General features: G+C 40.1%; 1 protein-coding gene across 1 annotated transcript; it reads left to right on the forward strand.

The window, feature by feature from the left end:
• The first annotated feature begins 58779 nt into the window (after positions 1-58779).
• VWC2 (von Willebrand factor C domain containing 2) lies at positions 58780-114608 on the forward strand. The gene is made up of 3 exons (XM_030445591.1): positions 58780-59562; positions 66912-67041; positions 114118-114608. The coding sequence occupies exons 1-3, from the start codon at positions 58849-58851 to the stop codon at positions 114267-114269; spliced, it is 996 nt and encodes a 331-aa protein (XP_030301451.1). The 5' UTR covers positions 58780-58848; the 3' UTR covers positions 114270-114608.
• Positions 114609-121170: the final 6562 nt, after the last annotated feature.

Below are 121170 nucleotides of genomic sequence, written 5' to 3' on the forward strand. Positions count from 1 at the left end.
TTCTTTGTGTTCTGCGGAAGTTTTGTTCTACACAAGTATATTTCCATAGGCACCACCTGAACAAGAAAAAGCCATGCCCTCTGCAAACTGAAATCATACAAGTTGTCAATGCTTTTTCAATTACAATCAAAATAAACAAACATAAAAAAACCCTAAAACTGTAAATCCTGTTTATTTTCACTGAATCTGACATTTATGTCTACAAACCTAACAAAGTGTCAGCTAAAGAAAAAATGCTATGAATACTCAAAAAAATCAATATCTATTTTCTTTTAATGTCAACTAAACTATTATGTGAAGTGCATCTTCTGGAAGTGACTAACAGGTGAAAAAGGAATTTTAAATTCAGTGAAAGAATTAGACATGCAATCTGAAACTTGAGGCTGTGAGATGAAGCGAAGTAGAAAGACCGGATGCACAGATCTGACTCTTGATAGGATGTCACATTTTAGGCCCAGACAGTACCAACAGGGTCTCCGCTCACTCACCCCCAATCTCCACTGCAAGACAGGGAGGAGAAAATCCCCCTAAAGTCTCATTAATTGAGAAAAGGACAGGGAGTTTTTCACTCCCCAATTTTGGTAATGGGCAGAAGCAGACAGACTCATCCTGGGGAGAAAATAAATATCAATTTAATCTATCAGAATAGGGGAAAAGCAAAACAAGACCTGATCTTAAATACCTTCCCCCCCACCTCTCTCCTCTTCCCGTTCCCGGAACCCTTCCCTGCTGCCTCCCCCTCAGGTCACAGGGAGGGGCAGGGGGGGTTTAGGGTCAGTTCCCCACACGGTGTTTCTGCCGCTCCTTCCTCCTCAGAGGGAGGACTCCTCACAGCCTTCCCCTGCTCCAACACGGGGTCCCTCTCCCGGGAGAGTCCTTCAGGAACCCCTGGGACACGAGTCCCTCCCACAGGTGTAGCCCCTCAGGCACAGACTGCTCCCGCCTGGGCTGCACACAGAGTCACGGCTGCTGCAGGAGCAGTCACCTCCTCTGACACGGGCTCCTACACGGCTGCACAGCCACATCTGACCTACTATGGTCCTTCAGCAACTGCTCCGCTGTGCTCCTCCATGGGCTGCAAAGAGACAGCTGCCATCTCACCAAGGCTTTGGGGAAATTTCTGCTCAGATGCTTCCTTCCCCTCCTTCCGCACCGGCCTTGCTATCACTTCTCCGGAAGTGCCCTTAACCTCCTCCTCTCCTGTGCTCTGCGGGTCTTTTTTGTTTCAGCTTTTTCCTTCTGGAATATGTTACTCTGGAATATGTTACTCATCCAATTTCCCATGTCTGCTCAGCCTTGGTCAGAGGCAGGGAAGGAGCTGGAGCCAGGTGAGCTTCCAGCAGTTTGTCACAGGAGTCACTCCTGGACCACCACCCCAAGAACCGAACCCTGCCACACAAGCCCAAAACATGGGGGTGAATTAATGAAGCTCCACTACAGCAGATATGAGTTCTTTCCATTAAGGTTTCTCTGTGGTATTTATCATTACATAGGCTTTCGTAATCTTCAAGAGAAATATTTTAAAATACTGTTATGCTACTGTTTTATTGTTATTATTTATGTTGTTATTTTTGTTATATACTACTAGGCATCTCTAGCTGGCTTGGGACGTCACTGGTTTCAGGCGCTTCTGATTTCATAAACCCGGACTGAAGTTTTTCATTTCTAAGATTTGATCAGAAAAGAACTATTGGGTTTTGAGGAAGGCATTTAATATATTAATAGAGTGAAAAATATGGTGTTCTGCAAGTAATACTGCAATGCCATTATACTTGGTCATTTGGGTTCACACTTTCTGCTGAGACTAGAGGAAAAAGCGTGGTAAAGATTAAGTGGTTTTAGCTGAGGACAAATGATCCTGAAGGACAGAATTGGAATGAAATTGTAGACAGAACAAAGAATATCCAGAGTAAAAACTGTGATCTGGCAATAGAAAATTCATACTTCTGTGCTCCTCCAGTCCTTGCTATTACTACAATGTCTCTACACACTTGTTTTTAATATTAGGACTGGTAGCTTCTAGAAATTTTTTGTAGGCATGTGGCAACACTGTTTTTGAGGTCAGCTATCTGGAAAAACAGACCGCACAGCTAGAAAGGGATTTATTGGATTTTATTTTTCATTCACAAAGAAACAACTTTTAATGTCAGAGTTGTGAATATGGATTCCTGATGGTTATTTGTTTATGATTAATGTTTTGTACTTACCTCTCGTCAATGCATCTCCAAGTTTCAAACAGCATTGCAAGTGGTATGCAGGAGTAGCTCCATGTCCTGGTAGCAGGAGCTGGCAGAGCCATTACAGCTGTCTCAGTGCTCCTGTGCTGCTCTCCATCTATCCAGAATACATGTACCTGAGAGCACTGCACATACCTGAGTACAATGGCAAGACCCCATGGCTTTGCTGACTAGGGAGGTCATAAAACTGCTCAGAAAAACTTTTTGAGGGCTTTCAAAAATTAAAAAAAAAAGAGAAGTCTCACACTCATGAAGCCTTTGCTTCTGCATCTCAATTGGATGTTTGTGCAGAAAACTTGAATAAAATGATGAATCCTACTGCTTGAAATTGTGTATGATTTGGGTACTATGTGGGCAAGGAACAAATGTAGTTGCAGACTTTAGGACTTGTGTGTGCATCCTGATGTGATTGTAAGTATTTACAGTAAATACACTGTGATGTTCAAGTTCTCCTGTGCACTCATATTCATTTCTTCTTTTATTTTTGTTTTCATTAAACGTAGGTGACTTCTGTAGGGCTGTCCACAGACCTTGACTGACCACAGGACTTCCTGTGTTTCTGACTTTGGACTTTCTACCTGATAGCTTCACTGGATACCTGTGCTGATGAATGTAGCCCCAATATTTAAATGGCTTGGTGTTGCACACACACTGTCAGCAAATCAGGGAGGAACTGAAGTGCATTCACTCTCATTAATATTCTAAAATTGAGGATTTATTAAAAAAATAAAGACTGATATTACTAAAATCAGAACAATTACATTTTCTCACCTCTAGCTACAATAAAAACAAAACACTTTTTGATCAAGTTTTGCTGGGTCTGTGAACAGATAGAGACTAAATAAAGCAGCTAGACTGTACTAGTTACAAGCTACTGAAAGAAGAGTAATAATGGAAAGTATTGGCTTCCTGTCATATCTGTTGGTACCAGCTTCAGAGATACCCTAAAACGTCTGCAAATAAACAGATAAAGCTGCTCAGATAGCTTTGGTCTCCATCTGGGCTTCTTCCAAATTCTCTGAGCTCTAATTGAGACAAAAAAACCCCTGTGTTAGTTTCCCATGCATCACTTATCCGAAGTCACAGAAGTACTCTCTTTAGTCAGCAAAATGTACTTTGCTTTCGAAAATAAGTTCATTGAACCAGATGACCTGCAGCTGGCAAGACTAGATGTAAATTATTTGATGTGCATTTTACCTAGTTCTTAAAAAAAACCAAAACTTATAAGTTCACTTATTTCTATTGCTCAAACTAATGCAAATATTTCCTGCTCACAATAACATTTGAAATGTGGACTAGAAAACATAAAGCTTCTGCATTAGCTGGTTTTCATGATTTGATGTAAGCCCCAGTATTGCTTTATTTACCAAAATTTGAAAATACTGAAATAATGTGCATTATAGCATCATAAGTTTGTCAACAAGGCATGAAATCTCTCATTGACTTAAACAAAGACAGATTATTTGGTATGGGTATTCTTTAGGCACAGTACTGTTAGCCTAAGATTGCACAGATCCTAAAAAGCAATTCCCTAGAAATGTAAATATTCATTATTTTGAAGCTATCCTTCATAAGATGATCAGTCCTCAAAGTGAGTCACAAACTGGAAAAAGCAAATATACGCATGGTACATTTCTTGATTATTCATTTATTTTTGATTGTATACTGTCTAAAGCAAAATTGTTCTTTAAATTGCATCTGACAGTGAGAGGTCAAAGTTTTTGTAGTTTACTTTATAAACTATTTTTGTGATAAAGGCTTTCCACAGCTGATAAGAAGGAACATTCATAGGACCCTATTACTTACAAATAAATTCATCTCTTGTATGGAGTACCATATTTCATGTGAGAGAAGCAGTAATTTATTTTTAGTACATCCGTAATCCTAAGAAATGTACCTTTCCTCCCACAGTAAGAACTTATTGTACTTTCACACCTCAGTGGATTGTTAGTAAAATATTTCAAGCACAAAATCCAGTAAGATTCAATCAAGTGAATTACAGAATTGAAAGTCACTCACTGAAAACTGCAAATGTTCTATAGGAGTTAGTTAAGTCCAATGCCTCCTTGATTAGTACAAATACATCAGCTCTTCTTTCTCATTCTTTGGTCAAATCCCTCGTATGCAGTATAAATCCCCTTTCAGTTTGGGGTGGTTTTTTTGTGATTTGTCTTATGATATTAAAAAAATCATTCTTTTATATTTTTCCCTTTAGCAAATTTCCACCAATACGATGTAGGTAATATGCAGCCCAAGATAAGCTTTCAAAAATCCTACATGGTGAATTTTATACAGAAGTTTTTCCACTATCATTCTGTACATAGAATGAATTAGACATTTATAATTACCGCTGAAAAAAATATAACATGTCAAACTCTTTTCATCATACAGCTTCTTTCTGAATTTCTTATAATTTACATAGTAACGATTTGAAATGAAAACTTGTCATGATCCCATCAAGTTGTTTTTTGGGCTTTTGGCTTTCAAGGTGATTTTTTTTGGTTGGTTGGTTGGTTTTTCAGGCTTTGCCTCCAGTTTCCTGAAGGTGTTTTAAATGGCAGCCCTGCCATAGTATCCACCTGTGACCAGTTTGTTTCACCCACAAATTTGCTAAGGATTGTTTGTGGCATTGTGAAGGGCATTACACGATGGAGGTGGAACTTCCTCAGTATTAGGACCATGGAAGGTTCATGAGAACTGTGAAGGTTCATGGAATCATAGAATCATAGAATTGGCTGTGTTGGAAGGGACCTCAGAGATCATCAAGTCCAACCCTTGAACCACCGTTGCGGTTACCAGACCATGGCACTGAGTGCCACATCCAGTCTCTTTTTAAATATCTCCACGATTGGTCCTAGAGCTGTCATCCCATGGTGACACCACTAGTAGCCACCTGTCATTTTTGTACTACTAATCACAGCCTTTGGTACCTTGTGATCCAGCCAGCAACCAAGACACTTTTAGTCAGTTTCTCTAGTCCATGTCTCACCCATCTATATTGCTAAAGTCAAACTAAAAAAACATTGTTTTCTTTGTTCTCCTTACGTTTTTTTTCTCCTTTACATTTTTTCTCAATCCAGTCTCACAGGTGACAAGCAGAGGGACAAGAATCTCTTCCCTGTTGACTCCTGTCAAGCCTGTTGTCCATCTTAGTCTGCAGAATTGCTTTCTAGGCAGCCAGCTCCCAGTTTGTATCTGGTTGCTTTTATCTATATCAGGAATCATTATTCCTGTACAGGTTGGTATTGATACACTTTTGAGCTACTTTTGGATCTCTGGCAGAGGGATGATGTCTAATGATCTGTGCCCTGGGGTTTCAATTTAGGGGTCCCTGGACCACAAGCAGAACCAGGCCTCATTTAGCTTAGGACCATGGGCGAAGGTAAGGATGCCCAGGATGTACTGTTGGCCACTCCTGTCCTTTACCACCACTTGATCACCTAACCCCTTGGCAAAAGTGAGGCCAGGGAAAAGGACACTGGTGAGTGTCCTTTTACTGGAAGTGTCAAGGTCAGGCTTGGTCACTGCATGAACAATAGAAAATATTAAGATACAGTATATGACCAGAACAAGTAAGAAGTGATATTTCTTGAAAATACTCTGCAGCCTTCAGAAATTTGTAATTAACGATTTGTCCAGCTAGATACCATAAATATCTGTTTAATAACACTCAATGGAATCTTCTATGGTACTGTTCAATCACTTGAAACTTCTGTAAACTTTTATCATCCCCATCATCCTTACTAGTGGAAGACTGGATGTTTAGTAAGAGCATCATCTCCGTGCTTCTTAGACCAACACTTATGTGAATCTCAACAGACGTGAAAAAAGGTGAAATATTGTTTTTTAAAAGGTCTTCTGAAGACCACTTTACTATGTTAGAAATGGTTTAGAAGAAGAAGTATGGGGGATTTTCTAGCCCAAAAAAAGACTCTAGGATTTATAAAGGAATTCTATCTTGCAGGAGACGTTCCATCTGCTGCTGTAATTACTATTTTGTGCTAGGCAGTGGAGCAGAATCAGTCCATTAGGCAACAAGGATTCTGCAAAATAAATGATATCATAAGATTCCATGATTTCACTATTAGAGCCAGTGTATACACAGAGGTGCTTATACTCTTTTTAACATCAGTTTGCATATATTCCTCATGTCTGGTATGGTTTCAGAGGTGATTAGTCTTCAATACAGGCCCTGAGTAGCAATTTTCACAGAAAAGGCAGAGGCATCTATCACATCCACAAAGCAACCCCTAAAATATTTCAAGGGGAAGAGCTTGTACAGCTCTTCCCTGTACAAGTGGAAGAGCTCAAAACCGAATGTTACACTGTCATAACCTCCTGTATAATTTCACTGCAAAGACATTTTCCACTCTAGGGTCATGCTACCCTCAAGTAGTGTGTGAAACTTCTGTTGGCAGTTTCAGTCATGTCAAGAATGTCACCTTTGAGGTATCAACAAGCATTTTTCAGTTCTGTAATGACAGCTTTCCTTGGCATCAAAGTTCTGTTAACCAGAACCTCTGCTGTCCTTTCCTTGTAAGTAGAAAATCAGATCAGACAGTCCTAAAAATTGTGAAGATTTATGCCTGTTTGAGGGCAAGAACATGAGGATAAGATATGATAAACAAGAAGCAAGAAGTCACACTTTAAAAAAAAACAAAACCAAACAAAACCAAGCATTCACTTTAAAATATAAAATCTTGCTGTGCTCCAGAGATTCTTACCAACATGAGACCAAATCATTTGACTTCTTTTTACTTCTAGTTTGTAACCTAAAAATTGGAAAATCTCCTATTTAAGGTATTTTACTATGTAAATTTCTTTAAGGTAGCTACATGTAAATATTCACAGGAGAAGTAAATAATAATGATCATTGCAGACAGCTCAAACTGAAGAGTACTCTGCTCTTCACAGCAGCAATTAAAGAAAGCAAACTGGATAGGACGGATAATGAACAGGATATAAAGCACACAAGTATCACATTGGAAATCAATGGAACACTGCCTTTAGATTCAATCTTGAAACAGATGAAGAAATAGAGAGTGTTCAGAAATGAAAAATGAGAATTATTAGGCATATGGCATACAGCAAAAGTGTTTTGCGAAGAGACATGATGAGCTCAAGATTGGGTAATTAGGGAAGTTGATTCATACAAGCTACCTATTTCAATATATATCACAGAGAATCATAGAATAGTTTAGGTTGAAGGGACCTTTGGAAATCATCAGTCAAGTCACCTACTCAAGCAGGGTGAGCTGAAACAGGTTTCCCAGCACCAGTTATATTTTAAATATCTCCACAGACTGACACTACACAACCTCTCCAGGTAACCTAATCCAGTGTCTGACAACCCTCATTCTAAGACAGGTGGAGGTCCAAAGGTGCATACATAGAGAGAGAGATCGACACAGGTAGATAGAGATAGATAAAGTAAAAATATATTTACCTTCACCCTGTAGTCCCAGGTGAGCAAGAGTGGTATTTGTGTGCAGGTAAGAGGAAATTTGCTTCAGAATTCTTATCTACTGAATATTTGTTTCTTCAAATGCCATTTTATATTTGATATCAGGCAAGGAGGTTATCAGACTCTGAGAATTTGCTAAGAATTTATTTTCAAGTTCCAGTATTATAAAAAGAAGTGAGTTATTAAGAAGTGAGAGTGTTAAATGAGAAGAGAGGTATTAACTGTGAGAAGTTATGACTCCTTGTTTAACTCATTCTCAAATGATAACTGAGGTCAGAAGCTTAGTAGGATATTAAGCAGTGCTGATGTTATTTAAAGGATATTTAAACTGATAAAAGAATGTAACTTTCAGAATAAGATTTTGAACTTTATTCTTTTAAGTTTGAAGGTATTTTGGAGAAGCACTTCAATACACAGAAATACTTTAACCTTGAAGCAGGTTTCTCATTACTGAAGGATTTCAAAATGTTCCTCTAAAAAACGAGATACACTTTAGTACCAGAGATTTGACACTGGGTTGCAGAACTGCTGTCTCTGCTCTGTTGTAGTCATTCCTGGTTAAGCACAAACATAATTGGTTTTTTGGTTTTTTTCCAGGAAAATGTTTTGTAATATTTCACCATTTCTCTTGATTTCTGTCTGCAAACAGTCCTTTTAAAAATATAATTGAAAATTTTACAAAAGGCAAGAAATATCCCACAGCAACCTATAAGCATGTTTTCTCAATAAATGCCACAGAACAGTTTATCAAATAATTAACTGAAACAATAGGTTTTTATCAAATTGTTTTCAAAAAAAGGAAAATTTAAAAATTTCTTTCACATTTTCCTTAGGTTTCTTATGCATCCAAATTTATCTCTTCCAAAATAATCTCTGCACCCTCTCCTATTATTCACTAATTCTGTTTTTATCCCAGATGCATTAACAGCCCCCCCAAAAAAAAAAATTCCTTTTTTTACAGGGCAGAAGAATAAGAAAGAGAGTGTCCTGGTGCTTTTCTTCTAAATTAATTATAACTCTGGTTGTTTTCCAGGAACAACTGTTTTAGAAAGGTGCCTGTCGATCACTGCATTGATAAAAGAATTTGTACTGAAAATGCTGCTTATTAAAAAAAAATCAGATGGATTACTTCCTGTAAGACAGTTTCTATTCACAAGAGAGAACAGTGGATGCAAGGCTTCAGATGTAATAGTCATGAAGAAAAAAAGAAGAAAATAAGCCAAATATTAGAGACATCTCTAGTCACATAGCAGGAGATAAACAGATACAAAACATATACATAGGCATATATACATATACATGCAAAGACACACACATGCAGGCATGCACACAAACACACACACACATCTGCTTCCACTTGCTTTATTCTCTGGGTATTGCTCATTGTCTTGTCAAACATCATCTTCAATGACAATACAACATATTGTGTACTAACCTATCCTCTGATCCAGAACTATGCCATGTGTCTTGCTTACATATTAAAATTTTTCCAGAGCAGCCTCCAATTTTTCATCCCCCTCAGACTTTCAGTGTTTGCTTTGAGTATGATTTCAAAAAAATTGCATATCATTGTCTGTTGCTGGATAAAACAAAAGCTACAGAATCCCTGAGGTAGATGGGAAGTAGACTTTTATTGGGCATCACACACAGGCTGTGTCAAGAAAATTTTCTTGACTCACTGCATCTATGTACCTAAGCAGGACATGCAAAAAAACAATTTATCAGTTGGTACCTGGGAGTTATGGATGATGAAGCATAGCTAGACATGGGGAAGATTTAATTCCACTGCTCTCAAAAATTGCTAGTGAAACACTGAATCAACTGATTTTTCCTTAATGTAACCATCAGATGAACTAGGAAAGGTCATCCCTTGACAGCGTTGCCTATTACAAATACCACTAAAATATTCATCTGCTTTGATACTACATTTATTAAAACAGCAGTCCCCCTGCTTGCAAGGTGACTCATACAAGTTTCAGTTTCCAGTGTAAAGCTAACATAGGTTCAAACTCTGTCTTGACTATTGTGTGGGCTTGTGCAAAACAAAATTACATGATCTTGCCATGTCAAGGTCTACCTAAGAACATAAACTTGCCCAGAAACCATAGAGTGCAATGTGTCCTGGCAGATAGAACAAATTTCTTTCTTGTAATTTTACTTTCAGGTAACTGTCTTCTAAATGGCTGCATTTGCTGAAATTAACAGCAAGTTTCTCAGTGTCTGATTCTAGGACTGATAAAGCTCCATATTTATATTTACAGCTAAAGAATGCAGAACTAAGGCCACTGCTTGCTTCTGAGAAGCATCTTATGCTCCAGAAAGAGAAAGGGAGTAAAGAGGTCACATTTCTGACCCTCCTTTGGGAAGAATGGAGCAGACAAGTCATCAGAATTGACTAAATGAAGTATTTAATCCCATAAACATCACACTTAGTATAAATTTGAGGAAATGTGAGGGTTAATATCCATTAATGGACAGCATCCTGAGAGGATTCCATCGATTCATCTGCCATGCCTTCCCAAATTCGTGTGTTCCTGCATCTAGCTCCCATCTGCTGCTGACTCCAGGAGCCCAGCCTGGGACATTTTTCCAGGGCTGACCTGCAGCCTCAGTGGTGACATGAGCTTTATTGGTGGGGAGCATGATAAGGCTTTTGAACATACTTGTCTATATTCAATCAATTTTCCTTCTAAGCACTACTGTATCTTTAAAGCTGTATAGTTTAGTTTCCAACCCATGAGTCTCTCTCCCTTGTTCTCTCTCATTCTTCCCTATAGTAGAGGGGGAGGGGATTAACAGAGAGCTTCTGTCATTCATTTAATTGCTGGCCTGGCATTAAACCATATCAGCAATGCAAAACTATTATTGATAGAGTGCCATAGGTTCTTTCTGAAGATCTTAAGCATCTTATGCTCTACTCATGATTGTTCAGTCTTCTCTCTGATATTCAGAGTAACCATTAGCCTCCATTTTAGGAAAAATTCCAAATCTCACAACTGCTAGTTTCGGCAGTGGTGGATTGATTGTAACCATCAGCACTGTAAGACCTTCCCTGAGCAGTCCATGAAACCTCTGATGGCAGAAGTAGAATGGCCACTGGGATGGTGGGTCACCACAGTCAACTCTGCTGCAGTAGTGACTGTATATTGCAGATTAATGTCATTAGCTTGTAGGTGCTTATTTTCTGTAACTCACATGTATTACAATGGAAATACCGATTTCCCAACAGTTCAGTTTACTTTTATCTATATTAAGAACAGCACACTTTTAATCACCTTACATAACTAAAAAGTTATGTCCTTCTTTTGCTGTTTTTAGTTCCATTCTAAGTTCTTGTCTGCTTCTTTGAGGGAGGACCAAAAGACATTTTAGTCATCAGTGTTTGCAAAGTTCTAAGAAGTAGAAGTCCTAAATTTCCATAAACAAGATCAAAATAATATGAAAAAATTCCATGTTCCAGAACTTCTGTAAATGTCCCCAAGTATATACATACAGCCTTTGATCAAATGATCAAGATGGTTCTGACATCTTTACTCAGTATGTTATTGAAAAGAGTACACTATTGAAAATTTTAAATAGTCACAGAATAGTTTGAGTTGAAAGGGATTTTAAAGATTATCTAGTTCCAAGCCCCCTGCCATGGGCAGGGACACCTATCACTAGACTGGGGTTCTCAAATTCCCATCCCACCTGGCCTCGAACGCTTCCAGGGAGTGGACAGCCATGACTTCCCTGGGCAACCTGTTCTAATATCTCACCATCCTCACACTAAAGAATTCCTTCCTGATGTCTACCCTGAATCTACCTTCTTCCTGTTTAAATCCATTACCCTTCATCCTACCTGCCCTTTTGAAAAGTCCCTCCCCAGCTTTCCTGTAGGCCCTTTCAGGCACTGGAAGGCCACTGTAAGGTCTCCTTGGACCTTCTCTTCTCCAGGCTAAGCAATCCCAGCTCGCTCAGTCTGTCTTCCTAGGAGAGGTGCTCCAGCCCTCTGATCGTCTTTGTGGCCCTCCACTGGTCTTGCTCCACAGTCCCATGTCCTTCCTGTTTTTACCCACCAAGTGGTCCATCCATCAAGTCCTTCTGTCTCCAATTTAAAGACAAGGATGTCGTGCAGGAAAGTGTAAAATGCTTTGCATAAGTCCAGATGGATGACATCAGTTGCTCATCCCTTATTCTCTAATGCTATAGCCCCATTATATAAGGCCACCAAATTTTTCAGGCATGATTTGCCCTTAGTGAAGCCATGTTGTCTGTCACCAATCACCTCCTTATTTTCTATGTGCCTCAGCATAGTTTCCAGGAAGATCTTCTCCATGATCTTGCCAGACACAGATCCCATTGAAAGTACTTGTGGTTTGCGATAGTATCCAATGCAAACTAGAGTGACTACTATCAATTGATGCTGAGTAAAGAGGGTCCACTTCAGTTTTAATTAAATCAATAAGAGTGTTTTCATTTGCTTCACTAAATCAGTATTTCTCCCTTTTTACAAGCTTACTAATAGTCCATTTTAAATTATGTTTCTCTCTAGAGACACCAAAATGCATCCTGTACTGATGTAATAGAGCACATTCTCATTTCCATTCTTTGGATCAAAAAGGATTTTCACTGTGACTCCAGTCATTGTGCTATTTCACATGTAGCATTTATGATGCTTGGTGCTTCTTTGGTCATCTGTGTGCCACTGAAATAATGAAGCAGAAACATTCTGCATGACATGCAAATAGTAAATAATGTTTTCCTAAGCTATGGAAGAGATAATAAAATTCTCAGTCTCTCCCAATGAAAAGAATCACTGCTTTTAACATAAAAAAATAGAGGGGAAAAAAACAACCTCGTTTGTTACATTGACTAAGTAACGTAAAGGACAGAGCACCTCTACCCCTAGAGAGTTCTGAAAAACTGACAGGCCTTGTACATTGCCAAAGGTTCAAACTATTCCAGTCCACAGTGCTCTTTACAACAACTGAAAAAAAACTTTGAACAGACTCATTAAAATGCATGTAAATATTCAAACAGAACCTTCACCTAGTAGAGCTTTCTCTTTAAAATGCAAATGGCTTGCCACTTATGAGGTTAGCAGTTTAGAAAAACAACACAACCCCCTTGAAAAATTTAATAAAGATCTACATTATCTGAAAGTGATTGGGATGGATAGTGCTCAAAAGGAAAGAAATTGATGGCTTGTGTATATGCTAATATTTGTTCTATTGAAGCTCATATACATTCCTGCCATCAACTCTTTGCATACTCTTTTCATATAATACTGAGAATCAGACTTGAAGAGGAGCTCTTTTATTGGCTTTTAAGGTTACATTGTGAAATAATGACTTGAATTCTATTAGGCCGCCCATGCAACTTTTCACTGTTAGACAACCACCTGGCTAACATTTTTTAAAACAGCTGTGTTTTTACAGCCAATGGTTTCTCCATTTAAGGTTAATTATTATGACCCAGAATTTTAGCTTACAGTACATGAAATACAAGGTTACTAATAACCTACTGAGGATTGCTCATTTCTGATTTAAATAATGGGCAGATTTACTCTTCCAGAATTGCTGGAATTAGTCACTCAGTGGCCCAATGTCACTGATGCTGTGCACGTGTAAATGAGAAGATAACTTGGCCTGGGCTGTCTGGGCTTTCCAGTCTAGATCTGCCCATGTTCTGTGAGTACAAACCACTGCTGCTTTGCTTTTGTGTAGCAGGCAGCCTTCTAATACAGTTACTCAACTAGCAGCCTCACATTATTGTCTGTAGTAAGCAAGTAGTTTCCAGTGTCTTTAGACTCAGGAGCCAGGAGATAACTTTATCTGGGCTGAAGAAGTTACCACTTAGCAAATTCTAGAAGTGTTTTTGCACTTACAGTTGAATATTTATGATTTAACACTGTTGGTGTGGTACAAAAGTAAGAGTAGGATTAAATGTGTTTGGTGTGATTCTTTCCTTCTTTATCTCCTTTGTATTTTCTCTTTCAGTTTAGTATGGTTTACCAGCTCATCTTGGGTCTATTTGCCAAGTTTTGTCTTGATCTGGAAGGTTCTCATTTTTATCTTAATATAATATTTATGCATAACATTGATAGTGTTTGTTTTCATTACTTTTTGAGTATAAAATATAGTATATATTATTATTTATACATTATATAGTATATATAATATATAACATTATATAACATATAATATGCATATTATATTTATATAAAGTAATATGGTATATAATTTATATATATATATATATTCTTATTGTATACTATATATTATATATATTGCAACACTGACAGTAACAGAATACACATATGCTCTGTATTTTTCCACTGGTAAATGCACAGAAAAAGGCTGCTGCTTTTCAAATTCTGTGATAGGAAACTCTATAACCAGGGGCAGAAAAAGGAGTTAGGAAATAAAATGCTTTTTTTTTGTGTGTGTGTGTGTGTGTGTGAATTAGTATCTATTTTCAAAACATATAAAAAGGAATTTTAGTTGCCAGAGTTCTACTTGCTCTCCTATGGCGTGCCCAGCTATAATCTTTTTTCATTGAGGATTATATATTAAACCATTACAAATAATTGGAAAATGTCTGAAGAATTTAGTTAAATTCCACAGTCAGTTTAATCAAGCATACTCTTGCGTTGCTATGAAAAGGTCATTTCTACTCTTAGAATCATAGAATCATAGAATTGGCTGGGTTGGAAGGGGCCTCAGAGATCATCAAGTCCAACCCTTGATCCACTACCGCTGCAGTTACCAGCCCATGGCACTGAGTGCCACATCCAGTCTCTTTTTAAATATCTCCAGGGACAGAGAATGCACTACTTCCTGGGGCAGCCCATTCCAATGTCTGATCACCCTCTTGGTAAAGAAATTCTTTCTAATATCCAACCTAAACTTCCCCTGGCACAACTTAAGACCATGCCCTCTTGCCTTGTTGAAAAACAAGACTCTTACCGTCATGCTGGAACTAATGCTCATGTGGCCTCAGCATGAGTAAAAAGGTGTAAAGTGAAAACAAAGGAAGGAGGTGAGGAAAGATGGGATAAAGCTTGTTGAGGATGACCAGTGGTTTCCTGAAGATATTCTCTGTGTGGCTGCATGAGTGTCAGCCCTGGCATTAGGGAACACAAAGTAGCAGCAGGACAGGATGTTTGTGACCCCTTCTTTGGGCACTAACCTGAGCCAGATTAAAACCTGAGTCACTGAAAGACAGTATTTAGCCCTCTGTTTCCATAGCCTGTTCTGTATTATGCATCTATTCCTCTGCCTCAGAGATGTGACTCAGCTTCTCTGTCCTGACCCATTTCATCTATTCCTCTGTCTCAGAAATGTGACTCAGCTTCTCTGTCCTGACCCATTTAAAAATGAAAACAAGCAGCACCCAGGCAAGAAAGAATTTCTCTTTCTGGAAAATAAAATGGAAACTTTGCTGTCGCACATTATATTCCCCAAACCCATAGGCTGGCTTTGCTTGTAACCTAGCAGACATTGCTCTATGTAATTTTCATTAATTTAAATGATTTCTGACCATGTCAGTTTCGTTTCATGTTAAACTAAACATATATAATTAACATTCCCAAAAAAGGAAAAGTTTGCAGCTGGCATTACTGTGAATCTTCATCAAACAGTGAAGTCTGTGTGTCCTAAAGTGTTTGGGACTCTAGTATAAGATAGCACTGTCACTACCCACTGTGCTATTATTCTCAAAATGAGCATAAAGGAATTTTAGTACTAAATCCTTTAAAAATTACAGTCATCTCCTTTGACAAATATTTTGGAGGTACTTTTTGGTTGGTTTTTGGTTTTACATTTATTGTGAATGACTTTCTTGTTTTTTCCTAATCCCATTTCTTTCTCCAATTTCTGATTGTTTTGGTCCCCTGACTTTAGAAAACCATCATCTCAAAGACCCTGCAGAAGTCATTTAAAAATGTACTGTTCCATAAATTTAAAAGTAGTCCTTTTATCTTCTGCCTTGGTGATTTATAAAAGCAAAGAAAAAAGTCTGCTTGCTACACATGAAAATCCCTGGTGAGATAAATTTTTCCAATAATAGTTCTGGTTTTGAGTGATTTATGGTCTATGATGCATGGGTGAAAACACACAAACAACATTTAATAGGCTTGTTCCAAAAGCCCAGCAACATAAGATAGACTCAATATGGATTGCAGATGCTAAGTGTGGTGGTCAGTATTTAATCAATGTGTAAAAAGAGCGATTACCTTATGGCAGTAGGTGATACCAACACAATATACTCTGAATCATTGAAGTAAAGTTGTAAATTTATGTGCCCAGCACTCCAACCAGAGGTTTCTTTTAAATCTTGAAGGACGAGCATATTTCTGACTGTGCTTACAGTAGAGGTGTTGTCAGTATGAACTTGCTTAAGTTAAATTTTGTGTATGGTGAAGAAGGGTGAAATGTCCACACTTCTTCTCTGTGCCAATGTGTCTGAGCTCACTCTTACTGCCATTACAATGCTCAGAGATTGCTCTCAACATAAAAAGTGCTGTTCCAGCATTCTGTGTATGGCTCTTGCTAGCTGTGGGACAGCCTTTCATTACTGTTTCTGGACAAGCCAGTAACATTTTAAGTGTATTTGCATAATTTTCCTTCTTTATTGACAGTGCAATGAATGGTTAAACAATTCTGGTTGTCTCTACATGCGTATGTACATACGTGATTCCCTCTCTCATAGCTGCTTGGGACAAAGTCAACAACAAAATTATAGCATGAAACCAATGAAAGTAAATGCTTTTTCCATTTGTCTTGAACTGATCATTAAGGCTATCTGCATTTTTAGTGTCAAAAAATAGTATGCCATATTTTCTCCATTGTACTGCATGCTTTTTTCTTATTTTTTAAGACAGCCACACTGAAAAGGAGGGCAGGTAGCACAGAATATAGATTCATCGGCACTGGGAAGTGTATGACTAGATGAAAATAAAATAAATCTTTATTTATCAATGAGTTTTAATCAATGCTTATTGATGCAAAAGCTTATATAATTGAAAAAAAACCAAACCAAAACAAAAACCAACCACCACAAAAAACAAGAAATGAGATATAACTGCTGGATAGTAGCCTGTTCTCCCAAATTACTGCACAGTAAACATACCCTGCAAGGGTGAAATCAGTGACCACTGATTTTCAGCCCTCAAACAGGAGCTGCCATGCCAAAGCAGCATACGATCTTAGATGTTACTCCTTTGATGTACCTGTTGACACTGCTTTGTGATCCTACCACTGCTATAAGCAGCCTGTGCTTACAGTTAGTTTCTGACTATACCGACAAGCAGAAAACTTGGATCCAGTAGAAGTGATCTGCTGAAATATACTCCTATGAAATATACTCCTTAGAGTGTGAATGAGGCTGGAGAGATGGAGAGTTCCTGTATCAGCTATAGGAAATGAACATTTAGAAGTCCAGTGATTAGAAGGCAGTAACTGGTATTTCATTGATGAGTCTATTGAGGCAAGAGCTCAGAACCGGATGCACTTCCACATGCATCCTTTATTTAAAGCACTACTGATGGAAAAACAAGAGTGAAGTGCCCATAGCTGAGCCTTGATTTGGGCCCATACTGATTACATGTATCATCTGCTTTCCCTTTTTTGAATACAGTTATCAGGTTCCTCTGTACTGATAGGAGTGGTACAAGCATTAGAAAGAGTTATCCACTTAATTCCAGACTGTGAACATAATCTATATTAATTTAACAAAACCACCAGAAAATTACTGCTTATATGTAATTGTTCTCAGGGTTAAGGAATTCAATAGAGTATCTGTATAAACATCCAGGATTCTGAATTGGGTACCTTGCTTCAGGATTATAGTCAGAATATACAATTTTAATTAAAATTTACTTATTTCAATGATAAAAAATCCAATGTCCTTAACATGCTTGTGATAGAGATTTCATTTTCAGAATACCAAGGCTTTTCAGATGCCTTGATAGCAGATGTTGCTGTTAACAAAATATCCCAAGGATACACACATTATGAAACAATTACCTGGAAAGTCTGTAAGCTATGCAGGGGAATTTCACTGCAGAGCCATAAGTTACACAATCATCATAGAAAAACTGCTTCTTACTGCTATTTATACAAAACTATGGCTGTAACATGCAAAGAAAACCAAAAGTAAAACCAATTAACCACAGACACCTTCTCAACTGGGACAATTTCCTGTCTGACCAACCTGATCTCCTTTTATGATCAGGGGACCCGCCTGGTGGATGAGGGGAAGGCTGTGGATGTGGTCTACCTGGACTTCAGCAAGGCCTTTGACACCGTCTCCCACAGCATTCTCCTGAAAAAGCTGGCAGCCCACAGCTTGGACAGGGGCACCCTGTGCTGGGTTAAGAACTGGCTGGAGGCCCCCAGAGAGTGGTGCTGAACGGGGCTGCATCCAGTTGGCAGCCGGTCACTAGTGGTGTCCCCCAGGGATCAATGTTGGGCCTAGTTCTGTTTAATATCTTCATTGATGATTTAGATAAGGGGATTGAGACCATCATCAGCAAATTTGCAGATGACACTAAGCTAGGGGGAAGTGTGGATCACCTGGAAGGCAGGAGGGCTCTGCAGAGGGACCTGGACAGACTGGAGAGTTGGGCTGATTCCAATGGGATGAGGTTCAACACGGCCAAGTGCCGGGTCCTGCACTTTGGCCACAACAACCCCATGGAGAGCTCCAGGCTGGGCACAGAGCGGCTGAGAGCAGCCAGGCAGAAAGGGACCTGGGAGTCTGGACTGACAGGAAGCTGAACATGAGCCAACAGTGTGCCCAGGTGGCCAAGAAGGCCAATGGCATCCTGGCCTGTATCAGGAACAGCGTGGCCAGCAGGTCCAAGGAAGGGATTCTGCCCCTGTACTCAGCGCTGGTGAGGCCACAGCTTGAGTCCTGTGTCCAGTTCTGGGGCCCTCAGTTCAGGAAGGAGATTGAGGTGCTGGAGCAGGTCCAGAGGAGAGCAAGGAGGCTGTGAAGGGATCCAGCACAAGTCCTGTGAGGAAGGACTGAGGGAGCTAGGGGTGTTCAGCCTGGAGAAGAGGAGGCTCAGAGGAGACCTCATCACTCTCTACAACTCCCAGAAAGGAGGGGGTAGCCAGGGATGGGGGGGTTGGTCCCTTTTCCCAGGCAGCTATCAGCAAGACAAGAGGGCATGGTCTCAAGTTGTGCCAGAGGAGGTTTAGGTTGGATATTAGAAAGAATTTCTTTACCGAGAGGGTGATCAAGCTTTGGAATGGGCTGCCCAGGGAAGTAGTAGATTCTCGGTCCCTGGAGATATTTAAAAAGAGACTGGATGTGGCACTCAGTGCCATAGCCTAGTAACTGCAGCAGTAGTGGATCAAGGGTTGAACTTGATGATCTCTGAGGCCCCTTCCAACCCAGCCAATTCTATGATTCTATGATTCTATGAATTGTTGCCAGAGCTAAAGCGAGTAAAGCTTGCATGCAGGTCAAGAAAACTTCTGACAAGCAGATCTGAGGCCTCAGTTCTGAGGCCTTACAGACTCACCCCAAAGTACTGGCAATAATGTGCTACAGGGCCACTTGGTTACGTATGTAAAGTAATCATATTAATAGGTGAAATTTAACACTGAAACAGGAGGACATGTAAGAACCACTGTCTCCTTAATAAATGAAATGAGTGGATGAATGTTTCGATATGCAGTTTTACTTCTCATTAATAGTAAATGTGAGATCTTAAACTGATGCATATAATTCTCATCATATAGTTATTATTGCAGTTGATTAACTCCTTACTGCAAGTTATGATTTTTCTTAAATCTCTCTTTGTGTTTTACATGAGCACTCCTAAAATATTTGAGGTGAAACAGAAGTCATCCTCATCTGTATTTCAAGGAATAATGATTTAAATACATTGTGATTCTCTGCACTTGACCTTGTTCACAGGTTTATATCCTTGTAAAGCAAGACTGGTCTCCCGTGGCCTTTTCAGAACCACAGAACACTGGGAAAGCAATAAAGAGACAAGTTCTAGTCAGCTGAAGGAAATAAAAAAATAACCTGAATGGGAACATTGATTTAATCTCATTAGCCTCTGTAAACTCATGGGTTTGAGCTCATGAGACTATCTCTCATTTTCTGAAAGTGAGTGATGTTTCTGTAAGGAAGATTTACTTCCATACACTGTTTGCTTACAGGAGAATGAAAACTGGGTTAGCATTCTTGTGTACTCATCTCAACAGGAATTTGTAGGTTCATACCCTTCACAAATGTCAACAAGGAACAAAACTACATAAAATCTCTGTGGTGTCTGTGGTTCTTTTCAATCTTACCCTTTACCTTTCCTGTGTGTGCTTCATGGTCCAAGTTCATTAACTTCTAATAGAAAACTCTCAGTGCAGTCAAATAGATGCCAAACCTCCTCCTACATTTTGGGTACATCTTAAGATGCAGAAAAAGTGCTCATGTTCTGTTTTTCTGTGGTCTGTTCATCTCTTCCACATGAATAACTTCAGATCTTACATGAATTTTATTAATGAACATCTAGAGCTTGGCCTCCATCTCTCACAGTCTGCTTTCAGGACTTTTTAAAAATCCTTCACCATCCCTTTCATTTGGATATAAACCCTCTCCAAATACCTACAACTTACTGCCACAACAATGTCTCCAATTTTTGAGCAATCTTTTTTCTAGGACTGAGTTGAGCTAAAAGTCTGAGTTCAATGTTACAGCAGTATTCTTGAACTCCAGAGCAGAATATGGTGTTTCTGATCTTTTAAGCAAGATGCACTCTTCTGCCTTTTGCCTTGTGCTCCCCCACTGTGTGTCTGCCAGTTCAGCATCTCTGCCCCTTCTTTTTCTGGGTCTCTGTAAGCTTAATGGTCACTAGCAGATCCATGTCACACTGACAAAGTGAGGTCGATTCAGAGAACCTGAAGCAAAGCAGAGAAAGCTGAAAGAATTTTTTAAAGGAAGCCAGGCTCCCTAAAAGTAGCTTGACACTGTGAACCCAGGCCTAGACATGATACATAAACTCATTTGATACACAAAACCAGTATACAGTTCTTTTGCAGCAAGAGTTGACAGTGAAGTCTTAGAGAGTACTTGTTCATCCAGTAGTTCAAGAAGCATTGACTTCTCTTCAGTCCTATAAATGGGACTGTAGTACCTTCAGCTCCATGAGAAATGTGTGAGTGCTTCTGCCATGCTTTATGAGACTAATTGAATCTCTTTTGTATAGGGTGAACTGATCCTTTCTCCACAAGAAGCCTTTGCATTTGAAATAAGGAACCCCTTGCTGAAATTTTATGCAAAATGGAAGTACACAGAAGGTGGAAACAGGGGCAGACTGCCCATGAGCAATACAAGAACATTGCCTGAGCATGGAGGGATGGTGGCATGCACCTTTGTGAGGTGAACCATGTACCCCTGTGAGGTGAACAATGTCATCACAAGGCTGATGCCTATCACCTTTCAGAAGTGATGGCAATCAGGGAAGTTCCCAATGAGTAACAGAAAACCACTGCTATGACCATCTCCAAGAAAACAAGAAAGAAAATCTACATCAGCCTCCCCTCAATTCCTGGGAAGGTGATAGAATTTTTGTCTGGGTAAATAGATAACAAAATGTATGGGGAAACTGGGAGAACCATCAGGCTCAAAGGATGTTCATCAGTGTCACAAAATTCTAGTGATGCCCTGTTAAGAGTGGCATCCCTCAGGGATAGATACTGTTTAATGTCTTTATTAATGACAAAAGTAATTTTGTAAGCTTGGAAATGACAGTAAAATTGGGGGGAGAAGCCTGGGGAGGGGACAAAGGGTGATGAGGAGGAGCTGAGTTTGATATACTGGGGCCAAGACTTACATTTAAAGGATCCTCCATAATCTTTGAAAAATGAATTCACAAGAGCCTGTCAAAATTTAATAAAGGCAAGTCTGACGCCCTTCCTCTGGGGAAGAGCCCACACTGTAGGATAGGCCAAGGGCTGAACAGAGAGAAAACATCTTTGCAGAGAATATCCTTTAGGACTTGGTGGACAACAAGGTGAGCCTTGTTCAGCAGTACGTCCTTATAGAGAAGAAAGACAAGTACCACATATGGGCTGTATTACCACAATTGTAGGCAGTCTTGACAAGCAGATCAAAAAGTGTGGTTATTTCCCCTCTATTTGGCACTTCTGAGAGTGTGTCTGGTTGACTGTATCCAGTCTGGGTTTCCCAGTAAGTACCTGAAGAGAGACTAGCGGGGGGCTGGAGTATGTTCAGCAAGGAGAAGAGAAAGTGTGAACAAGACTTCATTGCTGTCTGTAGCTACCTGCTGGGAGATGGTAGGGAAGATGGAGCCAGACTCTTCTCAAAGGTGCACAGGGAAAGGAGGAAATGAGTATGGGCTGCAAAGTGGGAAATTCTGCCTCAAAGAAAGAAGGAAAAATATATTTACCATGAAGGTGGTTAAGGACTGACATAGGTTTTTCAGAGAGAGGCCACAGAATCCTCCATCCTTAGAGGTACTCAAACCAAACTGGACATAGCTTTGAGTAACTTATCTTAGTGGGATGTGCTTTGAGATGGAAGTTGGACTGGATAATCCCCAGCAGCCCCTTCCAGCCTCTGTAAGCCTCTGATTCCAAGACTGAGGCAATAATTCCCTGAACATTTTACAGTGTGCTAACTGGAATATGCTTAGTCAGAAGGTCTTTCGTTTTTAATTTACTAAAGCATTTTGGCTGAGTCATGATTTTCCAGAAGCAGCTCTCCAAGGAAGAGAAACAGGAGGATTTTATGGAAAACAGCAACACAGGAGAACAGCACTGCAGTTTAAGAAGGAGGAAGCTGACTGTGATGCTGCGAGTGCCAAGCTGTGGTTGGGAGCACTTGCTACATCTGCACTCAAAAAGGAACAAATATTCTTTTTCTTTTTTTTTTTTGGAGCACAGTACTGTTGTCCTACAAAACAAACATGAGGAAGAGCAAGGAACCTGGGACAGACCCAGCGTGAGGGAAGTGACAGTAAGAGGAGCACTGAGAAATCAGGTGGGGCAGTATGGGCAGTGGCAAGCAATTGGGAGTTATATTAAAGGGGTGGGGGGAAAGAATAAGAGAAGGATGCCCAAAAGCTAGACAGGCAGATGGAGAGTATAAGTCAGCAGGGAATCTTTCTAGGAAATTCAAGCACCCTTGGAATTGATGAGAATCGTGACAGCAGGGCTGACATCTAAAATATGTTAGTCACCATCCTGTTTCCCCAGATCTCTAGCATTCTATTTTTAAAGGATTTGGCCAAACCTGCGAGGACATTAAGTAAACTGAGAATGGTTCTTGGGATAAACATTGAGCTCAGAGATTAGAAAAATTGACAGTAGCTGTGCTTCTCACACTCTCCAATCTGCCACATTATCTGTTCTCCCTCCCACCCCCCAGGCCTTAAACCTGCTCAAACACTGTCATAATGGGTTGCATTATAACACAACAAGAAATACATGAAGATTTCAGGCTTTTGGCTTTTGTGGCTTTTTTTGTTATCTTTCTTTAATAAGCCTTTCCTCATTGCTTGAAAATGTCATTCTAGCCAAAGATCTTCTATAATTAAAGAGCAAAACTGTCCAACTAATTAGAAGTTTTCTCTTGCCCTGAGGATAGCTCTGGGCATAGAAACAGGGAGTTTAAGGCAAATTGCACAGCAGTAGGAGTAACTGAATTATTTAAAATGAATGTCTACTTTTTAAACCATGTTCAGTGGAAAAAAAATAAACAGGAAGATCAAGAACAATGGAAAAATGATTGGGGGTTTTCCTTAGGAAGTTAATCGAAGCAAAAGTTACAGAAATCCTAAACTGCATTGGAAGAGAGAATTTTGTGAAAGTCAGTGACTGTCAGGCCCCTAGGGCTTCTGGCCCTGATTATACAATTGCTGCACAGGCTGGACAGGCTGCCAGTAGTGGCTTTAATACGAATTTCCTAAAGAAAACACTAAAATAAAGTACATGTTTAGGTGCTTCTTATTCAGAAGATATTTCCTGCAGTCAAAATCCTTGGGTTTGTTCTTGCTTTCTGATGAGGGAGAGGAGAGACTTGTCTAATTAGGTACCTCTCATCCAAGATTCCCTTTTGCAAATCTCCCATCTCTGATAATGAGGTGTTCCTGCTCCCTCTGCAGGGGCTAAGCAGGCTGCAGTCATAAACCAGCCAGCTTTTGCTTCCCTGAGAACCAGGTGAAGCCACAACCCCAACCATGCCTGTGTTTTCAGCACTGAAAAATTTGCCCAGTTGATGCTCTGATGCAAATATTATTTGGGGTCTCTTCTAACTGCCTTTCTCACTGATTTATTGCAGGGTTATAATGGCAAAACCATGTTTGTTTATTTTGTACTTGTGCTAACTGCATTTTGAGTTTGGCTAGTCTGGTTTTCAGGGTATGGCACCAGCAACTTACCTTCTGTGACTGGTGGAACATCAGTGCTATGAATTCTGATTGCTAGAAAGGAGACAGCTAAATGTGATAGAACAAAAGAGAAGTAATATAAAAGCACATCTATACTACTTGCAGCAAAAGCTGTGTATAGCAAACTTTGAACAAAACCATGCTTAGTGCACAGTCAAAGCCCTGGAATGCACCCATGGATCTCAAAAGAATTTCATTCCTTTAATGAAGCTGCACTTTACTTATTTACCTTTAAATACTTATGTGGCTGTCACCCAAGCGCTTAAAATAAAGATAACAACTACTCCCCTTTCTTCTTCCTTGGAGACAGGAGAAATGGCTTGATTAATTTATTATAGGTTTTTGTTTGCTTTATGTTTGTATGGATGACTGGGCACAATGTTCTGGAGACTGGCTGGGAATAAATTATCAAAGGAGAACTGTAGCAGAGCTGAAGAAAGGGAGATCTGTGAATGTTCATTTCACCTGAGGGTGCCTTCTGTAACCTGAAGTTCTTCTCCCCATGAGTTCTGTTGGTAATAGGATGTATTGCTGCATTTACTAACAGTTTTGAATTTGAAGGCTTTCTGGCTTCATTGCTGTAGTTTGTTTGCTACCATCAATTCTGGAGCCCACAGCACATATTTTATTAGTTCATACTCTTATTCATAGTGATCATCACAATTTTCTGTCACTTGAATAACTTGATCAAGCAGTCATATACATACTCTTAGGTTTCCCATGAAAAAAGACTACCAAATAAATTTTTATTTTCTATAATGTAAATATAGTATTCTTAGAATGAAGGATAAAATGTTGTTCCCTCTTGTAACTCTTTACCTGTCAAAACTGGAAAAGAAAATTTATTTCTTACTCCCCGCTCTGGGAAAGGAAGAGGAGAAGATGCCCACCTCCTAAGGGAGCTTTTAGCTGGAAAAGAGAGATCTGAAACTGCTCTTTACATGATGCTCCAAAATTATTTGGGCCCAAAGTGGTGGAATTTTGTCAATAAATCCAGTGAAAACTTCATCCTTGGCTTTGAAGAAAGTCTCATCATCCAAAGCTAATAAATCACTTTCCAGAAGTGAACAGCCTGTAACGATGCCTCTAGGGTGAAGAGAAATGTAAACCTGCTGGAGAGGCCTTGTCTTATCACACCAGAATGCAGTGATGGGGAGGGGGGGCAGAACTATACAAACCACAGAGCTGCAAGGGAGCCTTAACTCTGCATAGAAAATGATGTGAGAACTCTTTCTTGGCATCCCTGACTCCTCTTTGGATCATTCTGTACACAGAGCTATCATCCAACTGCACACAAACCACATGAGAGACAAAAATCCTTATCTGGCACCAGGTAGAGACTGAAAGCAACTATGTTAAAAACACTGATTAAATTTTAATGCTTTTGTCTCTTGGGGTTTTATAGAACTTTCATGTCTCAAACTGCATTCACCTAAATATCTGCACACATGTTTCACCAGTGCAAGACTTTAATTGTTTCCAAATTCCCCTAAAAGTTGAGGCACAGGGAGGAACTGGTAACTGCATTATCAGATAGCAAAGAGGTCTGATTAGTATGAAATGAAACTTTGCAAACATATTAAAGCCTAGAGATTTTGTAGACTGGCTTATCTTTGCACTACCCTTCAAATTAGCTTGTGATTTTCTTTAGTTCTTTTCTGAACTGGTAAGGGTTTGTGTTCCCCCATTCTGGCTATTTTTTCAACCATTCTTGCCCCAGCTCCAATGGCATACATTGTATAAACAAGGGATGTAAAAACTAAGAACTTAGAAGACTAAGAAAATGGGCAACCCACTAGATAATTTGGAAGGATGAGGCAAAAACCAATAAGAATTTAAACCACAAAGAAAAGATAGATTAAAAACAGACTTTATTGCTAAATTTGCATAAGAAATGGGTTTTTATTTTGAGGCAAAACACCCTCAGAATGTGAAAAGCAAAAACAGAAAACAAAACCAAAACTCCTAGGATTTTTTAAGGAACAGCTGGAGATAACAAACAAGATACCAGATAAGGACAGAAATTTTTCTGGGACAAGTGATTATGATCCTCCGAAAGGTTAAAATTTGATATCTAGATATTTAAACAGTAAATAGTTCTGAAAACTTCAGGCTATATTCTTATGATAAAGTATTATATTGTTGTGCTTATTGTTGTTGTTGTTGTTCTCTATGGCCTATGAGTGACTGGTGAAAACCATTCTGGGACACATAAGATTCTCTATTTTCCACAGTCAACCTTTTGGAGCTCCATGTAAATTTTCAGTTAATCTATTTCAAAGAACTGGAGATCAGCATTAACCATGCATTTGAATCACTTTGTGGAGAATATAGGCACTTTATTTCTGATACATTTATTCTTCCCCTCACGGAGTCAAATGAGATCTATAGATCTTCTGGAGAAATGGCTGGCTTTATAAATTATTGAAGCGTAACTGCAATAATTAGCTGGCTTTTGTCAGCATCATACTCCATATATAGCAGAGCTCCTAATCTCTTACTGTTTTTCAGGGCTTTTGTCTCTTTAGTAGATTATATCTGTATGATTGGTTTTGATCATTTTGTAATGAATATTGTATCACACTGTGCTAAGTAGACCAGTATCAACATGTTCCTAACTTCTTTAGGATTAAAATGCTTGTGGGTAGTTTTACAAGATATTTACATCGACTGGAAAAATCCACTGTTTTCTGAACAATTATATGCTGCAAATTAGAACAATCTTTGACTGTATGTGATATTACCCTGGTGTTACTGGACACAGTAAGTCTATGTGAAGCTTTTTCAATTCTAAATTGGCTCACAAAGGCAATTCATCATTGTCTCCATCCTGAGGTGTACCCATCCATCGTATGCTTCAAGGGAAGGTAGCAAGTATTTTAATCCTGCTTCACAGATAAAAAAATCAACAATAAGAGCTGAACAGGTTTATCAGACATCACAGTACAAGCCAATTGAAGCAAGAAATGCAGCTACAGAATACTCTCATATCTTAACCATTAGAAGTATGTGGTCTTCCTAGAAAAGTTGGATAAAAGTGGATCTACATTTTATTTAATTATCCATAATTAATTTTGAGAACTTCTGGCTGAGCAATTAATCCAATTTATTTCAGCATGCTAAGAGCTGCAAGTGTCTCAGATGTAACTCACTACATCCACTCTCGTTGCTTTTCTCCATCACTTTTGTGTATATGCAGTGTTCATTTGGGTTGACTTCTAAAAACTCCTAGGGCATGTACAGTTTCTCTTCTATGGCAGATGGTGCTAGGTTTGTCTGTCACAGGATGATGCTGTGAAGTGTTGATGTTATTGAGCACAGTCTTGTAACATTGTAGTGGTTTCCTGCTCCAGTCACTGTGCTTCAAGAGGCCATAGAAAATAGCTTTGGGAAAATAGCCTGTTGACCAGAGTACACACTCTAAAATATGGTAGAGGGTAGAGAGTCAAATGTCAGATATGTTGCCCTGAAATCTTCTGATGCATCTGACAAATAAAGATGAGGCCCATGAAACATTAGTCCATGTGTACTGAACTGAGCCTGCAAATTCTGTACCTGGTTTGGATGGTCTTCTATAGATGAGCAGATACCAAATCCCAAATGACAGAGCTGTTTGTCACCACCAGCCAAACGTTTCTTTCATTGCAGAAGGCCTGTGAAATGAATCAACATGCTGCACTCACACTCTTAAAAGCATTTCTTGCACAGACTACTGCTCTGCGCAGCAAATTTCAACCTACAGTAGCTGCTAATAGGATAAAAAGCAGTGACATGTCAGAGAATATCACCTCCAAGAAACATGCATGACTTGCCATGGCAAACACGTCCTCACTGAGCAAGGAGATGGACATAGTAAATGTCCATTTTAGGCCTCCTGCTGTAGCATTTTATGCTTTTTATTTTTATCCCATTTATCAAAACAGCAGCCTGTTATGAGTGCTGATTGCTGAGATTTTGACTCCTTGCCTGCTGGGTGCACCCTCTGCACCCTCTGCTCTATAGGGGTTTGCTAATTGAATATTTCCCCTACGATTAGAAAAGCTTTGAATAAGAACAGGAAAAAACTTATTAAGGTCTTGAAATCTCCCCAGAATCTTCCACCTCAGTCCTGCACACAAGCTCCTTTTCTCTCCCTGAAGTGCAGCGTATTCATCTTTCAGTGAGCAGCCTCAGCTCTTTTTCTGAAGCTAATCACATTTATTATACACTGAACATTGTAAATGAACTGCAGTAAGAGCCTAACACAAGGAGGAGGGGAAGGAGAGAGAGATATTAGTCCAGAATAAGTTATAAGAGGTGGCTGCTTTAGTTAGAGTCACTGGTGCCTCATTTCTCATATCTGTGAGTTGAAAGCAAGGAAACATTTACTGCATGCATTGAGATCTGTCATTAATAATTTATTCCTGTGTCTTGGTGGATGGTATCAGGCTTGGAATTCATCGAAGGACAAATTGTAAGCTCTCTTTTCTGGCACAGTTGTTCTTACAGGCTGCAAGCTGGAGGTCACAAGGAAGGAGCAAAAACTTATGTTTCAACTCTTGATGTGTGGGGGAGCTTGTGCTTTGGAGTGAGACAGAACGAAAACTCAGTCTGCCTAGTTCTTATCCTGACCATGACTGCAGAAGTTTGCTTTTCCTCCTTTCTCATCAGAAGCTGCTGCTCAGGTTCTCTTGCTGCATCCCTCAGCAGGAGAGGCATGAAAAGCTGCAGCTTCAAAGCCAGCTGTGCTGGCTCCAGTGTGGAACCTGTCTGGCTCTTCTGTGAACAAAATCCCCCCCAAAAATTGTCAGTGAGCCTGTTGTGCACACCTGGCTTCTTCAGTGCAAGGCATGTTTTCCTACAGAACGGAGGCTCTGCTGTGTTATTGACTGAGATTTCTCAGCTAAGTGTTTCCTGGCTTTCAGAAAGCTCCCTACCTCTTTGCACAGTAAATAAATAAACAAATAGTAAAATGGATGAGAAGGATGCATGAAAAAGCATCAGAAAGGATAGATAAGGATTTGAAAGGGCCGAAGGGAAATTCTTCTATCTACATCCTTGCTTCTTCAGACTCTGTGTCATCATGGATTTATTATTTTCTTTGTTTTTTTAAGGGGTCTTTGTTCTTCAGATGTCTGTGAAAAAGTAGTCTCACAGAGATATTATTTGTAATCTTTCAATTGAATCAGCTCACAACAATGATAAAACCTGGCATTTTCCCACTCTCCAATTAAGGCCACTTATATTCCATCAAGGGAGGGTAATACACATTCTTCTCCTGCTTTCCCACCTCCAGGGTTATACATCCTTTAGCACATTTTTCCCATATTGCTTCCCTGTTTTATGAACCAGCTTGGTGAATGAATCTGCTATCCTGCTGCCTGTGCTACAAGAAGATTGCAGCTGTGAGTTACCTGTCCTAGTGAGAGTGAGCAAAAGGGTTCATACCCTTCCATACCCATCTTCAAAAACCATCTGTTCTCTTATCAAGTGACCTACTGTTGAATTTCGGCTTTGAAGCAAAAGGATCTTAAGATGAATACCTGTTAGGGCATTAAATGTATTCTGGTACTCCCTGTAGATCATTATCAAGAGGTTAATTACATTCTAACTCCTTGAACAAGCCACCTGAAAAAAAATTGGCTTTTAGCAAGTTTCCCTGTGTGCATACATCAGTCTGCAGAACCAGCATCTGTCAGTCACAACAGAGATGAGTCCTAGAGAGACTCAGCTCTGCTGCAGATCAGGCTTAGGTGTTCTCAGGTGGGTAGGCAACACAGAATTCTGGTTGCAGGATAGATTCAGCCATCACCTGAGGCTCTGTGAGATGCCCAGGGTGGAAGAAGGTCCTCAGGCAGGAGGCTGAAACTGCTCTGGACATTCAGGTTCAGGGGGATGCCTGAGCAGCTGAGTCTGCTGCTTCTCCTGTCAGCAAGAGGGTAGGAGATAGGTTGTGATTGCTGCTGCAAATCACTTGAGGGAGGCTGCCCTCTCATATCCCAGCTCTGTCCCTTATCTGAGCAAAGCAGCAGTCATTCTGGCTTTGCAAGGAGCATGAGCAATAGGGAAAACAAGGTCCTGGATATTTAGCTGCTCCTGAGAGTTTGTTGCCAGTTCAAAATGTCCCTAGAAAGGGCCTGGCAGTAAGCAAGAAAAAGTAAATAATTCTTTTGTAAATGAAGCAATTTGATACAGCTAGGTACAGAGACTAAAGGTGGGACCAGATCTTTGAATTACCACAAGTCCTTTTTAGGGAAAGGTGCCTTTTCTTATGAGGCCCTACCAGGTATGTGAAAGAGCATAGTAAATGTGCTCTGCACTGTGTAACCAAATAGATTTAGCAGCAGAGACATGGTTAAGGGCCATAGCAGAAGGATGTTCAGTGCTTCGCTGCTGCGGTACTTCTGGCTGCTCACAAGTTGCCCGGTAAGTGCAGCACGAGGGAGTGAGCTATTAATAGTCCTGCTCATCATGGAAACAGCATAATCCTAGCACGAGGGGATATGTAAGCCATGAACTGTAAAGCAAAAACTTCAGGCACAGAAGACAGCCTCAAAACTATGCAATAATTAACAAAAGTGGGAAAGAATATGTTTGGTAGAGGCTACAGAAGAACCTCTTCCTTAAATAAAATTTAAAAGAATGCTTGCCTGCTGTGCAAGAGCTCAGTGTGTTCCAGTTCACTCTCTCAAGCTCTGTAAACACTTTTGTTAATAGATCAATTAAAGTGTTTGGCATACAGGTGCCTAATAAATATGTGCTGGAAGAACTTGATGATCGCATTCTGATACACACCCATGTCTTCATTAGGGTTCATGTGTGCTTCTCCGGCTGTGAACTACTTCTACAAGTCATCTGCTTTTAGAAATTGTTGGCAGAAGAGCACAGGCCTGAATTTCTATGAAAATTCTTGATAGAAAAATGCATATACATTCCCTTTGACAGTGTCCTCAGATAGCTAGTAATTTCCAGTAAAGTCTGCCATAAAATAATATGGTTTGGTTATTTGTACATGCCAAGCACTTACATAAATACACATCTAATTTTAGTGCATAAAGTGTATTCACAGCTTTCTGAAATTACCAATGCAATGATCATGACTCTCAGGCTAGAAGATGAAAATCCTATTAGGGCATTCCCACAGAGAAAAACTGTTTTGGAATAACAGTAGATACTAAAGGTCTTGAAGATAATATATGTAGGACATGATATTTGGCTAAATAATAAGATTTCTATGCGAGTATTTTGCAACATATTTAAAGAAACCTTATCTATTAAATGCTTACATCTTGATTAAACCCTGTAAAAAATTTTAAGTATATTCCCAGGCATTACCACTTTACAACATTTGGATGACTTGTACTCAAAAGGTATGCAAATGGCTTTAGCTAGGTTATCTTTTAGCTGGTATTTCTAACAAATATAATGCCATGGGGCATTCCTCTTGTCAGAATGCATTTATTTTATTATCTAAATGACTATGGGTGCATTTTTTTCCTCACATATTCTACCCTGATGATATGCTGAATTCTCAGATTTTCAACAGATGCTTGTGATGCAATTACTTTAAATATAGTATATTCTATCTCCAATTTTCACAGACCTTTAAAATTATTAGCTTTCTATCAAAACTACCAAAGGGAAAAAAATTTTTATGACCTTTCTACATTGGTGGAACTATCATTGATATTGGGCCAAAATGTTGCTTAAAATGTTAAAAAAAATGTACAGCCAGGCAAATCCTCACACACAGAGTTTAGAAAAGATAGAGCTGTAGGTTCTTTATTTCAGTATTTCTATTGAACTGAGAATAACATTTACAATTTATAGGAAATGTTGGAGAATTTATTTTAATTCAAGATGTGGAACCAAAACAAAAGGCAATTTATACTTCTAAAAATGGGGAGTTGAATTTGAGTTCTCTCTCTCTCTCTCGGATGTCTTATTAATCAAGCCCTAGTGCCATTTCTATTACTGTTTTAACATGAACAGTAAGCAGGAAAACAAAATAAAAAGATATTTGAAATACTGTCCCCCACATCCTAGCTGACTTGCTATTCAGCTGCTGGGCTAATAATTCATTTGTAATGGCTCTCATTTGATTAGCATTCTCTCAGCTTTCTATTACAGCTTTATCAAAATTCTTGGGGTTTTTATTTTATTTTAATTCACTCTCTCTCCAAATGCATAAACACTCGAGTTTGAAAAAAAGCCTGGCTAGGAAGGAATATATCTGTAATACAGAGTGTAAAGGGTTTCAGGTAAGGTTTATGGGAGAGGAAAGCATAGAATTATGAAAGAATAAAAATTAAGATATAACAGAAGCAGGGTTTTCCTGAGTCACCATTCTCTAGAAATAGGCTTATTTGCACTGAACAGGAAAAGAGATGTAACTTATACAACACTCACCTAAATCTTGTGTCAATAACTTCATTAATAATGTAATTAATATATTATACCTTTTGTCCTGGTTGTAAAAATGGCCATAAAATAGTTAATTAATCCTTCCATGGTGAATAAGAGGTAGGATTAGTTAAATCTGTCTGGACCAAAACCTAGGGAGCCTAACACCAGGTGAGGTCCTGTCAGTAGAACTGTTGTAGATGTGAGTATGGGAGATGCTCTACTTGGGCACCAAACAACCTCTAATAGAGCCTTTCACCTTAAAGCCAGATTAAGATGGTTTTGTTTTCCATCTGGAAAATGTAGTAAAGCTATGTATTTAACTGTTGTCATTTTATGGCTATTTTATCAGTTTCCTACAAAAATAATCGGAAAAAGCAATTTCTGCAATGATAACTGGAGTCAAAAAGAAGTTTCAGAAATTGATCCTGAACATCTGGGTCTCTATTTTTGTCTAATCATGACTGCAAAGCATAAAGGCTGCTCTAGTGCTACTACAAGAAGGCTGCAATTCTAGAATATCCAGTCTCTGGACTCCACTAGCCATAGAACATTCCCATAGGCACAAAGAATTCTTTTCTTTTTCAATGTTCTGTAGGGTTCTTCCATACTGATAATACTGTAGGCCACCACTTGTGCCCACCAGCCTGTGGCTTGTGTGGCTGTCAACCCCTGTGTGCCATGGCACTGCCTGGAGAGCAGTGGGGCATCTGACAAATCTCTTCCATTTTCTTTCAGTGGCATAACATGTTTTGCAGAAGAAAGCCTTCTCCAGAGGGAGCACAGAAGCATCAAATATTCACCTGCTAGCGGAAGAGAAAATAAAAAAATAAAAAAACAAAAAACAAAAAACAAAAAACATGGATATTTTCAGTAATGGAATGTATTAATCCCTGTAGCTTAGACTGATCTCAGTCTTCCCCACAATTCATATGCTATCTTTGCTTATTAAAACAAAGCAAAACAAACCAAAACAAAAACTAGAAAGAAAAGCCATAAAATAAAGTGATGTCCTATTGAGCTTGAGCAAATCCATCTAAACACATCTTGTTGATGTTGGTCAACAGGGGAAGAACAACCACAGAGCTGCTTTAATTGCCCGAACTGTTCACCTAAAACTCCACATAAACTCATTCTCCAAAGAGAAGCAAATCACTATTCTCTCTACTGTTGGAAAGGGAAATGCTGAGCTTAAAAGAAAATAATGAAAATTTCATTTTCCTGAGGTTTCTACTTAGAACTCCTCCCATGGCTGTTGGTTAGGGGAAGTAAATATACAAAGAGCACAAAACAAGGATTCCATTTTTTGCAGGAAAGATACTGCCAAGCAGCACCTCCCGCACCGCAGCCTCCGTCTTCTGTCACTAAGGGAGAAAAGGCAGGAATCACTATCAGTCAAAAAACCTCTGCTCTGCCTTTTACCAGTAGCTCCCTGTGGACGTTAGGAAAAAGAGGCATGGCCAGCAGATTGAGAGTGGTGATTCTGCCACTTTGCTCTAGTGAGACCTCTCCTGGAGTACTGCGTCCAGCTCTGGAGCCTTCAAGACATGAAGGACACGGACCTGATGGAGCAAGCCCAGAGGAGGGCTACAAAAATGATCAGGGGGCTGGAACACCTCTCCTATGAAGACAGGATGAGAGAGCTGGGGTTGTTCAGCCTGGAGAAGAGAGGGCTTCAGGAACATCTAATAGTGACCTTCCAGTATCTGAACAGACAGAAAGGCCGGGGAGGGACTGTTTGCAAGGGCCTGTAGTGATAGGATGAGGGGCAATGGTTTTGGATGAGAGGAGATTTAGAATGGACATTAGGTAAAAGTTCTTTATCTTGAGGGCAGTGGAAAAAATGGTACAGGTTGCCCTGGGAGGTGGTTGAGGCCTCATCCCTGGAGATATTCAAGGTGAGACTTGACGAGGCTCTGAGCAACCTGAACTAGTTGAGGGTGTCCCTGCTTACTGCAGGGGGGTTGGACTAGATGATCTTTAAGGTCCCTTCTAATCCAAATTATTCTATGATTCTATGACCTCTCTTTCTGTTCTTGAGTTCTTACCTGTCCTATCCATGGATAGGTCATACTATGTTTTTGCAACTCCTTTATCCTAATACAATACACTTTTTAGAACAACTTCTCTGAGTAGTTGTGCATCACCTCTTAATGGATATATGTCAGCAGACATCATCAGACAAGGCAAGGTAGAAATGGTAGGGCAAGGAGACATTTACTAACTGAAAGCCAAACTGCAAAGAGGGAAGGAGTTAATTTCTGCTATAGTTGCTTCAGGTAAGTTGTGTGGTCTATTTTTCATGTAACTTATTGTGTTTCTGCAAGCCCAGGCTGCATCTTCCATAATAGATTATTTCTAGATGCTCTAGAAGCTAATCAGGAATTAATTTCAAAGAAATAACAAGATGTGGAGAGCTAAAGACTATTTTCATTGCAAAATCCTGTTTTTCTACAATATTAATCAAAATCAAGGAGCTTTTGATTATACACTTTTCAATTTTCTTTTTCCATAAGATGCTGGAAAACACACATCCTCCTTTTAGAAATATTTAAAGTACATTACACCAGAAATAAAAAGTTGAAATCATATCGCAACAAATTCTGAAACAGAGGAATTATGCAAGACAAACTACAGAAACCTCTGCAAGCCCCTTTGGTCCAAAGAGGCTTCCAAATAGACTTCCAGTCTATCAAATAAACCTGGAGAGAAAGTTGTGTTGTCAACTTTCCAAGCTGTTTGCTGTGAGCACCATGGTGATTTTCTTGCTCCTCACAAAACAAACACAAAAGCATAAGAGGGTAGCAAAAAATAGGGAAGCATGTTTTGTGTTCATGTTCTCAGGGCATGTGGCAGCTGGTCAGTCACAGATGGATGCTCTGGGCTGGCAGGTCAATCGTGACAGCTGTTGCTTTAAACCTTGGCTTTCTTCCCTGGTCTGCAGCATCATTAGGATGGGTTGAATAAATCTCATTCCTTTCCTCATTCCTTACAGGCGAGGCTCATGTGAAGGGGTCAGACTGTCCTACAGTGCTGGTGTGGAGGAATGTAGATTCCAAGTCAGGAGGAATGACAAGAGAGGGAACCAGACAAGGTGTGGGGTCAGTGAAGAGGTAATACTGCCACGTATGTATGATGTATGATGATGGACCTAGAGCTCATGTAAGTCAGAACATCTGAAATGGATATTCTGACAGCTGAGCCTTGTATATAAAGATCAGAGTTATCCAGCCCTACCAGCCTTATGCCAGTACATCCTGCAGCAACCCATCACCTCTTTCTTTTGGACCAGAATGTTGAGTTTCTCTTTGGGTCTGTATACATAAAGCTCCTGAGAGTCTAAACTGATTACTGATGATAAAGGATGATCTACTGGAGTCACTAATTGCTTCACTTAAAGGATATGGTAATACCACAGCCCTTGAAAATTAATATTTTATTGTGCTTGAATTATTCTGTATTTTTTTTTCCTCTTTACAATCCTTCTGTCATTAGTCATTAGAGACTATTTAATGACTGCTGACTACTGTCATAGGTAACGACATATAAGATATGATGAACTTTCACCAGTTTCCTTCAGGTAAGGTAGCAGATCACTGGCCTCAATTAATACTAATGTCTTTTTCTGTTACTCACAATTGCTACTCAGATTCAACCATTGGCTCATAAGGTTGCAATCATAAAAGGAAGAAATAAGAAAAATATAACTGATAGCTCTCTGTTCATCTCCCAAAATTCCCCCAGAAAAAGTTACTTACCAAACCTCTATTAATGTCCATTTCCTCTCCATCTTTTGTATGCTTGCAACCCTTGATCCAGAAATCTCTGCTCTCATGTCACTAGGAATAACTGGGTAAATTATCATCATTTTAAAGTCTCAGTTTAGGCCTTCCTAAGGCCCATGGCACACACCTTTGCGGCGAGGCATGCTGCAGCATGGGATGTTGGATGTGGGATGCAATGTGGGATGTGGTACCCATGCTAAAAATATCAGCTAGCTGCACTTCCTGAGTAGAAGTCCCATAGGAGAAACTTCCTCCCTTGGATGCAGAGCTGTAACTTTATTATTACTTGGAGACCACAAGAACAGCTGTGAGAATTTGTGGCAGGAAAGGGTAGACTTAAGGCAGGGACAACTAAATGAACCCTGTGCTTGAGGTATAAAATATGACATCTCATGTGTCAAACACTGCTGAACAGAATGGGGAAATATCTGTGTACTCTGAGCTCTGCTGAGACAGAAATGTTTTATTTGTCATTTCTAGACAAGTCTGAGGAGATGCTGAAGTACCAGAACTCCATTTCCTCCCAGAAATTAAAAAACTTCTGGATTTTGGTGAAATCATGCTGGGCAAGTCCTGAAAGAGATTTATCTTAGTACATTGTACAAATATAACTGTAGTGTACTTACTTTCACTACCCAAAATGTCACCTATTTCACTGTTCTGGTAGGAACGTTGAGGTATGGGTGTGATCATAGTCAATGTTTTCTAAAACAGATTACACAGGTGCCAATCTGCATACATAATGCTACAGCATGGCTTCTATTGAACAAAAGAAAGTTCAGTCTTGTGTTGGCTTGGAATTAGAACATGGTTTTTCATTTGTATTATTTAAAACATTTTTTGTACACAAATGCACTCATTAGAGAAAGAACATTCTGTATGGCTGAAGAAATAAAAGGTTCTTTAGCAATTATTCTTAAAAATGGGATATATATGTACCTAATGCTTGTGTGTGCATAATTATATATGCATATAATGCTAGCAGAATTTTAATATGGAAATTCAGGGAAGACAGTGTTTTCAGTTCAAATAGCATGAACATATTAAATTTGAAAGCACAAGAGCAAAATGTAATATTGGTCTTCCAAATTTGAGAGAATATTCCAGTTAAGAGAAAATGAGAGCCAAAGAACTTCAGCACTTGGAGAATGCAAATACTCATGTACTTAATTTACCCTGGGCAAATGAACTGCATTTCATAGTGGGCAGGACTTCTCTATGAACTAAAAGCCACACAGATTAGATCAAGATTACACTTTTTTAGAAGAAAAAAGTAAATTTAAAAACTTATCTTTTTTATATATATAACAAAGAGGCAGAAAAGTACTTCTCATGGTGCTCCTTGTTTATTGAATTCAGGGATTTTCCCACGTGCAGAAAAGGATTAATTCATTATGCATGCTCTTTGCTGTTCTGGGAGTCAGGAGCTAAGCAGTGCTTTTCTCTACTTCTCTACTTCTCCCTGTCCCCAGGACACACCAAGAAGTTCTCAGCACCCTTCAATACACTGCAGAGACACTGGCCAGCCTGCTCGGTTTTGTAGCCTCTGAGAGAGAGAATAAAAATACAATGACAAACTGGAATTCCTTGAAGAGTAAACAGGATAGCCTGGCTGTGATGGTATCAGAGGAGAGATTTGTGCCTCTGCCACACGTTGCTGCCAGATTGCAGGAATGGGAAGATGTGCACTGTACCAAAAGCTCAGTGAACTACACCACAAAGCAGTCCTGATGAGAGAAGTGCAGCTTCTTCTCTGCCCTCTGCCCAGGAGAGCTAAAAGAGAGAAAGCCAGTTTCTCCTTCAGTGACTTCAGTGCCCTGCTGACAAGGAAAATAAGTTGTCAGTGATTCAATTTAACAAACCTTTGGCTAGACATCAGGACAAAGATGTTTCCCACAAAGCAAGGTCTCCTTTGCCCTAATTTTGCAGGTTTGGTGTGGCAAATCTGGGAGGTTTTTTGATGTAAAGTAAATCTAGATTAATTTGCTTACAAAGAAGGTGATTACACAGGGTTAATTTTTATTTCAGAGAGGAAGAGAAGCTGAAAAATGCTGAAAGTGAATAAACACATAAGAATTTCTTCAGGGTATATACTCCTCTAAGGCAGATTGTGAAACCAGGCTGTGTGTAAGACTTTGCCTGCTGAGGCTGTTGTTTTGTTTTGGTTTTTTTTCCAGTTTTATTTTAAGTAGCATCCATAGAAATCTTGCCAAGCAAGATTCTGGCGCCAACTCATATGCTTCATATGGCCTGAAGTGCTGGGCTGTTTGGGTTTTGTTTGGGCACAGAGAGGAGAATAACACTGTTTTGGTTCACACACACAATCCACAAGTCCTCCCATTTCTCTGAGGAAATGAACATATGGCTTCAGAAAATCCAGTTCTTTGTCTCCGGCTGTATCAGCTGGAAGGAGGAGAGGAGCAGCACAAAACCCGGGCAAGTCACTCACACATATATGTCTAGCACAGGAAGAGCACTTTCAAAGCAAGCTGAAGGAGTTGGAGATTTCATCTGGAAGACAGCACTCTCATTTGGGTACTACACACAACTTTTTGGAAGTCACAGCTGCGTGCTGCAGAAGAGGTTGTATTGATCTTTTGAGTATCATTTGCAAGCGATTCTCCCAATCTATTAATTCTTAAGTGAAAAAAACATGGTCTTCGGAAGAAAACCAAATGTTCACCTTCATGAGGGCTGAGCTTTGAGCAACAATTTGTCTCTGATGCTGCTCAAAAAAAGGCCACAATTTATTTCTTAAACATAAGGAAACACTTTTTCACCTCTCACCTGCTAGTTGCTGGTACTGTGATATTTTCAGACTTGAGAAAGCAGCAAGTACAGACAAACAATTGAAACTCTGGGGATTTTCAACCTGGTAGCTGGAAATTTTAGGAGCTGGAAATTTTAGGAGCTTAAGAACAGACTGTTGGTGTCTCTGTACATTGAAAAAGTGAAAGGTAGTTCTGCTGTTTGCTGTGACAGTTCCAGATGAGGCCATCCACTAAATATCACTAGTCTTGCTGTTACTTGCTCTATTAAAAGAGTGAAAATTTGCAAATTAGAAGAGAGATAATTCTTGTCTACTTAGGTTAACTTTAGTATTTATTTTCTTCTTTTCTTCTGAACTCCCTAACTGAGGACTTGTACCACAAATGCAAGAAAATAAGCATTTCCTCACAAATTTCTAAGGCTATCTGAACTGGTAACTGCTGTACTGTAAAATCCATTGCCACTAGACTAAAGTTCAATAACTGGCAAGTCCCTCTATTCTGTAAATTGTATTGGTCCTGGTATGGGGGCATAAGAGATAGTGTTTGCTAGTCTGCTCTGAGCCTTGCTAGTTAAATTATTGGCTGTAACTTGTTCCATCTTTACAATTTCTATGCAATGAATTTGAAGAGTGGACACTTAAAATGAAAATGTAAATGGATGAAGTCAATTTCCCAGCACTAGCCAGGCAGTAAAAGACAGCTGTAGGTCGGAAGACTACAAACTAAGATCAATGGCATTTCAAAAGTACTTTGAAATTGTTTACTGCCATCAAAGCACAAATGCTTTTGACTGAATATGAAACTCAAGCAACAGAAGCCTGCTCTTCTTCCAATGTCTCTTAAATGAAGCTTTAAATAAATTTCTTTTTATAAGCTGCACTTTTGTTTCCTTTTATGTAATGGATTATTAGGAGCACTTTCTTTGGGACAGAGTTTGTCAGTCAGATAAAAGTTATTTGATTTCACAAGCACATTCACATAGCAAAATGTGTGCCTGTTTTACTGAACATTAATGCAAATACATGCACTCTACCTAATTCAAAGAGACACCATTCTGTTAGAGTTCCCAAGATAAAATGCAGCTTTGCTCTGGCCCCTTAGCACAAAATCAAAGTGAAGAAAAGGTATGAAGATGCTCAGAAGTCCCTGGCAATAGCAACAGGGCAACTCCTCTGACCATGCACAGCAGAAAGCAGGCATGAAGTCATCTTTTGAGTACTTCATGCAAGATTAAACGTGGGAATTATAAGTGTAGGACCTGACATATGGGTATCAAAGATTGTACAGAATTTTAGGGTGAGTCTGTATTACAGGGGACAAACCCAGGGAGATGACTGGAGTTAAAACATTGCCAGAGCTGTCTAATTTACATGGCCTGCAGGGCAGATTGAAACATGCAAGTCTTTATGCCCTATTTTAATGACTTGATCTCAGTTTCAGAGCCTTGTTGTTCCATCTACCTGTGGAGACTAGCTCAAAGCTCACTGTAATTGTTGGTTTCTTTTCCCCATAGGGATCTTCTGTTCAGGAAGGGGGGGGCTGGGGGGGGAATCAAACCTGCTGCAGTGTGTTATGTAACTTCTTTTTTTTTTTCTCAGATGAAAAAGTGTTGATCCTTTCCTTTTTCACAGGCTGACTTCCCAGCTGCTGCCTTCCGCACTTTTATTATAAAGCTCTACCACTTTAATCTGATCCTTTCTCTGTGCTACATCATTCTCTCACTTTAGCTTGTGAAGTTTGTTCCAAATGGGCTTCATTCATTTTAAATGAATTGACTGCTTTCAACTTCAACCAGACTGAAGTTGTGACTGTGTGTTGTTTACCCATAGTGTGAAGAGGGAAAACTCTTTTTGCTTGGGAGAGATCAGAGGAGATCGTTTAACCTGAACTGTTTCCACTCCCAGGACTGAGACGTCCTTAGGTAAGCTTCTTGACATGTGGAACATTGCTTTCCTTACTCATCTGCATTTTTCCCTCTGTCATTTTAATATTACACATCCTCTCCTCCCAGATCTTCTCTCCCCCCACAATTATCTATCAAGGTTATGCACTACTATCCTGAGATGTGGTTTATTTACTGCAGCTGACAGTTAAAGAGCTGTAGCATCCTATATTATTTCTTTATTCAATGCAGACACAAGCTGGTATATTTTGAAACAGTTTCACTGGTTTTTAGCTGAGAGATTTCCATCAACACAGCTGCTTTCTATGCAGCTACAAACATTTGGAAACCTACAGCTTACGCATAGCAGCCAGAGCCACTTGTAAGAGGTGCTTCCTGGCCCATTAGCAAAGCTGTCATATACAGCTTGCCTTTAATTAAATATCAATAGGGATTTAGTCTTGGTGCAACATTTCAGACTAATATGGAAAAATCCTTTTAATCTGCATAACAGATTGACATGCCACTACACAACTCACCTCTGTACTGCTGGCTGGCTGAAGCTGAGGCACACAAAATGAGAGGGCTGTTGAGTTTTTGGTGCCATTTGAGTCCCTACTGTCTTTATTAGCACTACAATTAAGGTTGCCATTTAATGTCAGTAATTGTTCCTGTGCATGGTGGTTTAGACATAATAAGAATTTAATTCCCATAAGGGGAATCACCAACCTGTTTCACAGGTTTATCAGTACATTTTCTCCTGGGCTTGAACCAACGCTTCAAAAAGTAAGAGGTCTGTAAAAGTTTCCTGGTTCAGCATCAGCTTTATACAATTCAATAAACAAATAGTTTTCCAACTGAATGGCTTTCATCCAGAGAAGAATTTCATTACATGCTTCCCCTTCCCTTGCAGGTACCCCTAAAGACTGCACATCTCTCTGGAACATTTGCCTGAAAATTAATTGTCTTTGTGGGCAATTGGCACAGCTGCTGAAAGGTCTCATGTGATTTAGATGGCCAGTGTGGTAGTGCACAAGAAAGAAAGGGGTTTTTTAAGCTGTAGGCTGTGTATTTGGGGAATTATTAACTTTTAGGTCTGCCTTTTTTCATTAGCCATTTAATAAGTACTTGTAACTAGTGCTGTCTAAACTTTTTTTAATTGCTTGGAAAAAAATGTGCTGACTGTCAATCTGAGTAGAGCATTGACAGCTTCTTTTCATTGTTTTAAGAGCACATTTCAGGCTTAGGGGACATTCTACAGAATCAGCAAATTCTGACGAGTATGAATAATTCATTTACACTCTATTTTTCTATTGTGTGGTGCTCATTTCTACTCATGCTCAATTTTACTGACAAAATTGTCTTTGACGAGTACAAATGAGCTACTACCTGGATGCACAGCATGCTTTGTATTGCAACTTTGCATGAATGGATCAGTCTATTCCTAACATGGATTTCTTTTAAATTATTTTTTTTTTTCATTACATTTAATTTCACTTAAATATTTTCTTTCCTGAATTGATACAGAATTTAATGATAGAAGAACTTTAACAAGCTTGGAGATTTTATTCTCTTTGTATCTTGTCCAGAGTTATAGAATTCTTTTCTTACCCCTTAGCTTATAAACATCAGGAACAGCAGAACTGCACAACATAAGCATAACAAAAATGCAATCCTAGAAACATTTAAGAATATTGTCAAGTAATTTGCTTATTGGAGTCTGGTCTGTAAAATGTGGTCCTGGCATTTTGCACAGGAACCGTTTTGGGCCAGTGGTGATTGATAGAGATCATGTTTGCTGAAGTATTTCCAAGTGCTGTTATTACTAAACTGTGTAGTTCTGCACCTGTCTTCCTCCAACGAGGAAACTAGTCTTTTAAAAGGAAATGTCTCTAATGCCATGGTCAATGGATTCTACTTCTTTGTGCACTTACCATGTGGTTTTTGTGCAGAATGAATGGATCCTATAGCACTAGGTCTTCTTTGAGAATCTAAGCAGTAGGTGGAGGCAAATCCATCTCTGCAGATCTTTTCATTTGGCAGGGCTCATGTTGATTGCAACAACACTTTGATTATTGGGAACACTTCCTCTAGCACTCAGTTTTGAGCTGCTAGTTTGTGGAACCCTGTCCTGAGGTACCAAAGCAATACTATTTCAAAACCCATTCACATTTGTATTCTTCTGACTACCTCTGCATCAGGATGCATCTGCACCACATGACATTAAGGAAGAAAAATAATACAGGTAAAAACTGAAATTAAACTAAAAAAACCACCCAAATAATCAATACAAACAAACAAACAAACAAAAATACCCTTCCAAAACGCTAAGATGCTCCAACAGGTAAAGAAAATGCAAGTTAATAAATACTAGTTATGCAGAACTTTGTACTGGGGAGTCACAGAATTGTTAGGCAAGCAGGCACAACAGCACTATATCTAACATTTCTGCAAGGCATAATGGCAATGTTGGTCTATTTAGCAGCTGCTAAAGTGCAAGGAAGCTGAAAGAAACTCATAGAAAGCAAAGTAAGTAGTAGCAAATGCTTTTCAAGAGAGTTTAAGAATTCTGCCTATTCTGTAAAAAGAAATTTTACTCAGTGATGCTGAATAACACCTGGAAGTGTTAAGTGGAAGACTTTTCACCACGAGAAGATAAATATTCATTTTTCAAGAATGTCTGAACTACTTCAGGAGAGAGAGAGGTTGTGCTAATGATACTGTGATTTTTTCAATCTTCTGAATCCAAGTAAGGGGATCATGTGTTGTGCCTCTGGAAGAGGAATTTGAGCCCATGTAACATTCACTAAAGAGTCTTTATCATCTTCAAACATGTATGGGATAGATAAACAGTTTCCCTATTCTGTACGTGTAGAATTGAAGGGTAGGCTAGATTAAGAGACTTGCCCAAGGGCATAGACGAAGACTGAAGCAAACCATTGCTCTTGTCAACAGGCACACCATTTATCAGATTGCTGATTAAGTGGAGGGTCCTACCTTCTCTTATTGGTGATGCTGGTCTGACAAGAAGGATGCATTAGTCCTGGTAAGGTGGCATACAAATGAACCTTGTTAATTTAGGTACCATTAGAAACACAAGACAGAAGGAAGAAAATCAATGCTTTGTTTTATAGTAAAGAAAAAATCAATAAGGAAAGAAATGGTATTTTCTAGGATCTTAGAAAATGTGTTGGGCAATTGGGAATAGTTAGAGGCAATTAAAACTATTTAATATAAGTTGCTGGTGTCCTTTTAGAGTGCAATGGCCTAGAGTTATCATTCTCTAATAAAAACCTCAGTAAAATACAGAAGTACAAGGTTATGAGAAGGAAATTATATCAAATTGAGGCTGGTTGTTGACTGTGTTGTTGTTTTCTTCTTTCAAATTAAACTAGCAGCTAGTTGCAGTGAATCTGTGAAAATTGCAGACAGGATGCTAACAAAGAAAATTTAAAAATAAACATGTATAGCAAATAAAAGGCTATAGTGGCCAGAGGTGCATTTCTAGTCTTGTTTTTCTGTCTCTTACATTAGCCCATAGCAGATGGCTAGGGAAAAAATGTAAAAACAGGCCAAGAATAGAATAAAGTTTTCATGATGTTGACTCTTGCTCTTGGCAGTCTGCAGTTCAGGGACATCCTGAACCAGTGGTTGCATCTGGAACATCCTATTTAATAGTTTTTGACATTACTTGCATGGGGTTTTTAAATGGATTTTTAAAGAAAATATTCTCTTGAAACAAATCTCACAATTTAAATATGTATTATAGTAAGAATCCGTGTGTTTGGTCTGCTTTAAACTTGTTTGCTTATCGTTGGGTATCCCTATTTCCTAAAGAACAACAAAGGCTGGGTGATATTCAGTGCATGAATTTCACTCTCCACACTTATGTAAATAAACCTTGATTTGGAGAGAGATGCTGAGATCTATAAATCATAGGTGTGGAGGTGGACAGTATAAAGATGCAGTCCTGACAGTGTTACTTAAGTAACTGTGGCTTTTGGGAGTATAAATTAGATATGCTGTGTTGTCATTCAGCCCTTTACCACCAAATACAGTTTAATATAAATTATTTTGTTTGGTCAAAATCCATCTCTATACTTCTTAAAAAGAAAGGAAAATAATTTTATTTATTATACATCGGTGATTCAGAAACACTGCAGAAGTCTCTCTCAGTGTATTTTCTCTCCTGAACACATCCTTTCATGTTCTACCTCTCATGCTGTGAGGATCTCAAACAAAATTCTATCTAGAGACAGGAAAACAGAAGACTGGGCTAGTTCAGTAAACTTTCTAACCATATTTTTCTATGAATTTACATACCTACCAAAAATCAAAGGCTTTTGCAAACAGGCTGTGATGATGCTGAGGGTTGGGTTCCAGCCCAACCCTCCCCACAGAATCTGCCCACAGGCACTCTGCCTCATCTCACTTCTCTGCCTTTCTCCTAGGCAGGTCACTCACTTCATTGGCAGATCAATTCAACAGGCAGACATGGTTTATTTTTCATCCCAGTGAGGTTTTACTTTATGTGGGAAGGAGAAGATCAGAAGAAGCAAGAGGATTATTTGGTTTGATATTTTTGGTTTGGCTTCTGTGTTGGGGGTGGTTTTGTTTGGTTTTTTTTCTTTTGTGTGTGTTTGTGTTCCTCTGGTTTTTAGCATTTGGTTTGGTTTGAATGTTTGAAGTATGCAATTCTGGGATGATATTTTCAGGTATGTTTTCCAAATACTTCTTAGGTTACTAGAGCTTAAAAAATTCATTATTTCTTTATGGTAGTTCTATTCTGAGCAAGAAATTCCGAGTTGTTATGCCCCAGTAAGTTGCACAAAACATTTTGGTTGTGCCTGTATTACTACTACTTTCTCTTCCTGATACATCTATCAGAATAAATATTGCATAGATCTTTGCTGCGATACTTGACAAAAGGTTTATCATCAAGCTTGTACAGCCTTGATATAATTTTCTGTTTAGCCTTGACAGACCTTTTTAGCAATTGTATCAGCCCCTGGGACTCAGGCCTCCCCACACCAGAACAACCCTAAATTTCCTCTAGACAAGAGCTTAATGGATCATCTAAAGCAGGTTTCTTCCTGAATCATCCATTGAAACCCCTGTTTCAGATGAAGGATTGTAGGACCCATTTGGCATGACTCAACAACCAAAAAATAAAACATTTCTAATCATTCAAGAGCCTTCAATTGTCTATCCGCCAACTGGCAAGTAAAAAGAGTAAAGTATCTATCCAAGCAGCCTCTTTTATCCCATGATATGTTTGGCAAGCTTGAGCTGCTAAAAATAAGGGCAAAATGTTATTCTCTAATTTGAACCCAACTGCCTGGCAAATTAGCCAGCTACCCTGTCAGTTACCCATCAAAACAGAGTAGCTTTTTCTTCTGTCATCTGAGCACTGCAGAGTAAAAGAGTACAGAAATTAAATCACAGTTGTGACCTGTGCAATGCAGATGCTGCAAAGCAGTGTATGACACCAAACCTGGAAACCACACATATGAACTAAGGCAGCTAAGGAAGATGTGATATCCTCATTAAACTTTGCTGCCATCAAAAGCCTGAGTCAAACTATCAAAGAAATCCCATTCATACCTGAGTAATAGCCTAGGTACAGATGTAGCAAACTATTGTTGGATTTTTGCCTCTGCTTCAGGGACTTTTTTTTCCATTTACAATTCACCATGGATTTGTTTAACAGCAGGAACTGTTTAGTTAAAACCTCAGGTGTGCTTGATATTTTCTTTTTCCAAAAGTAGTTTTACCCTCTATTTTTCTAAAGAATAAATGATCCCAACTGAGAAAAAAAGCATTGGAGAAGTAAGGAGGTTATTTCCCCTTTATCTATTTCAATTCTGTTTAATTGAAAAAGTAGAAAAGTTCTGAGAGTCTGTTCTTCCATGTTTATTCCTTGCTTAAGGCTTCACTAGAAAAAAAAATGCTTTAGAATAAACTTCAGGCAAAAACCTTTGAGAAGGAGAGCTGGGATTCTGCACCATAATCAACCATCTCACTTCTGTGAAAAGCATGAAAGTGTTTTTCACTAGGCTTTTAGCCAAAGATAGCAAGCTCATATTAATAACTTATTCGTACTCTGGGAGAAATACAGCCTAGGGGGCTGAGCTATAGAGCCACCGGTCACCTGCAGATCTGATCAACTTCAATGGGAAGTAGATGTCTCTGTAGATCAGAATTTCCTGGAACAGAAATTCAGCCCCAGGATAACATAAGACTTTTTAAAGAAATTTAATTTGCAGAGAGAAATGGGGCTGCTTAGGGTGGCTGCAAGCTGCTATGTAAGGGTCTCTCCAAAGGTCCCGAACAGTATTTGATAGAGTAGTGGCAAGGATGCCTAGTATTGTAGCTACAACTCATATAAATTCCTAGTCTTTTTAATTAAAAAAACAAAACAAACAAACAAACAAACAAAAAACAACAAAAAACCCCAAAACACACACACAAAATAAACACACAATAAGAAGTGATTGATTTCTGAGAGATATAGGAGGAAAATGAAAACTCCAACAGAATATCAGACATTAAAAATGAATAGTGTGATAGCTTTTGCTAAGGGAATAACTTAGGTTCCTAGCTCTTTGAATTATTCTTATGTAGAAGTTACTGATGAGAAACCTTATTTCTTCAGGTCTAGAATTCATCCCAATAGTCCGTGGTAATTGTAAATGTGGAAATAAACACCCATTTATGAATCTGTCAGGAAAAAATAATTGCATTTGCTTACGTCTCAGAAATCAACCATTTAGCAAATAAAACCCTCAAAACAAACAAAAACAAACAAACAGAAAAAAAATGCAAAAAAAACCACACCAAAAAAACAACCATTTCAATGTCAGCACCTAGAATGCTTTCTTGAGAGCTATTTTGGAGAAAACAGTGGTGAGGGCTGAACTGTATTTAAAGAACAGGGCAGTGGTTTTAGGGTATGCTAAAGGCTAAATTTTAAGAAGTCCTGGACATTAATTTGTTTCCACTGTCATACTACCTGGCACATCATTTCAAGTAGCTTAGTGCCCAGTAGACTGAGGTCCTTTGACAAACTGGCTCCTTGCTTGTGCAGTTACTTGCTTGGCTGGCTTGAACTCTGGAAAGGCTTCCTTAGCCTTGAAGGTATCAGGTGCATTGATCTTCCTTTTCGCCTTCTCTACTGCTGCTGTCATTAGGCAAAAGCTGAGGTAAGTTCTCTAAATATTAACACAGTGTTCCAGCTGACTGAATCTGCTTTAGTCATCAGTAATCGTGAGGGAGGAAGGGAGGAAGGAAGGGAGGAAGGAAGGGAGGAAGGAAGGGAGGAAGGGAGGGAGGAAGGGAGGGAGGAAGGGAGGAAGGGAGGGAGGGAAGGGAGGAAGGGAGGGAGGAAGGGAGGGAGGAAGGGAGGGAGGAAGGGAGGGAGGAAGGAAGGGAGGAAGGGAGGAAGGAAGGGAGGAAGTAAGGAAGGAAGGGAGGAAGGAAGGAAGGGAGGAAGGAAGGAAGGGAGGAAGGAAGGAAGGAAGGAAGGAAGGAAGGAAGGAAGGAAGGAAGGAAGGAAGGAAGGAAGGAAGGAAGGAAGGAAGGAAGGAAGGAAGGAAGGAAGGAAAGAAGGAAGGAAGGAAGGAAGGAAGGAAGGAAGGAAGGAAGGAAGGAAGGAAGGAAGGAAGGAAGGAAGGAAGGAAGGAAGGAAGGAAGGAAGGAAGGAAGGAAGGAAGGAAGGAAGGAAGGAAGGAAGGAAGGAAGGAAGGAAGGAAGGAAGGAAGGAAGGAAGGAAGGAAGGAAGGAAGGAAGGAAGGAAGGAAGGAAGGAAGGAAGGAAGGAAGGAAAAGATTCTGAAAAACTTTGAAGGAAAGAGTTTAACATTGTGATGACTACCAAGTTAGGGATGGTTGGTTCAGGCAATCCCATTTATTGATGACTTGGATTAATATCCTTGTATGTCTCCAACAGCCATTTTACCAGTACAGCAAGACACAATTTTATTATTTTTAGCTTGAGCTCTTGGCAGTTCTTGGCCCCTGAACTCAGCTCTAAAAACAAGTCAAACAGGCTTGAGTTCATGTTTATGGAATATTTTCTGGTTAGGGTTAGAGTTCACAAAACTGTTAGAATAAAACATGTCTTGAATCCATCTGTTTCTTACCTCTGAGCAGATCTTTAGACCAGTGTTAGATGAGATATACATATACTTTCCTGATGGAGCTGTTCCTCCTTGACAGTGGCAATGACTGAGTCCTAGTCTCTTCTCCAACAAAATATGTATAAAGCAGGACAGTGTTAAGTGAAAAATTAATTGCCCATATCCTGGTAGATAGGGAAGGTGGGACTATGGTGTTAGTTGTCCTCAAGCAGGGGAGGGAGTAAACTTGCAGCTCTGCACAGTGTTTAGTCCCTGATTACTCTTACTAGTGTCACAAGCAAGTTTTTATGAATATCTAAACCATTCCTTTCTTCATGGATCTTGCAAGAACCTAATCCAAAAAGTCAATTTTTTTACCTGCGTGTAGTAGCTCTCAAGCAGTAATGTGAGTAGCAAGGGAGGTTGCACAGTTCCCTGATATTTTCTTCCAACAAATAGTAAACTCAACCAGCATGATCAACTTGCTTTAATCATCATAATTAGAGAATATCTCTATTTCTTTCCTATTAGACCTTGTACCACATTGCTTGATTCCTTGCTGTGGTCCTAAGTACATCAGTATGCCAAGGCCTGGTGTTAGCAACTGAAAAAGGCACCATGTTTTTTGCACAAGTGAACACCTTAATTTTTGTACACGTATAAGGGACATAGTATACCAGGTATTCAGCTATGCATTCAGCATCTTAGGAAGAAACAAAGTCAACATGGGCTAGTAAAGGGTACACTGAAAAGGAAAGATGAAAGAGAACCAAGAGCTTTACATTAACTTTTAGATCAGTTACTCACCTACTTCGGACCACTTGCTTCTGCTCTTCTTTCCCTTCTCTTCAGGTCACTGGAGGATATACAGTTCTAGAGAAACCAGCAAATTCATTAAGCATTTGTGAAGTGCCATCATATGATGAGTAGTTCCCCTACAAATGGCGGATGCAACTCCAGTTGCATCTGGAGTGTCTGAGTCCTCTGTGAAGCACAGAAAAATAATTCTTCTGACTTTAGTCTTCCTGACAAGTTCTAGCCCAAAGATTGTTTAGTATGACTTTTTTTCACTGTTCTGACAGCTCATAGCATATATCACGATTTCTGAGCCATGTAACTTTTTTCATAACAGAAAAAACTGTATCATTAGCTTCTGTGACTGCAGAAGGTTGTGAATGTAATAATCTCTAGTAACTAGGTTTAAAGACAGAACACTTGGGTATCTATAATCCATAAAACTTTCGATATGTTAAAAATCATATTTTGCCCATTTTAAAAATAATGACATTATCAAATTTATATTAATTAATTTAATGGTTTCACTGGTGTTTAATGTACAAAGGGCACCAAAATAATCCATTGTTTACCTGGTAACAGATGAGAGGCACTTGCTAAGGGACACAGGAACTTCTACAGTGATGTAGGGAAGGGTGATGACAAGAAAGCAAAATGATTTGATCACCAGAATTAGCAGAATTTTCTTACAGATTGGTGTCCTTAAATCAGCTAAGTCCAACATCCCAGAAGTTATAAACTTCTGTGTGTCTGCTGTAGCCAGTGCATTCATATATGTCCTGTCTCATGTAGAATCACTGCAGTGTAACAAGGGTTGAGGTCACAGCACTTCTTCAGTGACAACCAACATAAGGTTGCTCTTCTCTACCAATCCACCTCTTTTTGGGAAGCTTTAAGAATTCAGTCCCTTTGCCAAGTTTTGTTGAACTTAGCCAGAAGGTTCAAAAAGGAAGGAGGGCAGCAGGATAAGATATGTGTACATTATGCATGAAGTGTCATTGCAAAAGGTTTGGTTTTTACGAATTAGAAAGTAACAATGAGAGAAAAGAAGGGCAATGAATAGAAGTTTGAAGATGTGTTCTGGAAATCTTATCAATGAACACTTGGTACCTAGGGGTTTATGCTCAGTAGATTTTTGAGAACATCCCCTAAGAAGCGTGATGGATCTTAGAGTCTGCAGTTACATGACAAGCTCAGATGTCTGGTGGTTACACCCTAATTCTATAAACCATGAAAAGAACATGGACTTTTGCACACATACTATGGATTCCTTAGCTTTCAAATTCTTAATTTGGCAAGCTTAGTTTCAACATATATTCATCAGCTTTTCTAGCAAAAAAAGGAAAGAAAAAGGTTCAGTTGTGATACAAAGCATTTAACAGGCTTGATGATGCAAAACTGTAGGAGACATTTCTTTAATTATTTTTAAGGACTTGTATTTGTGAGACACATAAGTTTATAATTACCAACTATACAATAAGTGTTTTTACACTTATGAAGGGTAACACGAGTATTTGAATGAGAACAACATCTTGTAAAAAAATTTTATTTCATATACGTACAGGCACATAAATTGTTCAGAAAACAATTTATGTTGTATTTCAAGCAATTTAAAGAAACAAATAACAAGCACTAAACACTATAATTTGTGTTATGCAAGTTTCAAAGGAAGTTAGAAAACATAACTAAAAATTGGTGTGAGTTACAGTGCTAAATCAGTTTTGACAATAATAGCTTTTTTTTTTTCTTATCCTCCTTCAGGATACAGAATAATTTTTTGTTCAGTTTCATTTATTCATTAAGTTGAGTTCAATTTTTAATATGATAGAAGTAAAGAAATCCTGTGAGAACTGAAGAGAGAGCAAAAGTGGGGTTTTGTTTGTTTTCCTCCGGTAATATTAAAAAGCAGTGAAAGGGTGAGATTCATCAACTTAAAATGTGGAAACACTACAGAAACATGAGGGGGGGAGGGGTTTCCCCATAAATTTTTTGATAACTGATGTTGCTTTTGTTGAATAAATTTACAGTAAAAACAACTACATCTAGAGATGTGAATAATGTAATACAACAATAATATAATAAAAATAATAAAGTGAAAAATTAATACTGATCTGCATTTCAGATTCCATCTGAACAGAGCTAAGCACAATATTATGAAAAATTTTGCTTGCTTTTCCAACACAATCACAATATAAAAACTAAAAATGCTGGTAGTGCATCCTTTGGCTTTGAAAAAGGGAAGTAGGTATAGTATAAGACTGTGTTTATAGGAAAGATTATGTATTTAAGTATTTCCTGCTATTTTGTGTGTATCCATATGTATTTATATGCAAAAACGTTTTTCTACCTTTTTTTGAGAAAAAAGGCACTAATATCAAAAAACCTTTGTGAACTATGATTAAAATTCAATTTCCCCAGGCTGCTGGGATTATGGTGAAAATACATGCATCAAAATCCATTTATAATCACTCTTACATCCTGTAATTACAAGCACAAAATACTGAGCTTTGAATAGATGATTATTTTTTTCTTCAGAATAAAGCCATATGCAAAGGTCCTAAATTGAATCCTTACACTCCAAAGTTTTCAATTTGCAATTTTTAATATAATTTAACTATTGTGGCTAAGATGGTAATGATACTTTTCTGAAGTTTATATTGGCAAAACTTCCATTAGAGATGCAACAGGCATGTGAGAATAGAAAAGTGATTTAAAGTAGTAGAATTGTAGACATCACATAAACAAAAAGTCAGGATGTGTTTCCTCCTCTCTTTCATGGACCTAGTTACTGAGATGGAATATGTGCATCAGAGCCTCCTCAGAGATCACAGGGTAGAGAAATTGATCTCATCAGAGAAATAGATCTGTTCTAAGTTGTTTAAAACAAAAACAGTCTTCTTTCCCACATATTGGAAAAAGCCTCATTATGAATATTCTTAATTAGAATATTTGTAATTACAAAAAATTAAGTACTTTCTTTCCATTATATTTGCATTTTGCCTAATAATGAGAGAAATCAGAAGCTTAAGGGAGAGTCCACAGAACATCAAAGAGTAGAAGCAAAAATCCCTTTTACAAGATGTTTCATAAACTTATGACTTCTACAGTTTAAATCTCCCAGTAGTCTACAAAGTTTGTTTGTTTATTTGTTTATTGCAAGTAATGAGCAAAATTTGGTATTAAAAAAAAAACATGACTTATTTCCCAATTTCCCAGCATGCATATTGTGATTTATAGACGTGTGGAAAGTCTATAAATTGAAAAGCCTAAACTCTAAACAACAGAAAGTTTTTAAAATGTTGTTTTCACACAAATGAAGCAGAAAAAAATAATGTCATAGCATACCATTATCTGTGATAAACTGAATAATTTAAAAACAATTAACAAAGACACAATGGTAGCTACAGATTGTGTAATACTTCTTCAATAACTATTTATCAGGCAACTAAAGAGACATCAGACTAGTGAAGAAGAAAGATCTGGAGCAATATGCATTCAGTATCCTTTGAAAAACTGCATAAAGAAAAGAGAAGAAAAAAATGAAAAGATTAAAGCTAACCTAGTTTAAAAAAAAGTTATGTAAGTTTACTTTTTCTTTTTTTAAAAAGAGAGAGAGTTGTTTAAACTGCTTATAATTGAGCCTTTCAAATACACATGATTTGTTAGAGTAATATGTACCTTAGCTTTGTCTCTTCCTTTCTGTCTTCAGACTGACTGGTATTTGAAGGTCTTATTTTATATGGCTGGACTAATATTATTGCACAAATTGCTAGCTTTTGAAGGCTGTGATGTGAACCTGCCTGAACAACTGTCATTTTAGTACCACAATAAAAAATACCTTTCATATAACAACTCTCTTCCTTTCAGCAGGAATAATGAAACGAAGCAAAATAAAAAGGCACAACCATTCGTTTTCCCAGAGGAGTCACACTTCAGGGATGTTTTCTCCCTTCTCAATTTCTGGAGTTTCAGAGTTGCTGAGCTGAGCTGTGCACGTACAGTGCCCACCTCCTGCTACGATGCTCCCCCTGAGCATGCCCTGTCCTCACTGAGGGCTCAGCAGACACCCTGACATAATCTCACTATTGTGGGAGGTTTTCTAAACACCTCCCCCAGCTCCCCAGTTGCACTGGGCATCCTCTTCTGCCCACCATCTGCCCTGCCTGTCTGGTTCCTCAGGTTCTCAAGGAGCTTCCTCCTTTTTTTTTCTGTCTGTCTTCTCACTGAAGACAGAGAACATAGGGAATACATCTTCTATTAAAATAAAGATGGAGCAACCTCCCTGCATGAGATGATATGAAGGGAAGTTTGTGTTTACCAATATACTAGGCTAAAAGTGGTTGTCTTCAGTAGTCTTAGATGTGTAGAATGAAGTTTCTGCATAGCTCTGAAGTTTTGGTTTTATGTTATTAACCAGTCAGATAACCAATTTTAACTTGTTAAAAGATATAGCCTACATCTGGGTTCCCACTATTCATACCAAGGCTACTCTCAAAAAAAATGTTTCAAAATTTCAGTCCCCCTAACATCATTGAGTAGATGTTTAATTATTTTTTTTTTTAGTAGATGTTTAATTATTTTTTTTTCTGACTAATAGCCAGCTATCTTCAGCACAGATGTTTATTCTCACTGTCTTGAGCCTGGTCTACAGAATCATCAGAGTTGGAAGGAACCCCTAGACACCATCTAGTCCAACTTTCCCACTAAAGTAGGATCACCTAGAACACATTACACAGGACTGCATCCAGGTGGGTTTTTAATATCTCCAGAGAAGGGGACTCTACAACCTCCCTGAAGGTCTAGTAGATTATCACAACAATTTAACTTAAATAAATTTCTTGCTAGCACTATTTTGTTTCAGGTTCCGAGTTCATTTTTGGTTTATACTCAACTGCTTCCTAGTAAAATTAAGCCAATTCCTAGTAAAATTAAGCTGAAATGAGGGGAGACAGTTTTGTTCACAGCAGCTCTGACTTAGCTAATGCAAAGTTCTCATCACACAGACAAGAACCAGCAGAAGGGAAATCATCTTGAATGTAGATGCAAAATTGGATTCTCATCCAGAAACTCAGTTGTCCTTGCTATTGCTACTTCGGGGAAGAGCAGAGTGGGGAAACCTGGACCTGTGTTTCTTGTGCTGTATCTATTCTAAGAATATGACTCAAGTCTCCAGGGCTTTCTATTCTACACCAGGAGTATAAAATTCAAATGAAAGAAGTTGGTAAAAGTGGCCATGAAAGAATGTTTTCTCATGTTTCTCTCTTCTTCCAGTTCATTCACACTTAAGAAAACACCAGACACATCTTATGTATCTGCTGTTTGACCACTGGACTATAATGTATAGCAAGTTGATACTATGACATTCATGAAGCAGTCAGGTCTCAGTTCTGCATGGGTTCTGGTGCCAGATACCATTCAACACTTAACATGTCTAAAAATTTGAATAAATAGAAGTTGAAGTACAATGAGAAATCTTTTAGAATAAGAAATTAGGATATTTCCCCTTCCTTTTCCAAGATGAGCTGCAGCTTGCCGCTATGAAACTGCTCTGAGGCTTTGCCCTTGCTACACAGCATTACCATGAACCTCGAGCCCTGGCTGATCTGTGTGTCATATAACCAGATGCAGGAGAGACAGAGCTCCTACAAAGAGAGTCCTGGATGGTGAAGAGCTCAGATTTTTGTACCAAAGTTTTTCTGGGGAACATGTGAAAATGTCAGAACCATAAACTGGCCTCTCTCTACTCTTTCTCAGGGAAGTAGCACTGCCTTCAAAAGCCCCCTGTTTCCTCTGGTCTTGCTCTAGCCAGTTAGCTGCTACTTGACAACAAAGCTTACATGCTTGAAGATGCACAGTAAGGGTGGTCCTTCTTGAAGAATTAGTGATGTGGTTCCTCACCCCTTGTCAGGGTTTAAATTACATAAGGTGTAAAATTACTGGTTTTGGAAAAGTAAAATAGTTAATTATTTATTCAGAGATTATGACATGTTATATGAAGAAAAACACTTCTTTACAATTATTAGTCAGGTAATGAGAAAGGTCTTGTTGGACTCTGGAAGATTTAATCTAGTAACACAAATGTGACTGGAATTCCATTTTACTAGTGTATCTTATGGATACATTTGATTTCTTATTATCCTTCAAAACTTTAGTCTCCTAAAAGTTTAAAGTTTCAGAAGATTAAACTCTTATTTAGCTAGTGAATATCTGACTGAGATATACGAGAGGGTGTTAAGAGAAATAATTTTGAACTAGACAGGACTCCCAGATGTTTACAGTGAGAATCCAGCAGCCAAAATAGTGTAGCACCTGCATCCTCCTGTGGAGGAGTTTAAGTGTCTGGGTTTTCAGAAGTAACAGGCTCTTATGAAAGGATTTAACAGTGAAACACCAGTATCCAGCAGACTTTCATTGCTCTTCTGAGTACCCATATTGCAGTGTTACCATTTAATGGGAAAAAAAATTAAATTAAAATTTTACCTAGCCAAAAAATTTCAGTTATAGTACCATGTACTTTGAGAAATCCAGCTTTATCCACGAGTAGGGCACAGCAGGCTGCTCAAGAGCTACTGCAACAGAAGGGTTAGTGCAGCTGGAACTGCTCTGGAACATCTGTAAAGCAAAACTCACAGAAGATTATGCTGGTATGTCATCTAATGCAGCTTAAAAATAAATGCATAAATAACCTTTAGGATTCCAAGCCAGTGGTCTGCTCCAGAACAAAAGCAACATACTTAGAGATCGCTCTCTCGCTTTTCTTTTGCATTTCTGTCCCAACAGTTTGCCCAGCTGAGTTTCAGTCATCATCTTTATAATAGACCACTCTGCCCATTTTCTTTATCAGAAAGTATAAAGGGGAAAAACGCAATTACACTGAAGTACAAAAAGTGCCCATCAGCCAGTTAAACCCGTAAGTGAACATTTCAACTAGTAACCCGTACACGACTTCACTGCTAGAATAGGCTGCCAAGAGGGAATTACAGCGAAGCAATCCGATGCTGCAGTGTGGGCAGAGAGAGGCGCAGCCAGCGCTGCCCCGATTTAACGCTACCCACCCGCACCCCCGTTCCCGGCCACAGCGCGGGGATGCGGCCGAGCCCCGCAGGTGCGCGGGGGGCTGTGCCCGCCGGCTGCCCCCGCTCCGCTCCGGCGGAGACCGCGCCAGCAGCAGGGGGGGCTGCGGGAGGGGGGAGAGTGCCCATCCCCACCTCAGCGAACCGCAGCCTTCCGCCGGGTACGCAGCTCTGAGCCCCGCGGAAAAAAAAAAAAAAAAAAAAAAAAAGAAAAAACAACACAAAAAGAAACAAACAAAAACCCCAAGCAAAATAAAACACCACAAAAGTTTTCACCATGGGCTGTGCGGAGCTGGCCCCAAATGAGCCCGCTCGACCCCCTACTCTCGCTCCGTGCGAAGCTTCCTACTCCCGCAGAAGCGCTACCGGCTCCGCACCATCCCCTCCCCGGGGCACTGCGGGCCGGGCGGGTTTGCCCCCACCCCCGCCGGAGGAGAGGGGAGGGGCGGGCAAGGGCGCTGCGCGGCCGCACCGGGAGCTGCCGCTCCTCGGCGGGCGGGCGGGCAGCCACTCCCCTTCTCCCTGCCCTGCGCTGGCCCGGCGGCGGCGGAGGGAGGGAGGGTGGGAGGGAGCGCTGCGTTTTGCCCCATGGCTGTCGCCCCCCGGGGAGGGGGGCGCCCGGCCGCCATGTGAGAGAAACGGGGGCCGCGGTGGAGCCCGCCCCCGCGGCGGCGGGCCGGATCGGCGGGCCGGATCGGGTGGCCGCTGCGTTGCGGGCGTTGCAGGTCGGCGGCGGGCAGGCAGGCAGCAACAAGCCGATGCCAGCCGCCCGCCCGCGGCCCCGATATGGGAGCCGCCGGAGGGGCTGAGCCCGGCTCCAGCGCAGGTAGGAAGCGCCGTGCCGGGTCAAGGGGGAGGCTGCCCAACTGGCCCCAGTTCCCCCCCCAGCCACAGCCCACTGGTGCTGCCCGGCTCGACGGAAAGTTTGGGCAGACGGCGGCCGGGCGGAGCGCGCTGCCCCGCGGTGCCGCCGCCGGTGAGGGCCGGGGGAGGCGGGCGGGCGGGCGGGCAGAGGGGAAGGGTTTTAAATGGCTTCGAGGAGCGGTACCGCGGAGGTGGGGTTGCGCCGGGAGGTTGGAGCGCTTGAGCTAATCGCGGCCGGAGTAGTGTAGGTACTGTGGTTTTGGGTTTTTCCGATTTCGCGTGCAGTGCTTGGATAACGAGCCGGGAGCGTTGCTGAACTCCTGGAGGATATGGGTTAAATGAGCCTCTGCTGCAGAAACTCCTGGCGGCTCTGCTTTGCCTTCAAAGCACGGGGAGAAAGAGGTGATGTGTGCTTTCTTAGGTAGTTGGGAAGAGAGGTAGTTTGGCTCTGCTCGCTGTAATGTGCTTGGTTTTAGTTGTCTTTAGCAGAATTGTGCTGTTTTTTAAAAAAAAAACAACTAACCAAACAAAACCGAAATAACAAAACAGCTTCACACTTCAGACTGAATAAGAGGTTAATGAAGTCACTGTGCATGCAGTCAGCAAATAGGACTCAAGTGGCTGATTTCTGTTCCGGACTCTGCAGTGTTTTGGGGAGCTCCGTTTAATTCAGCATGCGTCCGTCCCTTTCACGTGTTGTCATTTGACAGGAAAAATAACTCCCAAGTGTTCTGTTTTTTTCATGCACCTGCCTTCACAAATCCCAGCTCCCTGGAGTTCTGCGTGGTGCTCTCAGGGAGCTGAAGATGCCCGGTCCATGTCCAGAGCCCTGCTATTTATAAGACTTGTCAGAGCGGGGGAGGAGGAGGAGGGATGCAGCACCAGGCTGCTGTTTGCCTTTTGCATAAACTACCGAGACAGGTTGCATATTGTTAGAGATGTTGGGGCGGGGGGGGGAGAAATGCAGAAGCTGAAGTGTTCCTAATCCTTCTCTTCCTAGGGACTGTGGATCTGTAAGGCGCTTCCCTCCGATGTGAGTGCAGTGTCCCCTGTGGGATGCAGTAGGTGATGCCCAGCTCTACTGCAATGGCAATTGGAGCTCTCTCTAGTTCTCTTCTCGTAACCTGCTGCCTCATGGTTGCCCTCTGTAGCTCCACCATACCTGTGCAAAAACTGGCCAAGGCTCAAGACAAACAGGAGATAAAAACAAGCCAGGAAAAGAGGGATCACACATCTACAAGGGACAGCCAGACAGGCCCGGGGAAAATGAATGAGATCGGCAGGAGCGGGAGGGAGGAGGGCAGCAGGGACTGGAAGAGCAAAGGAAACAGGAACTACTCAAACAAGGAGTCTTGGACTAAGCAAAAGCAGGCTTGGAACAGCCAGGGGACAAGCAGTAAATCTGGGAGCTTTCAAGTGCAAGAGCAAAGGGACGCTGCTCCTGAGGAACCACAGGTGGTTGAAGATTCGTCTCTCCCAGAAGCTGTTCCAAGTGTCACTCCCGAGCCTCCGGAGGAGTATGCCTATCCGGACTACCGTGGGAAAGGCTGCGTGGATGAGAGCGGCTTCGTCTATGCCATCGGGGAGAAGTTTGCTCCGGGCCCCTCTGCCTGCCCCTGCCTCTGCACTGAAGAGGGCCCGCTGTGCATCCAGCCCGAGTGCCCCAGGCTCCACCCTCGCTGCATCCATGTGGACACCACGCAGTGCTGCCCTCAGTGCAAAGAGAGGAAAAACTACTGCGAGTTTCGAGGGAAAAACTACCAGACCCTAGAGGAGTTCATGGTAAGGGCTGAAACCCAAAGTCGTTTTGTGGGCCCTTCAGTCATCTAAAGGGGCATGAGGTTCCTGAAGTGCTTTCTCATGGGATGTTCTGAGTCTCCCACTCTCTTTTTCATTTCTCTGTTAATACTGTGTTAATACTTTACTTGTAAAATATTCCCCTTAAACATGACCTTTTCTTGCTCTATGGTACCGTAACATTTTTTTTACATCAGGGGACTGATCTTTATTAATTCCTTTGTTATTTACAGAAAAAAATGCTACTGGGGAGGTGCTATTTGGGTGGTGGTGTGGCCTTTATGAGAATTTTAAGCATTACATTTACTTCCTTATTTAACTGTTAACTGTGAAACTTACACCTTGCAGGGATTCAGCAGGGTTTTGTGGGCTGACTTCTATTCCTAGTAGTCAGTTTGTGATACCTTTTTCTAAGTCATTTATCTTTTCCTTTTTTTTTTTTTTTTATTTATTTTGCTAAGCTGTGCTGCCAAGGTTGCATACTGTTTGCTTTCTGAGAATGACTGTGGGCTTTCTTTTTAATAAGAGCATGGTTTACAATCTGAATTACAGTGATACCTATATAATGGACTTGAAAAGCTTTAGGTTTAGGGAAATCCTTTCAGAGTAGGACCTTTTATGTGTTAATGTGCACTGAAATGATTTGGAGTTAAAGCCAATACCCTGGTTGCTTACCTTTCCTTTTTTCCTATGAGATCTGCAGGCATGCTCTGAGAATCTACTTGCAAATGACTGTTAGGTATAGGGCTGGTTCAAAACGCATTTCTGAACACACTTGGGATTTTTGAGCTGAATATGTTGAGAGAGTACAAAGTCCAGTTCAGAGTGCTGATAGCTTGAGCCCTTTCAGGATAGAGGAAAAGAAAATGTGTTTATGAAGGCTGTAAATAAGATGTTCCTCTGTTCTCCATGGTATTTGTGTGCTCTTGGAAACTTAGATTCATCACATATTTCCATGTTCTTCAGCTTCTTGCAAAATAAGCAAATAAGTACAGGAGCAGGATTACTTTCTCTGGGGTAAATCACAGTGTTTCCCTTTGCACTCTTTAGGCACTAAGTGTAAATCATCAGTAATTTTCAAAGTGTAGTAGGAAGCATCATATCGTCTTCCCTTTTTCCATGCCACCCTCAAGGACTGCATTCAGCTTTGGAACAGCAGTTTTCTGCTTTGAGAAGGTACTTTTATCGGTGACTTGTTTGCTTGACCTTTTTGGAAATGGATTGTTACATCCTTCCTTTTCAGAGAAGTTAATTCTGAAGGGTGGCCAGAACAGAGATGTTGCTGAACACGGTCTCTGTAGGACTCCATGTCAAAGTTTTAAAATCTTCTTCCCTTTATGTAGTGGTGTTGTATTAACAGCTGTAAAATAAGCCTAAATTATCTTAGCGTGCTAAGTATGCAGGGAAAGAATACAATTGGAGGACCCCCTGTTACATTGGAACATGGCTGGCAGCCTTGTTAAGAGAGTTCTGAATTGTGATATTTACATAAATATTCTGAAAAGACTGACTTTTGCCTTTCTTTTTAACCCCACTGAGCTTTTAGCCCCTGTGCTGATACTCTCCTGTAAGGAAAGCATCAGTTCCCTTTCTGCTTTGGAAACATGAGTGAGAAGGGATGCCTCCTCCAGGTGGGCAAGGAAAGTTACCACTGCAGTTAGGCAGTGGAACTACAGCCTACTTATTTTGACCTTAATTTTCAGTTGTGCTTCAGTGTTGGTTCCAATATTCCAATATATATATTGTGTGAGCACAAAGGTGTAAAAGCAGCCTCTGCAGTCAGTGGAGATGTCTGGTGAGGTAAGGTACAGATGTAATCAGATTGCTGCTGCTCAGTGGAAACAATTGCAAATGCAAGTAATTGCATGTGGTTTCAAAGGTCATTTTTCAAGTTTAAAGTTGATGGTCTTAGAGTTTGGTAATCTGCTGCATAAAATTTATGCATACCTGTGTGAATATGCATGCAAGTTTGCAAGTGTGCTTTTAAAAAATTCATGGTTTGGTTTGGCAAAACCTGTCTCTGGCCAGAGTCAGTGCTAACTCAGAAGCTGAGTGTTCCAGGGAATGGGAGGTTTGATGCTTTTCTTGCTTCACAGTCTCTCCGGTGGGTTTGACTTGTGTGTGTGTATGCTCATATTTTTCTGTTTTCAAAAAGGGGCATGGGTATTGAAACAAAACACAACACAGATGTAGTGGAAGGATGAGGTCTCATAAAGCTGTTTCCATCAGCACCACTCTCCAGAGGGTATTGTGAGGCAGAGGGATCACAGCATCCATTCCAGTGGAACTGGGAGCAGAAGCCTTAGTTAGTGAAATGCAGTGAAGGTATAATTCTGCACTGAAACTGGAGGTTGCTGAGCACGTGCTCCACTAGATTTTTCTTCAGTCTTACAGTAAGATTTGAAAAACCAAGCTTTCTAAAGTAATGCAGTAAATACTACAGTAAAATAATACAATAAAGTAAAGCCTTACAAGGACTATAAATTATTTGCAGGAGTATCATATGGTTTGGTAAGGACCTACAGTTTTTGAAAGTTGTTGCTTCGTGTTTTTTCTGTAGGATTTCTCTGCTACCAAAATTTTTATTTGTTTGTGAATAACTTGGAAATCTGGAAGTCAACAGGTACTAATGGATTTGTGCTATTTTGAAGGCATGGAGAGGTAAAAACAAGGCTGATTATGTTTATTCCTTCCAGTACAGTACCAAATCAGTTTGGGATTATGATTATTGTTTTTTGAACTTTGATGTTTTCAAGGCTCAAGGAACCAAATGTATATTACATATTTGATTCAGATAATTTTTTTGTCTGTTTTTTGTTTTCTTCTGGGGTTGTTGTTTTTAATTAAAGTTGGCAGGTAAAAAGGGGGAAGGTAAAGATCAAGTTTGGACCAGAACTTCAATGAGTGCAAATGATTTGCCTCTTCATTATGAAATTTACACTAGGTTGCTGGATAAACCTACCACCTCTACTAACCTACAGTTTTCTTCATGCTTCGGTAGTGGGAAATCTTCCTGTTTACACAATTATGTGCTTGCTTTTCTACATCTGCAAATCCATTTATACATCTGCTCAAAACCTTTTCTTTAAACAATTCTAAATACGGTGGGGTTTTTTGCCATCTGTATTCTATTTTCTACAGGTTTTACAGCTGCCTGGTGAATATTTAAGACTTTTATACCTCTTGTTGCCTTCCTACGTTTTTTTGCATAGGCGGAACTGCTGCTGTTGTAGAGTTAATAGCTGCATCTGTAGAGCACAGGAGCTTTGGTATCATTAGTCCTTAGAGAGAGGTTGATACATCGTATTATTTTCAGTCCAGCCTTGCGCTGTAGGATTAAAAGAGAGGAAATGAAGGACCAAATGTGTCTTTTCATTCTGATTTTTTTTAGCTGTTGTCATGTATATGCTGTGTCGCATTGTCTCTCTTTTTAGTGATGGTTATGTCTCCAAGTAGTAAACTGCCATTAAGATGCAGGAAGAAGTGGGGTTTTTCTACAGTTCTTGCTGCATCCTGATGATAGATAAAAGCAATACACCACTGTTTAGTCCAAAGATGAACAGATAAAGGTTGACACTAATACCATTTCAGCAGCCACTGTGGTGACAGGGGTTCAGTTACATGCTTGAAAAAAGCTTTGTAGAAATAAGCGCATGGAGACTTTCCTTGACTCTGCTACCATTACTCTTGTTTGTGAGTTGTACAGATGACAGCACTTCTTAAAGGTGTAGTATAGTTATTCCCCTGAAATCCCATGAATTTACACTGGAAGGGTATTCATGACTGTTTTACTCATAAACATAAACAGTTTACTCTGTTTACGAAAGATACAGTCTTAGAGTGTATGTGCTGTACAGGATGGAAATGGATTATTCTGAATCATTATTAGATAAAGATTAGATCAATTTTGTTTCTCATTCAGTTGTATATTCAATGCTTCATTAAATGGCATCTTGTTCTAGGGATTTTAGGCTTTTGTCAAATTTAGAACATTAGTAAGTAACCTACTTTATCAAAATATGTGTAAAATTTACAGATGAGAGATTTTAGGAATAACATCTGTGTGCTGTCTTGTTTCCTGATTATCATCAGATGCTCTAGTTTTACATCATTTCTAATATTGAATGGCACGGCTACGAAGTGGAGTCCTGGGAGAGGAAATATATGTTGTAGTTACTGGTCTTGTTGAACTGTGATCATTGGCAAATTTGCATCTTGGCTGGATGTCAGGTTTCATCCTCAAAGCCACTTTATCACTCACCTCCTAAGATGGAGAAGGGAGAGAAAAATGTAAGAAAAGTCTCATGAGTTGAGATAAGGACAGGGAGAGATCACTCAGCAATTACTGTCCTGGGCAAACCAGACTTGACTTGGGGAAATCAGTTTAATTTGTTAACAATCAAACCCGAGTTAGGACAATGATAAGTAAGAACTAATCTTAAAACCACCTTCCACTCCTTCCTTCTTCACAGGGCTCAACCTAATTCCCTATTCCTCTACCTCTTCCCCACCACTGGCACTGGGGAATGGGGGCTATGGTCAGTTCATCACATGTTGTCTCTGCCCCTTCTTCCTCCTCAGGGGGAGGACTCCTCACACGCTTCCCTGCTCCAGTGTGGGGTCCCTCCCATGGGAGACAGCTCTGCATGAACTTCAACATGACAATTCCACATGGGCTGTGGTTCTTCACCAGAAATGAACCCACTGCTCCAGTGTGGGTTCATTTCCACGAGGTGCAGCCCTTCTGGAGCAGACCGCTCCAGTGTGGATCTGTCATGGGGTCACAAGTCCTGTCAGCAGACCTGCCCCAGCATGGAATCCTCTCTCCATGGGCCACACATGCCCTGCCAGTGGCCTGCTACAGCACTGGCTTCCCACAGGTTCGTAGCCTCCTTTGGGCATCCACCTGCTCTGGCATGGTGTGAGAGTCTGAGGTCCCCGCCCCTTCTGTGGTTGGACTTTGCTTTGCAGATCCAAAACAAAAAAAAATTTTAATGTTACCTCGCACCATAACACATGGGGTCCTACGTAGACTGCAGGTGAATTTCTGATCCAGCATGGGCCTGTGTGAGCTGCAGAGGCACAGCCTGCTTCACTATGATCTTCACCATGAGCTGAAGGAGAATCTCTGCTCCAGAGCCTGAGCCACCTCCTCTCCTCCTTCTCCACTGGCCTTGGTGTCTGCAGAGTTGTTCCTCTCCCATATTCTTACTCCTCTGTCTGGCTGCTGGTTGTTGTGCAGGTTTTTTTTTCCCTCATTAGCTTTTTTATTACAGAGGACCTTCCACCATTGCTAATGGACACATAGTAGGGTCTATCTTGGACCTGGCTGGCGTCAGCTCTGCTGGACATGGGGGAAGCTTCTGGCATCTTCTCCCAGGAGACATCTCTGTAGCCCAGTCACTATGAAAATGTTGCCACACAAACCCAATACCTCAAGTAATGGCAGATAGTTAGGAACTCAGGTTTGCTGACACTCAAAATTTCACATGCAGTTCAAGTGATTACCTGGAATACCTGAGCTCTTGACTCTGAATACTGAATCAGCAAGCTTCTCATCTGCTGGCACTCCAGCTCTTCAAATGGACATGGTAATTTTTAAACAATTACAGAACAAAGGTCTTGTCCCAAAGCCTGCAATAAAAATCTGCAGTACTGGGCTGTCAGCCTCCTTGTAGCATTTTATAAATGTATGGTGTAGTGTTTTCCTGGGTAGAGTGTAAAGCAAAGAGAAAACTGGAAGTGAGTAGCTGGCAAAGGAAGCCTGAAATAAATAATAGTAATAGAGGCAGAAAGCAACAAAGCAAGAGACCCTATTTAGGCTTTCTAAGCAGAGGGGATGGCATGAGGAGATATGTGAGTGCATAAGCAAATAATAGTGCTGGCAGGTGGGGAAGAGACACAGCAAAGCATGGATGAGCATTTAGTTGGAGATGATGCAGTGCAAGTATCAGCATGTTTGAAGTTTGGAAGTGAGAAGGATGTAAAAGAGGCAAGCATGCAGAGAATGAATTTGAGGAAAAATGTGACTAGACACCTACGAAGCAGGGAGAAGAAACCAGATGGTCTCCACGTTAGATGTCTGGATGATTCTTCACAAAGAATAATTTGTTTTGGACTTGAGGCCACTCTGGTTTTGTGGGAGACATGCAGTGTGTGGTTGTGTGGCATCAACTGGAATCTGGAATGAAAAAAGGTCTTTAAAAATTGATCTCAACCTAAGTAAACCTAGAATATGCACAGATTGTAGATTTAGAGGATCACTGATAGTAACACCAACACCTTTGTCCTGCGCTCTGAGCGTGGATACCAGTGTGGGGTTTTGTAGTACAGCAGTGAAATTTACAGTAAACCATTTGTACTCTTTACCACCTTGGCTTCCCTCTATCTTCAGCTTCTTGTGTGGTATGAGGATGACAGCAATGCAGTGTGCAGCAGCCTGGTCAGGAACACTTGACGAAAACACCTGGAATTATACATGTGGCAAATGCAGATATTTTAAAGTACATTTTTTTTTCCTAAATAGGGTCATGATGCGATTTTGTTTGGAATTAATTTCATTGAAGTAGGTCATTCAAATAATTATCTCCTGGTACTCCTATTGTGTAGAGTTTTTGCAAACCAGTAACATCTCAGTAGAGAAAAAGGATGACCTTTATTTTGCTTCACCCCTTTCTTTGAATTGCTGTTTCTTTTCAGAAGGTTACAAGTAGTACAAGGATGGTCCAAATGCAGCTAACCTTTGGAAAATACCTGAATTCAAATAAGTTTTTTTCTGATTTCTTTTTGGAAATTATAATTTTCAATAAAATGTAACCTTCCTGCTACCAAAAAGCTTTCAAGCCTTGAAAAATTGCAAGAAGGATTTCCATGAAAAGAAATTTTATATTTCATTTAGCTAAATTTTTCTTCTTTAAATACAGTATTTTGTTTTCTTTATCACTTTTTGATCCTGTGATAGAATCAAACCACATTTCATTTGAATGATGAACTTCATTTCTTAGAATTTCATTTGAAATGTGGCAGGGAAATTTTTGCTTTATTCGTGTTAAAAGTCTCAAGTCCACTTGTTCCCAAGATCCCTTTGACTTTCCTCATTTGGTGTCCAGGTTCAGAACAAAACCTGTGGGTGTTTTTTTTCTTCTGTGGTTCTGTATTTTTGCAGGAGCTCAGCTTCACTCTGCCTTATGCCGACCACAACAAGCATTTTTTTTTTTAAAGGGGGGAGGAAAAAGAAACGAAGGGAAGAACAATGCCAGTGTCAAGGCAGGCATTGCACACTTCAAGAGAGCATTAAGTGAAAGAGTTAAAAGATGACTCTGTTTGTGTTTCAGGTTTCTCCCTGCGAGAAGTGTCGCTGTGAAGCCAATGGGGAGGTGCTGTGCACCGTCTCAGCGTGTCCCCAGACAGACTGTGTGGATCCGGTGTATGAGCCTGATCAGTGCTGTCCTATCTGCAAAAATGGTAAGTGAAGGCTGTAAAACTAGAAGGGAGCTTCTGTCAGAGAGATCCGTGTCACTCTGTCCTGGTTTTGAAAAATAATTTCAATATTTCCCTTTCTCCCTAAGCAGAGATGGAGATGAGTTGTGTGTGGGTGGTGGCTTCCTGGTGTAAAGAGTCAGATTTTCCCCTGACTGGGATGAAGTCAATTATGACCTACAGGGATATTGTAACTCAGGAGACTATTATGGTGTTAATAACAGATACTCATGTGGTTTCTAGTTATAAATTTTGCATTAACTCATTGTGGCAATGTCTTATATAGGCACACAAAGTGGGATTCAGACCCCTCATGCTATCCACCTTTCAGTGTGAGCAGTAAAAGTTATTTCTGTTCTCCCTTCATACGTATTTGTTCCCCTTTCAGAGATTTTTGTTCTTTTTCCTGGGGCAAATCAAATGTACCTTATTGAGCTCATTTAATTTTCATAACTAAATGAATTAAACTCCCAAGTTTGATTGAATATTTTTCATAACTAAATTAGACAGAAAGTCTCTCTACTCCCAGCAAAGACTTGCATTACATCAAAGTCTTGGTCTGTTTAGAGGAAAAAATTACATGGCACACTAGCTCATCACTTATAAAGAAGAAATTATGATTTATTAATAATAATGAAAGCTGCAAAATCTCAAATGAAGTTATATTTAAAATTTTAAAAAAGGCATTTAAAAATATTCAGATAATTTGCAGCCATATATTATTTCTCTAGAATAGGTAGGTTCTGTTACATTAGCTTAAGCAAACTGATTAAAACTGGAAAAGCTGGAGGAGGAGAGAGTGTACAGCATATGCGTTCTGTAAATTCAACAGTAGATGATAAGAGATAGTTAATTGCATTGGAGAAGTTTCATTTGTATGGGTACAAAAGCAATTGCTTTATATCCCTTAACTGGTTGTTACAACCCTGAAGGAATTTGTTCTCGGGTGTACAGATTAAGGGCACTCTGCTTTTGGAGATGAGGATGGGTATTTTTTGAGGCATTTAGTGATAGTTCCTGAGAAAGGCTGAATTTAGAAGCTGATGGTGGGATGCCTAGCTGGTCTGGATGATCCTTTAGCACTTGTTTGATGGTAAGAGCCTTCCTGATGTGGTTACAGCCTTTTTGTGTGCACCGCTCTGCTGCAGTTCCCCAGGTTGGAGTGACTCTTGGCAGGCAAAAGGTCTGTTTCAAGCATCAGGGATGCAGTTACAACCATAAAATGTTGTAGTCTTTCCCACCAAATTTCTCCTGTGGTGTGAATACCTTTCAGAGCTGGGTGGACTTTATCAGGGCATGTTCTCCCACAGGCATCAACGTGATGCAGAGCCATCAGCATCTCCCAGCCGTGACTTGCCTTTGGATTAAGGTGGTACCGCAGTGCAGGGCTTGGCTTGGCTGTTCTCACAGAGCCCCTGACACATTTCCCAGAAATGGGGCCTTTTAAAAAAACTATACATTAAAAAAAAAAAAAAAAAAAAAGCCTTAATTGTGAGGAGGCTGCCTTCTCTCTAAGCACTAGAGCTTAATTACCTAAATTCAGCCTGCAAGAAAAAGTAGTCTTGGTCTCAGCGTTTGAATCCCCAATATTACTTGCATCTTCCTTGCATATAACCACAGGCTGGCATCCCTGACCCAGTTTCAGACCAAAGTGACCTGAGCTGCCTGTTTCCAGTGAGCTGTACTGTCACTTCTCTGCATGTCAGAGAGCCAAGAGTGGCTTTCCTTGTTAGCTTTTAGATGAGGAAAAAAGCTATTAACAATAACAACAAAACCAAGATAGTTCAAGAGAAGCTCAACTTTTCTGGTTCAGCAGTTTTGGAATAGTATCATATCACAGAAAAAAATAATTCTGAGGAATCCTATCCATTTGGGAAGTGTATTTTAAAAAATAATGCCAGGCTGCTTGCTTTCAGAGCTTATTTTAAAGCGTGGAACACGTGCAGCTTGCAAGGAACTTCAGTGAATTGCTGAATGTTTTTAATTAGATTGGAGCAGAAACCTACTGAGGAGGAAAACCCAGCCTGTCTAGTCCTCCTCTCATTTTGAAGCCTATTGGAACAAATGTGCTGTGAATGTGAGTTGGGAAAACAATCACTGTGTTGTGCTTGAGGGGTGATTGTTGTGGTGATAACATCAATGACATATTGTTAGCGTACATCGGGTGGTGTACTGAGAGCTCAGGAAGGTGGAGCCATGAAAAGCATGTAAATGGGGTGGCTGCTTTCATGCTCTGCATCCCACCCTTCATAGAGCAAGAAGGAATCGGAGAAGTTTGAGTTCTCTGCATTCACAGTCAGCTGTGTGTTAAAAATGGACAAAATCCAACACAGATTTCTCTCCCTTTCCTGGAACTTCATAACCATCACCACTTCCCTAACTTGCCTGGCCTGTGGATTGCTGGTGGCCAGCCAACAGGGTCAGGGCTAAGCAACTACATCCATCAATGGTAAAACCACATAGAGATGCCTGATTAAGAATTATGGAAGAGATCTAGTGAAAGCCTGCCATCATTAGAAATTATTAATTCAGTATCTTGGCAGGGAGGAGGTCTAATGAAAACCTGCCTTTATTAGAAATTATGAATTCAGTATCTTGGCAAGTGTGACAATGTGCATTATTCCTTGTGGGAAGCTGGGAGTGTAGTTGACTTCCCCAACATGAATCCACAAAAATGCTGGCAAGCCTTCAGATGAGGAACAGGCAGGTAACTGTCCACCCAGATTACACAACTGCACATATATATAATTGTAGACTTACTTTGAACATAAGAAGTAGTGAATGGAAAATTTACAGAGCAAGGAACAGTCTTATATGGAGGTTTTAGTAATCTACATCACATCCGGACTTTCAAGAAGGAGCCGAGATACTTTTGTAGCAGATGTTTTCTTGTTTGTGGGCTGGGACAGGGAGTACTTTAAAGAAATACTTGCTCTGAAAAGTAGTCTGTAGAAGGGATAAAAGGTGACACCTCACTGGCAAAATCTTGGGGGAATTTTCCTGCTTTTTATGTCTGAAGTCACTACAGGTAAGGCAGCTGTTTTGTGTTTATCTTATATATATACCCTGGAAGGAAGCAGTTTTAGGATAGAGAGGAACAGAGGCAAGGCTTTATTCTTGTGTGAGTTGTCATGTTGAACTTCACGCTTTCAATAACCAAAAGCAGCAGCAACAAGAAAAAAATGTCCAGAAAGTTAAATCTAATTTCAGAGAGTTGCATTAAGTAACAGGTGCCTAATTCACAGTACTAGCAAGGTAGTTACTTCTCTGGAAGCTGTGCCTCTTCACAGTGGTATCAATAAGCTCTGAATCAGGTACAAACACTTCTACATTTTTTTATGGGAGTGAAGGATAAATATAATAGGCATACAATTCCCCTTCCATTAGGAAAAAGCTGGGCACATGTCACTGCTTCATTTGGGGCAGTGGGAGGGGGCAGTGGGTAGTACTGAAAGTGAATTATCTTGCTAGATTAAATTACCTTGGTTGTCTGTTCCACTTCTGTTTCCAGTGTTGGAGCCCTAATAGGCATACACGGCTGAATGCTGCTCTGCCCAAAGCTTTGCAGCTGCAGAACAGTTGATGGAGTTAAGGGTGGCCCTGCTCCTGCTGGTGTATTTGCAGGAAGAGGCGTGGTTGCTAGACCAAAAAACATTTTGTTCCAAGGTCCCTGAGAGATTTTTATTTCATTATATGGCTGAAAGATTGCCCCAGATAAGATGAAGCTGATTCTGGTGCCTTCATGACATCTATCTGTCTGCGTGTTAGTGTTGTTTCTGTGTCTGTAAGCAGGGAGAGCTGAACTTCTCTTAGCAAAGGCTTGTAGCTGCACAGTGAAAAATACTAAGTGCTGATGCCCAGAGGATCACATGTGTCCTCAGGGCTGTAACATCCACAGGAAATGTAGTCAGGAGACTCTACTCTGGATGTAGTCATTTCAGGTGCCTTAGGTGGGATGACCTCAGGACCTCATTTTGTATATGGGTTCACAGTTCCAGCTGAAATACATGCATCATGTGGTTGAAATGGTGGCCACTAGTAAGGTGCAGGTTTAACACGATGTGGCCAAAGAGGGTAAGTGATCATGGTTTTGTATGCCCATACTGTTAATGCTGACTCACTGAAGCTTGCTGTAGTACCTTTATGTGCAACTACAATGTTTAGGCATGGGATAACTTGAGACTGCCTCTACATGGCAGGTGGGGACCTCAGTCTGTGCAAAGGAGCTCTCAAGGGGGGCAAAAACCTGAGAAAGGCTACCAGAGCTGCTGTCCCCTTCTGCCACTGGTGGTACAACAAGGCTTTGTCTCACCACGGGGCTTGAATCTGTTGCAAATCTATTAATATTATCTTGAACCTGTTAATGGTGCTAGTCAAGGCAGTACCTTAGCCCCTGTGAGCTGTCATCTCTAAAACTCAGGTCAAAAGAGGGGTTGTTGGGCTGAGGGACCTGTCTGGCCATAAAAAGGCTGAGGGTGTTTATTCTGGGCAGATAAAGGGAAGTTTTGACAGCACCTTGACAGCAAACTGTCTGTGTGCTCTTCCCTGTAGCCCTGGCTTTGCTCAAGCACCATGGAGAATTTGACCTGTAAAATTTTGTGTCCTTCTGAAGTGTTTTTAAATAAAATATGATCTTCCTTCCACTGTATATGCCTCAGTCTCAGCAAGGAAGAAAGTATAATGGTGTCCAAGTAGAGGTCAAGGCTGGACTATTACAAACATCAGGAACTTAGTTGGTATGAAATTAAAAATAAACAGTACGTTTGATCGTCCTCTTTTCCTCTTTCTATTTTAATTTTAAATACTTTTTAAAGTCCTGCTTTGGCAGCTTATATAACAGAAAAGAAGACCCAGAAGTTTTGAAGTCCAAGAGTGGTTCTTCACTCTGGATTAAGGAAGGGATCAAATCAGGTGGTTAGGGTCATCTGTTATAGATGTAAAATACAGAAATCATAAAAGTGTTGTAAAATCTAGGTTAGTAGATTGAAACAATATTTAATTTATTAAAAAGGAAAAAAATGAATTTGCATTAAAAAGCAGTAACCTAATGAACATGAAGTCATTTCAAAATTATCCCAGTTCCATATATACTCTACACACTGATGTGATTTGTGCCGTTCTAATGTGTTTAGTTCAGATACTCGAATGCCTGTGTGTGCAGAGTAGTATTTGTTTCATGTTTCTGTGTGCATGTGTTGCTTAGCAAAGCCTTCTGTTCAATCTTCCTGCTTTATTAGGATATATTTCACAAAATTATTTATAATATGAGACCGTTATGTTTCAGATGAATTAATGTTTCACAGGGAAAAATGCCATTAAAGTTGAATGAACAGCTGTATGTCATTAAAATTGCCAAGTGAATATGCAGGTAGGTTGAAAAACTGTAGCAGATATTTTGGCAGCTATTTGTTGAAAGCAAAGAAATACCAGACTTGCTTCTTTTTGGCTTCTCCTTGGTAATTTGAAGTGGCTTCCAAATCTGGTAGGTGAAGTCAGTGAACTAGTTACAGTAGTTTTTGTTGCCTTCTGCTGTTGATGAAACTGAGAGGAAGTTTAGTCTGTGTTTTGTGCTAATACAAGGAGCTTCTTTAACAATTTTCTCTTTCTGTTTACCTCTCTCATTTTCTCTCTCTTCTCTGGGAAAATCGATGGTTACACAAGCTATGTGTGCCTCCTGTCTAGGAATGACAAATTTTTCTTCTTTTGCCCTTTTTTTTTTTTCCAGTTAGACCAGAACTTGTTTAAATGTGCATTTCACTGCAAGAAAGGGCTGAGCAAAACCTAGTGCTAAAACAACATACACATTGACCTTCCCAACTCACTTACATGCACTTGCATGTACACATATATGGGATCTCATGTAGACTTGGCAATTTTATGTTGAACTGTCTAAGCAGTGACAGGTGGTATTACTTCCTCTAGGGTATTTATTTAGTGTACAAGTTATGTTAGCTTCCAGGGTATATGTTGTTGGTTTTTTCCTAATGATAGAAAGCTGCCAGAGGGTGAGAAGGATCTGTCTGAAGACAAGGCAAAGGTATCCTGTTTTACTGAGTAGGACAGATCTATTTATATAGTGTTTATGTATGTGTTGCCTATACACATTGTGTGTGTATGTGTTTTTAAAATTTTCCACCAAGAAGCCACAGTGCTTTCAGTTGGGAGCTGCTGTCCAAAGGCAGCATTAAGTGTCCCTGGGTGTATAGCATCCTGTCATTTTGTTTAGACACATAAAGACAATCAGAAGTTATACCAGTGTCTGGTATTTAAAGTATTACTTCGGTAGAAGCATGTAGAATACCTAATTAAAATATAAAAGCAGTGTAGCCTATAAGTTTTCTAGACCTTGTTCTGCAATACTTTCTCATTACAGGCTGCTACAGCAAGCCTGAAAAGCCTTGCCTGAAAGGCTGAAGGCTAAAAGCCTGGAAAAGTCAATTTTTCTTCTCTTACCTGATACTACAGGTTTAACCCATATCAGATTAAATTCTGCTATATCAGTCGCTTTCATGGCAACTATTGGCAGGGTTTGTCACTTTACTGTGGGTAAATGATGAGGTGCCCCAAATCCTGGTGGAGTCAAAATTTTGCTGTTTCGTGTCTCAAGTTCTTAGAAGTTGTTTTGCTTCAGCTTTTCTGACGACTTTCATATATTTGGAAAAAACAAATAACAAAAACCCGAAGAAGCAAACAGAAACAAACAAAAAATAAAAAACAAAACAAAAAAACCCCCAACAACCACAAAACAAAAACAAAAAAACAATTAACAAAACCAAGAGGTCTGATATACCTTATACTGCAGTTTCACATATCTATTTCACATAGCTATTTTCTGTATAGCCCTGGATGCTGGTTCTGATTTAAGCAGGAAAGTGGCTTTGTACTAATATCCATCAGGGTGCTGAAGTAAACAGAGGACTATTGCTTGATTTGTCTTCCCTGACAGCTTCTGGTTTACACAGATATGCATGTGGAGATTTGCTTGTTTTGTGTTGAGACAGCTAACCTGTGCTCCCTGAAGACATCAGTTGTTTTGGGGTTTTGTTTGTTTTGTGTTTTAAGTTCTTCATGTTAGAATTTTCTGAGTTTATATTGCAGTGTTATTTACACACACACATGGAGATAGGTAAGATGTTAAAAAAATTTGGAGCTTCCATTGTGCTCCCTTCCTCCTTACATGCTGCCCCTGTGTTTATTCTTCACTGTTCTAAGAACTTTAAAAAATTAAAATTAAGATATTTGGAAGTTTTTCCTATGTCCAGTCTTATTCTTTATGCTTTTCATTAGATAAATGATTCACAAATTATTAACAAAATTTGCACCACTATTCTGCTTGTGGATGCCTGTTTTAATTTTGTATATGTCACTAATAGAACTTGTGGTAAAGACTGGAGGGGGAGGGAAGCTGTACAATTCCAAGGTCTGAAATACTTGTGTGCATTTTGCTGTATGCTATATCCTTGGAATAATATTCCCTATCAATAGAGCACTATACTATTTGATTAAATTATGAGCTCTTAGGTTCTGACAGTCTTGTTCCAGATTGAGTTGCCACAGGCAACCTGATGTTGTCTGGGCCACTGTCACTGTGAGCTCTCAGTTGTGTTCTTTGCAGAAAATCCCATTGTAAACAGAAACTATTTACTAGCTAGGTGCTAGGCAGTGAGGCAGTAATAGGACTACATAATGATTAGTATTTTGCAGTGTGATTAAAAGGAGCAATGAAGAAAGATATATACCTTGTGTGTTTTGCTTTATATCCTTTTGGGTCTTTTTTCATTGCTATTTCATTATGTTAAATGAGGCATCCAGGAGTTTTCTTGGCTTTGAGGTGAGGTGGAGGCTTATATTAAAATGTTGTGGTATGTTAGTATATTGGCAGTACACCTCTCTGATGATAAATGATACATTCAAAATCTCCTTTTACTTCTAAGTGTACTGTAATTTTCTCTGCTTATTTTTCATGGGAAGTTGTGGTTTAGGCATTAAGGAAGATGGGAATTGATCCAGGTGACTTACTGATTGATGGAAGCAGGGAATTGGCTGATTTTGTTAAACTTCATTTCTTAACACTTTGTTCTTCTATGGTTTGTGCTTTGCAACCGTGATGGCCCTTGAACACTATTGCTAATGCAATAGTGATTTCCCCTTGGAAATCCTCATTCTTTGGGATATGTCTGAGGACTTTCATGGGCATGACAGCACTCTCAGAAGTTTTCTTCCTGTCCTGGTTGAGCTGTGTTTGTAAATGAAATACAGATCTGATGAATAGGAAACCCTGTATACTTTCCTGATATCAGTTTGATCAGAGGCTCACTTGTGTTTGGAAAAGAGCTCTGAAGGAAAAGGAGCCATGGGTTCTTAGGGGAGAGGCTAAAGGCCTTTGTTACTTTTTATTAATATTTGTGAAACTAAAATGTCTGATTTTTGTGTTGTTTTAAGTAGCATCTTACTGTTTCAAACTACTGCACTGGGGAACTGCCCTAAACTGTGTCCTGCTTGAATACAGAATAAAATCCCTGAGGCTTACCTTTGCCCAGCAGGTCAAACATCTTAAACAGCTGGAAACTCAAGTGCTTTCCTAATTTAAAACCTTGATCTTTAAGTTGGAAACAGCTTTTACTTCGTGAACCTTTGGATTGCTTCCATGGGGGTAATTATCCATGCAGTTTTGCTTCCTTGAGCATGTTCAGCTGTACTGCAGCGATTAAAAAACAAAACAATCCAGTTTTTAAGTAATTCCTTACCTTCACTAGCACGATTACCATAATGGTTAGCATTCCAAAGCTGATAGGCAGCCAAAAGCTTCCCTTGTTTTCATTTAGGAGAACTTTCAAATGTGTGGGTTGTTTGTTTTTTTTATTCCCTTGATAAAGTTTTATTAGAAGAGTGACTTTCCTAGTGGAAAGCATGACTTTCTTCTAAATGCCGTGTTCTTTTGCTGAGTCTTCAGCTCTATTTGCTTGTTTCTGTGCCGATAGCCCTAGCATGAGGAGGGATATTAAATGTTGCACGCATAGATCCAACTTACCTTAGTCTTGTAGATGGTGAGTGTTTTTCTGCTGCATGGTTTCTTCTCCCATTGCAACAGGGTACTGTTGCACACTGATTACTGACTACCTTTCTTTGAAGTACTTGAAAGCAGCAAGTCACATTTATCACCCTTAGTAAAGAGAAGGGTATCATCACTGCTTACTTACCCAACAAGTGATTTAAAAAAAAATTTTTTTTCCTTTTCCAATGGAATTAATAGATGGAGTAGTGGCAAGAAGAATAGAACTAACAATGCATTACAACACAAAATATATTTGATGAGTAGCATTGAATAAAAAAGATCTATATCCAAGCAAATTCTTTTGGGTATTACATTTTATGCTCCAAAATAGTAACTATTCCTTTCTGTTAGTCTAATCTTAAACCCTCTCGACCATTTTGAGTTTTAAGGGAGATATACAGGTAATGAATCCTAGTAAAGATGGGAGAGAAAGGAGTAGTGACTGTTAATGATATCTTTGAAGCTAAGTAACAAGACAACACAATGGTAAATTAAATTCAGTAAAAGCGTATGTCAAGTAGTGAAAGAAATTTCTTTGATATTTTGATGACCTCTTGTTAAGATTTCTGCTGAGTGGTTTTAGTTAAATATTAGTGTAAAATGCTGTAAGTAGACATCTGTCAGACCTCATTAGGAAAGCCTTGCATTTATTAGAAGTAGATTATATTAAGACTGATTCCTTCTACCTGATCTGTGTAATTTTGGTATTTGCTGAGCACTTGTCAAGTAAAGGTTGCAGAACTACAGAGAAGAGAGGCAAGAAAGCTAAATATTCCCCCATGAGAATAGATGAGGTCTCTACTAATAATAGGACATGAATTAAAAGGCACATGATAACATGTGGTACTGGGAAAGTGGGATAGTACCAGTGAAAATCTTCCCACTGCTCACAGTACAAAGGCAGGGGGGAAGAAAAAAAATGCAAAGGCATTGTACATAGTAAGGTCTTTAATGCACCATGTAGTTAACCCATGAACACATTGCAGAAGGTAGTGCTGATGCAGAGTTTCCTAGGATTAAAATAATATATTGTTCACAGGGGGAATAAAATACTTTAACCTTAGCTATGATGAAGCTGCTTGGGATGACTTGCTGTTAGCTGTTCTGGGTTAATGTGCCATTTTTTGAAGAGAGGGAGGAGGCCCCAGGCATTGCTTCCTAAAGTAGCTTCTGAAAAGCTCTCAGGGTTCCAGAATGCCCGACCTTCCCTCAAGGCCATCATTGAACAATAGATGTGTGCCTCTGAGATTAACATTGAAGAAGAGGAAACACCAGGTGACTAAGGCCTTGAGGCAGAGGAGAGGAAGATGGAGGAGAGAGCAATATGAGAGGGAGCCACACCAGGAGACAGAAAAACACCAGAGAAGAGCAATGCCAGAGCAGAAGGACCAGGGCCGGTGAGGAAGGAGAGGGAGAAGGTGCCCTGAATAGAGATTTTTTTTTTTTTCCCCTACATCCCATGGGAAGATGTCAGTCTGTCCCCTGCAACACACGGAGGCGCATGGTGGAGCAGTCCCTGAAGAAGGAGCACGGCAGAGCAGATGCTGTGGACCTGCAGGCTGTGAAGGATCCCATTGGAGAAGTTGTGGACCTGCAGTCCCAGGAGGATCACAGAGCAGATGTTGTGGACCTGCAGGCACTGAGGTGACTGCTCCCGAAGCAGCCCGTGGCTCTTTGGGCCGCCCGCACTAAGGTGGTGTCTGTCCTCATGAGGGAGTGTTGGAGGGGTTCATGAAGGATTTCCTCCTGTGGTAGGGACCCCATGTTGGAGTAGGGGAAGACTGTGAGGAATCCTTCTCCCTGAGGGGGAGGGAGTGGCAGAAAACAACCTGGGATGTCTGGCCTGTAAACCCCCCTCCCTGTTCCCCTGTGCCGCTGAGGGGGGTAGAGGTAGAGATATGGAGAAAAAAAGAATTTGAGCCCAGGAAGAAGGGAGGCATGGGGTAAGGTATATGTGCTCTGGTTTGTGTTTTTGCTTTTAATGAGAAATTGAACTGATTTTTTCCCCAAGTATAGTCTGTTTTGACCATGAGTGTAATTGGGGAGCTGAACCCTCATAGTCCTTTTCTTGACCCACGAGGTTTTACATGGATTCCATGTAGTGAAATGAGGCAACCAGGTGCCACTAATTGCCAGGCAGTGGGCATGAGCTTGTGTCAACCCCACCCGTGCCTGATTAGGGCGGGCCTCCACTGCGCATGGGCAGGACCAGGGGGCCAATAAAAGGTGAGGCCTGAGACCCAGGCTCGGCTCACTCCTGAGCATGCCTGCAGGAAGGCTAGTCGCTTTGTCTCAGCACCGCGCTAACTTAGTTGCACTTAGGCTCTGAGTCTCGAACCCATGGCCTCAGCATGGCTCGGGTTTGTCTGTATAACTGGGTGCTAACCGGCTGTGCAACTCAAGCATCACCCCTCTCAAGCCTCACCCTAACGGTGATGAGCTCTAGTGATGCAACTAAGTTAGTGTGGTGCCTGTGCTTCAAGCCTCACCTTTTATTGGCCCCCTAATCCTGCTCATGCGCAGTTGGGGCCTGCCTTAATCAGGTACAGGTGGGCTTAACACAAGCTCATGCCCACTGCCTGGTAATTAGTGGCACCTGGTTGCCTAATTTCACTACAATTTCGTCCTTGCCATCCAGAAATTGGAGGGAGGGAGTGGCCACATGGTCCTTTGTTATCCATCAGGCTCAAAGCACTACGAGAGCCTAGTAGAAACTCACTTATAGGAGTTTATTTTCATGTGAGCATAAATGTAATGTTCTTGTTCCCTACAGTCCACATTGTAGAATTTCATTTTTTTGAACTACCTCTTTTTAAAGCACTTTGCAGAAAAATGGTTAGGCTATCTTGACTTTAGCCCAGTCAGACTCATCCTGGAAGTACATGTACCTTCCTGTAAGGCAAGGAGGCATACATAGAGATCTTGAAAGCAGCAGCAGTCCTTTTCTCACACAACCATTGCACAATCATTGTGGTGTGTGGTGGGGCACCTTACTCAATACATGCAGGTAATGGAGAAGGGATCTAATAAGGATTTTTTTTTGTCATAGTCTGTTTTCAGATATTCTATTAAGCTTTATTTAAATGACCTAGAGGTAGATCACTCTTAAGTTGCTTCTGTAATAGCTTTTCCATACTCTCTTAAGACCTCTGAGATTGGTAAAAGGACTTCCTGTGCTTACAGTTCATATGTGTTTAAAACAATCTACTGAAGGGCTAACAGAAGGAAAAAAAGAAGCTCAGAAGCAAATAAATTATAGCAGTGCAAGGAGTTATTTGTTATGTCAATGCAATAGAGAATTTGCCTCCCTACAATGGAAAGATAATTATTTTCCTGCCATGGCAGCTCACTAACCTGATCTGTCGCTAATGAACAGTTTCGATGGAGGTTTGGCAACCACTCACATGAGCAAATGATTGGTTTTAAGACCAGTTCATGCTAATGCTGAGATCCAAGCCAGGTAGTGATTATGATAACTTAGAGGCAATTCTGCATTCATTATTTAGTGTATATATCTCTCTCTTTTTCCATGAATATTTAAATATAATTATACATGCACATGCTTAAGCACTCATACATACAGCTGGAAAATGTGAGGAAGTCTCATTACCTAGTTTGTGGCCTAACCATTAAATCTACATGAGGTGTTTCGATTTCAGTGTGTTTAGTTAAGGAATGTTTACCTTCTCCAGTGGCTGTTGGTCAGGTCCAAGCACTGGGGGAAGCAAGGTCCAGGTATGTCACCAAAGGCTGTCTGGGTTGCTGGCAAGCAGACATTTGCTGTGTGCACCATTTATATGCCTGAGGTGCTGAAAAATAACCACTTCTTCAATTTTTCTTGCTGGCAGCTCATTCAGCAGAGAAGTTTTATCCATTGCTCAGTTTTCATTACAAGCAGGTGATGTATTTGTCAGTATGAGAAGACTTCTTAATTTCACATCAGTTGAGTGTTTAATCTTCAGCCTTCTTAGTTAAATTTGTTCTGACAGCTGATTCTTTCCAGTCAAAATGACTAGAGAGTAAAGTCAATTATCTTGAAATATGTGGGTTTGTATTTGTGCATAGGTATGACTGATAAGGCTTTGACTCTGAGGTCTGCTGTGATGCATACTTCTCCCTCAGGGTCCTGGTGCTCTCTCCATGGCAGTGCTGCTGCCTGTGCAGTAAGCTGGCTGCAGCTGTACACCAGAGGATGCTTTCATCAAAATCACTGCGGTATCAGCTAAGTGGAGGAGGAGCCTGGAAATCTTTGCAGTCCTTGAAGCATGTTTTGGGGAGACCCAGTTTCCTGGGCTCTGGTTTTGAGGACTATTGGCAGAGAAAAATGTTAAAGATGGATAGGTGGCAGGAAGTTACACAGATTACAACATCTGGATAATACAAAATGGAACTTTATAGAGTCAGATGACATAAACCACACTCATGCTTACCCCAAGCTGGCATCAACTTCAAAGGTAGTTCTCACCCTCTGAGATCCAGCTGGCACATTTCTAGCCTTCTGACTGAGCTTGTTCTTCGTACATGTGTGTGTTTACACGTATGTATATATACATGTTACAGGGGCCATCAGACACCATGCTTAGTGAAACGCCCTCTTGAAACCCTGCATTGCAATGGGCCATCAGCCTCTTGCTGCACCTACCAGATACTAAGGACAAACATTTTAGTAGGGCCTGTTGTGGGAGGACAAGAGGCAATGCTTTTAAACTGAAAAAAGGGTAGATTTAGAGTAGATGTAAAAAATGTTTTATGATGTGATTGGTGAAACACTGGAAAAGGCTGCCGAGAGAGATGGTAAATGCCCCATCCCTGGAAAACATTTGGGGTCATACTGGACAGGTCTATGAGCAACCTCATCTAGTTGAAGATGCTCCCTGCAGAAGAGTTGGACTAGATTATCTTTAAAGGTCCCTTCTAATCCAGCCCATTATGTGATTCTCTGATTCTACATGCAAAGACAGTAAGGTAGGGTGTGTATGGGAGTAGCAACTGTACGTTCCTCACTGCTTTCTTGAGACAAAGTTGCTGGCAATTTGCTTTAAAATGCTCATCCTTCCATTTGGATTACGTTGCAATGGGTGCATGGGTGAAACCCCCGCTGTCATGGGTGCACAGACCATTGCACCCTTGTTTTACAGTGAAAGCTCCAGGAGTACTGTGCCAAGAGCTGCAAAGCTACTTTTTGCTACAGAGCATTAGAGGGGAGATTGCCTTGGTATTACAGACCTTGAGATGAAAGATGACATTTTATTGACTTCCTGAAGATGCAGGCAGTTCTCACATCATTATAGTTGTGCCTAGCTTATGCAGTAGTACATTTGTTACAATTACGAGGCTCAAAATGTAGTGTTTGTATTTCCTTTTTGTTGCCTTTTTCTCTTTTTAATGAGAGAACAGAGATTCTGAATAAAGTTTCTCCAGACCATGGTGCATTACCCATAATTCATCCATGACTGTAACTGATATGTATGAGTTTGTGGTCCTTCTTAGGGTGGATGCTCCTTGTGGTGGGGATAGCTATGGAGTGAAGATGAAAGATCATACTCTTAAGTGGACAGTCCCAAAGGTGCATTCCCAACTGGGCAACCCCACAGAAAGGTAAATTCCCACCTATTGTCACTAGAGGACTGTGTTAGAGTAAATTGAAGGCTAGACCACTTCTTACTATGAAGTAGATTGTCTGTAATTTCAGGCTGTGAGTGCTTGTCATACAGGTGGAATTTGCATGAAATGAGTAAGATATTGAGTTTAAATACTTGAGTTAGGTCATTTCATATGTTACTGTTTTGATGGAGTGACTGCTGATTTACCTTCAGGTAAATTACAAGATGATTTGATCTTTTTTACCATTTGGTTTCCCTCCCTGTTTACTTGCTTGCTTTATAATAAAAAATCTTGCTTTTTAAATTTCTGGGTTAGTTCAGATTTACAATTGAAGAGCTGTTAAAGAAGTTTTCAGGCGGGGGTTGGGAGCAGAAGTTAGATACACAGATCCTGTTATGGTTCTGTTGTGATTTGCTGGTTTTTGCATATTGGGAGCTGAATATGTAGGACATGGTGTCCGTGTGTATGAGTGCATCTTGTGTGGAGTCAGAGACATAAAACTTCTTCACCAAAGCCCTGTCTCTAACTTTGGTGTAGGTCCTTCGATCAACTCTCTTTGAAAACCCCAGACCAAGAAGGGATGTATGTAAAAGGCAGATCTTGCTGCAAGTTGAGTGTTTAGTTATTTTGATTATTTGAATGTATGTGTTTTGTTAAGGACTAACTTCTGATGCCATTTTTTTCCTTGGGGTAGTTATGTATTTAGATTTAAGTCTCAAACAGCAGGATAGATCCATGCATGGCCAAGTGGAGCTGTCTGTCTGTGGTGGGGTATGTCATGTGTTTGCTTATGTGCTCAAAGCTTCTGGATAAACTAGATTTTTGGCTGCCTGAGAATGCCGGGCCACAGGAGTACAAGAAAAGACTGCCAGTCACTGTGGCTTACTCAGCCATCCCTGATATCCATGGGAGTGATGGGACTCTTGAGGATTTGCTGTTACCTTCTGCCTCTACCCTTCCGGAGTCACTTGTCTTTGGAGCTGTCGTGTCTGCTTTGCTCACAGCAGACTGTGCTTATCCATTGGCACCGTGTCCAATTCTTTCTAGTTTAGGGCTTAATTGCATGGAATAGAAATATATGACATGACAGTGCCTGGGAAATAACAGTAGCTTCATGTGAATGTCATTATTTATTGATATGGGTTTGAACATTGTGGTACACATTGGGGGAGGAGAAAAGGCAAGGGAAGGAAATCTCCCTGGTTTCAGGGTGAGTGTAGTGTCTCATGAGGCCTTTGTAACCCTAAAATAATGAACTTATTTTCAAATATATTATTATTTGCTTATACTTACCTTTATAATACCAGATTAAAAAATGTTATTAAAATGGGGTTTATGCTTTCTGTTTATGGCAGGTGAATGGTGTTTGCATTTTGTGATGTCTCAAAGCCTTTACTTCCCCATAATTGTTTTAGTGTGACAAACCAGCCTCAGTGATAATTAAAGAGAGAATAGTTTAGCATAAATGTATATATATGTGCTTTCATAATTTTCATAGAAAGACAGATGAGTAGTTCCCAGCAGTGAACTCTCAGTGCCTGTTTTCCATAAAGAAAATTTAAGAAATACCTAAGAATACCCAAAACCCAATTATTTCAGCACTCACAGGATGCTGGATGAGTCGATATAGATGAGTTTCTGTGAGTTGTTTGGGAGTTTGGTAACATGACACAGATTTATTCAGTAAACTTCAGTTTCTGGGGTATTTTTCTTAGGAAGGTCAGTGATCTGTCTAAGCCTAATTATCCCATCTGGTGACTGTGCTTGAGGCACACAAGTTTCCTACAGTTCATATGCACAAAGAAATTATGTGGTTAGCATGTTATTTATTCAGCTCTGACTCCTCTGCTGAAAGGAAAGGTATCTGCTGGCAGCTGCCTTGCCCAGGGTAGCCTTAGATGTGGCTCTGGGGAAGGACCCAAGTTTCCATCTCCAGCTTTATGGAGAGAGCTTCTTCTATTTTTCTGCTCGTGGGAGTTTCATTGCCATTCTGTTTTTTAAGAATTCTTTTAATGATCTCAGGAAAGTTAAAAGCTGTTTGTTGATTTAGAACTTCTTTTCCATTTTTCAGAAGTTTCTTTCAGTGTTCAGGCACCACTGAGAATGTTGCGTGGACTTTTCAGAAAGGTCTTCAGGTCTTCAAGCTGCATCATCACACAGCTAGCATTTTCTAGTTTAAGTTTTTGTCCAGACCTCAACAAGCACAGTATGGAGTCAGTGTTACCACCCCCAACACAGTTCATCCACATGGGCTGCTACTGTAATGCATAGAAATAGTGCTGGAGAAGAAAGCTGGCAGAACAAGTACCATGTCCATGGTCATGCACACGGAAGACATGGATAAAAAAAGAGGAATTGAACACATTAATTCTTGGGCCATATATTGGCATATAAGACGCTAAAACCCTCCATTATTTCCTAGGGCATCCATTCAAAATGCCAGCCAAAATTAATATGGATTACTGTCAGTATATTCAACTTTCACCAACACTACGTGCAAAACTAAAATCTCTAGACATCATTATTAATGGAGCTGCTCAGTCATATGCAATAATACAGATATGTCTTTTAAGACATCTATTTCCATTCTTTGTAATCCTATTTCAGCTCAAAAAAGAAGGTAATATAATTCTTGCTGGAAAATGTTTTAGATAAATCTATGAATTCAGTCAAAGCTGTAAGTCCTTTACCTGCTGCTAAGCCCTTTCATTAGTGGCTCTTGACAAAACAGTGCTATGTAGAAGGTGACAGCCAGACTGATAAAAATCCAATTTTCTTTGTTTAACCAGAAACAGGTGTGCAGTCTACATATTTTCTCTATGAGCTTTGAGACTGCTGACAGGATTGAAATAGGTCTGTAGTGATCAGGTTTGCAGCTTGAATTTTGTCACTGGCCTTTTTCCTACTCGTGTGAACTATACCTATTAGCAGAGGCACAGAGCAAAGCTGTGCCAAACTGTGATAGAGATTGTATGCACTAGAACAATAAAAGAAAACAAAATATTACTGTGTCATGCTGATATATAGAGGGTTTGAAAAACTGTAATAAGGGAGGAAAAACTCAAAGGAAAAGCTTGCTTTTTTTCTTTTCGCCACCTCTGTCTAGAATAATTTCCTAAATGAGGAAAACAAAGTGTGCCAGCCCTGGTTATGCTTGTGTTTGTAACCATGCAGACTTGTAGAGAGAGTAGACCCATCTCTTCTGGTGCTGCAATTAAAATGTGGATGCTTTTTCTAGTATAATAATTGAAATGTGAAATATTTCAACAAAAAGCTTATCACTCCTTTGTTTGGAAGATAACTCAGAAAAAGTCTGGGATACCTTTGGCTATATGGAACAAAGAAGGATTGTTTCCCTGACTGATAAATTAAATTTGGTACACTGGTCCAGTAAGCAATTATAATCGCAGATACTTCTCAATCATCTAAGCTGATATTTAATTCTGCCAGTGTCTTCATTCAGATAAGTGATTTAAGGGAAAGGAGATGGAAAGTATGGGACTGAGCAGAAAAAACTGAGAGGAATGAAGAGGAAGGAAAGAGTGGAGAAGGAGTCAAGATGGGAGAGGGAGAATCAGGCTATGGTGTGCTGAAGAAAAGGTTATGTACCCATAGTGAGGTGAGATATTCTGCACAGACCCCACATGTACTTGTCTGGCTACAACTCTGCAAGGCAGACAGCAGCAAACTACACAGTGCGTGCATCTCTGTCTTCCCTGAATCCATCCTGCACTCCTGCCAGCACCAGATTTATTTCATTGTTTTAATCACTCTCAACAAAGTCATCCATCAGCATCTTAAAACTTTCCTCCTAGGATAAGAGCTAAGCATCCATTTTATTGATGAGCTTATTGAGATTTTATATGCGTCTGACAGTGGCTTTCATCGCAGCATGGTTCTGTTGCTTTGGCAGGAGTATTTTATCCAAAATGTATGAAAAAAGCAAGGGTTTGGCACAGGTAAATGTTTACTAAAGAAAAATTAAAAAAACAAAATGTGGTACTAGCTATAGTCAGTAGAGGGACTGAGGTATTCAAGAAAATTCATGGGGTTTTATTTGCTCGTTTTTCTAATTAGTTATTGCATTTAGACATATTAAATTTCCCATGACCTTGGAACTAATTGTGAGCAGCAGAGAAAATTAAGGGAACATTGAATGATTTGATTTCTGAGTTGTTATTCCTGGGTAAAAAGGCATGATCTAGCCCTACATATTAAATATCCTTTAAGTTCAACATCAGAGGCAATTTATGTGTGATGTACTTTATGGACTCAGATTTTTATCCTCAGCACGAGAAACTCAGTGAATGGTGACCCAAGGGCATCTCATGCAGCATGAGTCCATGGTGTCTCCACACTCCCTCTGTTTTCTGAGGGAATACCATGGTGCCCAGTTCTGTTTGTCATCATCAAGGCTGTTATTGGCTGGGAAAAAAAAATTGCATTTTGGGGAATTACTTTCTTTTGCTTCCTCTTTTGTTTTAAGGAGATGTTCAAATGGAAAGTGAAAGTGGTAAAATAAGCATTTCTGAACTCTCTGGTGACACCTGTAGCTCATGTGAAGGTTTTGGCAGGTGGTAGGGGACTCAGTGGTTGCCTAACATGACTCCTGCTTTTCCATGGTTTTATGTTTGCTTGTGTAAGTGACTCAGAAAGGTTTTTTAGCATGATCAGATCAAGCAATGCATTGTGACTTCTCAGTGCCTCTTTCACCAAACCCACATGGTCAAAACCACCTCTTGGTTAGAAAGACTTCCAGTCTTGGGGCAGCTTTTACTAGGTCTGGGGTTGTGTAGAGAAGACAAACCAGGTGCCTTGAGTTGCCAAAGAGTGGGTGTGAGTCCACCTGTGCCTGATTAGGACAGGCCCCTATTGGGCATGAGCAAGGCCAGGGGGCCAATAAAGGTGGAACACACACCCACAGAAAAAACCTCAGCTCACTCTGGTGTGAGGCATGGAGAGGCCAGCAGCTCGTCGAGCCTCTGGAGCAAGAAAGGCTCTTCCCACTACACTTCTACCCTGGAAGCGCTGTGTGGTGGCTGGAGTCCTGGAAGAGACCAGCAGCTCGTCGAGCATCAGGAGCAAGAATGGCTCCTCCCGCTATAGGTTGGATTGTTTACATTGGCAACAGCACTAAAGACCCTACATCCAGGAACTAGGACTAGAAAAAGTAGCAAGTGTTATATGAATGAAGAAGTATAAAAAGTAAATCCCTGCTTTAACAAGTCTACAGTCCAATTGCATATGTCATATGAAATATGTTGTTATTTTTGTAAATGCAGTCCTCAGTGCCACAGTCCTCAAACTCAATTGCTGAACTGTGAATTGCCCATTCTGCATTCAGAGTGGTTTTCTTACCCTGGCACCCCAGCCTTGAGAGCCACAAAACACAGGGGATTTGGGTTGAGCTGAAGAGTGGGTATCAATTATGGATGGGAAAAATCTGATCATCATCATTATTATTACAATTATTGTTATTGAGTCCCAACATAAGAAGGATACAGAGCTTCTTGAGTGTGTCCAGAGTAGAGTCACAAAAATGATCAGAGGGCTGAACCACCTTCCCTGTGAAGACAGGCTGGGGAAGTTGGGGTCGTCCAGCCTGCAGAAGAAGAGGCTCTGAGGTGACCTTATAGCAGCTTTCCAGTATCTGAAGGGAACCTGCAAGAAAGCTGGGGTAGGGATTTTTGCATGGGTGTGTAGTGAGAGGACAAGAGGCAGTAGTTTAAAACTTGAAGAGGGGAGATTAAGGTTAGACATTAGGAAAAAATTGTTTCTTCTGAGGGTGGTGAGATGCTGGCACAGATTGGCCAGGGAAGTTGAGGCTGCCCCCTCCTTGGAAGTGTTCAAGGCCAGGCTGGATGAGGCTTTGAGGAGCTTGGTCTAATGGGAGGTGTCCCTGCCCATGGCAGGGAGGTTGGAACTAGATGAGCTTTAATGTCCCTTCCAACCACAGCTATTCTGTGATTCTATGATTATTCATGAACGGGACAACTCAGAACAGGGTATTAGTAATCCTGTGCCAACATGAAGTTTGAAAGTACTGAAAAAATAGAGAGTAGTATCAATCATTAATCTGGAAGCTTAGTGTATGAAGCAAGGAACCATCAGGACACCATGCTTATTCCAGTTTAATAAGCTGGCTTATTCGACTGACTTCAGTTTGCTTAATTGCTTTCAAGAAGCCACAAAGAAGATGTGAATGTTCAAATAAATTAAGAACTTTCCACTTCTTTGTCCAATCCATTTATTAAGAATAGGGAATAGGTGTACTCAGGCAAGTATTAGTGCCATCAGTATTGCCTTGCTGCCTGGTTTATTTGAAAAATAAGATTATAAGAGGTATTCTTAGATAAGGATTTACATCCAAATGAAGGTGAAGTGTCTCTCAGGTTCTTTTCTTGCTTAGTATAATTTTAATTGCCAGCCTTCTGACTCACTGGCTTGGACTGTAGCCAGGCTAGATTTGGGTCATTGCCTATTTATAGTGTTTTCAAAATAGATGGTGCAGGTATTGAGTTGTGTGAACACTTGTAACTGTTTCTGCTGTCTGCAATTGTGCAGTATGGAAGAATTCAAATTGCAATTGTAACAATGTTGTGGATTTGATTTAGCACAAGGGCAAGGCAGGAGTTCCTTGTCCTGTATATAAATGTTTAGATACAATGATAGAGCTTTGTCTTGCCAAGACTGGTTTGGCTGTGTTGGGTGGTTTGTGGTCAAGCAGTATTAATGGAATGGAATTAGGATATGCTGCTTTCTAAAATTTTTTTTTTTCCTAAACTTATCTTTGGAGAAGAAAAATGAAAAAAATAAACAAAAAAAAAATCCCCCCCAAAAAAATCCGAAGTAGAAAATACCAAGAGAGTACAACAGCTCTGCGGCAGGATCCTGGCCTAGGACAAGGTCCTCTCTTGTAAACATCAACATCTGTATTTCACCATAAGAAAAAAATCTGAAGTGATCCAAGTTAGCATATGTATTGCTCTCACTTTAGAGAAAAGTGTTGTTTTTTTATTGATAGTGGTATTTATTGATAACAGAAAGACATCTCTGAGGTGAGGAAGCAGACAGCCCATGCCCTGAAAAACTTGCTCATTAAATAAATAATTGTGCAAGCATAAAGAGAACTGGAGAAGGAGGAGTGTGAAACTTGAGTTTGCACACTCACCATCCTGTGTAGGAAGTTGCTCTATAACTTGGCACTTTTTAGTGCTGAAGGTGTTCAGGATATTGGAAAGTCTTTTTTGCACCTCTGACACCTGTGAGTTTAACTTTCTACCAAACAGTTGTGCTATATGAGTGTGTCACACCATGGGAGATGGCAACATCTTTCTGTGTCCTTCAAATGGAGTCAACATGGATATCTTGGAAAGGCTTGACAAAAGAGAAGTCCCTCTACCCGTCCTTCAAGGTTCTGGGTTCCCTGCTGTGGTGCTGCCCAGCCTTCTCCAAGACATTCAGGCCTTTCCATGTCCTATCTTTAGCCTGCAAGTTATTGCTCTTTCCAATCTGTCTTTTGCCCACAAAGACGTGGTGGGTTTTGGGGGCAGGAACTCCTTTCCCTTCAGGTCTTCACATATGGATTGCTGCTACGTCCTCTTCTTTCTTCCAGGTGTCCTGGCTAGCAAAACAAGGTGAACCTTAGCCCACCCTCACAGCCTTTCCAGGTCTTGCTGGAGGGTGGCTCTCCCTCCTGGAGTGTCTGGTTCCCCACTCAACTTGGTGTCATCTGCAGACTTCAACAGGATGCACTTGATCCCAACATCCAGATCATTTGTGAAGATATTCAGCGTTGTTGGGCCCAATATCAATAAATATATCATAATATGTGGTAGTGTGGTACTCAGATGTGCTGTCAGACTGGTTGGTGACAATTTTATCATTTGGTGGAAATCAGGACAAAACTGGCAGTGGAGAGTTAGTGCACTGGCAGTGTGTTATTCATCTTCTCTGGAAGTCATCTTTGGATTACTGATAATTAGAGGGTACGTTGACTCAAATTTTCTTTGCTTTGAAGCTAACAATTGTTAAAAGGAAATAAAGTTCCCCCTGAGCAAAGCGATGGTGGCTGTTGAGAACCTCCCAGATGTAGGTTTAGTATTGCATACCTGTCTTTGCTGCAGGTTTAATGTCATTTAAAATAAATTGGAAGATTCAGGGGTGTGGTACAGAGGGGAAAGTGCAATGGAAAACTGGATGTCACTAAACTGAAAAGTTCTCTGTCAGAAATCGTGCAGTCTTTGATGTCTTGGTTGTTTAGATCACATAGCATTAAAAATGAGATTAAAACCATGTTCATTTTATACATCATATCTCCATCATTACAAGCACTTTCAAGTTGGAGTCAGTTAAGGAGCTGTAACGATAATGACCCAATTATTTTTAAGGCTTGGTAGTAAACATATCATGTCAATGTTTTAAGCATTTGAATTAATGATTTCTATTTTACAACTTGCAAAAGCTACTGTAAGAAATGTGTGCCATATGAAACTCCATTAGCCAGGCACACTTTAATCATACCCTATTCTTGTTGCAACAGGAGGCATTAATTAAAGTTGGAAGAACATAAGTAATTACTTCTTTCCTTGCAGTTTTCTTTGAATGACAGTATTATTTTCAAATCCTGCATGAAGGTTGTGGTTGAGGTGATTTAAACATTAGCAAATAGTTTTCAGTCTTTCAGAGGTAAGGAACCACAAACTGGTGTTTTCTTATATGAGATTCTGTCACAGTTGCACCATTCTTACTTTAATTTGATTATTAGAGTTTCTGACTACTTTCTTAGAAGGGTGTGAGGCAACTAAAACATTTATTTTGTAATGAGTGTAAGATGACCACCAACTTTGCTAATAGTCTGCTGTGGATGGTAGTGATTCTGGACAGGTCATACTACAGGTATCATTGCCTCTGTAATAATTGCCCATAAACACATACCCAAGAGTAATAATACCATGGGGTAGCTTGTCTCTTTTTCTGAGTTTCAAGGAGGAAGCAGCTCTGCTCACTGCGGGGTACAGAATCCACTGCTCCAAGATGCCTGACAGCCCAAGAAAGTCCTTAGCCTCACTGAGATCTCTAAGATACTGTTTTGAACCAGGTGGACTTGCTGCTCCTTGAAAAAAAAAGCTGCAGCTTCTCTTTTAGGCAAAGGTTCAAGTGAAAGGGCTGGGAAACTTAAGAATGGGTTAATCTAAATTGTCCTCACGTTGTTGTCTGGTGTGCAGAGGTACCTAGCAGGGTGTGAGTGAGACAGGGCTGTGCAAGCTGCCAGGAAAAAGAACTCCGTGCCTCTGCTCTCATTCATTTCATTTAGCAAGGGAGGTGGAGCTCTTGCTTGGGGATTTGTGGACAGCCTGGTGTTTTCTGAAAAACCACCAACAAACAAAAAAACCCAACAAGTCATGATGAAGCCTATATCTTAAAATTTAATTTTGTAGAGCAGAGACTTTGTCAGTCTCCTCCTGGTTTGCTTTTCTCTTGAGTTTTCATGCCGCATGAGCCAAGGCTGTCTGCTACTGGGACCAAGTATTCAGCGTGCACTGTGCACATATGAATGCTGACAGAGCTAAGCTCTCCACCAAAAATGTCTTTAAAATGAATCATACAGAGCTGGTGGCCTGATGGCCCCTCCTGTGAGTAAGTGGCTGGTAAGTGGGCACCTAGAGTACATGCAACTTGTACACAGCTGTAGTGTTAGAAAAATTTCAGTTACTTCTAAAGAAGCATAGTAGAGCAAACCCAGAGTTTGGCAAGTATATAAAAGAAGTTAATTTCATTGACAGTTTTATATTTCCAATTATATTTTAATATTTTAGTCATATACATATATTTTAGCACTGATCAGAATATTAAGTAGGACGCTATCTTTCTCTTTACATTTTCTGCAGTGCAGGCATGTATAGATTATGTAATAATTACATGTACAATACACGCTTTAATAATGTGCTATATAATACAGTTAATATACAGTAATATACATGTGTGTGCATACACATATTCTTAATTTTGAAACCTCTGCTCCTGCAGTGAGTTTTGCTCTAATTTCAGTACCTGGGTGATAAGAATGGGGTGTAAGTTGTGTATAAAATAATCTACTTATAATAAGCTAACAGCAAGATCACAGCTCAGTCCCATTGGTAAAATCCACTGTTACATACTCTGTAATGGTTTTATTTGCTCTTTCTCTCAACTCTCCTGAGCAGAAAATGCCACTGGAAAATTGCCATAATATATGTTAAATGTATTTCAGATCATGCTTCTAAATAGGTAGGCGTCATTCACCACCATCGTAATCACTGAGCTGTAGTCAGAAACTTCAACTCTTGTTAAAGCCTGAGGTGACAAATTTTAGGATTGTTGTTTTGGGTTTTGCCTGTTCATAAGTTCTGGTTTGTCCCTGATGACTACCTCCCATTGCCTAAGAGTGATCAGTACATTCTTAGCAATGGCCTCCAATAATAGATATACTGGAGATGTTTTTATTTAAATACAGAAAAGAAAAAAGTTTAATACAAATATGTACGGATGACAACTGTGAAATAGCAAAAGAGAACTAATTAATTCTGTGGCTGATTTGGTAAGAAAGGGTACAAACTCCTTTCTAAACCTCCAGGCTGCTTTGGGATTCACTGAATTTCTTGCAGCTTTTTGCTCCAAATGAATGTTTTTGCACCATCCTTTATTTTATATTTTAAACCATGATGTAAGTTCAAAGATTTTTTGCACTTCCATGTGAAGTTGATGTTGGGCACAATCCAGAAACTTTATAAATATTTTGTTAATGCCATAAATTCTTTGGATCATATTCAGTTTATCAATTATTTAGATAGATGCCCTTGGAAGATTTTTTGTATGACTTGTTCTGTATTGTTCTTCAAAATAACATTGCCTATTGTAGCTTCTGTAGAGTCCCATCTCCCATTAGCAACATGGAAGGAAAGGGGTCAAGAAAAATTTGTCAGAGGCTTTCTTATGTCCATCCCTTTCTGTTTTGAGTATCATGAACAGGTTTGAATTAATTTCTTGAGATCTTTGCAGAGGTGTTTTTGTGGGTCATCTGATCAGAACAATGCAGGAAGTGGAATCTTAGTGAAGTTTTGAACCAAAACCTGGGTTTTTTATTGTTGTTATTTGTTTAACTTGTTTTGGAATTTGCTCCTAGTATTGAATTCAGTATTATCCCATAATGAGCAAATCAGTAATATCTGATTTTACAAAGGTAAGGGATTCATGCAGAGTGGTCTATTCTGCAGTAAATGGGAGAATAGAGTTTCTATCTGACTGACAATATTCTCACATCAGGTATCTTTTGTATGTTTTTGTTTCAAGAATCTGTGAAATCTCTGAAAAATCTCTTCAATCAAAAGAGCCTTTTGCCCCAGACACAGGCAGATTCTCCCTTTCTCTCTGGTTCCTCATCAGTTTGTACACCCAGATATCAGTAGAAGAGCGTGAGGCTGAGGGGTGTTGGCTTTTGGTGCAAGTTTTTTTCCACTGCAGGGAACTTCACAATGTTTATTTCTGTTTTGAGGGCATGAACCAGCACAGAATGGTGATACGGGGCTTACAGGCTCTCACACTCAAGAGGAGACCTGTGAGGGCATGAGGAGCAGACTGCCAGCTGCATTTTTCCTGAAATCCCTTGGAGAAGTTCCAGGTTTTGAGCAAGGTGGACAAAACGCATGTGGCCAAGAGCAGTTCTTGAGGCACATTTTAAATGTCCTCTCCAGCTGTGTTTTATTACACTTCTAGCTGGGTAAACCTTTCTTCAAGTTTTCAAAGTCTCTGGCCCATACCTGGACTTACGCAGTGTAAATGATGTGAAACTGTTTCAGGCTTACTATTGTTTGTCCTCTAATGCTTCAGTCATTCTTCCTGTTTTAATCCTTCAAGCATATTTTCAAAATATTTTTTGTTTTATTCAGCTGCTAGAACTTTGGTACCTGTGCCTGTTTGCATCACCTACCAAGGGCAGGAACTGAGAAACGAATGCAAGTCTAGTCCAAGGTGTTCACAGATGAGGTCCTGAGGAATTGCTACTTTCCCCTAGACTCCTGTCCATCTATATAGGAGCTAATGAGCTAGTGCTAATTAATATAATTTCTGCAGGCAGTGTAAAGCTCTGATTGGAAGAGGGTTGTGATTTTTAGAGGAAGTTTTTTTGTGGTTTTTTTTTTTTAAACAAAGTAAGCCAAAACTATGTGTTTGCAGAAAATCATTTCAATACTTAAATCAAGGTATCAGCAGTTTACTATCTCAAAATACACAGGTGTTAGTGAGATGAACATCCCAGATAAGTATGTGATAAAAACTGGCAGCTGCAGATAGAAAGTGGCAGTGCTTGGCAGGGTTCCTACTGTAAGCTCCAGTCTAGCTCTTCCCTTTCAGAAGCAGAGCTCACTGGGAGGGACTGGAGGACATCCTTGGCACAAGTGGGTCCCTGAAGAGCTTTCAGCTCTCTCATGTGCAGACTTTTTTTTGAGTCCATTTCAGAAGATGTTCAAGAAGTGTTTTCTAAGTGTTTTCAGAAGTGTTTTTAACCACAGACCTGGCCACTGTGCTTCTCACCACGATCCATTTCAAAGCCTGATCCAATTGCTCTCCTCAAATTATCTCATAACACAAAACAAGTATCTCTGCATCAGACCATTTCCTGCTGTGCCCTGATGTGTGTCTCTGTTCAAAAATACTGTTCCAGTTGGCATCTTTGCATCTAGCAGGTTTATCTCAATCTGGACACAGTTAGCTTTATTTCCTTCCCATTTACAAAAGGTGATGATTGCATGGCGGAAGTTTTAAGCTGCCTTCAAAAAGAAAATACATAATTCTTGTCCTCATTCATAATCATATAGTTAAAACTATGTGGCAAAATAGCATTGGTCCACATTCTCAGCAGGGCTCAGTTAATGTAAGTCATTCAAGCTTGTACGTGAAAGTTGTGGGGATATCCTGGTGTTATGAATCTGGCTCATTTTTCACATGCTATGAACACTGCTAAATATGTTCATTCAAAGCCCTGCTTTGCCAGAGTTTATTTGTGACCTTGAAAAATGAGATTTTAGAACTTCCTTATGTTTAAATTTGCAAGCCCCTTTTCTCCCCTTAAAATGAAAATCCATTTCCTCTCCCTTATCTGTTTTTTCTTGCTTGAGAGTGAATTATTTCAGAACATTTTTATTATACAGTAGTACATTGTATCATGATTAGGGTCTCTGATAGATCATTAAATGTTACTATTATATATAACTTTCAATTAAGCAACAGTTCTTGCTTTTCATTTGCTTTTCATGCTGGTCCTCTGTCCATATATATTAATTTTTTTTAATAACTAGAGCATGTAAGTCTGTGTTCATGTCACCCTAGGACAGAATGAACTGTAGAAGTTATGCTTATTATCTAAAAATAATCTTTTTATTGCAGAAGACCAAGAGAGTGGCCATAATGTCTCTTTTGAATGGTCTGGAAAGGTGGCCTGTAGCAGACCCCCACTTTGATACCACCTGCCCCTGTCTTCCCTTCAACCCTGACCCATAAGCTCTCCATCAGCTCCTCCTCCATTCCCAGGCAAACCTCCCTGGTATCCAGCTGGTTGCTGATGTAGAGGGCAACAGTTCCTCTTCTTTCCAGTCTGTAATTTCTAAAGAGCTTGCAGCCATCCTTACACTCCAGCTGTAGGAGTTATCACACCACATCTCAGTGATGCCCATAGCATCATGGCCTTTCAGGCATGCACATGTCTGTAACTCCTCTTTTTTATTTCCCACGTTATGCATGTTTGCATAGAGGCATTTAAGATGGGCCTTAAATGAAGCTGTCTTGATGTCTGGGATTACATTCTCCTGCATTTCAGGTGTTCTCCTGACGGGCTGTGATCCTTCTCCAGGACCAGGGCATCTCTTACTGGCACTGGCCTCAACGTAGTGGCAGTGGGGTGGATTGAGGATCCCCTCCTCGGGCAACTCTATCCCTCTTTAGTAAATTCACATTAAATTTACTAAGTTCTTAATGCTTGAGTGAAATTGCTTTAGGCTCCATAATGAGTAAAATTTTTGACTTTTTGACTTTTTTTGTCATTTTGTGGGTCAGTGAATCATGCTGGAGTATTAAATAGACTTCACAAAAAAACATCCTGCAGAGTTCAGATTTTTTGAGGAAAAAATGGTGACATGACTGCTCCTCTGGGCTGCAGATTTGCAGTGTCAGTATTATTTACTCTGAGAAGGAACTGATAGTGAAGTCCTATTTCAATCCCTTACAGAAAAAATCAGCCCTGGTGCCGCTGCCTCACAGTCCTCTTAGCTGCTTTGCTCCAGGATGTGGCAGAGCCCCCAATTCCTGTGTGTACCCAGCTCACCCCTAAGGCTGAGTCTGCCCCCCTCCAGCCCACAGCTGTCATTCCCATTTTGCAGCTATCTCAGAATCAGGAGGGGTTAAGGGAGGGAAAGAAAATAAGGAAAATCTGCCTGTACTAGGAACAGAGAGAAAGACTGTAGTTGAAAACGAAAAGATGAACAGGACAAGAACTTGGAGGTTTTTGATTATAGTAATTTTATTTTGCAAAACACAGGTATTGAATGGTAGGAAAATTGCATACAACATGTTATTTGTTGTCTGTATGTGGAAGGCAGGGGAAATAGGAATCAAGAAAAATAAGTTGCCCCCAGGCACCAGCAGAGACCGCAATCCAGGTAGGCTTGGCAAAGAGGCAGATTTGAGAAAACTCGTTTGAATGAGAGATGCTCATGCCCTCATAGCTGGGGGAAGGAAGGGTGCTCTTAAGTGTGATTTATGTTACATGAGCTTTTTGATCTTTCTAGTGGCTTGGGCCTGGTGGCCTGAATGTGCAGACTTGCCCAGTTCTGCCTGGGAAGCTTGCTTGCTTTATTTCATTTCCTCACTCTTATTTTTCCACAATTTCTTTTAATGTCCCCATTCCTTCTCTACTGCCATGTGGCCAAGGTGCTTTGTTTTACTACGTCTGTATGGTTGAGTGCCCTGCACAATCCTCCTGCAATCTTTTCCGGAGCTCAAATTTGAAAGCTGAACACAGGGCAGAGGAGCAGCTTAAGGGCAAAAAAATAAATGCGGCGGGGGTAGAAGTTTTTCTTAAGATCTTCATTTTAATAGAAAGCAAACAAATAAGAAACTGAACCATAGGAAGTCTGTCTGTAATGGGAGTCAAATCAGGTCAGACATGACTAGGCAGTCTAGCCCTCTCCTTTAATGTTTTTTCTGCCTTTGTAACAGTATGGAAGTGGAATCTGGCTTTTAACCAGAAACTTGTGTTAGAAATGGTCTTTTTAAAAGCAATGTCATGTGTAGGAAGAACTTGCGATAGATTAGTTATTGGGAGAAATAAGTGACTGAGGGCAGCTTCTAAGAGCTTCTTTTTGAAAAGAAGTCAAGACTAAGGAAGTGCCAAAGGGATAAAATCCAAAGTTTTTGTTGCTGTCTTTCATTATATCCTTCATTTTTTCCTATTTTATGAGTTTACCCCTTTCTGGCTTGTCATTGTCTGAATTCGATAATTACTTGTCAAAACAGTTTAATTTAATATTAATAAATATGCCATAATTAGCTTAAAATACGAGTCTTGTAATTACAGGTGTTGAGTTGGGTTTTTTCACTGAGACTTTATGCCCAGGGAAAATAACACAACATGCCAAGAAGGCTTAAAAATCTGAACTGTAAATTTATCTATGTGATTATTTAACTATGGTTAGCATATTTTTGACTTGGTCCCAATATCCATTGATAGTTTTGGTGTTGGCAGCACCAGCCAAACATGGAGATGTGCTTAACTCTATTTTTTATTTGCAGGCATTTTGAAGAGCCATAGCTTCTGTTTGCATATGATTCCCACAGAGAATCTTATCTTTGCAAATGAATTATTTTGCCTTGTTGCTGGGATGTTTTCACCTGGAGCAGTGTTCCTGATACAGTAGAAAGCAACTGACACTCATCCTTAAAGGAAAAGATGTTGATATATTTAATCCCTTATGTAATTTGCCCAGAATGATACAAATTCCATATAAAATGTCCCATTCCAAAGTGCTTTAGTCTATTTTAAAGCATTTAAGTAGTCTTATACACAGCATTATGGTGAAGAATTCCCTTAAAAACTATTCTGTCTTTGTTGTGATTGCAGTCTAGAAATAAAATGATCCCTTGTTAGCCTGTAAAATAAAAATTCTGGAAACATTCTTTCCACATGCACTCTGGATAGCAAGAATATATTTAATCGTTGCTAGAAATTAGTTAGTGTCTCTAGTGCAATTTGAAGAAAAACTGTCCCTTTCATCTAAAGGATTAGGTGATTTCTTTTTTCTTAAAATGTATGGGGCAAATCATTGCTATTCTTGCGCATAAGAAAGTGAACAGATTCTGAAAATGTAAATTCATAGACCTCTAGCTAATCATACAGCATGTAAGTCCCAAGATGTGGTTTGAAAGCCTTGGCTGGAAGGCATCATAAAGGAGAAAATCCTTATTATCGAGAACTTCAGCTGTTCATCCTCTGAATAACCCCTCTGCTGTCTCTCACATTGAAAGAGCTCAATGAAATTATTAGATGAGGGCTCAAAGCAACCAAAGGACATAGATGATTTTCCACACAAGGCAGAGTATGCCTCTGGAAGTCATTGCCATGGTTTCCCCTGGCTGTCAGGAGCTGACACGGATTTTAAAAACGTTTAGACACATTCACAGAAAGTAAGTCAAATAAAGCAAAAAGCAAGGAACATGGGGGCCAAGGCATTCTGTTGATGCCTGGAGGAAATGTTTTCACCAGTGAACTGGTAACAGGGAACGCGCAGTTGATTTCCACAGTTTTGGATGGTACGAAGCTCTTTTGGGTAGTCAGATGCTGAGGTGGTGGCAAATATCTCCAAAAGCAGCTCACAAAATGGTGTAGGTAGAAAGGTGACTGACAAGACTTGGTGCTTGGTGCCTCTGTGCCAGACTGGGACGTGGTGGTTGCCACTCAGGAATTGTCACTGAGAGGTCTCAATGAGCACTGGCAGCCAACAAATCCAACAAAGTATTGACCATAATCGGCAATATTTTGCCATAATCAAGAAGGACAATAAGATAGGGGGTGACTTTTTCCCCATGTCTGCACCCATGTGCGAGCCCTGCCCACCATTTTGGTGTCTGTACCTCAGAAAGGCTGTAGCAGACATGGAAAAGGTGCTGGGATGAGCAGCTGGAGGGCATGGAGCTGAAAAGGCTGCCACTCCTCCTTTTGGAAAGAAGATGAGGTAGGGGAGACTCGAGCAAGGTTTATAGATTGGAGAAGCTGAAATATCTGCCAGCTCCCACAGCACTACAGTGAGTGGCTTTGTGGTGTTCTGTGCATACAGATGCATGTGAAACTCAGTCACTGCAGAACCAACCTCCTTGTTAATTTTTGGGTGTTACCACACGTGGGTATGTTTGTGTTATGAATGAGAGAGCCCTGGAAGTTCTTCTGCCTGTTGCCATTCTTTGTTGCCTTCGTCTCCTTCACACATTTGTGAGAAAATTAATTTATGTTTTAACTTCTCAATGTTTAATGAGATTTGTTACTTCATAATTCATTAGTAATGCCAAATAACAAACATGTACTATTTGGATGCTCAGGCAAAGCCCTAAATGATCCTGTTGAAAGAAAAATGTTGGTCATAATTATTTGAATTAATTTCCAAATGGGGACTGTGGCTCTAACTTGCAAGGTCTCATGCAAAAACTTTGCAATAAATAATTTTAGCCCATAAGAGTTTACTGCACAATAAACAAGAAAAGGCACAAATAAAAAGAGCAGGAAATCTGTTTAGATCTGGTGTAACTCTTAAGCTGGTTGCACGCTGGGCCTTCTGTCTTCCAGTCATTGTGCATTCTCTAGTGAAAATGTAACTCCTCCTAAAACTCCTTTCCTCATGGCCACTTCTCCATCCTCTTCCAAAAACATTTCCAGAGCTTTAATTCCACCAAAAATCCCTTGCAGAACTCATTTCTTATGCACATTAATACATGTCTTTCAATGTCATACACATAAATTACACACACACTTGGAATAAAGAATAACAAAAGAATTGCTCATCCATTAATGCCTGCAGACTTTACAAGTACATATTGTGCTACCAAAGCTTCTGGTATCAAGTGCAAAGGGAGTATTTGGAAGCTAAGCCCCTGAGCAAGACAGAAATAAACCACAACTTGCAAAAGGAAACAAGTTAGAGGAGCTGGGGAAGGTTGTTCCTTCCTCTTGGGCTGGTATTCCCCCTTCACTAGAACATCAGTTCTTCTCCAGGAAACATTTCCTTTCCACATCTCTGAATCCCACATATTTTGCAACACTTGAATCCACACTGTAATTAAGAGCTTCTTCTTTAATTCAGTTTTGTCTTCCAGAGGGTTTCTGTAAACAGTTTATATTCCACACCAGCTTCCCAGGTCTTCCTTCCCCTTCTGCAGTGGATGCTGCAGGTGAGCAGTGATCATGTTTATTACCATAGCATAGAAGAATACCTCAAAGAGAAATGTAGCAGCTGACATTGTAATAATAAATCAAGCACTTAACTGTTGTTTGTGGGACATTTTGGAGTAATAACTTCATTAGAGAAGTAAAATGTACTTTTTAGTTTTGCAGCTTTCATTTTATTTACTACTCTTTTTCCAGTGTACTGAGTTTTATGAAAATCAGTTCAAAGTGTCGTGGGATTCATTTACCATTTCCTAAGGCTCTGGTTTTGCCTAGGAGAAAACAAACATAGCTTTCAGATAAACATAAAAGCACCAGCTGTTTTTCTCCCAGAATTTTTATTTCCATAAGACTTGCCTTTGGAGATAATTTTGTGAGAAGAAACACATAATATCTGGAAATATTTAAGAATAGGTTTACAATAATTCTGTTACTGTAAATACAAAAGACTAGCTTTCATGCTTCAGTAACTGCTCCAGGGGCCTGATGTGTTGGGAAAAGAAAAATAGGAAAAAGAAAAAAAGAAAAAAAAAAATAAAAGAGGAAGGAGATCTAGGAAGCAGCCTAGCCTCCCAACACCAGCTTTGCCAGCTTGGGGGCCATTGCCTGGAAGCCAGTTTGTTTTTTCTTGCCGGGACACAGTTTTCTGGACTGTTAGTTTAATAGAAGGCCTTAAATTTTCTTTACTTTTCCCAAAATAATCATTCCAGAGCATCTTTGGTGCAACTTGATGGCTGCTCCTGTGAACAGGAGCTTCAGTCATCTTGGTAGTGCCTGCATCCTCATGTGCTTTTGGCTGAGTGATAAGACATTTAAATTGTTCAGCTACTCACTGGGAATATCTTGTCTCTTACTTCTAAGAGTAGATATCCTTGCTATCTCCATTATATGAATTTTGGCTGCTTTGGCTGTGTTGGCTAAAAATGGAGGGCTCTAAATGAGCCCTGATTTCTTTTGAAGGTGTGTCTGTGTCCTGTTGTCTGACTGGGACTAACTTTTGCATCTTTCTAGCCAAAACAGCCCACTCTCTGGTGTTACAGTTGATAGCTAAACATACAACCTAGATCCATTGATACCTCTTAAAAAGTGCAGTGAGAATGTGGAAACATTCAGTTTATCCTCATCACCTTAGGTTTCTTTCACCAGATGCTGACCCAATGACATATTGTGGTGGTTTGACCCTGGATGGACACCAGGTGCCCACCAACGCCACTCTTTCTCCTCAGCTGGACAGGGGAGAGAAAATATATCAAAATGCTAATAGATTGAGATAAGGTACACCAGATCATAACCTCCTTTGAGCAGCCACCTCCTCCCCCGTGGGATGTTCCACAAGCTGCAGGTGCATGTTGCTCCACTGTGGACCTCCATTGGCTGCAAGGGGACAGCCTTCCTCACCATGGTCTTTACCACAGGATCCAGGGGAATCTGCTTTGGCACCTGGAGCAACCTCCTCTCTGTTCTTCTGCATCAGCCTTGGTGTGTGCAAAGTTGTTTCTCTGACATATTTCCACTCCTTTCTCTGGCTGCAGGAGGTTGCTCATGATTTTTTCCCCTTCTTAAATGCATTGTCCCAAAGATGTTACCACTGTCACTAATGGACTCAGCCTTGGCCAACTGCAGTTCCATCTTGGAGCCAGCTGGCATTGGCTCTGTAAGGCTTGGGAGAAGCTTCTGGCATCTTCCTATAGAATTCACCTCTCTAGCCCCCCTTTGCTGCCAAAGCCTTGCCACACAAGCCAAATACATTCAATATATTCATATGGATACAAACGTGGCTGCTCTAAGGGGACTGACTCCTTTGCTGTCCTCAAGCCTCTGAGAGAGCACACCAGTAAAATACAGGAGAAGAGCCCTGCAGGATCAAATGGTGGTCTTAAGGTCTTAACTTTGCAGCAAGTGGAAAAATAAGTGCTGGATGCAGACACTAGAAATGAAGAAGTTGAACAACACTGTGTGGAAGATTTCTTTTGGGTACTGCATATCCTTTTATGTCTGCCCCTGTGAGTGACATGCAATTTCTGTGTTGCTGCACTTCTTTTAGATGAAAGGATTTGTGTAACTCCCAGAGACAATCTTCCCATTTAACAAAACAGGATCCCTTATCTTTCATAATTCATGTCTCTCACTACAAATCACCTCTCTTTCCATCTCCACAAAGAGATGATCCCTTAAAATCATTTTATGAGTCACTCTGCCTGTTTTCCTGCCTTTTCCCTTCCTGCTTTCAATCCCACTAATCTAATTTCTTCCAATACCTGTGGCTTCCTATTCTTTTGCTTTTGCAATGAATCACCCTTCCCTTTTCTGGTTCCCCATTCTTCCTACCCCAAAGCATCTCTGTTAGCCAGTTGTGGATTCATGGTTGTGTAAGGGTGTTGCAAAAGGAAATAAGAGGGAATCAACTTCTGATATTCAATGATAAACATGCATGTTGCACTTTCATATATTTAGGTTTCCTTAGTAGCTGTGGTATTTCTAAACAGCTGTATTTAGACATAGTCCTAAGATGAGTACGTGAGGTCTCATCACAAATGTGGTTTTAAATTTGCAGCTCTAACTTGTTGACTTGTTTTTGATCAACAGAATAATAAATATTACTTGGTTCACTCTTTCCTATTCTGGATATCTCTGTGGTGGAACTGGTATGCTATTTTGGCATCTCAATCTTTATTCTTTGCAAGGCGTTAGTAAGGTAAGAAAGAGATACAATCCCATGTCAGAAATTGGGATGAAACGTTAGGGAGGTATCTGCTTGCAGGTGAAGGGGAAAAACTGCAGACCAGGCTGGAGAAACATTGCAGCAGGACCTGGCTGAAGGAGGTGCCATGACTTGGCCCTTGGAAGTGCTTCTGCTGTTCCCTCTGTAGAGAGAAGCCACGGATGGATGGCTTGGACCAGATTCCTTGGGTTTAGGTGACAAAATTGGGTATGGAGGGATTCATCCCCAGGATTATCCAGGAGGAGTGTGCTGAAGTAGGGACCGATGCCAGACTTTTCCCAGGTGGCACCCAACTGGCTGTGGGTGCAGAGCTGCTCAGGGTACCAGAAGCAGGGTGTGCCCTCACAGCAACATCTTTCTGGTTTTTTCCCTATGGCTTCCTGAATGACTACAAAATGCAGTCTTTCCAAAACAAGCTGTCTTGCTGCTGTTTCATAACCACCAGGAGAAAATCGTTAAAGAGGAAGAAAAGGTAGAATTATTGATTCAGCAGCATGGAGGGCAAAGCATAACCTCTCTTTTGCTCATAAAAGTGCTGTGATTTTTCTCAGTTGCAAAGTAACTTAGGCTCACATTAAAGTTGATAAAGAATTTTTTCTTAGTAAAACTTAACATCTCTGTTCTTTACAGGTATATTCACATAACATCAGTATTATGTTAAAACAACCAGCAATCACAACTGTGTATTTCATAAATTTTCACACTAAAAGATAATAGTCACTCATTAGAACTGGTGAGTAAACAGGTTCTTCAGTTTCCATTCAGATTCCCATGTGCTACACTTACTGTTTTGAAGCACAGCTTTTAATTTCAGTCTGTGATGTAACAACTCACAGCAAAGGATGTTGTTAGAATTCATTATATTTTACAGTGATATATTACAAGCTGACAACTGTAATTCATTTTTCATCATAGATCCCTGTGACCTCTATTCCTCTAAATCTATTTTTATGCAACAGATTTTGGGAAACATTCTAAGTAAGAAGGGTAGGAGAGAAAAGGTGGTCAGTCTTCAGTATATATTAAAGAAAGTCCTTTGGGAACTTTAAAGAAAAAAAAAGTTTTAAATAACAATTGTGTTGGTATCATCTTGGTTTGGTTCTTACCTTTTGTCATGTAATTCAAAGGAAATTGATATAATAACCACATCGCAGATAAAGCCCAGAAACTGCCACAGGACCAAAGTCTCTGGGTATGGAGCTTTGCAGTTCAGATGTGACAGACCACTTATTTCTGTTACTGCACTAATTTTAATATGTTTAAGAGTCAACTTCTGTTCTGTTTTTCTTCAGCTACCAAGGTTGCTCACAGCTTGTCTGTATGAGAGGTGTCTTGAGACCCCAAACTGCTGCTCCCCCAGTGGAGATGGACCTTTTAACCTTTATCTAAGCTAATGTGTATCATTTCAGCAGCAGATTACTTGGAGAGAGATACATTTGGTACATCTGAACAACTCCAATCAGAGCAAATCAGCTCCAGTGGGTTTGGATGGGGAGCTAAAAATCTTGTCTATGTAGGCAAGCTTTAAAGGTCATAACTAAAACAAACAAACAAAAAAACTCAAAGCCTCTACTATGATGACAAAACAAAATATCAATGAAAAAGCTGAACCAAGCCCTTATAAAACACCAAATTTTGTAAGAGGACTATTGGGAGAGTTGTTAGTGTATGCTGTGACAGTCTTTCTGGAAATGAATGATGCTGCATTCAATATTTTGTTACAGATTGTTCTCTGTAAGAAAGATAACCCCCCGATTAACAGTATTCAGTGTATTCTTTCCAAAATGGGGTGGAGAAAATGGCTGATGCTTGACTTACAATGTTCTGTTGTTTTCAATTATTTCCTTGAAGCAGTAAGCAGTCAGTGGCCATCCTTGTGTACAGTGTTCTCACTTCCCAGTGTTATATAGTGACTGGAAAAATACACTGATTTCCATTCCACTTCATTGCCAAAGCAGCATTATATTATACTTTGCTACCAATTTAACATTCAAGTTAGTTTAAGTCTTAGGGGATTTTTCCATAATTCTCTAAATCTCTTCCTTCATTAGCATCCCAGATTTAGTATGTGTTTCAGGAGACATACAGTCCTGTGCATTACTGCCTGAGTTCCCAGTGACCTAACTAACCTGTCTCATAGACACTACAGCCCACCAGTGCTTGTGTGTTTTTGCTAATTAAAGTGTGCTTTTAGTTCCACTCGTTGCAGCAGGTCTCTGATGTGTTAAATTACTGGCCTGTAGTGCATGCTTTTGGAAGCTTGGTTCTATTCAAATTTGCATAAACAGTTTTTAGGATAATTTGTTGAGGATCTTTTGACAAAGGTGTTTCAGGCTGCTTGCTTAGTCTGAAGAGTGTGCTGGTGTTTCACAGCACGAAGAGGATGACTTAGCATTGAGCAGGTCTTTCACCAAGCCCCCAGTACCCCTGCCCAGGGTTACTGGAGTGAACAAAGAGCTTTAGAAAGGGAAGGATTAGTCCTGTTGACCTCAGCAGCAGAGCTTTGAAGCCCTCATGCTACAAGTGCTGGGGCAGGCAGTGATGCAGCCCACACACCGTGCTACCACCAGTGTCAGTCCATCTGTAGCACAGTGCCTGGCAATGCTTCTGCAGTTTCTTTGGGAAACTCAGCAGTGCATTAATATGTTTTCTTAGATGTGTCTTCCCTCTCTGGGATTTAGAAGTAGTTTCCAACGCTTTTGCTGTGTGATCCCAATTCCACACAGCCACTGGGCTCTGCTCCACTGCCAGTATCTCTGCAGGATGCTGTGCCACAGGACACTTCCTGCATCAAAACCATCTTCTCTTCCAGGCTGACTTTAGCCCAGCGTGCTTCCCCTCTGTGGCCTGCGCCATGCAGGGTGGAGAGCAGGGATGTGGGAGGAGTGCAGGCAGGTGGGTTTCTGCCAGTGCAAGGTCAGTGCAGACTTGGTGCCAGCGGGCAGGGCCAGCAGTGAGGTGGGATACAGGTGAGCAGTCCCAGCCCCCCCAGCGCTTCTGGTGCCTGAAGCCTCTGGTATGAGTTTTCCCAATACGTTCAAGCCCGGTGTCTCTTATTTCTTAATCATCTGGGTGGTGCCTGAGCTGCAAGAAAACCGAGTGCAAAATTGATGCACGGCTTGCTGTCTTCTAAGTGTTTATATAATTTTCTGTAAGATGCATACAATGTTAAGCTCATGTCTAATTGGTGCCGCTTCTGGGTGGAACACAATATCCCTTTACAAGTTGTAAGACTTTTGAAAATCATTTTAAGTATTGTGTTCAAGTCTTTCTGTATTTTCTCTGATAAAGGAAGTTGTTTGATGTAGTTTATTTTTATGACACTCAAGCCTCCTATTTAATTGGGCCCTTTTATGCTCCAAGGCTTTCTGTTTGGCTCATGTGGTATTGGATTGTGTAGTGTTCGATGTTCCTTTTGCTTTGTTTTGTTCAGTACACAAAAAGCAGATATCTAAAATTCAGCTCTCTGAATACACATGAAAATCCAGGGGAGAAGCATCAGGATTATGGACTGTTCCCTTCCTGAAAACAGTTTCTTTCTGTGCAAAAAAAAAAACTGTGCAGCCCTGGTTTCAGTAGCATTCAGCGTTGCCGTTCCAGGGATGCTGACAGCATTGCAAAGTGCAAGGTGATGGAGAATTAGAGTTGGGAAGAAGCACTGGTGGAAAGGACTGGTCCAGTGGCCACAGGGGCTTTGTTTTGTGTTCTGTGGGATTTTTGAAAACTCCTTCAATTTCTAGGACTAGAGCCAGAACAAAATGTTACTCAATAGTGCTGTCACACATGATAAATGAAAAAATGAAGCAATAGAACTTAATCATAAACAGGGCTTCTGAGTCTCAAAAGCAGAATATTAAATCCCAAGATAGTAGCTTGTTTTATCTTCTAATTAAAGCACATGCGTGCACACACAGGCACACTTAGAATAAAGCAAGTGCCTGAGTTTTGATATCCACTTTGTCACAGCAGTGATCACCCCATTTAGTTACAGGGGAACTTCAATGAGCTTTCTTCAGTCTGTCCACTCACAGATGCTGCTATACCTACCTTCTAAATTAGGTGGCAAAATGTTATTTTTAATTGTTTTGCCCTCGGCAGAGTTTCTTCCAATCTGTCAGTTCCCTGTGCATCTAACAAAACATGACCCTAACAGAGGTAAGAGTTTCAGTATTCTTTAGAGCACCAAAGCTCTATCTGGCATGAACAAACTATTGCTTTTGTGAAAGGCAGCATATTGCATACACTGTCTTTTTATTACTTCTCATACCAGCTAGGTGACACCCTAAAATGGGCAGATACTTTTATTTTTCTTCTCCCTGTCATATATATACACGTGCACTGTAAGTCTGATAGGGTATTTGCCCTATATATCTATAGCCAGGGTTCTCTGGCTGCCACTATCTTAAGGCATTGATAAACCACAGAAATAGCACATGGTTCTTCAGTGTCCCAAATTGCTCTAAAAATTGGGTGTACCTAATCTTTCTGTAAAGGAGAAATTTCTTTTGGACTTGGTTCAGTAGTATTTAAAGGTACTGAGGCAAATAAAAGGTTGCAGTGGACCGGGAGCAGTCAGAATCATGACAGCAGCAGGGGTGATGAACTTATTTTTGTGAGAGAATGTGTGTCAGCTGTAATCCTAGTCACCGATGACTTTTGCCATCTGCTTTTTGTGCTTTATCTTCCGAGCTGACATTTCACAGGAGACAGGCATATTATATATATACACCTGCGTGAGAGGGAAACAAAATCAAGTCAGAGAGATACAGACACTTGAGAAGAGATCAGAGATTGGAAGGGCACAAAGTAGGTACCGATACTGTCTCTGGAGGAAGTGGATAGATTTGAGAGGGACAAGAGAGCTAATGCCTGCATCTCAAAAACCTTATTGCTGTGGTGCTACGTGGAAGAGCAGCCTTATTTTGTCTCACTGTACTGCTTTAGCACATTTTGAAACACATCTCAAGTTCCTCAGCAGATGCTTTAGGGACTTAGCATCCTAGTGCACTGGGAGGCAGGCAGAGGCATCCTTGATCTATGGTTCGGTCCTTGGCTGTCCCTCTTCCAGCTGGGGTGTGGAAGAGTACTTGGGTTTGTATTGCATCATCCTAAGTCATGTGCAGCAGCAGACAGCTTGACATGCAGGCAGAGAGCTTGTCTACATTTCTTGTTCCAGCTCAGTGTTTCCTGAGTCACCCTGGCATCTGCAATTGATCCTGGAGGAAATCTCAAAATGTCATAAAGAGGAAACATCAGGAAGGTGTGAGGGAAGGCTTCACTTTCCCTGCTGTATTCCTGAAATTACTGAACAATAGTGACAAACTCTTACTCTACATGGAAAACAGTCCAGTAGCATTGCTGGAATGTGAAACTTTTCTGTAGTGCAGAAAGGCAGCAGCAGATTTGACTTTAGTGTATAGTGTACTTCTTTCTAAGATTCCTATCTGGTATAAAATTCATACTGTCATGAAAATGTCAGCTCAACTTTTTCATCAGTGGTCACAACAGAAAAGCAAATGTCAGGAAGTAGGAGGGGAATGGGAAACAAAACAGGGAATATCACACTGCTACTGTGCAAGTCCAGGGTGTTTCTACAACTTGCATATTCTCACAGCCCAAAAAGGAGGTAGAACTGGAAGAGGTCTGGTGAGGTCAGCAGGCAAAGTGGAGGTGCAGAACCAGCCACCTCAGGCTTGCAGGTGAGGTGACAGGGGGGAAGGGAAGCATGATACATGTCTGTAAGTTTATGAATGACACAGAAAAGGGGAGGTGGTTGCTACTGCCTCTTCTGTAAAGAGGATCTGGGGATACCAAGTTTAGGTAGAAGATGGAAAGCATCAGAAAATTGTTCTACACTCTGCACAAGAGCTCTGCATCATCTTGCCACCAAGTGCTGTTTATAGGGGTTCAGCAGCATGCTGGAGAGCTTAATCATAAAGAAATCTATTAACTCCATCCATTATCTCAGCACACAGAAGCCATTTACAAAGTCATCTGTTCAGAAAGTCCTGAAATCTGGGTGCATGTGCTTGCTCTCTCCCCATATGCTTCCTTCTAGCTGCTGCAGGTGTAGGTCCCATCCAGCACAGCTGTTGCTTGTGTAATGACATGATTCTCCAGAATGAAGTGTAGGCCATTGGAAATCTCTCCATGAAATTTAAATAAATAAATATATAAATATATAAATAAATAAATAAAAATGGGAGGCTAAGCCAAATGTTGAAGTTATGTCATTTACAAAGTGCTCTAATACCACAGTGATGAATGCCATAAAACTGTTGCAGTTGATGGGACTGCTATCAAGTACCTTGGAAGTGACTTGTTTGACTGCTGCAAGGAGCTATTAAAAGGGCAGCTATTGGGGAGTTTAATATAAACCTGAGCCCAACACTTACATCAAAGTGTTACCTGACAGACATTGTCACTGGAGTTCTAATTGATCAAAATTTGCCATGACTTAATCTCCAGGCAAACACATTAACTTGCAGTTGAACACATTTCTTTCTCCATAATTTGGTTTAACACAAAATGAGAACAGTTGATTAAAACATGATTTACCAAATTGCCATATCTTATCTTTTTTAACCTATTTAAACCTGTGCCCATGGAAAAGAAGGGTGGGCTATAGAGGAAATGCACACAAGTCTGTAGTGTACAGCTGTAGTTTTGTGGAAAGAGAGTGGACAGAGAAGAAGCTACAGAGAGCCTCTTGAGAGGTTGTCAAGGTTACAGGTGCTTTGCATCTGTAGGTGAGTGGCTTGGGCATTCTCTGCTGATAACTGATATTGGCTGGTTTTTTTCCAAGATAACAAAATTTGCATTTTAATTAGATGGTTGCATTTGTCAACACTGAAGCATAACTTATAAGTCATTGAAAGCTCCTCACAGGACCAGCATGAGAATCCCCCTATAAATCCCCTTATAAACTCTCAATGAATTAACCCCCAAATATTCCTTCCTAGTTCCTTAGACCCCAGTGTAAATGTTGCTTTTGGAAGGTAGGATTCACTGTTTCAAGACACGGGGAAGCCAAGCACTGCATGCCAATCTGGTGCTCAGTGTGAGAGCTGAGGATCTGCACTGAACTTGATGCTTCAAGACATTGCTGAGAAGGCAGCAACTGTGGCTTAGCCCTAGGAAAGAAAACTCTGCTGAGACCAGCATGGAATGGCTCAGGCAGAGACTCAGTGCTCCAGTTTTTACTTTCACAAAACAAATGATGTCGTGGTAGATTTCAGGCTACACTCAGGGTTGGTACAATATATCATGTTGAATTTTAAGAGTAATATGGCAATATCTTCATCTGAGGTGAAGATGCGCAGCGCCGCTGACTTCCTTAGAGCTCTGCAAGTTTATGCAGCTGGGGATGGGCCCCAGAAGGTTTAAGCTATGCATCAAATAAAGTTAAACAAGCCTCATGCTGAATGAGTACCGAATGGTAAAGTTGTCAGAATGGTGGTGCTACCAAGCACAGGAGCTCATAAAAAGTAGGCAGCCTGCTTTGTAGGCCAAGGAGAATAAATTCAGCGCTCAACAGCCACATCCAGTTGGAAAGCCCACCACTGCTCTGGAGTTGGAACAGCCCCAATTTACTTGGAAATGCTTTTCATGTGTTAGGTCAGGTAATTTTGCAGACTTTTTAAAAACCAAAATGTCTTGCCCTTTGTGATGGGAAGCTGAAAATCTTGGTAAATCAGTATCAACTGCCCAGGTTTAGGTAAAGAAGTATTTTCAGCAAATATTGTGCCTTCAGGGCAGCTTATCCACTCTGAATGCAGACAAAATACATACTTTTACCTCACTGTGCTAAGGCAGAGTGAGCAAAAGGCACTCTTAAGTCTAACACCAGCCTCTGTGAGGTGGGAAGGGAACCACAGGGTACTAAGACCCAGGACTACCTAATAGAGCTTCCAAATTTAATGAGGTTTGGGGTGAAGCTCGGGGTTTCTTTTCCCTGGAAGTCTGAGGGCTTGGAGGGGAGTTGTGGAATTATTTTCCCATGTTTGCACTGACATTTATGTGCATGGTGTTGCAGCAATACAGTCTGTTCAGACTTTTTACTGATGACCTTGTCTCTGATATCAACCACAATATTGCTTGCACACGATATTGCAATAAAAAGATGAGGCAAGGATGCCAGCTGACTATTGCAAGTCTAAGTACTATATAGGATTTGCAGTTACAGTAATAATGGGTGCAAATGCAGAAGCAGAAAACAGGCGAGTTTCTACAGAAAAAACCTGTAATACTAAAAATATCTGGTTTTCTCTAAAATATACTTTGTTACTGTCATTTATTTTTGTAGGATCCCTTTCTCAAGTATTGCTCTTTTGTATATTTACCAAAGCGATGACTTTCCCCTGTATTAAATAAATAAATAAGCCCCCCTGTATTAAATAGTTTAATGATTTAGGGCTAACTTGTCTCTTTGCATTTAATAACATTCTGATGTAAGAAGGGCTCGTCACTCCTGGCATTCAGGAGCTGCTAATTATGAATGGTGGCGTTTACATTCTGAATCCTAGTGAATTACATTATGCATCTTGCACTGGTTTTACTTTATTCCCTGGTTGGTTTTTATAACTAAGTATATCCTGTAACATTTACTTTTCCAGAATGAAATAAATCCTTCACAGGGGATTGACATCACTTTTGTTCATTTTGTGCCTTTTATATAGTGTTTAAATTTCAAGTGGTCTTGAAGGTTTCATACAAATTCTCCATGAAAAGTAGATTCTGCTTTTAGTATTTTAACTCTTTATATTGCATGTACAAAACACTCAGGTATTTTTACCTAACATGCCATTGAACCCGTCTTGGGATGGAAGTTTTTTAGGTGCAAGAATACTACTGTATTTAACTGAAACCTAGTTATAATTATATAGATGAGAGTTGAAATCTTTTAAAGGTCCACCAGGGACTGCATAGTTAACAGTGCTGCTTTACCTCAGCTGAAAGCTGGGGCATGTCCCAGTGTGCAGTGGGATCCAGGAGCACATCTTCCACCCCAAGGTCTTCCTTCCAGTGTTTTCCCACCCTGTGGTACTTCACCTGGACAGACCAAAGGGGCTGTGAACACATTAACAGCAGTAACATTGTTACTAAAGCGGGTAACCTTAAATGAGATATGTTGTAGTTTGCTATCCATTCTGTATCCAAAGGCTTGAATGGGCCAGAAGCCACCCAGAACAGGGGAAGAAGCCGCATGTTGGAGATCTTTATCAGCAGTCAGTCCCAAAACAAAATAGCAGCTTAACTATTCAGAGGATTAATGGGTACAATGGGGTGAAGCAAATTTCTCCAAGTGTTCCAGGTCTTTCCTTCATAATTGTCAATTTGGCAACTAATTCTCAGGCTGCAGTGTCAGTACACAATCACATAACCCAGCCCAAAGAGATAACTGTTAAAATTGATTTGTGAACGATTTGGTTTGTATTTAAAAATGTGCACCTTGCACCTTTGATTTATGAGGATTTTTTTTTTTTTAATCTATTGCCTTAGGAGAAGCAGCTATAATGTTTGTTTTAGGTCTTACAGTAGATGCTTGGAAACGGAAGACCTAGTTTGTGATATATTTACTTGCATGGCCAACAGGTTGGCAGTTGCTAAGCTTTTTGCACACCCATATTCTTTCAAGAGTTTCAATTGTATCATGTAGTGAAATGAGGCAACCAGGTGCCACTAATTGCCAGGGAGTGGGCATGAGCTTGTGTTAAGCCCACCTGTGCCTGATTAGGGCAGGCCCCAACTGCGCATGAGCAGGATTAGGGGGCCAATAAAAGGTAAGGCCTGAACTCACAGGCTCAGCTCACACTGGAACTCACAACCTCGGCATGCTTGGCTTTTTACTGCTTCTACAAGCACTGCGCTAACCTGACTGCACCCCTGGAGCTTTGTCTCAGTACCGCACTAACTTGGTTGCGCCACTAGAGCTCATCACCATTAGGGTGAGGCTCAAACCCACGGCCTCAGCATTGATCAGGTTTGCTGTATAAGTACCGCGTGCTAACTGGCTGCGCCACTCGAGCCAAGTTAGTGCAGTGCCGAAACAAAGCTCCAGGGGTGCAGTCAGGTTAGCACGGTGCTCATAGAAGCAGTAAAAAGCCAAGCATGCCAAGGTTGTGAGTTCCAGCGTGAGCTGAGCCTGTGAGTTTGAGCCTCACCTTTTATTGGCCCCCTAATCCTGCTCATGCGCAGTGGGGGCCCACCCTAATTAGGCACAGGTGGGCTTAACACAAGCTCATGCCCATTCCCTGGCAATTAGTGGCACCTGGTTGCCTCATTTCACTACAGTATCAGATCAATATATGCTGCACATCCTACTCTGATGGATAGTGGCTGAGCAGCTTTTGTGTGTGCTCAGTGAATGGCAGGGCCAGGTTCCTCTGAGGACATGATAGTACATAGATGGGAGATGATTGGTAGGGCTTAGCGCTGCTTTTGAAGTATGCGTGGATATTCAAGGCAGAAATGCACTTCTTTTTTACCAGAATTCTAAGTAATACAGCACTTGCAGACCTCTGCAACAGAGAGATGTGGTGATATCACTTTTTGAAAGGACTAGATTTGTTTTGTGAATCTTGTTCTCATCCTTGGAAATGACCTTATTTCAGTGTGCTGTGCTGAAAAGGACTGTTTGCAGACTTGCTGAGTTACAAGATGGAGTATTTCACTTTACACACTGAACATCTTCATTCAGAAGAGGCTGGAGCTATTTCGTTCTACTGGAAAAAGACTGTTTCTGCATGAAATGAAAAATAAACTAATCTGATAGTATGATTGCTACAGCAAAATACAAGGTTCTTTCCTGATGGAGAAAAAGTAGTAACATTTATAATCATCTCTTTAGTAGCTTTAAAGCTGCACTGCTTCATTGTCAATAGCCAGCTTTTTGTCTAGCTTGAACCTGGATTCACCTGCATCAAGAGTTTGTACCCAGGTCTCCATTACAGTTTCGTGTTTTGCAGAAAGGATTTATTGTGCCTCCCCCTGTGGAGGGCAGGACAGCCCTTACAGAAACTATCCAGCCATGTCAGAGGGCAGGGTCCTTCCTCTTTGCTGCTTTTATGCCTTGTGTGCCCTGCTCATATTCCCCTTAAGCCCGGCGTTCCTCGCTTTGCCTTAGGTTTTCCATCCTCAAGACTAAAACTGAACTGTGCTGGGTTACAGGGTCTTACACCTACTGTGTAATCAACTTTTTCCTTTCTTTTTTTTCAGGCCCAAACTGCTTTGCAGAAACGATTGTCATTCCAGCAGGCCGGGAGGTGAAAACTGATGAATGCACTATATGTCACTGTACTTACGAAGAAGGCACTTGGAGAATTGAACGGCAAGCTATGTGCACTAGACATGAATGCAAGCAAATATAGGAAATGTACCAATCTTAAGTACTTTTTGTGGTTTTTATAAAATATCTTACAGCAGTGAGCACCGTAGATGACCCAGGGAAATCTGAATGAGAAGATTCTGGTCAGGAGCAAAGAATAAAATATTGATATTTTGGTTTTCAAAGTAATGTGATACTGCAAGGCAAAGAAGTGCGTATATTTAAAACGTTTGGACATACAAATACCTGTCTTAATAAATGTGTTATTTTCACAGTGAGTACACTAAAGTACACTCTATAAAATATTCTATGTATTTCTATAATACCATTATAGAGCTTAAAAATAAATGTTTTATATAGACAATACAGATTAAAGGACTGTATCGTTGCCTGTCCCATTGTATACATGCATCATGGCTAAAACAATACATTTACGTTCAAGTTTCTTCATATGAAGGGGTTGTGGGGAGGTTGTTGTGTTTTTTGTTTTGTGGGGGTTTTTTGTTGTGTTTTTGTTTGCTTGTTTTTTCTTAAATTTCACTTAAATGGGCCAGGAAAGAGCCAGGATATGAAAAAAAAGAGATTACTGGATTTAAATAGTTTTAAATAACAGAAAAAGCAAGTCAATAATAACTTCCCCAAAAGTGGATGTATACGTAGGTGAACATTGTGTTAGAAATGCTGCTCTCCGGTAGCTGGAATTCTTAGCAGGGATACAGCAAATACTATACTTGGGTTGTCACTCAGTCTGCTGGTGGAAGTAGAAAGTGAAAGAGAGTACAGGTTTGTTGTTTTTTTTTTCTTGGAAGATGGGGAGAAGTGTTTTTTATGGCTCATTTTTACTTAGACCTTAAGTACACTAACAGATACAAACATAAATATTTGATATTGCTATTTTATGAAGAGTACCTCATTCACTGTACACCTCATTAGCACAGTGAGACACTACTTATTTGAAAGGAGGCATGATTTAACTAAAAATTCTATTCTTTTACGTATACCTATCCATTTAATAAGATTCAGTGTCATATGACCAAAAGCTAGCTCCTAAATCAGTGGGATCCACACCTCCTGGCTACGTAGGCTTCTGCTTACTGAGACCAAGAGCTCTGAGGAAACACAGTGAGTGCCAGGGGTCTTCCATGACTTTCTCCTGGAGTAGTGTGGAAGTATCTATGCAGGAAGCAGCTCTGTGACATGACAGAGCAGAGAAGGTGGACTTGCACTTCAGTGGGGCATTGCCTTTCCAAATAGGCTGCTTGGTGCCTCTTTAAGAGACACATTTTCAACGAAAATATGAGAGACTCGTAATTTGTGTCTTTCAATATAGCACCACGATTTTTAAGTTTTTTGAAATCTCACCTTGGACTAGTCACCCTTTGCCTCTCCTTCGCTGGAGGTTCTTGTTATGCCTTATACTGTTTCCCAGGGCTTGAGTTTCAGTCCTCTGGGGAAAGTTCTACCTTTATTGAAGTAGCGTGTGCAAAGTTAAAGGATATTTTAGTGTGTGTTTCTATAAATATTTTCTGTTGTGCATTTTTTTCCAAAATATTTTTCCATCTTTCAGTCCTGGTACCAGCATATTAATGGCATCTTTACTTTAGTGTAGGTTGGTCCTTTCCCATTTCATATGGAATTTCCTGGGCAAATTCATCTTGAAATGCAGTTCTGTGGGTGGTTTCTTAAAGCATTTATATTTTGTGATAAAATCATCTTTCTTTTTGAGAAATAAACTTCATTTGAGATGATTTTTTTTTTTTTTGTAAGGTAGATATCGTAATGAGCTTTGGACCTTCTTTATGCTGAGATCACTGCCACATTCAGCTTTGGCCTGGGTTATTACCATGAGAGCTCTTTGGTTATCCCCAGGATGGGGACATGGGCTGAAACAAGCAGATCTCATCAGCCTCCCCCAGTTGTAGGACCACAACTGGAACGGCGTGCTGTGCATCAGCTCTAGTAGGTAGCTAAGCATCACACAGCTACTCTCTCCCTTACTACCACCTCCAGTGGGGCAGGGGAAATGGAAGGAAGAGTAAAAAAACCTCATCAGTCAAGATGAAAATAGTAAGTGGAGAAGTGGAGGAAAAAATAAAGAAAAAGAAGTGATGCAATGGCAATCACTCACCACCTCCCATGGGCAGACCAGTGGACAGCCAGTTCCCAAGCAAAACATTGCTGACCTTCCCTAAGCCTCACTGCTCTCCATTTTACTGCTGAGCAGGACGTTATATGGCATGGGAATATCTCTTTAGTTAGTTCAGGTCACCTGCCTGGCTGTGTCCCCTCCCAGGCTCTTCCACACCCCCACTCTGCTCACTGGGGTAAGTGAAAAACAGAGAAGACCTTGACACCGTGCACACTGCTCAGCTATGGCCAAAATAACTGGTGTGGTACCAGTTGTTCTGGTCACTAATCTACAACAGAGCACTGTGCCTCCTACTACAAAGAGTAACCCCATACTAGCCAGACCCAGTACACAGTGGTACCATTAGCAGCCCCAGTACAGAGGAGACACATGGAGAGACCCTGAGAGCCAAACTCTTAACAGGTGACTGCACCAAGCAATGTGTGGAGTTGGGGAGCCAAGATTTACAGCCTGCTTCAGAATGTCAAGCCTCATGGGCAGAGGATTAAAACAGAAGTGTTTCTTTTTAGGAGTGGAAGTGTGAAAATTGAAAGATTTAAAGTTAAGAATTAGCCGGTCTGGAATGCACTTCACTTTTAAAGTAATTTAATCTCTAAGCAAAAAACCAGAACTGCTTTGGTGGCTGCATATACTTAACTAAATGTTATGACTTGGTCGTGTAAAATACCTGCTCGTATTTAACTTTTAAAGTAAAGGAGAAAAGCCCTCTGCACCTTTTCCGGTGAATCAAATGCCAGAGAACATTGACCACCCCACTGAAGCCTTTATACTGAAGCTGTTTTTTGCTTCAGTATAAACAGGATTATGCATCTTGCATATGAGGAGTTCTTCAGTTTTGCAGGTGGGCTGTGTCTATACAAGCTGTATTTCCAGACACACTCATGAATAATTTTGTACTTGAAGACCTGTTGCTTGGATAACGAGTGTCTTCTCAGATGTTCTTATATAGCTGCATTGGCATGAATGTGAGATTTCTGCTTCTACCTCACTTGCTTTTGCTTATTTCCCAGTAGAAATCAAAGCAAATTAATTCTGGTTTTGGCCTCATCCATTTTTGTAGGAGTGCTCTACACATGAATTTGGCTTCAGATCTATGTAAGTAGGTGCCTGAAGGGGTGATATTCTAGATGGTTACAGGTGATTATAAAATTGCACCCTAAGTGTGCAATAGGATTCTTTACTCATTTAAACCACAAAAGTGGGATTGCTGGTATTCACTTAAATACTTCCATGAGATTTAAAAGGGAAGAGAGGAGAAAAGGAAATCAAAGGAGCTGAGCAGTACAATAGGAATGTTCAAAAAATTATAACTATAGCTGCAATGTCATATGGGTATTTAACAGGCAGATTTTCAAAGAATGTTGTAAGAAAAGTAAATGAGAAATTTATTTGAGCATGAATTGAAGTACAGGAAATTCTACTTAGAGATGAAAAAGATAAAAATCATACAGGTCTTTGAACATCCTTCAGGATGGCCAAAGGCTGACTGGACACGGCACTGTGAAGCCTGCTGTAGCTGAACCTGATTCAGCAAGGTATCGGACCAGATGATCTCCAGAGATGTAAAACTGAAAGCCAGGCTTAAAAGACATTGAATTAAAATCTTTAATACAGGTAAGAAAGAAAAAGATTGGATGAAAGGCTCCCTCACTTTGCTAAATAGTCTCTTCTGTTCTCATGGTGTAATAAAACTGTACTGGCATGACTGTAAAGTATTTGATGTTCCTTTCGAAGGTAACTTTATATGATAGTTCCATAAGACATAGGAGGCTTTGAAAGGCACATATTATTTAAGAATCTAATGCAATCCAACTAAATGCTCTATTTATTCCCCTTGTCAGGCAAAGAATTTTCTTCACAACCTGTGTTACCATGGGTTTTCTGTCTGCAAAAATACACTTTCTGTTCTGTATTCCAAATGCCTTTAGCACATAATATAAACTAGAGAGACAGCATGGAACTGAGTGTCACAGACAAATACAAATACAATTTTTTCATTGCTTTTTGCTAACAGGAACTACTACTTCAGGAAGTTTTTAACTTGCTCGGTTTTGAGAAGACAGACACTCCTTCCCAGAGTCTTCTTTCCTTTTCAAAATACTTGCCCTCAACCATACTGAAATTGTAAATTTTCAGTCTTTTGAAACGTCACAATAAGCAGCTCCCACATCAGAGCAAAAGTAAACACAACCTAGTATGTTTTTTCCAGTAGCTTATATATATGTGCCTCATTCATTTTATATGCTTTTAAAACCAATACAGGAAAAATTCCAAAGCTGCATGTCAATTACCAGTTATAGAGAAGCCAAAAGTTTTTGTTAACCTATTGAGACTATGTGGATACACTGATATGGAATATTTACTAATCAGTAATAGGAAACACACTGGCATAATTAGGACCACAAAAGCTGGTGGTGAAAAACAATCAACACTCAATATACCAAAAATATGTTACGTTACTCATGTTATGTTCATTTGGGGCTATTAGCTAATAGTAATGCTATTTCTGTAACACTTGAAAGTTTGCTGCTTATAAAAAGATAATTGCTTTTAAGAAGTAAACAGCATAATTAAAGCTATTACTTAAAAGAAAAGGCAGAAGATCTAAAAATGGAAAAACAACATGTTCTTGTTGAATATGTAAAATCTATTGATCATAAAAGATGAGTCTGGCACTTAAGATTCATCAGTCATCTCGTCAGCTTAGTAGAACTCAAGCAGTCACCCTGCTTCATGTTTCTTTGACAAAAAGGGAAAAATATCAAACAAACCAGTAAGCATTCCAGTTCCAGCAGGATGTAAATCAGATTTTGAACAAACTGCAGGACCATTGGCCAAAGTGGAGTTTGGTTGGTGGATTTCTGTGCTCAGAATTTACCTGATGGTGAAGAGGTGAATTTATGAAAAATAGTGAAGATAGGAATGCAAGTATGAGTTCATACTCTTTGTGGAAAAATAGCAAACACAGAGCAGATGTAACCTGAGGAAATGAAATGAGGTTTAATGCGTAATTATTTGGGGGAATAAACAAAACTTTTTTCCGTTGTTTTATATGCGAACAAATGGCTTTCTTCTGCCTCCAACCATATGAGCAAGTAAACCTAGAATATTTTAGAAATAAGAGATGTGCATTTGTAACTAAACTGCATGTATGCATTGCTTGGTTAAGCAGTCATAGGCCAAGAGCGATTTAGAAGCCCAGATTAATAATATTAAACCAAGATCAGGCTTTCCTACACAAATTGCACCTATAATAAAGCACCTGTACTTGACTGCAATCAGTGGATGGGAGAAAACACTGACAAATACTAATGTAAAGTGCTTTTGCTCTTAGTAGGCAGAATTCAAGACAAACCTTTAGAACCACGTACTCTTCTTTTTCCTGCAGGCCTTAAAGGGTGTGCAATCTCCATGAAGTAAAGTGAATTTTACCTACCAGTACATTGTTTCTATACTCTGCTAAAATCCATAAATGTATGTGTGGAGAAGAAGTGAATATTCTAGTGTATGTAATATCCCAGTAAAATCTATCAGCTTTATTATTCCCCCTCAAAGCATAGATACAATTATATAATTGCCTTTAACTGATAAAATGGTTTGCCAACCAAAACTATTTCTGATGTGCTGTTGTGAGCAGAAAATTATGGACATAATGTATGTAATGACCCATTGGTCTGTTTATGTCTAATTACCACACAAAAATAAGGAATAGCTAGCCTTTACTCAGCATTTTTAACATGCTCTTTCCCAGCTATTTTTTTCAAATAGCATTTGATAAAAAGAGGTATTTTATATATATCTGCTAGATATGCTCTTTATACTAGTGTTTGAACAATAAACAGTGTGACTCTGCAGAATCCTAATAATGCTTATTTTCCTTTTTTTTTTTTTTCAAATGCCTTGTTTACATATGTTTGATATAAAAGTTTCTTCATTAAAAATTGATAGCAAATCATACAGTTTTACCTAGTTACTTTCCAATGTACGTCACATCAAAATATAGTGCATTTGGAGCTTCAGGTTCTATCACATAAAATTGCTTCTTAGATGTAGCATGGTATTTCTATTTTTCTTTTCCTCAGTGTACAGCTCCTGAAGACATGAATTTAAACCTGTGGTCCAGAGTTGTGCTTGGAAAAACCAACACCTATGAACCCCATTTTCCAGATACAACAAAGCCTTCACATTTGTCTCAGTTTTATACATGAACTAGATAGCTAATGGAGCCAAGGGGAAAGAGTATGAACTCAGTGATATTTATTAAAAACTTTGCAATTTGTACAGGCTATGATCTGTTACTGGATACCAATTTAAATAAGGCTTTTGATGAATTACAATGACAAGGAATGCACTGAGCCAACCACTTAGTAATTCTCACCAGACTTACAAAAGTAAAGAGGAGTGTCATAAAAAGTACTGTTTTACTTTATGTTCCTGTTTGTTTCTTCAGGTAAGAGCAAAAATGTTATGCTCAGTGTGGTACCTTTGAAGGTGGAACAGATGACTGACCCAAGGGGAATTTTACATTCTTTGGGAAGATTTTACCAAATGGTCAGTAATGATATTGTAATTCATCTCAAAACAAAGTTTTTAGGATGCTTTTGCATTTGAGGCTACTTTACAACATCCATGATTTTTCAGTGGTGGAGATACACCATGCACTGTTCACTGTAATCCTCTTCACCAAACCCTGAGTGAACAGGTCAATGGAAGTTACAATGTAGATTTGCTACACCATCATCAAGATGCTGGGGTCTATCAGCAAAGGACTAAATATGCAAAATACCTCTATTTT

This window comes from Calypte anna, chromosome 2 (assembly GCF_003957555.1).
Source record: "Calypte anna isolate BGI_N300 chromosome 2, bCalAnn1_v1.p, whole genome shotgun sequence".
Lineage (NCBI taxonomy): Eukaryota > Metazoa > Chordata > Aves > Apodiformes > Trochilidae > Calypte > Calypte anna.

Excerpts from the sequence above, each read along its gene's own strand:
- VWC2 (XM_030445591.1), top strand. The coding sequence starts at position 58,849 with ATGCCCAGCTCTACTGCAATGGCAATTGGAGCTCTCTCTAGTTCTCTT. Across the intron at positions 59,563-66,911 it reads AGACCCTAGAGGAGTTCATG|GTTTCTCCCTGCGAGAAGTG; the intron begins GTAAGGGCTGAA and ends TTTGTGTTTCAG. Across the intron at positions 67,042-114,117 it reads CTGTCCTATCTGCAAAAATG|GCCCAAACTGCTTTGCAGAA; the intron begins GTAAGTGAAGGC and ends CTTTTTTTTCAG.